At 30.0% G+C, this 121,896-nt stretch overlaps 10 protein-coding genes and 1 long non-coding RNA gene across 29 annotated transcripts; 6 read left to right on the top strand and 5 right to left on the bottom strand.

Moving 5' to 3' along the window:
• The first annotated feature begins 673 nt into the window (after window positions 1–673).
• Window positions 674–11,243, top strand: FAB1D (FORMS APLOID AND BINUCLEATE CELLS 1A). Of its 8 annotated transcripts, none has more exons than XM_020376093.3 (13): window positions 674–938; window positions 2,378–2,629; window positions 2,738–2,771; window positions 2,856–3,509; window positions 3,976–4,120; window positions 4,196–4,537; window positions 5,647–6,480; window positions 6,715–7,031; window positions 7,357–7,483; window positions 7,631–7,762; window positions 8,268–9,626; window positions 9,984–10,250; window positions 10,652–11,243. In XM_020376093.3, the coding sequence occupies exons 2-13, from the start codon at window positions 2,389–2,391 to the stop codon at window positions 10,964–10,966; spliced, it is 4,767 nt and encodes a 1,588-aa protein (XP_020231682.1). In that variant the 5' UTR covers window positions 674–938; window positions 2,378–2,388; the 3' UTR covers window positions 10,967–11,243. The 8 variants fall into 8 exon arrangements, with proteins under 8 accessions (XP_020231682.1, XP_020231683.1, XP_020231685.1 ...); XM_020376094.3 differs by having other exon boundaries at window positions 2,366–2,629; XM_020376096.3 differs by having other exon boundaries at window positions 2,330–2,602.
• Window positions 11,244–14,300: 3,057 nt separating this feature from the next.
• On the bottom strand, window positions 14,301–16,583 carry LOC109812169 (Exostosin family protein). The gene is made up of 3 exons (XM_020376066.3): window positions 15,810–16,583; window positions 15,446–15,699; window positions 14,301–15,190 (listed from the first exon to the last, which is right to left on the bottom strand). Exons 1-3 carry the CDS (start codon window positions 16,444–16,446, stop codon window positions 14,639–14,641), a joined length of 1,443 nt encoding a protein of 480 aa, XP_020231655.1. The 5' UTR covers window positions 16,447–16,583; the 3' UTR covers window positions 14,301–14,638.
• A 2,441-nt stretch (window positions 16,584–19,024) lies between these two features.
• On the bottom strand, window positions 19,025–21,046 carry LOC109812174 (multifunctional methyltransferase subunit TRM112 homolog A). The gene is made up of 2 exons (XM_020376070.3): window positions 20,890–21,046; window positions 19,025–19,655 (listed from the first exon to the last, which is right to left on the bottom strand). The coding sequence occupies exon 2, from the start codon at window positions 19,603–19,605 to the stop codon at window positions 19,237–19,239; it is 369 nt and encodes a 122-aa protein (XP_020231659.1). The 5' UTR covers window positions 19,606–19,655; window positions 20,890–21,046; the 3' UTR covers window positions 19,025–19,236.
• Window positions 21,047–30,506: 9,460 nt separating this feature from the next.
• Window positions 30,507–35,186, bottom strand: LOC109812152 (receptor-like protein EIX2). 3 transcript variants are annotated; one of them, XM_083060022.1, is made up of 3 exons: window positions 32,135–35,186; window positions 31,923–32,098; window positions 30,507–30,808 (listed from the first exon to the last, which is right to left on the bottom strand). In XM_083060022.1, exons 1-2 carry the CDS (start codon window positions 34,589–34,591, stop codon window positions 31,949–31,951), a joined length of 2,607 nt encoding a protein of 868 aa, XP_082916148.1. In that variant the 5' UTR covers window positions 34,592–35,186; the 3' UTR covers window positions 30,507–30,808; window positions 31,923–31,948. The 3 variants fall into 3 exon arrangements, with proteins under 3 accessions (XP_082916148.1, XP_082916147.1, XP_020231637.2); XM_083060021.1 differs by having other exon boundaries at window positions 31,923–34,690; window positions 34,966–35,184; XM_020376048.3 differs by having other exon boundaries at window positions 31,923–34,779.
• Window positions 35,187–37,982: 2,796 nt separating this feature from the next.
• Window positions 37,983–49,225, bottom strand: LOC109812179 (receptor-like protein EIX2). Of its 3 annotated transcripts, none has more exons than XR_014427961.1 (3): window positions 46,083–49,225; window positions 38,683–38,893; window positions 37,983–38,212 (listed from the first exon to the last, which is right to left on the bottom strand). XR_014427961.1 is itself a non-coding variant. In XM_020376078.3 (2 exons), exon 1 carries the CDS (start codon window positions 48,738–48,740, stop codon window positions 46,113–46,115), a length of 2,628 nt encoding a protein of 875 aa, XP_020231667.2. In that variant the 5' UTR covers window positions 48,741–49,222; the 3' UTR covers window positions 42,906–43,177; window positions 46,083–46,112. The 3 variants fall into 3 exon arrangements, 1 of the variants encoding a protein (XP_020231667.2); XR_014427962.1 differs by having other exon boundaries at window positions 37,983–38,205; XM_020376078.3 differs by lacking the exons at window positions 37,983–38,212; window positions 38,683–38,893 and adding an exon at window positions 42,906–43,177 and having other exon boundaries at window positions 46,083–49,222.
• Window positions 49,226–51,901: 2,676 nt separating this feature from the next.
• LOC109812153 (lectin protein kinase family protein) lies at window positions 51,902–54,892 on the top strand. The gene has a single exon (XM_029274155.2). The coding sequence runs from the start codon at window positions 52,221–52,223 to the stop codon at window positions 54,672–54,674; it is 2,454 nt and encodes an 817-aa protein (XP_029129988.2). The 5' UTR covers window positions 51,902–52,220; the 3' UTR covers window positions 54,675–54,892.
• A 384-nt stretch (window positions 54,893–55,276) lies between these two features.
• Window positions 55,277–59,578, top strand: PTP1 (protein tyrosine phosphatase 1). Of its 3 annotated transcripts, none has more exons than XM_020376045.3 (9): window positions 55,279–55,597; window positions 55,676–55,772; window positions 55,853–55,935; window positions 56,278–56,412; window positions 56,504–56,638; window positions 57,918–58,066; window positions 58,162–58,303; window positions 58,941–59,021; window positions 59,204–59,578. In XM_020376045.3, exons 1-8 carry the CDS (start codon window positions 55,409–55,411, stop codon window positions 59,004–59,006), a joined length of 996 nt encoding a protein of 331 aa, XP_020231634.2. In that variant the 5' UTR covers window positions 55,279–55,408; the 3' UTR covers window positions 59,007–59,021; window positions 59,204–59,578. The 3 variants fall into 3 exon arrangements, with proteins under 3 accessions (XP_082916145.1, XP_020231634.2, XP_020231635.2); XM_020376046.3 differs by having other exon boundaries at window positions 59,168–59,578; XM_083060019.1 differs by lacking the exons at window positions 58,941–59,021; window positions 59,204–59,578 and having other exon boundaries at window positions 55,277–55,597; window positions 58,167–58,304.
• Window positions 59,579–61,623: 2,045 nt separating this feature from the next.
• Window positions 61,624–68,605, top strand: LOC109812170 (protein-tyrosine-phosphatase PTP1). Its single transcript, XM_083060998.1, has 5 exons — window positions 61,624–61,869; window positions 64,817–65,022; window positions 65,133–65,274; window positions 66,159–66,237; window positions 66,311–68,605. Exons 1-4 carry the CDS (start codon window positions 61,624–61,626, stop codon window positions 66,231–66,233), a joined length of 669 nt encoding a protein of 222 aa, XP_082917124.1. The 3' UTR covers window positions 66,234–66,237; window positions 66,311–68,605.
• Window positions 68,606–73,731: 5,126 nt separating this feature from the next.
• On the top strand, window positions 73,732–85,198 carry LOC109812163 (Ikzf5 (DUF668)). 6 transcript variants are annotated; one of them, XM_083060018.1, is made up of 14 exons: window positions 73,734–74,077; window positions 74,306–74,342; window positions 74,457–74,831; window positions 78,123–78,448; window positions 78,566–78,658; window positions 78,796–78,886; window positions 79,920–80,013; window positions 80,996–81,093; window positions 81,406–81,475; window positions 81,925–82,028; window positions 82,916–83,032; window positions 83,918–83,994; window positions 84,280–84,324; window positions 84,401–85,198. In XM_083060018.1, the coding sequence occupies exons 3-14, from the start codon at window positions 74,493–74,495 to the stop codon at window positions 84,918–84,920; spliced, it is 1,974 nt and encodes a 657-aa protein (XP_082916144.1). In that variant the 5' UTR covers window positions 73,734–74,077; window positions 74,306–74,342; window positions 74,457–74,492; the 3' UTR covers window positions 84,921–85,198. The 6 variants fall into 6 exon arrangements, with proteins under 6 accessions (XP_029129986.1, XP_020231648.1, XP_082916144.1 ...); XM_083060017.1 differs by having other exon boundaries at window positions 74,266–74,342; XM_029274153.2 differs by having other exon boundaries at window positions 73,732–74,077; window positions 74,266–74,831; window positions 82,916–83,020.
• An 8,796-nt stretch (window positions 85,199–93,994) lies between these two features.
• LOC145949462 (uncharacterized) lies at window positions 93,995–94,524 on the bottom strand. The gene is made up of 2 exons (XR_014427672.1): window positions 94,258–94,524; window positions 93,995–94,098 (listed from the first exon to the last, which is right to left on the bottom strand). It is a non-coding gene; the product is annotated as an uncharacterized LOC145949462 (long non-coding RNA).
• A 23,828-nt stretch (window positions 94,525–118,352) lies between these two features.
• On the top strand, window positions 118,353–121,467 carry LOC109812173 (sucrose transport protein). The gene is made up of 4 exons (XM_020376069.3): window positions 118,353–119,700; window positions 120,540–120,603; window positions 120,702–120,745; window positions 120,850–121,467. Exons 1-4 carry the CDS (start codon window positions 118,414–118,416, stop codon window positions 121,027–121,029), a joined length of 1,575 nt encoding a protein of 524 aa, XP_020231658.1. The 5' UTR covers window positions 118,353–118,413; the 3' UTR covers window positions 121,030–121,467.
• The last annotated feature ends 429 nt before the right edge of the window (window positions 121,468–121,896 follow it).

The raw sequence follows: 121,896 nt of genomic DNA, 5'->3' as shown, positions 1-121,896 counted from the left end.
TAAAAAATGTTGGATACAATTGCAAGTGCTTTTTGAGCACTACTCTTGAAAATTTATGGTATGTTTGAAATGATAAAATGAGAAAGACGAAAACTAAACTACTAAAAAGTGTATTGCAAGTATTTCCTCCCTCATTTTGGTTTCAATGGTTAAATGTTAATTCAAAACGAAAAAAAAAGGAAAATGGTACTATCATAAAAAAAAAACCACCTTACTCTTATTCTTGCATTTTTTTATTGAAGATATTTATGGCATTTTACATACTTGTTACTTTATCTTACAATATGATGAGTTTTAAAGTGAAATAAAAAGAGGGAAGAGGGATGGAGGGCGAATAATGAAATATGGAAAATGTTGAGGGCCGTAGTTGCAATATTAAGGCATTGAAAATACCTTTGACACGGGAGACGCGTACATAAGCACGTATTTTGGACAAAGATTGCACCCCAAAATCTAGCGTATGTAGGTGTGAGTATAAGGAACACGCGACCCTGCGAGTTGCGAGTAACAAATGAAATAAATAGTGTAATAAGTAGCATGTTACATTTTCTTGTACATAAGAATTTTTTAAAAATAAATAACAGATTTTTTGATATTTTTCGGAGGCAAGCAAGCAAATGAAGTGGGTCCCACAGAGGTAAAATTTTCTTCCTTGTGTTTTCTTATTCTTCTTCTTCTTCTTCTCTTCCTCACAGTTCTCTTGGTCATTTTTCTTCCCTTCAACAATTCTTCCATTCTTCATATCTCTCCTTTCTCTTGCTTACCCTCTTCTCTTTCCTCCTAAAAGATTGCGACTTTGCCTATGTGGCTCCGTTTCTTTGACTCCTTCACACCAAATTCTTTGCTTTTTTGTCAAAACAGTGCAACTTTGCGGGTTTAGGACCTCGGATTCATTCGGAGGTCACATCCTTCTATTTCTTCTTGGGTTTGCTTTGACGGTAAGATGTGCATTTCTTGCTTTTTATTTTATTTTATTTCTATTATTATTATTATTATTATTATTATTAAATTTCAAATTATGGCCTCTTATTTTAAGCCTTGTTGGGAGCTGAAAATGGCAGTTTTCTTGATGAATCTTGGTCTGATATGGAAGATTTGATTGTAGACACAAGATTGATTGAATGCTTTGTCTGATTTTCGTGGATCAGTCTTATGTGGGTTCCTTTTTGCTATTGAAGTTCTTTCTGTTTTGAGCTTTTATTCATTTATGCACTGTTTCAAAGCTGTGTCTAGTTGTTGGATGTGTTTTCCATTTTAAAGGTTCCAATTCAAGTTTTTGGGTTATGAATCCTGTATCATTCAAAATTCTGCGGTGCTTTTTTGTTTTTTTTTGTTGATGTGTTTTTGACATGAGAGAGAATGTGTATCTAAAATCATTTTTTTCCTTATGGTTTTGGTCAAATAAATCTGCGATTGCAGTCCTTGATTGAGTTTTATACTGTCTTGTGTTTTAATTTCCGTGGGGCTAATGAATATGTGTCTTCTTAGTTGTTTGTGCTTTGGTACTAATTCTTTTGATCTTGTATGGGTTGGCTTTTGATTGGAAATTAATATTGACAACATATCATCTTAATTGATGATTCTTTTGTGTACTGTTAGACTAGCAAGATTTTCTTTTTTCGTTCTCTCGATGGAAACCCGGCTATATTATCCTCAAGCTTTGTTTGATTCAACTTTTTGCAAAATTGTTCCGTATTTCCTGTGTTTATCACATCAATCCATACAAAAAGGCTGATTTCTTGCCTTAGGTGCACTTCTTAATGTTTTATCATTTTCATGTAGTCTATGAATTTCAACAAGTTTGTATTTTACCAAGAGGCCTTCTCTCTCTCTGAAAATGTCTTCCATAAAATGAAGTAATTACTAATTAGCATGGGCAATGATTTCTAATCTTCTATGAACTTTTTATACTCCATGAAACAGTTAGGTTCTGAAAACAATTGTTTGATTCTATGTTTATATAAGAATGAATAATTGTTTGATTGTTACTGCGAATTTTGGATGTTGTTTAGGTAGATGATGTTTTTTCCTCTTTTCATTCTTTACATGTGACGGTTTTAGTTTATGTATAAATTCTAATTTGAATATGTAGTGTTTGATAACTATTACTTTAGTCAGAAGGGAAAGTGAACTGAAATTGAATTTTATACATCTATATTTCTGTTTTTTACTTTTTTTGGAGGATTTCATTTATTCTAGTTGGTCTTTATAATGGAGTAGGAATATTATCATATTGACTTTATGCTAGTTTTTATGAATAAGTTGAATAAAGTGGAAAATAGAATTTCAAAACTCATTCAGTACTGATATACTTTTTGTTATATACTAGAATAAGTGACCAATATCAGGCCTCTTTATAATATAGTTTCTGGATCAGTGTTGGATCGGATGTGTAGTATGTGCCATTATTGTGGTGTGGGCTTGGCGGATTCAAATGTTGACAACAAGAAACAAGGAAATGAGAGTAGTCTAAAGTTGAATGGTAAAGTTTCCATTAGGCCTTGCAAATCTTGTGGAGAGAAGCTAGAGCGAGCAAATTTGAAATGGCATAGTACAAGTCCACATGTGACCCCACTTATCAGTCCAACAACACCTTTGCAAAGTACTGATAGCTGTGTCTCCACTTGCAGTAAATTACTATCCCTTAGTCTTTATTTTATAATGTTGACAATGTTAGTCTTATATTACAAGACAGTCTTTATATAACCCAGTCTTTCTTCGTTATCTGATATTTCAGGTGAGTTTTCAGTTGATGTGAATTCATCTGACAGGTACTTAGCTATGTGCAAACAGATGTATGAATATAATGCTTAAATAAGCTATGCTCAAGTACTTATTTTTTTTTCTTCTATTAGGAATAGTCAAGAAGAAAGTACAGTTGAAGGTGCTGTGGAAGATCTTCATTATCAGTTGAATGGTTCACAAACAGTGATGGAAAACAATTCCCAAGAAAGCAATAACAATGAGGGTTACACAGTGAGAGATGTGGAGATTGCACAAGAACATAACTTTAAAGAAGTAAAAGATGATTGTTCTGAACACCCTATTGCATCCTATGCTGAAGAAACGGAATATTCTCTTCCTGATGATTTGGATGTCCAAACTTGGGAACCTCCAGAGCCAGAAAACCCACAGGATGATATGGAAAATAGTTTGACTTGTAATGATGACGATGAAGACCAAGGCATAGGGATTGCAAACTGGGGTGAGCCAACCTCTATGAGTAGTTCTGAGGATGAATTAGGTGGGAGCTATAGGTTCAAAGAGGAAAAACAAAGAGCAATGGAGGAAGTAATGAATGGGAAATTCAAGGCACTTGTTGGTCAGCTTCTTAAGTCTGTGGGAGTTTCCTCTTGTGATGAAGGTGATAAGAGTTGGGTGGACATTGTTACATCTTTATCATGGGAAGCTGCTTCATTTTTGAAGCCTGATGCAATTGGAGGTAATGCAATGAATCCTGATGGATATGTTAAAGTGAAGTGCATTGCTGCTGGTTCCTGCAGCCAAAGGTAAAAATAATTTGTTCATTAAGAATTTGCTTTCTGGTTTTCTATTTATTGTTTTTATATACCAGAACTTAACCAGTTAGTACATGGTGGTGTTTTTACTTGAGAGTTTTGTCTCAAATGCATAATGGCTTTATGGTACTATGCTTATGATTTTGAGAAATCGTGTATTATGTGATTATCAAGGTGTTTTTTCCCCCTTAGCTATTTAAGAACTTTTTTTTTTAATTTAATTTTTTCCCCTTTTGAACCACAAAGAGTTCAATTATTGTTGATCTTTTCAGCTTGGCATTTCCTTTAGCCATATGTTTTACCTGCTTTACTTTGATATTCTTTTCCTACTATTGTGAACTCATTGGGAGTCTTTCCTGTCTCATAAACATTTAAGTAAAAATTGAGCATATACAATTAGCATGCAATTTTATGAGTCATAAATAGCAAATTTTAAAGAAAATATTTTCTGTTGCAGTCAACTAATCAGAGGTTTAGTCTTCAAAAAACATGCTGCTCACAAGCATATGCCAACTAAGTATAAAAATCCAAGATTATTATTGATTAGTGGTGTGCTTGGCCATTCTATTAATGGGCTGTCGTCATTTGACTCCATGGACCAGGTAACTTAATTAGATAGATTGGATTCTGTCCTTATCAGCATTCCATTCAGTAGCTGATTATTTCTTTGCTTACAGGAGAAAGATGATCTGAAATCTAAAATGGATCGTATAGAAATGTGCCATCCAAATGTTATATTGGTGGAGAAGACTGTTTCTCGTGATATACAAGAGTCAATTTTGGCAAAGGGAATGACACTTGTGCTTGATATGAAGCTTCATCGTCTAGAAAGAGTTGCACGCTGTACTGGTTCACCAATTTTATCATGTGATAATTTGAACGGTCAAAAACTAAGACACTGTGACTTTATTTATTTTGAGAAGTTTGTGGAGGAACATGATGGCGTTGGTGAAGGAGGAAAGAAGCCAATCAAAACATTGATGTTCATTGAGGGCTGCCCTACACGTTTGGGCTGCACGGTATGCCATCACTAGTAGTTAGGAATCTCTGTTTTCTTATTTATTCTAATTCTTAAGCTTCCAAACTATTTTAACGTATTCTTCATCTTTTGTGACACTGCAAATTTGTATGCGTTTATTGGCATACATTCATTTGAAAGCACATTAGCTTGTATAGTTGAACATTCTGTCTCTTCAGCATGCTATGATTATGAAGCATCAATGTAGATGTAGATACCATACTACAATTACAGGACCACAGGTGTATATGGAATTTATTAAATCAACACATTTAGATGCTGGTTTTCACTTTGAAAGTAAATGTTAGAAATATAAAATAAAAGCATTAATGTATTTTCTCCTAACAGCTCATGTGGGGCATCTTAACACATTCTTCATGCCCAGGACTAGACATCTAGAATGTCAAATTTACAGGATTGGACATCAAAGGGTGTCCCAATATTAAGACCAGATAGGCTTAATATAAAATCATCTTGTGTCTTTAACTAATAACTTGAGCTTTTGGGATAGTTGGTTTGTGACAACAAATAAACTGCATTATTGCATATCATATGATTGTTGTATACTATGTATCATGTTTGTTAAACATTAAAAACTACCCATATCTCATTTTTCAATGAATAGATGCTTCCATATATCAGTATAATGCCTGAGGAGTATTATTGTCTCTGACTTTGTTGTACAGGAAATTTCAAACAATTTTTGATTCGTTATTATCAGCATAGTAGTCAGTTAAAATCGGGTTATAATCCTTTATTTCCAAGCTTCTCCTACAAGATATTTAAGGCTTGACTTGGTTACACATTTAAGATGTAGAAATTTAATTCAACAGTGAAGCTATTTCTTCTAGCTTCTGCATCTTTATCTGAATTGATGTGAAAATATTATTTACATCAGCAGTTGCAAATGACGTTTCAAACATGCTATTATCCTCTACTCTCTCTACCTTTGTGCTTCTGTTGGTGTATAATGTCAAATATTATTGATTTTTGCTACCATCCTCTGCCATGACATGAATGTGAAGTTATAGTTTATAGCCTTTCTTCTTGAAAATGGTTTTTATCTGGAGTTTTGGATGTTATTAACTTCAGCTTTACCTGTAATTACAGATTTTACTGAAAGGAACAACCAGTGATGAACTTAAGAGGATTAAGTGTGTCATGCGGTGTGCTGTTGTCATGGCATATCACTTAATTCTTGAAACCTCCTTTCTTGTTGATCAGAAAGCAATGTTCTCTACCATTCCTGCAGTTAGTTTGGTCACCTTGTCTGCTAATAAAAATTCCTGTGATTCAGCATCCATTAATTCAAGCATTCCATCACTTAAGTATTCTCCTGAAAATGGAATAGTTAGTACTGATATTCCCATATGCGATGGACTTCATGAAAAAAGCATCAATGATTTAAACTTAGAATCTGAGGAGTTTTGCTCATTTCCTTGCGAACCATATAATTCAGTTCCTGGGTTCTCAGCTATTTCATCTCTTAAGAAAGTTATGGGGGACAGTTTTCCCATTGCATCTTCTGCTCCTCTTCAATCTTTATCAGCATACTTTGGCTTCAATGAAAGCAAACCTGATGATCAGGTTAACCAGTCAATTTCTAATTTTAACTCTCCAGAGGCTGATGAAAATACCATGATCGAAGCAGAAAACAATTCTAATGAAGTGAAGTTACTTAATGGTGGACAATCCCTGTCTTCACCTGTCTACTTAGATTCCAGTGGGAGTATAAGTAAAGATGATGATAGTGGTAGAAAAGAACTCCAAAGTAAGGATGACATCAATGCAGTGTTGGATTCTCAGAGTATTTTGGTCTTGATGTCTACACGGAATGCCTTAAGAGGGACTGTATGCCAGCAAAGTCATTTTTCTCATATTATGTTCTACAAGAATTTTGATATTCCACTTGGAAAGTTTTTGGAGGATAACTTACTCAATCAGGTTTTCATTGCTTTTTTATTTTTTTTCTCCTCATTTGCTTTATTTAGTTGACAAATGGTAATCATACGATAAAGAGCATGATTCTAAATAAGTTCATTTGAAAAATGTATGGTCGCAGTTAGCAAGTATGTGGAAGTTTTCAAATTCAATATCATTTTTTTTTGTGTATTTTCTCTGCAAAATGAGGTTGGACTAGGTTTATGTTCTAACTGATTATTGTTGTTTTATATACAGACAAGACTTTGTGATGCCTGTCAAGAATTGCCAGATGCTCACTTTTATTATTATGCTCATCGCAATAAACAGCTTACCATACAAGTTAAACACTTGCCCGAGGAAAAAATTTTGCCTGGGGAGGCAGAAGGCAAAATTTGGATGTGGAGCCGCTGTCGTAAATGCAAGTCTGGTTCTACAAAGAGAGTGTTGATATCTACTACTGCCCGTAGTCTATCTTTTGGAAAATTTTTGGAGCTAAGCCTTTCTCACTATTCTTCTAGCAGAAAGTTGAGTTGTGGCCATTCTCTTGACAGAGATTTTCTCTACTTCTTTGGGTAAAATGATCTACATATTCCTTTTTAGAGTATAATATACTTTGTACTTATTTATGTTTATGTTCAATATTTGATTTAGAGAAGCAGAAGTATTGTTTATTAGCATGTCTACCTTGGCTTCTAAATTCTATTGATTATGATTTTAGGTTTTTGCATAATATTTACTTGATTTCCTTTCACACTGTTACAAATTTGAAGTGCTACCCATGTACTTTACTGAACTCCGTGACTTGTGGCTTAATAACTTAAGAAGGGTTGCCAGAATGTTTACCTTGCATGTTATCTATTGTTGAAGCTGGGTTTTATGGTGTCTTTCCTTATGCAGATTAGGACACATGGTTGCTATGTTCAGATATTCTTCTGTCAACACATATACTGTATCTATGCCTCCACGAAAGCTGGAATTCAGTGGTGCAATGAGACAAGAGTGGCTTTTGAAAGAGACCGAGAATGTATACTCCTTATTAGGCTATTTTTGTATCCATATTTCTTTCTTTTGTACTTACTGAAATATTATATACACAAGTTGGGCCTAGTTATGTTCTTAATCCTCATACATTCCCTGCATTAAAATTTCTTTTTTCCCCCTCTGTTTTAAGGTGTATATGAAGGGCATATCATTATTCACAGAAGTTGCAAACTGTTTGAAGACAATACAATTTGATGTTAAAGGAATTAGAGATTTCTCTGAGGTTGAGAAGATGTTAAAGCAAGAGCAAGAAGAGTTTGAGGTTAGATTTCTGTTTGAAATGATTTAGACATTACTTTTGAGATGCAATCAACTTAAGTCCTAATCTGAATGTGCTTCTAAAAGTTGCGAGCCCTAAATCTCTTTTTTCTAGCTATAACCTTAAATTTGGATTCATATTTGTTTAATATGACATGCCGTAACTTACTGAAGACTATTCTGTTTTATACATTAACAATATTGAAAATAACTAAGATAGTAATACATGTAATGACAGTGACAAAGTCTGTGATAGAAGTAGTACAATAAAAGTGTTAGGATTGATATTGCTACTACTAAAGTTCTAACCAGAAGTTTTTTTGCCAACGCAAGATTTAATTTAGTGTAACACATAATGTAGAAAGATTTAATTTGTTGCTAGTGATACATTAATTTTTGATTTTCATTTCTTTTGATTCTAGTTTTTCCCCTTAATGTAAGCTTGGCATATTGTGATTAGTATGAATACGTATTTCCTCTTTCTTTGACTTCTTGTGTGATGATAATAGGCAAACATCAAGACTGCCGTTGCTAAAATGGGGAATCCAGACCAGGCTGCCTTCAAACTTCTCAGTTTAAACAGATTGATGTGGGATCTTTTGATTGCATCCTATGTGTGGATTCAACGCTTGTATCCACTACACTCACCTAATGGTTTAAGGCTTGAATCTAATGTCTCTGAGAAAGATATGCAAGATGGGGATGGGGATGTAAAAATTATATTTGATACATCTGCGGAAGTAAATGAACTACCGGTAAAGGAAATTCCTATTAATGGACCTCTTCTGGAGTGCAACGAACAGCAGGATGATCCATCTAACATACAGAATGTGAAGATACCAATTGTTGATGATTTCAGATCCAAGAGATCTTCTGACCAAAATTTGAAATTGAGTCTGGATGTTTCCCCTCAGTTCCCTTCAGCGGATGGTGTACCAAATCATCTTGAAGTACAGGAGAATTCTGCAGTTTCTTCAGATATTCAAGCTAATCATCCAGTTGCTGATTTAAAGGTATTAAACAAAAGTTCTTCCATGAATTCACCAGTTTCCAACTTTCTGGATTCAAATGATTGGTTCTGGAAGCCATTTGCTGACATTCGGCAGATAAGCATAAGGGAATTCCAGAAAAGATTATTGCCAAAATTTGAATTTGTAAGCAGCTCTATTGCTGAATATATACCCACAGCCAATCAATTAATCACTGAGGAAGGTACAAGGTTGCATATCCCTCTCAAGACCGATAATCATGTTGTGTCTGACTTCGAGGGCGAACCCTCAAGCATAATTGCCTGTGCACTGGCCTTGTTGAAAGATGCATATGAGGTGCCTGAAGTTGATGATGAAGATGATAGACATGAAAGTGGAATAAATTCAAACTCAACAGAAAGTTTGCATGGCTTGACCCACGGCACTACCTTAACTTCACTCTCATTTTCAAGGGGTTCTTCAGATTCAGATTCTGTGCATTCTACAGGAAGCACTTCTTCAGAAGAGTCACGTGCCTCTCGTGCTACAGAAAACCATAGCATAGAGATTGCTATGGGTTATGCCAAATCACTTGGAAGGGAAAAATATTCAGTGATATGTCACTATTTTAAGCAGTTCCGTGAACTTAGGAATTGGTGTTGCCCATCTGAGCTTGATTTTATTGCTTCTTTAAGCCGCTGTAGGAATTGGGATGCCAAAGGTGGAAAAAGCAAGTCCTTTTTTGCAAAAACGCTTGATGACAGATTCATCATAAAGGAAATCAAGAAGACAGAACTTGAATCATTTTTGGGGTTTTCTTCTCTGTATTTCAAACACATGAGAGAGTCATTTGAGTCTGGAAGCCAAACTTGTCTTGCAAAAGTCTTGGGGATATACCAGGTTGGTGAGCTGTTTAGTACATATCTTTTTCTTCTCCATTTGCCAACTTTTCTCCTGTTTAGCTGTTTAGTACATATCTTGTGCAAAACTCATGCATCTTTAGCTGTTATTTATTTATTTAGATTTTAGTCCCTATTTTTTCTTTTTTCATTTTTAGTTCCTAAGTTTGACAGTACTTTAGTCTGTAAATAGGGAATGGAAGCACATGATTTTTATAATTTTTGGGACTAAAAATGAAAATAAATAAATAAATAGGGAGACTAAAGTAAAGGTGTTATATTATCATGAACTGGAAATATATTTAAGTCGTCGTTGTACTTGCTTCATGGGATTTTAAGCATTTCAATCTCAATGCAGGTTACTAAAAGACATGTCAAAAGTGGAAAAGAGGTTAAATATGACCTCATGGTGATGGAAAATCTTACCTACAATCGGAATATTACTCGCCAGTATGATCTTAAAGGTGCTCTTTATGCCCGGTATAACTCTGCCGCTGATGGTGATGGAGATGTTCTTTTGGATCAGAACTTTGTGAATGACATGAACTCTTCCCCACTATTTGTCAGTCATAAAGCAAAGCAGGTTCTTCAACGGGCTGTTTGGAATGACACATCTTTCCTGAATGTAAGTCTGCATTACAAGCATTCTGCCTAAAAGCCTAACTTTTCTCACTGAAATGTAGTATTTCTATAAACCAATTTCCGTGTTAATACAAGCGGCATACTTAGTAGGATGAAATAGAAATAGAAGGAATGATATAAAAGAAAGGGACTGAAAATAAAATTGGCAATTTATTTGAACATTATCTATATTTCAAATAAGAGGAATTCTCATAGCTTTCCCTCATTCCTCCCAATTTTTCCCTACTAAATACACATGGTATTTGTTCCTAAATTCTCAATAAACAGCATATATTATGCATCTTTTTTTTGTTGCCTTTATGTTCATATTTTTCTTGTTAGTTTTTTGGACTTCTTTTCGTGCATATCTTACATTGTTCATTTCGTTGTTTGCTCAATATGCAGTCAATCAATGTGATGGATTACTCCTTGCTTGTTGGAGTAGATTCTCAGAAGCGCGAGCTAGTCTGCGGGATCATTGATTATCTAAGGCAGTATACTTGGGACAAACATCTTGAGACATGGATGAAGTCTTCACTTGTTGTGCCAAAAAATGTGTTGCCAACTGTAATCTCTCCTAAAGAATACAAAAAGAGGTTTAGAAAGTTTATGTCTACATATTTTTTGAGTGTTCCAGATCACTGGTGTTCTCAGAAATCCTCCAATCCTTGCAAACTTTGTTGCTCAGGTGAAGATGACCCTTCCCAGCAAAAGCCCTAGCACAACAGTGCCAAGTGGTTTCTGTGTCCAAATATTTTGATTTTATTTCTCAAAAAAGAAAGAAGAAAATTTATGCATGTAGTTAGCACTGTATATAGACAGCCATATTGATTATAAACCTAGCCCTGCTATTCTGCAATTTTTTAGAGAATTTCTAGGGATGCTGTCATTTACAGGTCCATCCTCTCCGAGTATGAGATGAGTAAATTTTTGTAAAGCCTAAGGTAAATGTAAAGGTTTATTTAATCAATGAAAAGTACAGTTGCTAGCTTCGCTATATACCCCTCCCCTATTTCTCTCTCTCTTCTTTTGGCCCTTTGTGGACTCGAGTAAAGCACACGCTTTAAATTGTTTTTTTTAACAGCCTGTTATTACTATTTCTTTAAACAGTAGTGTTACTATCACATGGTATAAAAAGTGCAAGTTAGAATTTGATAAGAAATATGTTATAAATTAGATTAGATTAAAGTGATAGGAAATACTAAAAAGGAACTAATAATAAGAGTATGGCAATCATAAGGTTGGATGGAGAAATATGCTATATTATAAAAAAAAAGTTATAAAATCCTTTTGACTTAGTAACATTTTTCTTTTCAAAAATGATTTATATAGATTTAAACCCTTCTCAGTTGGGAGTAGCTCCAGTTATGGGGTTGGGCAAGAAGGGCTAAATCAGAAAAAGGGGGCATATATCACAGATTCATAAGCAATGATTCATCTCTTTTAATTATGTTTTTTCGTCAAAGTTTCATCACTAGTTAATGGGTTCATGGAGTGACTTTGGGTGGCCTGTGATATATGGTCAAATCCAACTTGAGGAAATTAATTAGATTAAATGAGCTTCGCAGTAAGAAGTAAAAACAATGGATTCAACTGTTTTAGAGTAATCAATCTTTGAGAGGAATTAGTTTTTAATTATTGACGCGCAATTTTATTTTATTTTTATTAGTAGGAGAAATTACAACGACAGTGAAGGACATCTATTTGAATTTCTCACTACTAAGTTAACTCAAATGATTCAAACTGTTTTAGAGTAGGATGATTAATTACTATTTTTATTTTCGTTTTCTTAAGTTGAACTTTAGAAGAATTTTAAATGCAAAAGTAATGATTGGTATGTACCGACCTAACTTAAAGCCGAGCTTAACCAAGATTATGATCTAATTTGACCAAGATGATAACTCGGTCAAATTAGAGTGAATACATGAAATGTCAAGGTGATGTGGAGAATAAACATGTTGGACTGGACGTATGACATTGGTAGTACATCTTGGCATATTGACGACATCAGATACATAACTTATAATAATAACGATCAACTTAACTGTTAGTAACCCTCAAAAAATAACCGTATAACAGTTACATCGGAAACAACCACATGGAACAGGTACTGATATAACGAAGACATGAAACATATCTGACAATTAACTTGATCGTCGGAGTCTTTTTTACAAGTACATCCGAGACGCTTGAAGAATGACGACCAATTTTAAAGACCAACCTCGAAAACCAATCTTTCATGATTTCTTGTGAGACTAAGATGAGAAGATGATCAATTTGACTTGAAGGGACGACCTGATTCTGGTAAGAACAGTAATAAATGCGAAAGTCATGGGGATGATTTTTTTTCAAAGATATTTTATTTACACATACTTCAAAATGATATATCAATTTAACGGAAAAAAAATTCTTTATTCATTATTGTGATCCTAGTATGAAATCTTATGTGAAAAATCCTTAAACCTTTTTCTGAAGTGTTTTGTTTTAATTTTAAATTAAATGCTTTTTAAGTAGACATTGTTTTCTGGTCAGATTTTTGCCACTAAAGCCGCTTTGGTAATTGTATATTTTTAGGCTAGGCAATACAATGGGTTAGGCTAATTAATTTCACGTGTTTTTTGTTTTTTATTTTTTAATGTTGAATTTCCATATTAACTGTATCGTCAAAGTTAATTTAGTAATTTGTTCAAAATATTATATTTCAATCAAGTTTATTTTCAGGATCTTTTAAATCCAAAGCACGTTATCATTTCCATACGACAACGTTATTACGTCGAAAGTGCCAAATTATTTGCTGTCCCGTGGTAACTAAAAAAAGCTATTAATTTAATAATTAAAAAATTAATTAAATACAGTGATAATATCAAATAATTTTATAAATGTCATCTAATCACTTATCTCCATATAATATTAATTTGTTGACTTTTATAACAATTATTTTAAATGTTATATAAAAATAATTTTTTATTAAATATCACCGTAAGTATTTTTATACCAACAGTAACAGTGTACGGAAATTAGACTCGTAATTAAAATTATTATTTTAAATATTTAAACAAAATGTTAAGGGAAGTGCTCTTCACACTATTTATCTATAGTGGCACACAGTTGTACAAATAGGCATTATCCCAGTTCAAATGTTTCTCCAAACTACATTTTACATGCAGTTAGTTATAGTCACAGTCATGCAGACATGCACAGGCATAAACATTGCCCAAGTTGAAAGCAAATTCCTGCCGAAAGCTATTGCTGTAGAAGGAAAGGTGTATTCCTACAAATATTTTCATTCCAAAGAACCTCGAAAAAAAAAAAAAAAAAAGGGTCTAGAGTGACACAGAATAGATTGTTTCCTTTACTTAAATGTTGAACATATCCTCATTACACATGCACTTTAGGTCTGTCGCAAACTTCATCTCCTTTTCCACATATATATCCTGAACCTCATCTTTCGGAATTCCATTTCTGATAGCTGCTTTGTGGATATAAACAACTCAACTAGCCAAGACATGGCTATTCACTATGATACTGAGAGAGGATGATTATGGCATGGATGAATCTTATTACTTCCATGTTATCAATGCAATACAGAGTGGCATTGCTAGGCTCAATGTTCTCTTACCCACAGTCACCACCCTTGCCTTCAGCATTTTTGCACCTATACTAACAAATGGCGCCTGCAGCACGCTGAATCGCTGGTTAATGATTATCTTTCTAGTTATGTTGGGAGTGTCTTGTGCCTTCTTCACGTTCACAGACAGCTTCACAACAGCCACTGGAAGATTGTACTATGTCCTCATTATTTAGTTAAAGTCTATTCAGGAATCCATATTTATTATTACAAGGAAACGTCAAAACTACATTATTTATGGTATATTAGTGATAATTCAAGTTCAAGCTACGAACATGCTGCATAAAGTTTTCATAATACTTTGATTCTTAAGTTGTTTCATAAAAAAAAGCTAGGCACACAATTGAGTCCACTGATAGTTGAATAAATTGCATCCAACCCTTCAGTTGCAGAGAGAACTTGTAAAAGAGAAATTGGCAACTTGAATAGTAAACAATAATCATTATCGATTCACATTTCACTGAAAATTTTATCAGACTACAATACAAAGGGAACCATGGAAAAATATCAATTCAGGTGCAACAAGAATGAAGTGAAATGAAATACCAAGTAACGTTAACCACGGTCAGTGGCAACTAACTTCTCCTACACCATTCACACAGGTGACCACTATCTAAAGATTTAATTTAATACCCCCTCTCCTTCCAAAAAAAAAAAAGACAATCACCTTTTTTTTTCTCTCAAATGCTACAAAAAATCGAACCAAACAATAACCCATATATCTGCTCCTTTAAAAGATTAAAAACAGAAAGAAGTCCTTAAATTCAAGTACAGTGACAACGGCGTGGAACTGAAACACCAGGAGGCTTTCTTCTCTCTCGAATTATGGCTTCTTTTATCATTGGCAGCTTTTGATGAACTTTCTTCCATATATGATTCACTGCACCATCCACAGGTATTGGTCCAATACCACCTGGTTGATCATTATCATAGACAAAAATGGGCTGTACCCGAGCCATATTTTGGCGGAACCTGTCCTTCTGCTCTTTTGAAAATCTTTTAAGATGATTGACTAGCCAGCTTGGTTTCAGTGCATCACTAACTGCTACAAAAACAGAAAATTCTGAATAATCCACCATACCTTCAAATGGTAGCTCAATGTTGTCACTGACAATGACAGGTACACAAAGACTTTGTATTGCATCAAAAAGTCGGCATGAAGTGGGTGTATCCCCAGCTGGATGCAAGCAAAACTCTGATGCTCTCATCCCTTTTATTGATTGCTCCCGCCCAGTTGCATTAGGGAAACCTTCCTCCATTATAACACCAGGCTCGTTAATCAATAGATCCCATAACTTCTCTCTAATTAGACCACCCTGTAAAATGAAATATTTGCCAATGAGATAAGCATGGAACAGATATAGTGTTAGCTTTACACAATTAGAAAGACCAGCATAAGCATATGTCTGTCGGATGACTATACAAAGGAATTATCAGTGTCTATTTACAATAAAATATATAGTGGATCTACACTTAACAAGTCAGAAGAATATAAAGGCTCTGGGAACTGCAGTCATCTGGGTACAACTTGCCACAATATGAAAGATCTACATAACATGAAATACACTAACCCGGTGCCTATGTTTAGCTCCTTTGAAATACAGAAGGTTGTCCCGCTCCTTGTTTTCAGACAAGTCCAACCTGGGTAGCAAATGAGTGTATGGCACAATGACATCTTTGATCACAGAAACCTGCAAGTGCGGAACCACACCACTTTGGGTACAGTTAGAAGCCTTGGAGTCAAGCCTATACCAGCCGCCAAAATCCACGACAAGCAAAACAGCAGGGGCAATTTCGTCTTTGACATGCCACATGGCGACGGGGTCTGCCAAACAAGGCTTCAGTTTTAATACCCTGACAAATTCAAAGACCTAAAACAAATCACAACGCGGAAAGCGAAACGGCGTTTGGCAGAAAAGGGATTGGAAAACGCACCGGTTAGGACGAAGACGTGGTCGCGTCCGCCGGAGCGGTTCCAGGCGTGGGTGGCTTTGAGGGCTTGGATGACTTGTCGCTGTCTCCGGTAATCCTCGTTGCCGAGCTTCTTCCGGAAGGCGGCTCGGTTGGCGCCGAGCTGCATCTCGGCGCTGAGGGTGGCGAAGAAGGGGACGAAAACGACGTCGGCTTGGGAGGGATCGAGGACGCGTTTGGCGAAGGAGGTGGCGCGGTGCTGCGGAGGGGTCATGAGGTCGGAGGTGATCCAGTACTCGGCGCTGTACTGCTTGATGAGAGGGTTGTCGGGGTAGGGGGGGAAGGCGGCGGTGCGGTGGGGGGAGAGGTGATCGTGATCGTGATCGTGATCGTGATCGTGATCGGAGGGGAGGCGGGAGTCGGAGAAGGAGGACCAGTAGCGTTGGAGGAGGGCGTAGTTGAGGGATCGGGGGAGGTCGGCGACGTAGACGTTGATGGCGGAGGCGGAGGCGGAGGCGGAGAGGGATGGAGGGTGGAGGATGGTGGGTGTGGGGAAGGAGGAGAAGAGGTAGAGGGCGAGGGAGAGAATGGAGAGAATGGTGAATGATAGGAAGAGCCTTGGAAGGGAGGAGAAGGTGGCGTTCTTGGCCATCGCAGGCATTGCTTTCTTTCTTCTTTACTCTTCTCGCTCATGTGATGCCAACTCAAGGAGAAGGACTAAATTAAACAAATTCATTTTCATAAATAAACACTACCTTTTTCTTTTTCCTGCATTATGGAATTACATGCTTCAATTCTCTTGTGTGCTCTATCAATTATACAACTGCATTTCACCATACTTAACAAGTTTAGTTAATTTATCTTGTCATATTTTTAAAATATAAAAATAGTTACGTTAAATTTTTTTATGTTTTTTAAATTTTTATTTTATTGATTTTTATTTAATTAATGTATTTTGTAATACTGTTCATTTTAGTATTGTTATTGATTTTATAAGATATATGTTGTTGTATTAATTTGTTATTTTTATATTGACAAGTTATGAAATTAAGAGATTTCTTATAAGTTTTTAATTATTTAAAGGATTGTTTTTGAATAAAAGTTGAGTTTGACTTTAGGGGGTGAGTATATACTTTTTTTTAAGAATTGAATTTTATAAGTTGATTATTAAAAATCCTAGAGTGATAAATTAGAGAGAGAAATTTTAGAATTTTAAACTTTTTTTTTTCTAACCCCAAAAGTATTAGGAGCTAATAGTCTAGTAGCTTGTCGATGATTCAAAATTAATGCAATCAAGAATTTGAGTTTGGTGTAGAGCTTTAGAATTGCTCAAACCTTATCCCTTCTCTTTTTCTTTCTTTCTTGGTTTCCTTGATATTGTAGAAGATCCTCTAATTAAAATACGTGACAATACCTGTAGTTAATTTTATGCATATGTAGTTGATTGTTGTGCCTATTTGGTTAAGTTGTTGAGTTGTATGATGCATATGTCATGTGACGTGTTGCTCTAGTTGATTAGTGTGTTGTGCTATTACATGATAGGTTGATAGTGTTGTATATGGAGGAGTTGATATAGTTTATGATGTGTGGATAAGGTTGTCCAGTTATTTATATTAGTAGGGTTGAAACTCCTACTTTTATACTATTTATTTTGTCTATTTTTGAATACTATTTACCTTTGTATGTTTTCCATGTGATTGAACTACGGTGGTCATACTTAATATGATAGTAGAACAAGGATAGGTTGAAGCTTGTTTTGAGGCCATATTGATGCTGGTAATATCAATCTTGAGTTACTTTAGAGTAGTTAATTGTTGTAGTGTTGTTTGACTGACAATTATAATTTCTTTTTATACTTTAGTACATGATTACCATGTATATGTTTATACTTGTTTTATGATTCAGTAATTGATAAACTTTTAGTTATACATATATACTTTTAGTTGTGTGTGCATACGTGTTTGTATGCGTATATATATTATGACATGTATATCCAAGTTTTATAATTATGTGAATCTTAAGTAGTTGTTATATTTCTGTACTACTAATAGTTGAACCGTTAAGTGTAATAACCTATCAAGTCATTACACATTTCTTCTTGAAAGTGCTTTTGTTAAAAAAATTAAAACAATTCGACATTAGATTTAACTGCAAACAATATCCTACTGTGTTTATGTAATATAATTTTAAGAATAAATAATATTACACCGATACTATAAAATGTCCGCGTAATATGATTTTGAGAATAAATAATTCATACATTAATATTATAAAAAAAATTACATCATTATATAATTATAAATGATCATAATATCACTTTTTATCCGTCATTAATATTTTAGCCTCATGCCAAATTCCTATAAACTACTTTAAATGATCATTGTTTTAAATCTAATTATAAATTTATAGTGAGATAGAAAAACCAATGGTAAAAGGCCTGCTATCAAGTAGAACATGGTAACATCCCAAATGCTTTCACTCTTTTACAAGAGAACCGACGGTACGGTTCAGCTGAACTAACAACAAATTTAAGGTAGTAATACTGTAATAGAGCCATATCTCATGCTCCAAGGTGTCCCAAAAGGAATCCCTCTCTTTCAATCAAAGGAAAAAACTATTTCACAATAGAAGTCCTTAGTCTTCTTCTTCACTAATCCATTACCATCAAAATTCCAATCTCGTAACAGGCCACTCTTTCAGTCGTTACCAAATAATTCATAAATGTAACTTATGCTCAAGCGCAGTCTTTGGTGCGAAGATGATGAAAGAAAAGAATGTGTTGTTGCCTGTTGGAGGTTAAACTTAAACATATAATTTCCCAATTAAACAGTTAAAAATAGCATGACATCTCCATTTTGAAAGTGTGTGTCGGTGATGGACTTCCAGACTGCTATTTATGTCAGAAATAACATTATTGTATCATAAAACAAAGGAAATATTTGAATTAAATTTTTTAGAATGACATTTCATTTTCTCATCAATCTATGAGCAACGTGAAACCTGTTTCATCTGAACAACCTAGACGCAACATCCAACCCATCCAGCGTATGCTTTTTCAGCTGAGGGATTATCTAGGCAAAACTATCAGACTTAACAGATATTGATATGTATCTTAGTTTGCCTTCAGAAAAGTATGCTTTGTGGGCATAAGACATGTTCTAGAGGGGAAATAAACACTCATTCAAGAACAACTGGCATCAATACAAAAGGTAGGAGATAGTAATAGAAACACATACAAATAAAATAAAAGCCTTACGCTATTGCTGCGGTTTAATATAACGTGAAATTGGGAATAATCAAACTATCCAAGAATAGCCCAACCAAATACATTTGTTAAAAACTTGACACCCACAACTATAAATTCTGATTCAGTTCCATCACCAACATTCTTAACTGGAGTCAAAAAACCTAGTGCCACTAAACAGGTGAAGCTGATAATTAATAGCAAAACTCAGACCTCATCCTCGTGAAGAAGCATATTTGGAATTCCCTTATTAACGGGAAAGCGTCTTCCAGTCTCGGGGCAAACAAGGGCGCCTTCTTCAAGGTGGAGTTCCAAGAGAGCATGGTGAAACCTGTTCAAAAACTCATCAGAATCCAGCATGGAAGAGTCAGCCTCCTCAGGTAGTTCAGTGTATCCCATGGCCCGCGATGCATCCACAAAAGCCTTCCAATCAATCTTCTCAAACATCTTTTTCAGAAACTCACCGTTCATTTCCACTGTCTTTTCCACCACTTTCTCTGCTTCAATGCGCAATGGAAATCCATTCACCACACCCTTAATGTTCGATGACAGCATGTTATGTGTTAGCAGTCTCATCTTTACCAACAAGTCACAATATCAGCAGCTTCAGCACTTGGCACTTAGCCCTACAAGTTCAAAATACAATTAAACAACACAATCAAACATCCATACAATAAATAATCCCAATGAATTCTGTTTGTTCTGTGTTTCAGTTGTTGCTTCACGGTGTTTGAACATATCACAACTTAGGAAAAATAAAAATTAATGCAATAATAACCAAGACATAATCTTGAACAAAGTACAATAGAAAAATGTCAAAATCGGAGTGCTTAAATTCTAAACACTAAGCTAAACAACAATATCAACTACCAATGCTAAATTATTATTTTTGAAAATATCCTAATGCCCAAATCTATAGTAAACAATTTATGCAAGAGTGACATAATTGGCCACATCAACACTTGAACCTCTAATTTTATTTTATTTTTATACCAAAATAGCTTGCAACTTAAAACAACTATGTTAACAGAAAGATAGAATTAAATTTACTCAACAAACACCTACATTATCTAGAGAAGAAACATGGCCATTTACAGCATTGTACAAGACTACTTTCAAAGTAACTTGTACAACAGAGTTTATTGTTTTACATCAATCCAATTCCTTACTTATGCTCAATTTTCTTCTATTTTCGTTTCCATTCCAAAGAAACGATCTGATACATTAAAAACATATTCCAATCCAACTCTACAGATTATACATATGGTTACCATAGTTTCATACTCCGTGTCCTCACAAAATCCACTTTGAAACAGCAAACCCTAAAGATGCCGATTCAAGTATACACAATCGGTTTAGAGTTTACACTTCACAGCCCATGTAGCTATAGAAAGCATACCTCATCCTCTCACTTAAAGTGTGTGAAAAGAATGTTGGTGCTCAAAACCACAGGTCAATGAGGTAGATTTTTATCAAACAGAACCAATGTATGGAGAAGTCACAATTGGTTCAACACAGATACAAACATTTCACAATTAAGAGGATGTAATTACAGAATTTGGAAGACTAGGGACCCGCAAGCGGTGAATTAGAAAATATGAGATGCATCAAAACCACGGGTTGTGTTAAAAAGAAAAGCCACTAATTTCGACGGACAAAATCACCCCTTTTTAGTTTCAACAATAATTTGGATGAAGCAAAAGAAAAAAAGGCATTAATTTGGGGTTTTTTTTGTTGTTGTGCTGGTATGTATTGTGGGTTAATTGACAGAAGAAGGTTTGAAGTTTGATGTCCAGAACCCTATAGTGAGAAACAGAATCAGCTTGAGAGACGAGAAAAGGGAACTAAAAGAGAGGGTACCTAACACGACGCAACGCTCCGGCGAGACGTGTCTATGGAGGACGACGGGGACGAGTGTGCTGACTGTAGGCGTGTGCTGCGAGCTGCGAGCTGCGAGCTGCAGTGATGAGTGATGAGGGTTTCTCCAAGGATTGATTATGGAATTAAGAAATTTATCTTTAAATTTAATTTAATTTAAATACACTGATTGATTAATATCGTTAATTTGTATAATAATTATTATTTATTCAAAATTAGATTAAACAAAGTAACAAACAAACATTAATTTATATAAAAAAACCTTAAATACGTTTTCACTTCCAAAGTTTCTATAAATATAATTGTCTTATTTTAATATGTAATTTTATTTTTTTATCTTTAAGTTCTTAACATTTTCTTAGTGTTATCTTTTAATCTTTAGCCTAAAAACCTATTTTGGTCCCTTATATTAATTATTTGTTTCAATTTAATCTCACTTTTATTTTTTGTTTCAATTTGATCCCAAATTAATTAATTGGTTTCAATTTAGTCTCAAATTAATTAATTGGTTTCAATCTGGGACTTCCGTCCAAATTATTTAAACGGAATTAACTTTTGGCCACGTGGATGTCACGTAGATGCATACGTGGATGCCACGTAGATGCATACGTGGATGCCACGAAATTTTTTTGAAAACACCTGGACCCAGAACGGTCCGTTCTGAAACCGGAATGAACCGTTCTGGTTGCACTTTTGGTGTGTTAATTATGCACCCGGAACGGCCCAGGTGCAAAATTAACACACCAAAAGTGAAACTAGAATGGCCCGTTCCAGTTTCAGAACGGGCCGTTCCAGTTTCATTTTTTTTATATAAAATATATATTATTAATTATATTTTAATTATGTTGTTATATCTAATAAAATAAATATATTAATATTTTTTTTATATTTTATTTTATTATGTTTATCTTATTAATTTTTATCATTTTATTTCTCTAATTTTAAATAAGTTGCAAAAAATTAGAAAGTGATACTTAAATATTTCTTCAAACAGAAAGAAAAAAAGAAAAAATTATTACTCTATTTATAAGACAATTGTATTTTATAAAAATAAGTAATTTTAAAATTTTTACCATAAAAAAATATTTTCCAAAATTATTATATTTTTTAATAAAATTAATAAAGAATATTGGTTTAATTACATTTTTTATCCTTCAAGTATTACAATTGTGCAATTTTGATCCCCAAGATTTTAATTGGGTAATTTTAGTCCTTAAAGAATTGCAATTGCACGATTTTGGTCCTTCAATTTTTAATTGAACAATTTTAATCCCTCGAATATCATAATAGTATGATTTTAGTTTCTCCCATTAAAAATTAATAATATTAACATATTTATAGATAAACTAATAATTTGATAAATATAACTTGTTATATATTAATATATTTTTACAAAAATATAAGTATATTAATTAGAAATATATATCTGATCTTATATATTTATATTTTTGTAAAAGTATATTAATATATATTAAGTTATAGTTATCAAATTATTAATTGTTTTATAAATATAGTAAAAATATTATTGATATTAATTTATCAGTAATATTAAAATACTAATAATATATAAATTTTATTTATTTAGTAATAATAAATATATATCATTTGATACATTAAAAAAAATTATAATATACGTTAATTTAAATAAGCAAATAATTATATAGTTTTAAAACATTATATATATATATATATATATATATATATATATATATATATATATTTTAATATTATTAAATTTTTAATGAGAAAGACTAGAATTACACAATTGTGATATTTGAGAGATTAAAATTGTTCAATTAAAAATTGTGAGACTAAAATTACACAACTGTAATATTTTAAGAACTCAAATTACTCAATTAAAACCTTAGGGATCAAAATTGCATAATTATAATACTTGAGCGATCAAAAACACAATTAAGGAAGAATATTCTATTTTCAGTTTTGGAACGGACCGTTTTGAAGCCAGAACAGCCTGTTTTGCTACACTGGTTGTGTGTTAGTTTTTGAATCTGAAACGGCCCGTTCCGGTTTCAGAACGGGCCGTTCCGGTTCCAAATTTTTTCAAAAAAATTGTCATCGACGTGGCATCCACGTATGCATCTAATTAATTAATTTGGGACTAAATTGAAACCAATTAATTAGTTTGGGACCAAATTGAAACAAAAAATAAAAGTGAGACTAAGGGGGGTGTATTGGATTAGGATTTTAAAGGACTTTTTTAGTTAAAAAAAATCCTGCAGATTTTAAAAGACTTTGCAGGATTTTCATGACTTTTAAGATTTTGTAGGATTCTACAAGACTTAAAATCAAGATTTTAATGGATTCTGCAAGACTTTTAAATCAGGATTTTAATGGATTTTGTGGGATTTTGTAGAATTTTCGTGAATTTTTGACATTTGATAAGATTTCAAAAATAATTTCATACATTCAAATTTAAAAAGAGTCAAAGACAAAAATAATAAAAAATAATAATGTCTAGATAAATAATAATAATAATAATTCTTCATAATATCTTATCATCTTAAATAGCATTCACCCACATATACATAGCTATACTAGTCCTCCAAACATTAGCGTCTTTTCGCTCTTGCTCCTGGGTTTGAATAATAGGTTCAAAAGTATGATCTTCATTAACTAGTAACGTTGAAGATGAAGGTTCATATCCACCACTTTAATTGGAAATTCATCAGAACGACATTCTTTACGTAAAAAGTTATGTAGTGTTGCACATACTAACACAAGTTCTACTTGTGTCTTAAATAAAAATGGAGGTGCTGACTTAAAAATTGTGAACCTTGATTTAAAAATACCAAATATTTTCTCGATCACATTCCTTAAATACGCATGACGAAGATTGAACAATTCTTTCTCATTTTCAGGATCATTACCCTGACCTGCAAAATTTTGTAGATGATATCTTACACCTCGAAATGAAGCTAAAAATTGGCATCAATTAGAAAATCTACAATTCACCAAAAAAATATTTACCTAATTACATATGCAATATATATAATATTAGTATAATAATAATAATTATTATATATAATAATTATTATTATTTAAAGAATAAACATTTAGATATATAGAATATATATATATATATATATGTATATATATATATATTATTTTAGTTATATATTATATGATAATTTTTAACGATATTTATAAATGTAAATTATTCTAACAAATATTTTAACAATATTTCCTCTTTTAAAAAATAAGTTAATGAAGACATAGATCCTAAACCCTAAAAAATTAGATATTGCAATGTCATATGTTAATTTTCTTTTTTTAAAATATAAAAAAGTCCTAATTTCACAATATAAAAATAAAAAAAAAAATCATAGTAAAAAAAATAAAATAATTGTTGAGTCGTAAAAGGAGGGGATAAGAGTAACAAACTTAAGGAAGGAGAGAAATCGCCGTTTTTATGCTGAGAGGGTTCTTCCCCCAACTAAAATCCATTTTCATCTCATTCTACTCACTGAAACCCTAACAAATTCATCTTTTATATATATATATATATATACATATATTGTAGAGATTATGATATCAATTTCATCTTTCACCTTTTTCTTTTCTTGACGTGTGTTATAAAAAAAATTATCACTTAAAAGTTGAAATTTTAAGCATTTTTTTTGTGTTATATAAAGGAACAAATTCAACTATATAGAATAAAATAAAACAAGTCAATTAAAGAGAACGAACAGAAAAATAGAGCTAATCAATGACACTATCATTTACATATTGGAGTTTCACAAAATAGGGGAATGGGATGAGAACAGTACTACAATATTATATATGAGCAATGAACAATAGTACAGTATTATTAGCAGAGAAAAAATGATGAAGACAGAAGCATAGAAAAAAAAAGATGAAAAATTCACTTGAAAATTCTTGAAAAGTCACTTCAAACAATCCTTCAAAATCCGATGGGTTTGGATGGGATTGTTTTATGAATTTGGTATTTATAGATAACACTAGAAAGTCCTTCAAAATCCCTCTCATACAACAATCCTTTAAAATCCTTATATTTTTGAATACCAATGGATTGTTTTTAAGTTATAAAAAATCTCAAATGAATACCAATGGATTTTAATGGACTCTTTAAAAAATCTTGAAAATCCAGATTGAATACTACTGGATTGTTTTTAAGTGACATAAAATCCTGATTGAATACCAATGGATTTTTTTACTAAAAAAAAGTCTTTTAAAATCCTACGAAATCCTAAACCAATACACCCCCCTAAATTGAAAGAAACAATTAATATAAGGGACCAAAATAGAGTTTTAGCCTTAATCTTTATATTAGACAGGTACTTAGAATTTTTTTTAGTTCTAATCATTAATTTTAATTAATTTAATATTAGAATATTTAATAAAATATAAAATATTAATTAAAATGATTAAGAAAATAATAATATTTCTAATTAAAATAATTAAATTAATTTTATACACATTATTTAATTAAGTAATATTTATTATTTTATGTAAATAATAAAATTAAGTATAATTTATTTTGAATATTAATATATTATTAACGACAAATTTTGTTACTTATACTATTGATCTTACTTTTCAATATATTAATTCACCTTTTAACATTATATTTTTATAAAAAATAATATGCTATTTTTATCTTTGGAGATAAAATTACTACTTGTAATATATAACAAAACAAATTAAATTATAATTAATAAGTTGAAAATTAAAAATAAATTTAAAGTAAGAAATTAAAAATACCTCGTTAGTGTCTAAATAAATTATAATATTTCAAAAAATAAAATATTAAAAATTAATAAAATGAAAGAATAAAAAAAAATTTAATAAAAAGTAAATATTGATAAAAAAAGAAATAAAATTAAATGTAGGGGGTGTATTGGATTAGGATTTTAAAGGACTTTTTTAGTTAAAAAAAATCCTGCATATTTTAAAAGACTTTGCAGGATTTTCATGACTTTTAAGATTTTGTAGGATTCTACAAGACTTAAAATCAAGATTTTAATGGATTCTGCAAGACTTTTAAATCAGGATTTTAATGGATTTTGTGGGATTTTGTAGAATTTTCGTGAATTTTTGACATTTGATAAGATTTCAAAAATAATTTCATACATTCAAATTTAAAAAGAGTCAAAGACAAAAATAATAAAAAATAATAATGTCTAGATAAATAATAATAATAATAATTCTTCATAATATGTTATCATCTTAAATAGCATTCACCCACATATCCATAGCTATACTAGTCCTCCAAACATTAACGTCTTTTCGCTCTTGCTCCTGGGTTTGAATAATAGGTTCAAAAGTATGATCTTCATTAACTAGTAACGTTGAAGATGAAGGTTCATCCACCACTTTAATTGGAAATTCATCAGAACGATATTCTTTACGTAAAAAGTTATGTAGTGTTGCACATACTAACACAAGTTCTACTTGTGTCTTAAATAAAAATGGAGGTGCTGACTTAAAAATTGTGAACCTTGATTTAAAAATACCAAATATTTTCTCGATCACATTCCTTAAATACGCATGACGAAGATTGAACAATTCTTTCTCATTTTCAGGATCATTACCCTGACCTGCAAAATTTTGTAGATGATATCTTACACCTCGAAATGAAGCTAAAAATTGGCATCAATTAGAAAATCTACAATTCACCAAAAAAATATTTACCTAATTACATATGCAATATATATAATATTAGTATAATAATAATAATTATTATATATAATTATTATTATTATTTAAAGAATAAACATTTAGATATATAGAATATATATATATATATGTATATATATATATATATATATATTATTTTAGTTATATATTATATGATAATTTTTAACGATATTTATAAATGTAAATTATTCTAACAAATATTTTAACAATATTTCCTCTTTTAAAAAATAAGTTAATGAAGACATAGATCCTAAACCCTAAAAAATTAGATATTGCAATGTCATATGTTAATTTTCTTTTTTTAAAATATAAAAAAGTCATAATTTCACAATATAAAAATAAAAAAAAATTCATAGTAAAAAAAATAAAATAATTGTTGAGTCGTAAAAGAAGGGGATAAGAGTAACAAACTTAAGGAAGGAGAGAAATCGCCGTTTTTATGCTGAGAGGGTTCTTCCCCCAACTAAAATCCATTTTCATCTCATTCTACTCACTGAAACCCTAACAAATTCATCTTTTATATATATATATATATATATATATATATATATATATATATATATATATATTGTAGAGATTATGATATCAATTTCATCTTTCACCTTTTTCTTTTCTTGACGTGTGTTATAAAAAAAATTATCACTTAAAAGTTGAAATTTTAAGCATTTTTTTTTTGTGTTATATAAAGGAACAAATTCAACTATATAGAATAAAATAAAACAAGTCAATTAAAGAGAACGAACAGAAAAATAGAGTTAATCAATGACACTATCATTTACATATTGGAGTTTCACAAAATAGGGGAATGGGATGAGAACAGTACTACAATATTATATATGAGCAATGAACAATAGTACAGTATTATTAGCAGAGAAAAAATGATGAAGACAGAAGCATAGAAAAAAAAAGATGAAAAATTCACTTGAAAATTCTTGAAAAGTCACTTCAAACAATCCTTCAAAATCCGATGGGTTTGGATGGGATTGTTTTATGAATTTGGTATTTATAGATAACACTAGAAAGTCCTTCAAAATCCCTCTCATACAACAATCCTTTAAAATCCTTATATTTTTGAATACCAATGGATTGTTTTTAAGTTATAAAAAATCTCAAATGAATACCAGTGGATTTTAATGGACTCTTTAAAAAATCTTGAAAATCCAGATTGAATACTACTGGATTGTTTTTAAGTGACATAAAATCCTGATTGAATACCAATGGATTTTTTTACTAAAAAAAAGTCTTTTAAAATCCTACGAAATCCTAAACCAATACACCCCCCTAAATTGAAAGAAACAATTAATATAAGGGACCAAAATAGAGTTTTAGCCTTAATCTTTATATTAGACAGGTACTTAGAATTTTTTTTAGTTCTAATCATTAATTTTAATTAATTTAATATTAGAATATTTAATAAAATATAAAATATTAATTAAAATGATTAAGAAAATAATAATATTTCTAATTAAAATAATTAAATTAATTTTATACACATTATTTAATTAAGTAATATTTATTATTTTATGTAAATAATAAAATTAAGTATAATTTATTTTGAATATTAATATATTATTAACGATAAATTTTGTTACTTATACTATTGATCTTACTTTTCAATATATTAATTCACCTTTTAACATTATATTTTTATAAAAAATAATATGCTATTTTTATCTTTGGAGATAAAATTACTACTTGTAATATATAACAAAACAAATTAAATTATAATTAATAAGTTGAAAATTAAAAATAAATTTAAAGTAAGAAATTAAAAATACCTCGTTAGTGTCTAAATAAATTATAATATTTCAAAAAATAAAATATTAAAAATTAATAAAATGAAAGAATAAAATAAATTTTAATAAAAAGTAAATATTGATAAAAAAAGAAATAAAATTAAATGTAGGGGGTGTATTGGATTAGGATTTTAAAGGACTTTTTTTAGTTAAAATCCTTATATTTTTGAATACCAATGGATTGTTTTTAAGTTATAAAAAATTTCAAATGAATACCAATGGATTTTAATGGACTCTTTAAAAAATCTTGAAAATCCAGATTGAATACTACTGGATTGTTTTTAAGTGACATAAAATCCTGATTGAATACCAATGGATTTTTTTACTAAAAAAAAGTCTTTTAAAATCCTATGAAATCCTAAACCAATACACCCCCCGTAATAAAAATTATTATTCATAATATATTTAAAATTTAAAATAAAATACAAAAGTAAATTATATATAATTATATTTTTTTATATAAATAAAAAAATAATTGAATTTAAAACATTCACTATTACCTTAATTATTTTAACTAGCATATTAAAGATATTTTGTATATCTGTATTTTTAAAACAAATAAAAGTGAATGGTTAATAATAAGAGGTTGCTAAAATATTTTGGATAGTTGTAGTCATAATTATAATAAAAGGTTGCTAAGATATTTTGTACAGTTTTTGAAAAAATATTAGAGAAAAAATATAATTAGAGAGGTAATTTAAGGGACAAATTTGTCCAAAGAATGTGAACACTAATTTGGGTAATCCCTTTATTAATAATATATATTAATATTCTATATTTTGTTCTTTTTAGATACAAAAAGTATAATTATAGGTTGCATCCAATACTACTCAAACGGTAGTCCACATATATTTAGATGACGTGACAGACATTGTTGGATGATGACGTGATAGTCCGTCAGTCACATCATCACTTAATAAAGAGGGATTAACATCAAGTACTAAATTGAAGAAAAAAAATTAGTCATATATTTTTAGAAATTTTTCTTAAGAAATAGTAATATGAAAATTGACTTAATTAAAAGTAGTTTAAACATATTTAAACTTAAATAATAACATACATCTAAAACAAATCTTGTTATCAAACAATATTTTTTAACTCTAAATATCAATCATTTATAATTTGATATGCTGAGTCATTGATAATTTGTTCAACTTTTGATATATTAAGTGTTTGGATTGAGGTCAATTAATGGTAAAGTATGTTCAGCAACATACTCGATGAAAAGAGAAATTTTATGTTTTTTACATATGTTATTTGATGTTGTATGCAAAACTCATTTTTAAGCTTCCGGTGAGATTGTGAAGAACCTATATGCATGGTTTGTCCATTAACTACCTATGTGTTGTTTAGCTTTGTAATTTCCTCTCTACTAAGGATGACTCACTTCTTGTGCCAAGCTTTTCTCGAATGGGTTTATCCTCTCACTCTATTTTCTTGATTTCTAAAATTGAATTTCTTCTGACCAGTTGATTGTGACAAAGTATAAATTTGGGAAACTGGTAGGACATTATGAACTAAAAATGGATATGGACTTGAAAATAGATTAAAATAATGTGTGGATGGTTGTGATGTCACGATAAAACTAGGGAACGGTTCAATTAATAAAAAAATACTATTAAGAATTATTATGATTGACTTAATTGATGAGAGTTTGATAATATTTACAAAATTTTAAATTCAAATTCTATTGATATTATTATAATTTTAAGGGATAAAAATAAACCCTATTAAGAGTTAAGCCTATAAAAATTATTAATTAACACACATCAACCTTACTTATATTTGGAAACCATTGTCTCTGATTTTTTAAATTTTCTTTTATCCCATAACCATGGTACACGTAGTTATAAAAATAGTTGGATGGTATATTCAGTGGATGATGATGCTCTTTATTATTATTTTGTATAGCTTTTCTGTAATTGTCACCTCCTATAATAGTATTTAGTGCTTTGATATTAAGCGAAGCTATTGATTAGAAGGTTGAAATCTGTTTAATGTTTTGCTTTATCATTTTTAATTTCATAAAGGATGGTCCACTTTTGGCTAAACATTCTTTGATGTATAGAAGACACTTCATATCGAAACAAAATGAACACAATCATCTCACTTAAAAGAGGGATGTTAAAACTACATATTTCCTATAGTAATGCTATATAATAAGCAATACTCATGCACCATTGATTCATTGTTTATTTGTTTTGCATAATACATTAATACATAACAAATAAATAAATAAAAAGAGATAAATAACAAAACCATCACGACGACTACATAAAGAAAGAAAATATATTAACTAACTATAAAAAGACCTAATTTTTCAGCTCATCAATGCAGGCACTGCTTGTGGTTGTCATTAGAATTACATAAACGTCCTTTTCTCCCTTGTATTTGATGATCATTCCCTTTTGAAGAATGAAGAATGCCTAAGGATATAAGATAATATAGAAGTATTATCAGAGTGATTCAAATCGGTAAGCAGAAAAAATTTAGTGACTCATTTATCATATAATTTCGCTACTTCACAATTTTAATGCGTGGTAGAATTTCCTTGAATTGATGTTTATAATGTCCCTAATTCTAATAAGAAGCAAACTTGTTGGTTTTAGAGCTTTGTTTCCGTTAAGAAAATTCATTTGTTAGATTCCATTATGTGGATTTTGTTTTTACTATGTTATAGATTTGTTGGTGTAAAATATTTATTGATTTTATTAATAAAGAATATTTATAAAAACATAATTGATTCACATTAAAAATTTAAATAAATAAGAGATTAAAAGAATTTTTAAAATTATTTGACAAAAAGTAATTTATAAAAATATTATCTAGTGTGTGATATGTTTTAAATTTAAGGTATACATTTATATTGTAGTATAAAATTATTTTTAATTGTTGATAATTTATTTTAAAATATTAAAATTTAATTTATAAATAGACACAATAAAAACAAACTTGAATTAAATAAGAAGTTAAAAAGATTCTTAAAAATATTTTTGTCAAGTAATAATTTCTAAAAAGTAAAAATGTTGTTAGGTAAAATAGTCATTTGCTTTTATAATATATGAGTTGGTTTGTTTTTTATTTTTAACTAAATTATTATAATTTAAATAATATATAAAAAATAATTGACAATAAGAATCTTGAGAAATACGAAATTTAATAACTAAATTACATGTTCAATAAAATATTTGGTTCCAACATTAGTATTTAAACATTGTAACTACTATAAAAGTTTATTTATATTTATGTTATCAACACAAATTCTTTTAAACATTCTTTTCTTAATTGGTTATAATTTATTAAAAAAAACATAAAATTTGATTAATTTTATATTTTATTTAATGACTTTTTTTTCTTCTTTCTAATCTTGTATTTTTTTAATAAATTTTAATTAATAAAAATAATTGTATTGAAAACTACTCATTTTAAATGAATATGAAAAATGAGAATGTGAAAATAACCCTTTCCTGTCTCTATCTATCTTTGTCCATATCTACCTAGTTTAAAAGAAAGAAATTTGAACCAAAAGGTTATACTTACCAGTAAGGCTATGCAACATGTTCAATTCAACGACGAAAGGAATTCATTTTGATGACCACCATGACATAAAGTCGGTCTCTCAAGCCATAAAGAAACTTGAAATAAGCGTGTCTCCATTTTGTGTTTAAGAAAATGGCACATAAAACTCCCAAAAAGCCCGTCGCAAATCCAGATTCTATTCCAATATAAAACCATGACAAAAATCCAGATTCACTCCCACCTTCATCTGTTGCCTTTGTTTCTTTAGGTTTACCATCATGATGGCATGTTTTTGTAAGTGGAGGTCCACAGAGATCAGGATTGCCGATATAGCTGAGTGCACTGAACCCCTCAAGTTGTGTGCCTGATGGTATTTTGCCTGTCAAATTATTGTATGACAGGTTTAAGAAACTAAGAAAGGACAAACTGGACATGCTCTTAGGAATTTCACCCCAAAGTTGATTTGTTGAAAAATCAAGGGACTCCAAGTTTTTCATGTTGCCAATCTCATTCGGTATTTTTCCTGTTAATTTGTTGTGGGACAAGTTCAAGGAGAACAATCCAGTGAGACTCAACATTTGGGGAGGTATTGTTCCGGACAAATTGTTACTTGACATATCAATTAAGGTCACAAAGTGTAAGTTCTTTCCATATTCTGATATTTGACCTTTTATAAGCAGCTCAAGACTATCTCTATTGATCAAGATACGATTATGAAATGAAGGAAAGAAAAAAGTGAGCTTGTTGCCGGAAGCATGGTTAAAAACTAAGGCTGTAATATTATAAAGACAACTGGGTATATGTCCTGAGATTGTGTTATCTGCAATATCCAAAATAATAAGTGAAGACATTTGACATATCTGTGTTGGGATATTGCCACTAAAATTATTGGACCTTATTTGGAGAATCATTGCACCATGTGGTATCCAGTTTGGTATATTTCCTGATAAACTATTTTCACGAACATTAAAGATCAATAAAGAGTGGCAGTTTTGCAGTGAGGGAGGAATCTCTCCATAGAGCTTATTCTCATGCAGATGAAGTGAGGAAAGCTTAGATAACAAGCCCATTGATGAAGGTATGTTGCCTGTTAACTTGTTGCTTCCCAAGTTAATACGAACCAAAGAATTCCACCTTTCCCAGCAATTTGTAAGCTCCCCGGATAGATGATTCCAAGATATGTCCAAGAACAACAAATTGCTTTTCCCATTCAACATCTTTTGATTACACAAGAGGGGAGAGATGTTTCCTGATAATAGGTTGTTTGATATGTCGAGAAAGGCCACAGTAGGTGATAGTCGAGGTAGGAAACCTTTTAGACCATTCGATGACAAAGATATGAATGTAGAGTTCAACACCACGTTTGAAAGATTCCCATTTATCGAATTATCTTCTATTTCAAGTTCAGGCACTCTTGATACAAAATTCCAAAATTTGTCATGGGCTTCAAATGACGATTCAAAAATAGCTAAACTTTCAATAGATCTTTGTGTATATAACCACGCAGGAAAGTGAGGACTTACAAATCCGAGAGCTATTTGTTCAAGTTGAAAAGGTGGAACCCAGTGGGGGTCAAAATCAAAGATTAATGGTGGTGATAATGATATATCCAAATCCTTTAATTTCGACATTTTGGCAAAATTTCTCTGAGACACAGCTCCTGACAATTGATTACTGCCAACAAGCAAGTCAATTAAGGATGATAGATTTCCCAAACTTGTGGGAATAGATCCAGAAAACATGTTTCCTGCGAGAACAAGATATTGTAGATGTCCAAGTTCGCCTAACCAATCTGGAATTGGTCCATTCAAGTTATTGTCTTCCAAGACCAAGGCTTCCAAATCTTGAATATTTAACAATTCTTTTGGTAGTTGGCCTTTTAAAGAACAACTTCTAAGATCAATTCGAGAGATACCACAAGTAAGATTGAATAACCATTTAGGCAATTCTGAGGGAAATTCATTGCCAGCCAGAGCAAGATATTTGAGTGCAGTAAAATTTGCATATTGAAGAGATGGACTCAAGTCTTTAAGTTGACATTCAACCATATAAAGCACTGAAAGTGAGGGAAGGGGAGTCACTAATTGAAGCCAGTTAGCTTCTTTGTGAAGATCAACGCCGCCGAGGTTGAGATATTCCAAGGAGGAAATGCGGGAAAGCCATTGGAGACTATTGATGACAAGATTCTGGTTTTCTGATAAATCAAGATGTCGAATAGCTGAAGAGTTTAGACACTGAGGAGGAGGAGTAGCTAGAGATAAGTTATTATGACAATCCCAACTATGCATAGAATAATTAAATTGGATAGCTAAGAAGTCATTATTCCTCAAATTCAAGTAATCTAGAAATTCTAATTCCACCAACAAGAAGGATAGGTAGATGGAACCTGTGAGGCAGTGTGACTTATCTTCTTGGTCAATATAAGTAGGAAGAGTTGTAGAACATGGGAGAGTGAGGTCAGTGACTCTACTTGTGATGTTGTCACACATAACACCTTTCCATTCACAACAGTCTTGTTGAGTGGACCATGAAGAGAGCATGTCTGATGGATCTATGACTCCTTGCTTGAAGTTTAAGAGAGCTTGTTTGTCTTTCTGGTGGCAGCGAATATTGAGGCTGCATGTGATGGGCATGACTGCGCATAGCACGCATGCAAAGATGATTGCATATTGAGAGGGAGATGTATTCATGGTTACAAGAGAAATGATGGCTGGAATGACGGAGGGAAACTCTTTATACACTTTTCACTTTCTCCTTCATACTTCATATTTGATCTACCATAAATTACTCTGTTCAATTACAATAAATAATTAATTAGAGTAAAATTGTGATAGATTACTTAAATGTCGCTTAAATGAATGTCAAATCCAAATAATTGAAATAGAATGCACTTATAAGCATCTTTCATTGGGACTGCTCTTATATATATATATTTTTTTTTGGTACAACAGGAAATTAAAGAAAGAAAGTAAAGGAAAGAAATAAAATAAAAAACAAATCACGGAACCCCAAGACATGCAGATTACGTGATGGACAAATTATCTAACATCAGAAGATCAAGTACGTTATTTGGTGGTATATCCCAGTTCTCATCCCAGTCAGTTTTTGTTGTGTTCCAACTTGCAAGTCTATCTCCGACCTTATTGGCATCTCTGTTTATGTGAACTATGGTGGTGAACCAGCTTTTCCTCAAGAGAATACGAATATCCTCAATGGTTCCACAATGTTTATGACAGTGACTATGGTCCTCCTTCTCTAAGGGGAGCACTTTAGTAACTTCCAAGCAGTCTGATTCACAAATAATATGCTTCCATTGGGACTGCTCTTATATATATTTGCCAGCAGATTATTTCCTTATTTGTTGTTTTCATTCTCGTTATTTTTTTAACTTTTTATTTAATTTAATTCTTATTTATTTTAATTATTTATGAATTAGATTTTAATATTTTAAAATAAATTAAAAATAATATTATGATATAATTATTTATCATAATTTTAAATATAATTTATATATTTAAAATTATTTATTTATATAAATTTTAAATATGATTTATATATTCAAACATAATATTTATTTATATATTTTATTTATTATAAAATTATATATATATATATATATATATATATATATATATATTACACAATTTAAAATATGATCAAATATCTTAACTATCTTGTATTTGAAAGCGTTTTCAATTTGATTTTAACATAATCGTTTTTTTATATTTTCAATTAGAGAATTTTTAAAATTTCTTTTAATTTTTATCTAATTCAATTTTTATTTTATTTATTTACAATCATAATTTTATTTTTAAAATAAATAACAAATAATTAGCAACAATTTCATATTATAAATAAATTATTTATTGTAACTTTAAAATATAATTTATATATTTTAAAAAAATTGATATATTTAAATATAATATTTATTTTTATATATAGTTTATTATAATTTTTAATTATATAATAATTATATAGACTGATTAAATCATATTTTTCTTTGATGCACCACCCATTCAATCACATGCCCTTGTCTTTGTCACGACTCACGTGTCAACTACGCCTCCGTAGTCCACACGTTTCCTTGATGTTGTCAAGCCACGCACTGTTACTTGGCTATTGACTTGACTTGGCACTCTTGGCTATCACAGCAGGAAAATTCTAGGTACCCTTCATGCCGCTACCCTTCCAAATAAAATAATAAAAATATATAAAATTATCAAACACAATTGAAACAAAATTTAAAGAATTAGAAATTTTAATGAAACATATCGATTTTAATAATATAAAATACTGATAAAATTGCAAATTATATTTATATTACAATATAAAAAAAGTCAAAAGAAGATATATAATATAAGAGAAACGTTAAGTATGATAAACAGAAAAAGAAAATAAGATTAAAATATTAAAGATAAAATAAAATAAATCCTTTTCCAATTAGAAAAAGATTTCAATTTTGTCTATTCATCTGCTAAATTATAATTTCATATCATCTTATATGTAAAATTAAATTTTTGTTAAAATTAAATATTAATTTAAAGATAATTAAAGTATTTATATTTTAACATGTTTCTTTAAACTTCTGAAATAGAGAAATTCTTCTTGAGTGACCATTTCATTAAGTTTTTGTCAAAGATTAGCCTCATAATCACTATTTTGTAGATCCCTCCAAACTCCATTAAGTTGGACTTGTGTTTGTTGTTAGGGATAGCACTGGATACAAGTTTAGAATTTAGGATTTAGGGTTTAGAGTTTAGGAATAGCACTGGACTCATCTTCGTCTTTGCGGCTCAAACTCATCCCATCCATCCTCGTATCCTTACCCATCGAGTGTATAAGTTTTGTCTCATCCTTGTCCCTGTCTTTACAACTATAATTAAGTTATTTGCCTATCTCATATTTCAATCAAAAATTTTTCTAATAATTAAACAACTACAAATATTTCATATCATAATAAATAATTACACATAATTAAATATTAATTTTTTTAATACAATTAAATCAGGGATGGGGACAAGAATGGGACGGATAAGTATATATTCGTACTCGTACTCGATTTAATATATCAGGTTTTACCCGTATCCGTACTCAATTAAACCGAATATTCTCCGTCAAAGTCAGGACATATTCAAGTATTATTCATAAGTACGAATTTATTTGTCATCTTTATTTGTCGCTTTCATGTCAAAATATTGTCAAAGATTTTCATATTGAAGTCTAAAGCACTCCCCTTGAATTCATGAAGGCCTTTAGTTACGTGAGAGGAGTTATTGTTTCACGTATTTGTTGTGATATAAATCATTTATCATAAATAAAAAAATATTATATATATATATATATATATATATATATTTAAATATAATTTATATATTCAAACATAATATATGTTAAATTTATTATATTTTTAAAACTTTTGCTTCAACTTAAAAATTTTACTTCAGAGGATTTTTAGGAATTCTTTTTATCTTCTTATCTAATCTGATTCTATTTATTCTAATTATTTATGAATTAAATTTTAATATTTTAAAATAAATTATAATAAAAATAAAAATAATATTATACTATAATATAATTTATTTATCATAAATCTTAAATATAATTTATATATTTAAAAAAATTTATTTATACAATTTTTAAAAAAAATTTATATATTCAAATATAATATTTATTTATATATTTTATTTATTATAAAATTTAATATACATGATAAATATTTAATTCTATATTATACAAACTAAAATACTAATATTAATTATTAAATATGATCAAATATCGTATCTATCTTATATTTGAAAGCATTTTTAACTTGTTTTTAATATAACCGTTTTTTTTTATATTTTTTCAATTAGAGAATTTTTAAAATCTCTTTTAATTTTTACCTAATTCAATTTTTATTTTATTTATTTATATTCATAATTTTATTTTTTTTAAAATAAATAATAAATAATTAAAAATAATCTCATATTATAAATAAAATATTTATTGTAAATTTAAAAAACAATTTATATATTTAAATTTATATAATTGATATATATAAATATAATATTTATTTTTATATATAATTTATTATAAATTTTAATTATATAATAAATATATGGACTAATTAAATTGTATTTTTCTTTTCAATTTATGTACAATTTTCACATGTCTTATCTTTGATGCACTCATGCCCTTGTCATTGTCACATGTCAACTACGCCTCCGTAGTCCAGACGTTTCCTTGATGTTGTCCAGCGACGCACTGTTACCTTGCTATTGACTTGACTTGACTTCGCAGTCTTCGCTATTACGGCACGAAAACTCTATACCCTTCCAAATAATTATTAATAATTATTAGATTAATTAAAAATAATTAGATCCAAAAAAATAGAACAAACCGAAACATATGGAAAATGAAAAAATAGAATTTGATTTTTTTAAAATTAAACAAGGTTATGGAGAATAGATATAGAATAAATGAAAAAAATTAAAAATCTTTACAGAATTTTAGATTGTTATATAAATAATTGATAAACGGAAAATAATATAGAAATAAGGTTGAAAGACTCTTAATAATCATAAAAAATATATTAATAAATCTAGAAGAAAAAAAAAATCACATGAAATTGGTATCAGATCAAAATAGATAAATAAAATGATGACATGGAAATATGCTATTGATCAAAGTTTTAAAACCCCTAAAATTTGTAGAGTTATTGAAGTAACTCTCATTACAGCAATAGAAAACTCAAATTAGAAAGAAAAAAAAAAAGAAAAAAAAACTAGCAAAAGAAATAAACCTGACTTGACTTGACTATTACGAGCGAGCGTGGTCGTTTTGCATTTGACTCTCAAACTTATGTGCCAACTGCCAACTTCGTTGAAGGGGTATCAAAATGTTGGACAACTTTTCTTTTTTCCTTGACTTAAACATTATATCTTTTTAAATGCCCTTCAACCCAAAGCTACGATTCGTTGCTTTTATGTTGGATGGAATGAAAAGAAGCACCTCTACATTCATGTATCAGTACAATCAAAATAGGATAAATTATGTTAAATTATTAATACACTTATGTAGAAAATGAAAAATTAACTACAAACTCCAATAAATTCATTGAATTTGTTATTCTAATTGCATAATTTTCAAAATAATAATAAGAAACAAATCATCGTTGATTTTATATTAGCATTAATTTTTTAAATGTAATAACTGCATTTTTTTATTTTATAATATTAGCATCAATTTTTTAAAATGTAATAATAATATAGTAACATGTTATCGATTCAAATATATTTAAAAAATAATGAAATAAATAATATTAATTTATTATATAAAATTTATACTCATTTTAATAATCATATATTTAAAAGTACTTTTAATTATGAATGACAATATAGAGAAGAAGAGTGATAAGAGAATGAAGTTGTGATTGTTCATCAACGAACTTGGCAACGAGGGCATTTGCAATGCTATGACAAATGGCATAGATATGATTTTCTTCCGCGTGAAGCACTATGGTGATGGAGAAGCACAAGTGCAACCAATAAATTATCGGCTTTGCCCTTTCATTTTATATGATTTAATTTGTTTTGTTGTTCGTGAAAGGGACTTTATTTTGTTTTAGTTGTTGTTCTAGGGAATTAATTTTACATGAGGATTTAAGGATACATGGTGACCTTTTGACACAATATATTGTCATCATTAATTTTATAGGAACTTGTCACTATATTTAAAGGCTTTACTTGGTTCGACATGAAATTTTTAGATTGCAAAAGATTTAGGTGTAATATTGTGAGTTATGGAAGTGTTATAATAATTCTAAATTGTTTCATGTTGTTAAGTTGAGCTGTTAATTAGTGTTCAGACTTTGGAGTCTAAAGATCCTTTAAGATTTTAATAGTGTTGGAAGTTTCTTTAGACAAATGATTAATTTGACCTCAAGTGTAAGAGTGTATAAGATTTATGTTTTGAATATAATCTCATAAACTCTTTCCCTCAATTTTTTTGAGGAAGGTCTTTAGTCTATAAGTTCCATTTTCTCTCAATCTTTTCTCTTCCTTCTTTGATCCTTATTGTGTTGTCTTGTTGATGAATTTAGGTTCTTAGAAGCCTTAAATTAAGTTGTTTATCCATTCAAAATTATGTTGCAAGAGTTTCTTCTCTTCTATCTTGATTCCGAGCTACCCAAGGTAAGGGAAGTTAGATTTTGCTTATAGTGAAGTTGTTGAGTTGTTAAATGATGTGTTGGTTATATGTTGTATGAATTCCTTACAATTCAAGATTGTATGTGAATCAAAACAGAGCAGGTTGTAGTGAGAGTTAGGATTTTGGATTCTTGATGAAGAATGTGGTGATTTGAGTTTACTTGTGGTTGCATGTTGATTCTAAGTGCATATATGTGTTGATTGTGATGTATGTAAGTGTTGTTTGATGTTGCATGTGTTGAATCTTGTTGTTTTCAGGTTATGACTCAAAATCAGGTTCTACATATGCAAAATGTTGATATCGCGTCGAGTGCGCCTTCATGATGTTGAACGTCATTCTAATTTAAGACTCTCTATCTTGATCACGTCAGTCGCAAGATTGGTGGCGTTGGACGTGGTGAGAGAAACTTGTCTCAAATTGGAATGACGTAGAGCGTGAGAACCCTAAGAGTTCTTTGACTTGGTGATGTCGGACTCAAAGTTGAGAGACACCTAGTGTGTCTAAGCTCTATTTGAATTTCATCGAGTGCCAAGGTGATGACGTTGGACAAGACTCAAGTAGAGACTCTTTACCTAAAGTGGGGTCAAGTGTGATAGTTTATCATGTTAGACGCAAGGTCTTAGGGGCTTCTGCCTTAGCCAAGTTAGGCATAGGTAATGTAGCGTCGGGCATGGGCGAAACAAGAGAACTTTCTGCATGGATGGCGTTGAGCACAAGATGAATAACATCGAGCGTTAGTTGTTGAAGAAAAACATGATGATGTAGTTGATTCCTAGATGACTTAAGATGTCAAATGAAAATATGATGAATAAGTTGTAGAGATGAAGTAGTATGTGATAACTTTGTTGTGAGTTGTTAGTTAAGAAGTGGATATGAGTCGTAAGATGTTTGTGTTGATAGAGTTGTATGTTAGCTGTGTAGTTGTGTTGAACATGCGATGTGTTATTGAGATGCGTGTTGATTAAAGAATTTAATAGAAGCAATGGTGCTTGAGTTGTGAGATGTAAAATTGTATGTTGATTTCATCGTTGTGTTGAATATATAAAGTTGTTGTGTTGTTGTTAAGCTATGTCGACCACTTATAACTAAAAGGAAAGTTTTCAAAAGTTGAATATCCCATTGTTTGGGTATTGTGTTGTGGTGTACTAAGAGCCCAATTTTGTTGAAAATCCTTCTTCAGAGGTTGTCCTTGAAGTGGATATTATGTTATTTCTCCTCTAGGACTTTGTTATTATCGTGTGTAGGAAATATCGAAACATATGTGTATGAAGCGGCCATAGTATAGGTGTTGGGTCCAACTATATTGATTACAAGTAATCAACCAAGTAAAGTACGAAGTTAAGAACCTAGTTCCTAATAGAGTATCAGAAAGGCATAGTATTTGGAAGGTAGTTACTGAACTAATCACATACGAGACTTAGTTAAGCTAGTTAATGTTGTGGTAGGACTGTACCAAATTATTTTACCTTGACAATAATATTATACTTCCTTGTTTAATTGATGACATATGAGAAATTGAGTTACCGTATTGTGAATTTTTATCCAATTTTCTGTTGATCTAGCAAGTCCTAAAAGACCACCCTATATTGTCAGTTTAGTAAGGTCAAACCACTTAAACTATTTGTCCTGTGTTGTAGGAGATCTCCTAGTTGAAATACGTGACGACACATATAGTTATTGTGTTAAGCATATGATGTGTTAAGTTGATTGTACTATTTATATGTTGTGTCGATTTGTGATGAAATTTGTTGTTGTATTGAACTTAAGTTGTTGTGTTGATCTGAGTTGTATACCGTGATGTCATGTTGTTGCGTTGTTAAAGATGAGATGATGATGTGATGTTCCTGTGTTATATTTATGTTGTTTCTTTTTTACTTTGGTTACCCTTACACGTTTTTATGTGGTTTGGACCACGATAATTATATATGATATGAAAGCAAGCCAAAGATAGGATTGAAGTGTTGTTGTGGGGGCCACCCAATGACATAAGAACTGGAGGATATTTTATTGATTATTTGATGGTAATAAATTTGTATAGACAATTGTAGTTACTTAACCGACAACTCAAGATATATAATTTATATTTACCAAATTATTGTATTTATATTGTACATATTTATGTAGTTGTGTGCCTTTAAATCATGCAATATAATACATATTTTTCATAATTGTAAGTTTATAATTTTAAGTTAGATATTTTTCACTATTAGTAACTCTATCATGTAGTATAAGGACCAAAACAAGTCGTTACCTATTCTCTTTTATAATTTTTTTCCTTTTATAATTGTTAATTCAAAAGTAATAAATGATTGTATTTATTATTTATAATAAAATATTTTCTTAGTATTTATTTTATATTAAATATAAATATTTAAGAATTATAAACTATTTATTATCGATATTAGTATATGGGAAAACTTTTAAATATTAAATAAGAGATTTTAGGAAAAATTGTACTATTTTCCCTCTAAAATTCACAATCTTGCAAATTTTGTTCTCAGTTTTATTTTCGTAAATTGTGTTCCTAATTTTTAAAATGTCATGAATTTTGTTTCATGTTGGCGGTTTGGAAGGAAATTTATCAAAGAATTGTCTTAAATATGACAATTTAAAGAAAAATTACCACAATATTTTTTTTCTAAATTGCGACGATTCTCTAGGTGAGGACAAAATTGATGATATTTTATAAATTAGAAGGTAAATTTGGCCTCCCATTCATGTAATCCTGACTCCATCTCTGGTTAGAAGCTTGTTTTAGCAAATTTTTTAATTAATAAGTGATCCACTTTTGATTAAACAATCTTAAAATTAAGAAAATACTAAAACTGTATTTTTTCTATTATTTAATTTGGTGCAGGTATTTTTTTTTCTATTAAAATGCTTTCATCATTTTACATAATACTGAACAAATGAAAAACAAAAGATAAATAACAAAGCCATCACCACAACTTCTGAAAGTAACAAAATATATCAACTAACAATAAGCAAATCTAAATATTGAGTTCATCAATTGACATTGTTTGTGGTTGTCATTAATTAGCTCAGCAACACTTTTCTTTGACTTGTTCCCTTTGAAGAATGAGGAACACCTAAAATATATATGATTTTAAAAACATTATCATCACAGTGATCCAAATCAATAAGCAGACAAGCATTAGGAGGGGACTCATTTATCACATAATTTCGCCTACTTCCCAATTCTAATGTATTTTATAAAATGTCCTTGAATTGAAATTTGTACTTTAGTTTTACTAATTCTAATATCCTTTTCATTTTTACAAATTCTTGTCATCAAAATTTAAATAATCAAACTGATGAACACATTCAACAGTTTCAAACCTAGGGCCTATTATAAAGAAAACACTGTCAAAGACTCAAAATGAAAATATTCCGTCATGTTGAGAGACATGTTATGTACATGAAGTGAAAAAAAAAAGAAGAGAAGAGTAAATCACATTTTTATTCTCTTATAATATTTGATCACGATGTTGGTTCTCTAATTTTTAATTATGTAATTTTATTTTTTAATTTTATAAAATCTACAATTTTATCTTATCATTAAATATGATTTTTAAAATTATAACATAAATTATAACATGATATTAAATAGATAACATGATAATTAGTATACTTAATTATATATTTGATTATTTATCTTATTTATAAAATTTATTTTGATCTTTTATCTTTTAAAAGAGTAGTTTTTTTTTTTTAATTTTAAGACACAATTTTAATTTTTTTGTATTAATTTAAGATGTAAAATTTGTCTCTTTATATTTATTTATGTGTTTGAATAAAAAAAGTTATAAATATAATAAGTTGTGTGAAAAATAAATTCTTGAGCAACCAGACAGAAATATAATATTATTTTATTTATTTGTTTAATTTCCTAATTATTTGTTGGGTGCATTAAGTTTCATTCTTGTTTCATCATATATATGACCTTTTTTTTTTAATTTGAATCTCAGTTGTATTAATAGTTTTTTATGCAAGTGAATTTGATGAGAGAATTTTTTATATCTTGAATTAATAAAAAAGAATTTAAAATCTCAAAATATAACATGATCACTATTTTAGAAGAATCAAATTGAATTAAGAAAGGAAGATAAAGACTCAAATTAAATCTTTTGAAAGATAAAATATCAAAATAAACTTTAAAAATAAAATAAAAATAAAAATTACAATTTAACCTAATTAATATTTGATGATATTTATACTGACTTGCATTTTTAATCTTTATTTTTACCATATTTTCAATTTTTTTTATCACCTTTGTAAGATAAAATAGAGAATAAAAATGTAATTTAATCTAAATATTATTAAATATGAATTATTTCATTATCTAATTAATGTCAAATTATGATTAATACTAAAAATTTAACAATTAATAGATAAAATTATAATTTAGGATCGATTTTATGTAATTTAGAAAGAAAGAAAAAACCTATTTACGTCACCTATTTTATATAAGGCTCATAGAGCAATAGTCTTTTAGGTCTAAGTAAACTAATTAATAGAGCTAAGTATTAAATATATTGCTAATAACTATATATATTAAATGAAATATTAATTATAAATTAATATTATATATATAATGATTATGTTTAAAATTTTAAATAGATCGGGCCTAATAAATTTTTTAGTCTAAAGTCTAACTCTTTTAGTAAAAAAAAGTTCTGAAATGTCTAAATCGGACTTTTTCTTAATAAATAGAACGCATGACATTTCTATCCCTAAAAATAAGGAATAAAGGAGTCCAATCATGTTTGGAAGTTAGGAGGCAAGTGTATTAAGAATGATAAGTGTATATGGCTGGGTTAATAGATAAAGTTGAAAGGAGACAATAACAGTGATGACATTGATGATAAAGTAAAAAAAAAAAAAGGATTCATCAATGATACAAATACTTTTTCTTTTATCTATTATTAAAAAGAAATCTGATTTACTCATATTAAAGAAATTAATTAATTGTATTAAATTGTGATTAATATTATAATTTTTTTTATAAGTTATCTTTATTTGTAAATGAAAAAAAAAATTGGTGAAACCTAAAATGTCATACATTAAAAGATTTTTTTTTTAAAAAAGAATATATTTAAATGAGAAAAAAATAATTAAATACTTATATTTTAAAAAATATGTATTTAATTTTTATTTTTATAAAAGAGAACAGAGAATACCCCTTAACTAAAATACACTTGCCTCTATGTCTTCGTGGTCTATGATATTGATCTAGTTGTAATTTAGCACACCTTAATGCTTAATATATATATATATATATAAAACAGGTTAAACAAATAATATAATCTTGAATTATCAAGTGTAGTGCGTGCTATAGAACTAGAACTAGAAGGCACTTTGTTTATGATGGATTACATTGCTTTGGGGGGTTTTGTAGTCATATTTCTAATGGAAAGTTGGGTTTTATTTTACTTGAGGATTTTCATTGCTTTTCAGCTATGCTTTTGATTGGTTTTTGAGTTGATTTTGTTGGGAAATTTAATTCTGTAGTTTATGTAACATGACCGAGGAGATTTTGTCCTCCCCACTTTTACTTCGCCAAAAATAAAGGTATATATGTTACTTAAAAAAATGAAATTATATTCAAGAGCATGTTTAGGAAGATGAGAATAAAAAAAATAATTTAAACTCAATTCCATTTTCATTGAAGTTGAGAAAATTCATTTTTTCTTTCTAAACTCATTATATATATATATATATATATTTATTTAAATAAATCATAAAGGATATTGTAATTTAAATATGACATAAAAAATTGAGAATAAGAAATATAAAAAAATTTATTTTTAAGTAAATTTTTTATCTTAACATTATTATTTAGCGATTATACTATTTGAATTATTTAACTATTATGATAGTTAAACTATATTTCTGAAAATTCCTTCTGTCTTTCTCCACCCACTTAAATTAAATGAAATTTTAACATAAAGGTTATATGCTATAAAAAAATAAATAAATAAAAGTTTTACGTACCAATATGTATGCTATGCAACTTGTTTGACCTTAACAGAAGGAATTGATTTTGATGATGAGCATGACATAAAGTCGGTCCCTCAAATCATAAAGAAAGTTGAAGTAAGCATGCCTCCATTTTCTGTTGAAGAAAATGGCAGAACAGACACCCAAAAAGCCTGTTGCAAATCCAGATTCTATTCCAATGTAAAACCATGACAAAAATGTAGATTCACCGTCTTTTGATTTTGTGTCTTTAGGTTTACCACCCTGAGAGCAATTTTTTGTGAGTGGAGGTCCACAAAGATCAGGATTTCCTATATAGCTGAGTGCACTAAACCCTTGAAGTTGTGTGCCTAATGGTATTTTGCCTCTCAAATTGTTGAAAGACAAATTTAAATGACCCAAAAAGGATAAACCAGACAAGCCTTGAGGAATTTCACCCCAAAGTTGGTTTGAAGAAAAATCAAGGGACTCCAATTTTTTCATGTTACCAATCTCATTAGGAATTTCTCCTGTTAATTTATTGTGGGACAAGTTCAAGGAGCACAATCCAATGAGGCTAAACATTTGGGGAGGTATTGTTCCTGACAAATTGTTACTTGACATGTCAATTAAGCTCATGAAGTGCAGGTTTCTTCCATATTCTGATACTTGGCCTTTTGTAACCAATTCAAGACTGTCTTCAAATGTGTAATGGCCACCATATGTAGGAAAGAAAAAAGAAAGCTTGTTGTGTGAAGCTTTGTTGGAAATCAAGGTTGTGATATTATGTAGACATGTGGGTATATGTCCTGAGATTGTGTTATCTGCAATATCCAAAATAATGAGAGATGACATTTGGCATACTTGTGTTGGGAGATTACCACTAAAATTATTGGACCTTATTTGAAGAGCCTTAGCACCAAGTGGTATCCAATTTGGTATATTTCCTAAAAAGTTGTTTTCACGAACATTAAAGATCATTAGAGAGTGGCAATTTTTTAGCGAGGGAGGAATCTCTCCATAGAGCTTATTCTCATGCAGATGTAGCGATGTAAGATTAGATAACAAGCCCATTGATGGAGGTATCTTTCCTATTAGATTATTGCTTCCCAAGTTAACATGAACCAAAGATTTCCAATTCTTCCAACAATTAGTAAGCCCTCCAGATAGATGATTCAGAGATACGTCCAAGTACACCAAATTGGTTTTCTCATCAATCATCTTTTGATCACACAAGAGAGGAGAGATGTTTCCTGATAATGAGTTGTTTGATAGCTTGACAACCGCCACATTGGATGATAATCGAGGTAGAGTACCTTTCAGACCATTTGATGACAGAGATATGAATGTAGAGTTCAACAACACGTTTGACAGGTTACCATCTATCAAATTATCTTCTAAATACACTTCTGACCTTCTTGACAAAAAATTCCAAAATTTTTCTTGAGCCTCAAATGATGATTTGTAAATCAATAAATGTTCAAGAGAACTTTGTGAATATAACCACGCAGGAAGATTAGGACCTTCAAATCCGAAAAACAACCGTTCAAGTTGAAAAGGTGGAATCCAGTGAGAGTCAAAATCAAAGATTAATGGTGGTGTTATGGATATATGCAACTCCTTTAATTTTGACAGTTTGACAAAATTTTTCTCGGACACAACTCCTTTCAATTGATTTGAGGAAACAGACAATAAAACTAACGATGATAGATTTCCCAAATTTGTGGGAAGAGATCCAGAAAAATTGTTTTTTCTAAGATTAAGATATTGTAGATGTTCAAGTTCGCCTAACCAATCTGGAATTGGGCCATTGAAGTTATTGCCTTCGAAGTTTAAGGCTTCCAAGTGACGAAGATTTAACAATGACTTAGGTAGTTGACCTCTTAAAGAATTAGACCTAAGGTCAATAGAAAGGATACCACAACTAAGATTAAATAACCATTTAGGCAACTCTGAGTGAAAATCATTTGTAGGAAGAGAAAGAACTTTGAGTGCAGTAAAATTAGCATACTGAAGAGATGGACTCATGTCTTGAAGTCGACAATTATGCATATGGAGCTCTTTTAGTAATGGAAGCATGGCCACAAGTTGAAGCCAGTTAGTTTCCTTGTGAAGATCAATGCCGTCGAGGTTGAGATATTCCAAGGAGTAAAGATGAGAAAGCCATTGAAGACTATTGATGGAGAGATGGTTCAATGATAAATCAAGAAAACGGAGGGCTGAAGAGTTTACACACTCATGAGGAAGAGTGGATATAGATAGGTTATGACAATTCTGGCTAAACACATCAGAATCAAATTGGATAGCTGAGAAGTGATTGTTGCTCAAATTCAAGTGTTTCAAGAATTCAAGCTCCACCACCAACAAGGATAGATTAACAGAACCTGTGAGACAGTGTGATTTATCTATTTTGTTAATGTAAGTTGGAAGAGTTGTAGAACATGGGAGACTTAGCTGAGTGACTCTATTTGTGATGTTGTCACACATGACTCCCTTCCATTCACAACAATCTTGCTGAGTGGACCATGAAGAGAGAACGCCTGATGGATCCTTGAATCCTTGCTTGAAGTTTAAGAGAGCCTGCATGTCTTTGGAGTTGCAGCGAATATTGAAGCTGCAATTACCAGTGTTGAACATGATTGCACATAGCAACCAAGCATAGATTATTGCATGTTGTGAGGGAAATGTTTTCATGGCTACAAGAGAAATGAAGGTGTGTGAGGTAGTAGGGAGGGAGGGGAACTTTATTTATACAATGAAGAGTTTGTCCTTGATATATGATTTATGATCTATAATAAAATATTGTGTACCATAAGAAAATGTAATTAATTAGCATTGCCACTATTTGGACAAAGAAATTTCCTTGCAAAAGTATTGCTCAGTACCTACAATGAAAACGATTTTGGAAACACTTATCCAAATGCCATAAAAACGATGGCATTGGTTGGTTGCCCCCATTAATGCTTCCATTGGTTTGGATTGTCGGCAACAGAGGGCCTTGCATCTGCACCAAAGATTTTTCTACTGCTATTTTCCCTTTAATTTAGTTATAATGTTTTAATTTGTTGTTTGTAACTATATATATGTGCTCATATAATAATTATTCCTTTAAACATGTAGTTAGTTCGATACATTTCATGAACAATGCATATATATACACATAATTGGAAAAGGTAATTCCCAAATTTGGTGCATAACCTTATCTCCCAAAATCTCTATTAGGATTTTTTTACAAAATTTTTAAATAGGAAGAACTTTGAACGTTGATTAAAAATAAATGTTCCTGACCAATGTATATTGTACCGGAAGGGTCCGATCGGCCACGTGGACAAGCACGTCATATCCTATCAGATATTGACGCAGTTCACTTCGGCTCGGCAAGGAACCGAGAACCGTATCCTCTCCCTGTCGGCTCGGCCACAGGCCGAAGATGAAAAGGGCGTCTCGGCCGTTCCACATCGGCTCAGCCAAAGATCAACAGAGTCAGTAATTAGGATGACGATCATGATTAACAAGGGACAACACGCAATTAAGGCATAACCAACCGATCAACATCGTATTACCTAATTTGGTAAATGTCAGAGAAGACCCACCATGTTCAAGCCCATGACAGGTAGTATAAATAAGTCACACGTAATGAGGTATGTCACTGTTCATTTATTACCCTAGAGAATCGTGTTTGTCCTAACTTGAGCATCAGAGTGCCTTTTGCAAGTACCTCCCCCCTGTCTGAAGTATCAACCCGAAGCTCTCTTTCGACCCTCCAGTTACTAGAAGATTACGAGTGTACCCTTAGACATGTACATATATTGAACGAAAGGTAAAAGTATTTATGTCTTAAAAACTTATAATATATTTAATACTTTATTTGTTTCATGTATATAATATTTACTAGTAAATCATTCAATGATATTGAAAATCTAATTTTTTAAATAAAATTTTATATTCAAGTTTTGTGAATAAAAAACACAACTAAAAAAAAAAGACTTTACTAAAAATAATCAATCAAATTTTTTAACAAAAATTAGTTATCAATGAAATAGATGAATTTTTCTTATCAATAATATATGATATAGTTAAAAAAATGTATATAATATGAACGTCCACTTCATAAATAATATTACCCATATAATACCATAAATTTGCTGGAAAATTTTTTGAAGAAAAAGTTCACAAAATTCATAAAAAAATTTCTACAATAAAAGTTCACAAGTTCAAGTCATATTTTGTAAACTTTCTTATAGCAAAATGAAGATATAAAATCATAGAAAAATGTATTTGTAAAATGAAAAACATATATTTATATTATAAAAGGCAATTAAATAATGAAATAATTAGTGTATATAAAAATATTATAAAATTAATTATAAAAAATTCAATTTAAAAACTTAAAATCAATATTAACATAAAATTTTCTACAAAATAATAGTAAAGAAATTTTCTAAATATTACTTTTTTTGTATTCTTTCAATAACTAAAAATTGAAAATTAAAATTCTATATAATTTTGATGACTTAAAATCATTAATAATTGAAAAATAATAACTCCATTTGAAAAAATTATAATATTTCAATGACTTAAAAATCATTATTAATTGAGAAATAAATAATCTTAAAAATTTTCTAAATATTATAAAAAAATATTATTAGTATCAATTAAAAATATAAGAAGAAAATAATTGCATTTTTTTTATAATATTTTTCATAAAATGCAATTTTTTTTTTCAGAAACTCCACATCCCGTTTCAATATTATCGTAGTTTTTTTTATAAGAGGTAGTAGGAGATATCTGTGTTTCTCCTAAAAAATTCTCACTTTCCACCGTGATCACATCTTTAACTATCTTCTTATTTTTCATTTTAGTTCGTGTTTACTTTTTTTGTCAAGAATTCACGTTAAGCTAAATCATGTAAAAAATAATGCAAAAACAGCTATCAATTGCTTCTTAGATTCACGACTAGTATTTGAGACATTACTAATACTAAACATATCCTTATGCTTTTGGTGCTTTTGTGAGGAAAAGCAAACTTCCTCCATTTTTCAATGCTATAAACTATTTATCATAAATATTAATACCAATTCATAACATAATAACAATATGCCATTTGCGTCTTTTTGCATATTTTTGTATGATTATACTATAGATGGACCAGTTTTATTTACAGTTGAGAAACAATTACAACTTATTCGATGGTCTAAATATTTTTGTCTTGTATATTTATTCAATTTTATTTTAAAATATAAAATCGATGCTTATTTTTTTTTAGTCGAGAAAGAGCTTAATAACTAGAGACTAGGGTGACAAATGAATTTTATCATCTAAGATTTATAATCAATTTTTATATATTAAATTTGAATCATTATTTTGTATAAGAATATTTTTAAAAATCATTCTTTGACAAAAATATTTTTAGAAACTCTTTTAACTTTTTATTTATTGAAAATGTTAATATGTCATATTTATTTATATATTAAATTTTAATATTTTAAAAATAAATGATCAATAATTAAAAAATATTTTATCATAATATAAATTATTTATCTTAAATTTAAGAAATAATTTAGATATTTATTTATATGAATCATAAATATAATTTATATTTGATATTTATTTCTATATATAATTTATTATAAATTTTAATTATATAATAAATATTTAATCTTGAAATTCACACCCTAAAATAGTAGTAAGTTTGGAAACATGTTTGAAAGGTTAAACATGATGTCCATTTGTAGAAATATGTAAAAAGTATTACATGGAGCAGTCAATCCAGACGCGAAAATTCACACTGCCAAATCGTAATCAAACACGCATCATGTACTTAGATGATTTTGACTACAAGAATTCATAATGTCTTTTTGATTTTTCTCCACTTAAATTAGGTATTTTTGACTGGATATTTGTTTCATACTTACAGTCAAATTGGAATCTGAAAAACATCTGCAGAAACAAAAAATTCCAATGTTGATCCAAAGTTTCAGACCATGCCACCGCAAACAGATAAAAAAATAAAAAAAAAAATTCTCACCCTCCGCCAATCCACACTTCAAAGTCAAATTCTTTTAACTAACCTCCGCTGTTTAACAAATTTCAACTCCATTCAATTTTGCCACACAAATCCATAAGCAAAACGAGACGAGAAAAAAAAAAAAAAAAGCATTTTTTCAAAGAAAGATGAAGCTCCAAACACGAGAGCTTCTTCTGCTACACTCCTTTGTCTTCTTATTATCCACGATTGCAGGAACCACCACCATCTCACCAGGATCAACGCTTTACGCTTCCAACACAACCCAATCATGGTCCTCTCCCAACAACACTTTCTCTCTCCACTTCCTTCCTCTCCTCCCTCCTTCCTTCACCGCCGCCATTGTCTACTCCGGCGGCGCCCCCGCCGTATGGTCCGCCGGAAACGGAGCCACCGTCGACTCCGCCGGCACCCTCCGCTTTCTTCCCTCCGGCAACCTCGTCCTCGTTAATGGGTCGGGTTCCACCGTGTGGGACTCCGGAACTTCCAACATGGGTGTCTCCTCCGCCACGCTTCATGAAAATGGAAACTTGGTTCTCTCCAATGCCACCGGTTCAGTCTGGTCGAGCTTCGACAACCCCACCGACACCATTGTGCCGTTTCAGAATTTCACCACTGGTATGGTTTTGCGTTCTGGGTTGTTCTCATTTTCTGTTCTTAAGTCTGGGAATCTCACTCTCAAGTGGAGTGATAGTGTGCCTTACTGGGATCAAGGCTTGAACTCTTCCATGAGTGAGGCGAATTTGAGTTCACCGGTTTTGGGGTTGCAACAAAGTGGGGTTTTGCAGCTTTTTGATCACAATTTGAGTGCCCCCATTGTGGTTGCTTATAGCAGCGACTATGGTGAGGGGAGTGATGTGCTGAGGGTTTTGAAGTTGGATGGTGATGGGAATTTGAGGGTTTATAGCTCTAAGAGGGGTAGTGGGACTGTGATTTCAAGATGGGTTGCTGTTGAGGATCAATGTGAGGTTTTTGGTTACTGTGGAAATAATGGTGTTTGTAGTTACAATGATTCTAGTTCTGACCCCATTTGTGGATGTCCATCTCAGAATTTTGAGATGGTTGATTCCAATGATAGTAGGAAAGGGTGTAGGAGGAAGGTGAGGCTTGAGGATTGTGTGGGGAATGTGGCGATGTTGCAAGTGGACCATGCTCGATTCTTGACTTATCCTCCTCAGTTTTTGATCAATCCTGAGGTGTTTTTCATTGGTATATCAGCTTGCCGTGGAAATTGTCTTGCTGCTGTTTCTTGTTTTGCTTCCACTTCCTTGTCTGATGGAAGTGGACTTTGTTACTTAAAGACAACGAATTTTATTAGTGGCTACCAGAATCCTGCTCTTCCTAGCACCTCCTACATCAAGGTTTGTGGGCCATTGGCTCCTAACTCGGCACCTTCGTTAGAGAATGCGGGATGGAAGGTGCATGGTTGGTTAATAACTCTTGTTGTTTTAAGTACTCTTTTGGGCTTCCTTGTGTTTGAGGGTGGTTTATGGTTGTGGTGTTGTAGAAACAGGAAAGGATTTGGAGGGTTCGCTGCTCAGTATGCTCTTCTTGAGTATGCTTCTGGTGCACCAGTTCATTTCTCTTATAAGGAGCTTCAAAGATCAACAAAAAAGTTCAAGGAGAAACTAGGTGATGGGGGATTTGGTGCTGTTTATAAAGGAACTCTTGCTAATCAAACTGTTATTGCAGTTAAGCAACTTGAGGGCATTCATCAGGGAGAGAAACAGTTTAGGATGGAAGTTTCTGCCATAAGTAGTACCCATCATTTAAATTTAGTGAGGCTGATTGGTTTTTGCTCTGAAGGGCATCACAGGCTTCTAGTATATGAGTTTATGAAAAATGGGTCTCTTGATAAGTTTCTTTTTGTTAATGAAGAACAACAGTCAGGGAAATTATTGAACTGGGGGTATAGATTCAACATTGCCCTAGGTGCTGCTAAGGGATTGACATACCTTCATGAGGAATGTAGAAACTGCATTGTCCACTGTGATGTAAAACCTGAAAACATTCTTTTAGACGAGAATTACAATGCAAAAGTGTCGGATTTTGGCCTTGCAAAGCTCTTGAGTCCAGTGGATCACAGGCACCGAACCTTGACAAGTGTGAGAGGAACCAGAGGGTATTTAGCTCCCGAATGGCTAGCAAACCTTCCCACAACTTCCAAGTCTGATGTTTACAGTTATGGTATGGTTTTGTTGGAGATAGTGGGTGGTAGAAGGAACTTTGAAATCTCAGAAGAAACAAGTAGAAGAAAGTTTTCCATCTGGGCTTATGAAGAGTTTGAGAAAGGTAACATCATGGGAATTATCGACAGAAGACTGGTTAACCAAGAGATCAATTTGGAGCAAGTGAAAAGAGTGCTTCTGGCATGTTTTTGGTGCATACAAGAACAGCCATCTCAGAGGCCAACTATGAGCAAAGTTGTGCAAATGCTAGAAGGTGTAACAGATATTGAGAGGCCACCAGCCCCTAAAGTCAATAGCAGTGCCACTCCTATCTCTACTATTGCAACTTCATCAGCTCCAACTTACTCCTCATCTTCATCTTTGTTTGCTTTTGAGGCCTCTCCCTTAGCTTTGGAAGGAGCACGGAGAACTTGACTTCATCCCTTTATATGTCAGACCCATGGCATTACTCCTTCCACTTTTGTTACCTTATGGATTGTTTCTAGATCATTTGACTTGTGATTTCTGTATGTACTATATTCCATTTTGCTCCTTTCTTGTACTAGCGTATATAACCGTCTGCTGTCGGAAAATTGGGCTTGTGCCCATTGGTGTGCAGTTTTAAACTAAATGAATGCCTAGTGCTTTTTCCATGATTTGTTATTGGAAATCATTCATTTATTTTGATTTCACAACTAGTGATATGTGTAATTTACAATAGTTGAGTCACGTGCTTGCACTTGAATAAGGTTTTACATTCAAGTCAAGAAGTTTAAAAGAAAAAATAATTATTCCCTTTCATTGATGACTAATAAGTAACAAGATTTAGCGAGTCTTATTTCTTAATACTATAGGAAAAATAATTGTTAGTCTGGTAAAAATTCAGATATAGTTTCTTTTGATGCTTCCTATTTATTTAATACAAACAAATGATTATTAGACGAGTTAATTTTAATTTAAAAAAAACTACAGCCTATGATTGGTAACTGATTAGAAGGGGCGTAATAAACACTCATATAAAAACCGAAAGGGGAAAAGCAAAGAGCGCACTCACTCACTTATTGCGTCAATTCCACTCCATTTAACGGTGAAGTGAGGAGGAGAATACGACGTCGCTGGAGCTGGGGAACCTCGTCTCTACTCGCTCTCGTCCCCGGCGGAGATCCACCATGGCCGGCAATCCCACCACCACCGCCTCCTCCGCATTATCTCCCGATAAATTCAATTTCTCGCCCGATTACCCCTCAAAAATCCCCCTCACTTCGGATCAGCTCAAACACTGCACCCAGGCCCTCAACCTTCTCAAGGACAAATTCCACACTCCTCACAAAATCACTGAGGAGTTCGCACACTTGCAGGTTCGCACCCTAATTCACGATTCTCCTAACAAATCGCTAACATTGAACTCACTGTGTTGTCTTGTGTTGTGGTTTCAGGGGAACAGAATAACACCGAGTGAGATGAGGAGAAGATGCACCGTCGCTCTCGACGCCGTCAATTTGAGCAAGAATCGTTACACGGACGTTTTACCATGTAAATTTACTACCAAGGGTTTATTGTGTCGTTTTCGGGGTTGGGGAAAATAAAATGAAATTTGTCGTTTCTTGTTTTAGTTGACAACAACAGGGTTGTTCTCAAGTCAAGTACAGATTATAGACATGCAGCACTGGGGTATATCAATGCAAGCCTTGTCTCGGTACTATCTTCCTTCTCGTGTTTGTTTATAGGACATGATATGCTCTGAAATCTGAATTGTATTAGAAGCTTTGGAGAGATTAGATAAATGACAAAACTTAGGTACACTAGTCTATGGTTGGTGCTATTCTTTAATTAGAATTAGAGTCTCACTTTCTATAATATGGATTTACATTTAATGCAGATCTTGGTAATATACATATACATTTACGCATATGATGAAGGTGAGATTCTAATTCTGATAGGAGAATAACACCAACCATACCAATCGTGCTGTACTTAAGTTTTTTGTCCTTAGATAAATAATTAATTTGACTTGCATGCCCTTCTTCAATGTATGTAGACCCCTGGAAATGTGTCCCAGTTTATTGCCACACAAGGTCCACTTCCGCATACTTACGAGGATTTCTGGGAAATGATTATTCAATATCACTGCCCTGCGATTATCATGCTTACTAGGTTGGTGGACCATTACAGGGTACTTGTCACTTGGCCCTTGCATATCAATTAGTTTTTCTTTCCTCTTCGATTTGTTTTTTCAATTACATTTCTTTTTACCCTTTTTTTAGACAGTAAAGTGTGGAGATTATTTTCAAGCTGAGGATGGACCCAGAGAAGTTGGTAATATTTCTATTGTTGGTAAATGGATGAGCACTACTGAAACTTCGCTGGTGCTGCGCCATTTAGTGGTGAACCATAGAGAGGTCAGATAATTTTCCACTTGCAAAGGTTGTGATGGTTAGGTTATATATTTTTCTCTATAGACTGGCATGGGTAATCATTTGTTGATGGGAGGACGTGAGATTCAGGGAGAGGCCTCTCTTTCTTGAAAATTTTATCATTTCATCCAACCCTTGGTCTTTGTTTATAATTGGTTTGGTAAAATTCGGAGCCAACTCTAAAGCCTAGGGGATCAAAACTTTTCTTTGATACCTTGCACTTTAATACTAAACCCAGATTATTTTCTTAATGATATATCTCTCAAGTCTCAACTAATCAACAGCATTGCTGTAACATTAGAAGCTGAGAAGCCACTCCAAATTTAAGGAAGCAAGTTCAATGGAATGATGGTCTGTGCTCATGTTATTCCAGCGGAAGGGTGGTTCTAGGTCTAGATAATGTAGTATTTAAAATTTAGCAATTTACTCTTACTATTGTCTTTGGAAGTTAGGTTCAACTATATCAAGATAAATAAAGATGGTTATCAACACAACAAATGACGCCCTTTAAAGTGATTAGTTTTAATTATAAAAGTAACACATAGCTTTGCAAAATTTTCTGGTTGAGTTACTAGTTATTCCGTAAATCTTCCATAAATAGGTGATGCGAGTTAAATTTTGTGAAAGAACAAATACCATAAGTATAATGAATAAACTTTCCTTCTGTTTGTTAGTTTCTTATAATTGGGAGGATTTTTTTTATCCTCCTTAGTCAGTTAGTTGTATAGTTTCCCATTTCTTTCAGATATAATTTATTCTTCTTTAAGATAAAAAAATCCATCTGCATAACCTTATGGTATTTTAAATGTTTTGCAACCAAATGAAGTTGGGTGTGATGTCTGCATTGTTTTTAATACTTTATTTTGTGATCTTATGAAGGTAACTTTTTCTATTTCTAATTGACATTAACAATCAAATAATGTTTTCTAATTTTCTCAATTAGTGCTCAAGTTAGTTAATTTTGTTTTTAATTGAATCTAGAGGGAGTATTAACTAAAGAAAACTATTTGTCGATTTCTGACTTGGTTTAGGCTGATAGGGGCAATTGCATCTATACGAACCATGTATATCAGCTTGAAATATTATTCATCTCAAGTTATATAATTGGGGTTTTCCTTTTTGCAAGATATCCTATTTTCCCCCTAATGAAATTTCCTTCTCTATCAAAAAGAAGAAAAAAAAAATCACAAGTTTTTTGTTTTAATTTTGAGAAGCACTCCGTTTCTCTCCATATTAATGATTAATCTTTTGCTTATTGTTGCAGGTAGAAGAGGCCGCATTATCTGTTTTGCATATTCAGTATCCTGAATGGCCCGACCATGGAGTTCCCAAAGATACTTTTGCTGTGCGTGAAATTTTGAAAAGATTGTACCATTTACCTCCCAACCTTGGCCCAATAGTGGTGCACTGCAGGTTCGTTTCATTCCTTATTCTTTGTTTATTCACTTTATGGCAATGATGATGATAAATCACATGCATGTATGTCTGAGACAAGTTCTCTCACTCAGTGCAGGTATTGGTAGAACTGGAACATACTGCACGATTCACAATACAATTCAGAGAATACTTGCTGGTGATATGTCTGCTGTAGATATTGCTAACACAATAGCTGTGTTCAGGTCCCAGCGTATTGGAATGGTTCAGACCAAGGTATTAAGATGTGCTAATTTGATAATTTAGTATGATTAATGAATGTACTGATTTTGGAAATGCTGCATATTTAGACAAATTATTATGTTCCATTTCTAAAGTGATGATGCGGTATACTGTATTGTGTGATGGTAAAGAAGGCATATTGTTGCAAGGAATTAGGCTAGATAGTTGGTCAAGGATGTTCTGACAAGTTAAAGGTTTGAAAGAACACTGTTCTCCTTCAGTGGGGATTCTATCAAACTCAGCATGGAAGCTCAGGACGGAAGCTCCTACAGTCCTACACCTACTATTACTTTCTGTTTCTAAACTAGATAAAAATTAAAATGCTAGGAAGCTTTTAAATCTAATAAGAAAGGTGGTGGAACTGTGGATAGGTTTGATGATAATGAAGGCATATTGTAGCAAGGGACTAGCGATAGTTAGTCAAGGATGTCTCCACAGTCCACACTATCACTGTGGAGGAACCATGTCCTTGTTTGAAATTAGTCATCCCTATCTTTTAGTTTACATTTGCTGTTGTTATCTTTAAGGGTTGGGTGATCAGTACGAATTCTGCTATAAAGCTACCATAGATGAACTGTGTTGTTGTTGTACTTTATTGAAAATTTTGGTGACTCTTTCTGCAATTTATCAGGATCAGTACGAATTCTGCTATAAAGCTATCATTGATGAACTGGAAGACCTTGTATCTCAGCAGTAATAACAGTAGAAGGGGGTACGTGCTTCTTTTTTCATTGTAATTCTTTAAATAATATAAATCGTTCAGATCCTGAAATTCTTTTATACAGGATAGGATTTGTATGTCAGTTTTCTGTATTCGTTAATTCTACTATATCCGTCTCAAAATTATTCTTTTGCTAGCTTGACGAATTGCTGTCTTGTTTGATGAAAATCCAGTGCTGGAAGGATGTTTAGCTTGAAGCTAACTTTCAATTCTTCGATCTCTATTTTTGGTTCCCTGCAATGCTTATGTCTCCTGGCAGCTGAGTCTGAAACTCTGGCATTCCGGAGACTTTATCGAACTTATTCTCAAGCTTTCATGTATAATTGCTGGCAGGGGAAAACTGACAAATATTAGCATCCTTTTGATTGTTAGAATTCTATTGGGGAACATAATGGCATAATGACTAGAATAATCAAGTCCATTGTCCCTCCTGTTACTATCTTTTATTTTCTTAAACCCACCACCCCACTCCCTCTGCGAAGAATATGCATCTGAAATATTTTCTGTTCATTTAAATTTATTATATAACTTTTAGGGTGTGTATTAAATGAGTATGCTTTTAATTAAATGAATTTAAATATGTAAGAGGAAAAATTAAAATTAAAAAATAAAATACATACTTGGTTTAATTGAACAAAAAAAATTAGTAGCTTATACTTAATGAACTTGTACAAGTGATTGGGATATATAATGAAGATAAAAAATAAATTTTAATATTAAAAAATGAATGTAATTGAAATTGAAACGGTTGTTAGCCCATAGAAGAAATATAAAGTTAGTGTTAAATATAGACATTTAAGATTTAGATTCATGATATAGGAGTTTAATAAATTAAATAAATGAGAATTTGAAAATTGACGATATAATTAAGGGGGGAAATTGTTAATTAATCATTGATTTAAAATAATATGTTAAAATCAAACTTATGGGCTCCTGAATTTTGGTTTTGAAAAGTTTTAGCATTAATAATATTTGAGAGAAATAAACTGTGTATATATCAACTATTACTTTGATATATGGTTCAAAATTCAAATCTGACTCGATTACAATTATGGAAGTTTGCTTTAGTTACATGTATATTCATTTTGGTTACATGCAAATGTAGCATTAAAGTCGAATAAAAACGAACTAGCGAACAACAAATTACCAAGTGCATGTATCAATTGATGTGTGGATGTTTAGGTTTAACTAAATGGCTTTAAATTTGACTTTCTTATGTGCAATTGTTTAAAATCATCCACTTACAATATTATCCAATTTAAACAAGTAACAACAACCAAGGTTCTGGAAGATGATTTTATTTTATTACATAAGAGAAGAAATTCAGAGGACTAAAAGAAAAAATTACAAAGAAAGGAGGGTTAGGAATCTTCGTCAACTAAAGAATAAATAAAAAAAATACAGAAATTACAGATGGGCCCCAAGCCCCAACTAGATGATATAATTTTTCTTTTTTCGACTAAAACAAAGCCCAACTAGATAATATTCAAATTAAATGATTAATAGTTTACAATTTGATTAGTTCAAGTCTTCAACTGCCCGCTCTAGTCACATTTATATGATATTTAATTTAGTACAGGTGGAAAAACAATTTCGTATAAAATTTAATCTTAAATTTACTGACCTATTTCCAATTTGGTTAAACGAATAGTAAGGGCAGTATTGTCAATTGACACAAATAATATAAAATTTGGTTTGAATTTGTATTTCTCATTATGTGAATTTGATACTTTATATGATTATTAAAATTCTAATTTGGTAAATATATTTACTTAAGAAAATTTTTTAGTGTCAACCGTAAAATTTTTCAAATGAACCTTTATTAGCTCTCAGCTTGACAAATGAAATCTTAAGTCAAATTAGATATTATTAAAATTTGATTAATTACTAAGTAAATAGTGATATTTAGTTTGAAAATTTCTGACATGTCATTAATTTCCTGTCCAGTAGTTATGGGAGTGACATCTCATATTTACCATTTTATGTATAAAAAAAATCATTATAATTAGGACAATTTAAAATCAATCTTAATAATATCGATGCGACTTAGTAATTATTTTTATAATTAATTAGTGAGATTGGCACACTTTATGTCTTTATATATTTTGTGTAGAAAAAAGTACTGCCTTTGTGTAGAAAAGTGACCACCTATGATTATTCATTGTGAAAGATAAAGTGAAAGATAAAACAAAAATAAAATAAAATAAATTAAAACAAACTATTATACGGTTAATACAACTTTAATACTTAAGAAAGATAAGTGATTTAAAGTTTTTGATAAAATAAATAAAATAAAAGAGTCGTTTAAAAATAGAAATTAAAGCAATTAGCAAAAGAGGTATTCTCTTTAATGGTATAGTTTTTAAATTATTATTTGTAAATTATTAAGGAATGGTACAAACACCTCAATTTGTAGGTGTATTTCATCGGAAATAATAAAGGTAGGTGCATGAGTAAAATGAAGTTAGAAATACAGAGAAAAAAAAAAGAAGAGAAATCGATGTGACAGAAAATGATGAAAAAAAGATTAAAAAAATGTGATTAACTTGATGAATAAAGCAAGTGATTAACATATGAAAAGGTGAAAGGTGACATGATTAATGGATTTAATAATAAAACATGGTTGTTAGCACTTATAAAAGGTAGAGTGGTTACAAAAGCAGTCCTCACTCACATAAGTGAAGTGAGAATAGAAATTAGAAACACATTGGTGTCTCTGCCATGGCCGTCATCGTCAACACAAGAAGAGCTGAAACACTGCACTGAGGCGCTCGCCTTATTAAAGCTCAAGCTCCACCCCTCTGATCCCACCATCGCCAACAACTTCGCCATCTTAGAGGTTCATTTATCATTATCGCATTTGCGCATCTTAATTTGCGATTTCAGAAGAACATGGTAACGCTAACCGAGACCAATAAAAGATGCGCCCTAGCTCTTCATCCTCTCAATATCAACAAAAATCGACATATCCACGTTCTACCGCGTAAATTTATTTAATACTTTCATTTCATAGTAGGAAAATTTATAAAACTTTACATTAATCTATAATTAATAATTGCATGTATGATGCATTTGTTTTCGGTGGACGAGAACAGGGTTATTCTGAAATCAACAGGAGGTTATATCAACGCAAGCTTTATCTCGGTACACCTTTGAATTGTGTTGTGTTTATTTGATTTGGTATTGTCCATTGTGGAAGCAGATTTTGACATTCATACTTTGGTAGACCTCGTTCCCTGGAAAGATATCAAAATTTATTGCGACCCAAGGTCCACTAGAACGGACTTATGAAGACTTCTGGGAAATGGTTATCCAACATCACTGCCCTGTGATTCTCATGCTAACTAATTTGGTCGACCCTAAGGGGGTACTTTACTTGCCACCTTCCTATTCTTAATCAATTTCGTTCTTCCTTCAATCCTTATTTGATTACTTATTTTGGTTACTCTTTTAATAGAAGGAGTTGTGTGGAGATTATTTTGAAACCGAAGGATGGAAGCAGAGATTTTGGTGAAAACATATCTATTATCAGGAAAGAGATGAAAAGTAGTGAAAGTTCACCGCTGGTGTGGTCAACCACAGAGATCAGGTTAGATTCTCTCCCCCATGCAGCTGCTTTGACTTGGTTCCTCATATATTAAGTTAACAACTTTTTTAAAAACTAGCATCAAAATATATAGTCCGGGTCTTTAGTTCCTTTGTGAAAAAATAAATAAAAGTAAATGTGTAATTATTATCGATGAGTGAATAGATATTATTTTTATATTTAAAAGAGATATAATAGTGAGAAAATATTAAAATATAAATAAAAACATAAAGGTCAAGTAGACACAAAATAAATATATTCTTTTATATATTATTATAAATTTTACATTATTGATAAAAAAAAAAAATAGATTTTATATCAAAAAGTCTATGATACTTACACTTGCACATAGTATTAGTGAACAAGTGTCTAAGTAAATATTTAAAAAAAATGTTAGAAGAAAATTAGTAAAGTAAAAAGTAAAAATTAAATTAAATTAATAAAATAATATTAATGATATATTAATTTTTTTAAAAAATATAAAATCAAATTATATACAATTATCTTATTTATATAAAAGTATAAAATAAATATTTTTATATAAAACAATAAATATATTATTTAATTAAATTACGCACTTAAAAATAATGCAATTATCTTAATCAATTATATTAATATTCTTCATTTTTTAGCCAACACTAAACTAACTAAATATAATGGCGAGAATTGAAAATAACATAAAAGAAATGTCAATGACCTTAAATTGATAATTATTTTTTACAAAGACAAACAAGATAGAGATATATTTACAAACATTTAAAACATATATAAATCCTTCTAAAAAATATATTTAAATCATTAATTTATATTTGTAGTTCTTATTTTTCACAATTCTGTCACGCTCATTTTTGTTAAAAGCTGTGTACGTCATATATAAAGTTGCGTACTTCATTTTAGTGAGAGATTTTATTTTCCATCTCAAATTATGATGAAGTAACTTCCATCACAAAATATATAAAGTCTTGTCACTATTTATAGAAAATAAATGCCCAAGATTTATGTAATATATAATGTAAACTCACTTGTCTATAAGAAGTAATATTTTAGTAAGTTACCTTAAATAAGTTAAAATTATAACTTACAAATACTCATATTTTTGCTAACTAGTTTTTAGAGGATGTTGTTAGAAATTTTCTTTGCAAGATATTTATGCTATGAGGCAAGCTTGACAAAAGCTTGCAATTTTTTGATAGTTTATTAAAATTATTCTTTTTAACATTTTGAGATATAAAATTATAGTTAATTTTATTTAATATATATTTTTCAAGAACTGATAAAGCAAAATTATTTAATCTTTATAAATAATATTTGTGTTTGGAAAAAAAAATCAACTTTTTTTTTATATAATTCAAGATCAAATATATTTTTAGTTCTCATAAATATGAAAATGACTTGATTTAGTCTTTATAATTCTTTTTTTTTTATCATTTTTAAATCTCTGATATTTTTTTATTTCTTATCATTAACTTTAGTTGATTTACGTATGACTAATAAAAAAAATTATAATAATAAATAATAGTTTAAATTAAGATAATTAAATTATTTTTAGATACATAAATTAATTGCAATGTATTTATTATTTTATATAAATAAAACAATTAAATATAATTTATGTTTATGTTGTGAATGATAATTTTTATTATTTTTAAAACTATTTTACACCAAGGTCACATAATCTATTTTTTTTGTATAAAAAAGACTTTATTGTACTTTTGTCATTTAAGTTTTGCAAGTTTTATTATCTAATTTCTAAATTTTTACATATTTTAATATTTTATTAATTGGTTGTTTGATTACTGACATCAAACATTATTTATTGATACAACATATTGATTGTTATTTACATGACATAATATGTTATGTCATTATTTATATATCACATAGACAATTCATGGTAAATATGTTATGAGTGATTAACTAAAATAGTCAACTAACAAAATGATAATGTATAAATATTTGAAAGTTAATTGAAAAAAAACTTGAAAAAGTTAGATAACAAAATTTGTAAAACATGATACATGAGTGACATAAAAAAATTACATTTGGCAGATATGTTGCCAGGGCGCTGTTTAAGATTTTGGGTTTAAAAGCCACTCGATCTTTCTGATTTCTGATGAACCAACCAATATTAGTGTGAATTACTCATGGATCCTGCATCATTCCAAAAAGGCATTCAGAATGCCCTCAAATGAAGCCATAACTGTCCCTAATTATAGCATCCTGTTCACTTCAATCAGTGGTCGCATTGCAGGTTGAACATACGCCACTGTCTGTTTTGCATATTCATCACACCAAATGGACTGACCACGGAGTTCCCGATGACAATGATACATCTGCTGTTCGTGAAATTTTCAAAAAATTATATCATTTAGAACCAAACCATGGCCCCATACTGGTGCACTGCAGGTTCATTTCATACATGCTTCTTATTTTATTTGCTATGTGCCAATGATGGCCATAAATCACATGCATATTTGATATTTTCTGAGACAAAACAAACAAACTCGCTCTCTCAGTGCCGGTATTGGTAGAACTGGAACATACTGCACCATTCACAACACACTTCAGAGAATACTTGCCGGTGATATGTCTGCTGTAAACATTGCTGACACAGTGGCTGCGTTCAGGACCCAGCGTCTTAGAATGGTTCAAACCAAGGTACATGATTTGATAATTTAATAATTAATGGGTTAAATTGTTTTTTGTGTTCATTTATATCCCCTCAAACTCTCTACGTAGTCACGGGGTGTTAATGATTAAAAAAAAAAATCCCCTAAAAAATAAATCGTCTTTCTTGTGGTCCTTTATTATTAGAAATGTGTTAGATATGGTTTTTGTTCTTCATAATAAATAATAGGTCTTCTTTTGGTCCCTTGGGTTACAACAATAAGGGCCAGAAATGACACGTTTTCATAAATGAGTGGATAATAGAAGACAAGTTTTTTAGCTACTAAAACCGAACATTACTTTACTTTGTAGGAACCAGATACATATTTAATTATGATTAATGAAATGTTCTTATTTAATGGATTTATTTGGAAAACACATGACTTGAGTTTCATTTATAATGAGATTGTCTTTTGAGTCCGGTATCCCAACACTAATGAGATTTTCATGACATGATTGTATATGTAAATATTATGTAGTTCGTTTTTGTTTAAATCTTTGAGCTTGGGGATGTAGGAAATTTGTTTGTGAGACAATTAATCATGACCTATATCGAATTCTAACCAAAGTTTCTTCCATAGGCAAGGGTATTTGGTGTAATTTTTAAAACGAGAACAGAGGTTAGAGTAATTTAGGAAAAACTGAAGATTACATTCTGCATTCTTGCCAGCATGCCTTAGTTTATCAGACACTTAGAATTGATCTCAGTCGGGAGCCTATGGCTATTTTACAGTTCTGGCTCTCTATTCCAATATTGCTTCTCTCCACACCTATAATTTATACCACTCACCAATCATCATGGTGTTGTAATCTGGCTCTTTTCTTCTATATACTTTCTACTTGAACTTTTAGGTGACTCTTTCTGCAATTTTCAGGCTCAGTACAGATTCTGCTATGAAGCTATCATAGATGAATTGGAAGACCTTGTATCTCAACAGGAATTAGGATAGAAGGGTACGTACTTCTGTTCCCTCTATAGTTTTGCAAGTATTATAAACCATTCAGTTCCTGAAATCCTTTTATACAGGATAGGATTTGTAACGACCCGGCTGGTCATTACACGCGGCATAGCACACTAGAAACACCGCACAGAAAAGAACAATTGTATACATATAGAGTCTAGAATATACATATACATGATCCAATCTGAACAGGGTTAAAGTGTACAAAAATTTCAACCAAATGCTACTATCCCAAGTAGCTCAACAACAAAACAGTTCCAAAAGAAATCAGCTCCGCCGGTCCGCTGATGACTCACCACTAGTCACCCACCTATCCTTGCTCTGCTCCCATACATAGTATGATCATTGCAGTCCAAACACCATGGAAATAACAAAGGGTAAGCTAGTGTAAATAAAATCAGCATACATATAACAATATAATAATAAACAGCTACAGCTTATACAATATCACAGCTTTCAATAGTATCAGCACCGCGAAGCGGCATTATCAGTACTGCGTAGCAGCAATAACAGCACCGCTTAGAGGCAATCACAACACCACATCAGTGGCTAATACAGCACCGACATAGCGGTTAATACACCACCACAATAGTGGCCACACACAGCATACAACTCAGCTAACACAGCACAGCACAACAATTCATTATACAGCACGGTTAAGTAGAAATCAACACATCTTATAATTCACTAGTCAGTTCATTATTCTAGAGTACAGCAATCATATGATTCAACATTTAAGATCATCAATAACAGCCCAACTCAGCATAAGACAACATTTGATAGAGCTAACCACTTATTTCTCAGCACGATCATCTAGTCAGCACAACATGTTCATCAAGTACAGTTTGGTTTGGTATATAACAACATTAACTACAATCTTAGCAAAATTGAACAGCTAACAGCGTATAAGTCATTGTTTCCATATGCGCCCGGCGCACTCATGGTCGTGCCCAGCACGGATCAACCAGAGGGCACCAGGGCCTTCGTGCCCAGCGCAGGAGTACTCGCGCCCGACGAGTCCCAATCAGAGAACCCAAGGCTCTCACGCGCCTGGCGTAATTCATATTGCGCCCAGCGCAGGCTCAGGCAGAGACTTCAGGGAGTCTCACGCGCCCAGCGTGACCTAACCCGCACCCAGCGTGGGAAAGGCAGAGACCTACCAAGGTCTGGTGCCCGACGCAATTCGCATTGTGCCCAGCGCCGTCTTGGCAGAGACTCCTAAGGAGCCTTCGCGCCCAGCGAGTCCCACCGTGCGCTTAGCGCAGCACCAGAACACTCCAAACAGGTCACCATTGATATCGCGCCCGGCGCAGCTCAAGTCCCGCCCGGCGTGGGCCAACTAGAGGCCCCCATTCTCAAGCTCGCCCGACGCACACACCTTTGCGCCCGGCGAGCTTGCCTGAACAGAGCCTCCTGGTGGTCACGCGCCCGGCGCGAAGAACAGCGCCCAGCGCGAAGTTCAGCAACAACTCCTCCAAGCTCGAAAATTGCTCCAAAACCTGCCAAAATCAGCCAGAAACCAACATGCAATCCATCCAGAGTTTCACATTTTCATCAAACATCAGGAAAAACACCTCATTTTCAACATGCAACCTCAAATCAAAGAAAACCCAAATTTCCTCAAAAACCCCCGAAACCCCAAAACTCTATTTTCATCAACCTCAGCTCAAATCATCCAATGTTCAAACAACAATGAGCTACTAGAACTCATTTTCAGCAAATAATCTGCAAGAAAACTAGCTTCCTTTACCTCGGTAGAAGATTCCGAGCTTCGGGGAGAAAAGAACTAGAGAGAAGATGAAGAAGAAACTTGAGGGAAGAAATCTCCACACGGATCAGTTAGCTTCGCCTAACTTGAATCACCACCTTCAGTCCAAGGAATCGGAAATGAAACAGCAAAGTGAGAAGAAGAGAGTAGGAGTTTAGAGTAAAGGAGTGAGACCTTCGTGAGTAAGAATGAAAGGGTAGAAATGGGAAAAGGGGAAAAAGAAGGGGTCTCACAGGATTTGTATCAGAGTTTCCTTATCTTTAATTCTACCATATCCTTGTTAAAATTATTCTTTTGCCGTCTTGTATGATGTAAATTCAGTATTGGACCAAAGGATGTCAGGTTGCTTGCCTCATTTGAAGTCAACTTTCAATTCTTTCATGTTCTAGACTTCTAGTTGGGTCCAGCAATGCTTATGTCTCCCGGGAGCTGAGTCTGAAGCATTAGCTTTCTGGATATTTTATGTATTGTGCTGAAGTCTTTGTTATTCTCGAACTTTAATGTATGCTAGAAAATGCCATATAGTGCTTCAGGTATTATTGAGTTATTTTCTGTTATATTTTATTTTTAAGAGCAGCAAGTTAGGTAATTTCATTTTTGTTTTTCATATGCTTCATCTCTACATAAAAGTAGTAGCTTGTTGTCATTTGTGTGCTTGCTGTTATAAACTTTATTCTTCTATCTCTCTGCCATTCATATATTTTCATGTGTAGTTTTTGCCTTGTTCTTTTCATGTAATATAACGATGTATAATTTCAAACTGGGTCAAAAGCTAACAAATATCAATATCCTTGTCATGATACTACTAGAATTCTGTTGATGGAACATAAGGGGCTTAAAGACTACCATATTCGAAGTCTATTTTTCCTGATACTTACCCTCCCTCCTTTTTTGCTATCGGTATACATAGGCTTTATTAGTGCATAAAGCTAATAACATCCTGAAGTTGAATACCCCCAGTTCCTGATGTTGAAGATGTGACACATGTTGGACTTTAAATGTTCATTTGTAGCCCTCTCACTTTCTACCCTCAATTTCTCATTTAATTCTGTTCTCAGTGTAGTTGCCCTGTGCATGAGGGTGAGGGGCTGTCTGATCCTCGCTATGTTCATTTTATATATGAGAACTAGGCTAGATTTCAATCAGTCCTAGTTTGCATTGCTGACCAACCGTAATTTTATAGGTTGACCCTGGACACTTTAGGTTTAGGTGATGATTTGAGGGGTTTCCTAGTGAGGTTCCTATAGTTTTTTAAAAATTAAAGAACCACCAAACCATTTTGGAAAACATTTTTTTAAAAGAAAATATAACCATTTTATCTTTCAAAAAACTGTTAGAATCTAATGAAAAGTAAATTATTCTTGTCAAATAAGTAACTAAACAAAATGGGTGTTAGTCATCTACTTGTAAGTCTTTAACATGGCTTGTCTAATCGATTACAGATAATTGTAGGGTATCTGTCAATGGCTAGCTAGATATGGACAAACAAATGTATAAACAAATATTAAGATTCATTAGTCTAGACTGCGGATGCTATGTAAGCCCAGCTTAGGAAAGGAAAATCTGTATAGCCATTTGCGATTTAACAAACTGACAAGGGCAACTTCACATGGGGAATGGATCGCCTGAGAGATTCCTATTTTGGCTTTGGTCTGTCATCATCCATAAGAAATTTCCTTGAAATTTCAGTAAGTTTTAATTTCCTTGAAAAAAGTATTATTATAACGAGTTATTATGGTACGTTGGAATCAAGAGGTTCTAGCTCAACCAGTACGTAAGTTGATTTTAGCTCGGATAGATGAATGGAGTACGTGAATTGTTTTAAACTGTTCGATTTTTATAAATAATAAAAAAAATAGTACTAGTTAAACTACTGTGAGTAAGAGAAAACGTTACGTGATTTCTACAATAAATGGAGAATTTGATATTGTACCGAAATTTACTTGCATCGTGCCTCGTCATGTTGTCAATATATACAAATTTGCGTGTTTTTGATGTGTATTGAGAATGGAGAAAATCTTGCTTTAATTCACGAAAATCACTTATGCTGAGAAATGTGGCATTGTGAGACTAATTCGATTTGAATTTTTGCAATTTGCCTCGTTAGAGAAAGAAAACAAAGAAATGCATTTTTTTCTACAAACTAAACTTTCTTGTTCTGGCGAAAACAAATGAAGCTGTTACCGTGTTTGCATGAAGTTTGAAAGCAAGTAAATGTTGAGTTATTACTGTACAGATGACCTTAAATACATAAAGGATATAAATAATATTTTACATTTTCTTAATTAAGTATTTTTTGTAGATGAGTTAGTTACATCTTTTTCAAGACTTGGTAGAGACATTGATTGAAGAATCCGAAACCAGTTTAGTTGGAGTGGAGACCTCATTCAATCAGTTTTCCAACTAAAAAAATTATAGTCGTCATAAAATCGGTAAATAATTTGCACCGATAATAATGATCTAAAATGTTATTGCTTCAAGAATAATATTGCGTATGTTTTAAAATCTGATTTATATTTACACAATAATATTCATAGATGCATTTGCACACAGATTTCTTTTTTTTTTTTATCAGTATGAATTATAAAAATAGCAACAAAGTTCAAACCTATACTTTTGTGAATATTATTCCAATTTTTCTAATACTAAGTAAACTATAGTAATTATTGCACGTAGCTTAAAAGCAAGTTATTATTGAGTTATAGGAATACCCTTATAAACAAAAAAATATAAACCATATTTTATAATTTTTTAATCATGTTATAAGTGTGAAATATTTATTGATTTTATTGATAATTAATTTTTATTAAAAAACTTAATTAATCAATTTTAATGAAATTTTCTTCCAATCATATTTCATAAGATTTGAATAGAGACCGTGCATCAGATATTCTAATCTAATTTAGTGGAGAGAAATAGCTCACTAAAGGGAGTCAATTAAATTTTTTGACAAAATAATCATTAATAAAGTTGATAAATATTTTATACTAATAATATGACTATAAAAAAATTATTATAGGTAATAAAATTTTATTTAATATGATTTATATTTACATAATATACCTTCATTTTTATATATAAGAAATAAATGAGAATATTAATTATTTAAATTCTAATTATAAGAAACATATATTTACTTTTAAATATAATAATTGATACAATTTTTTTATACCTATAATTTATTATGAGCCTATTAATTAGTTATTCATTTATTTTTGGTGAAAGTAGATGTATTTATTGACTTATAATATTATAAGTGATGTTCATTTGACAAAATTATTGATAGGTTTATAAATGTTGTCATTAAATATAATTATCGTTTACGTCGTTTAATTTTAAATAATTTTTAAGTAAAATTTTAAATTATTATATTATTAATTAAAACTAACTAATTTTAAGAAAAAATGTGGTGATTTTTTTTTATACATTCATTAAAGCTAACATCAAACATGTTATACCAAGTAAAACTAAAGTCAAATCTCTCAAGTAAAAAAATTTGTTTTCGAGTATTATTAATGGAAAAACGTAATTGAAAATGGAAAACTTATTAAAAAATAGTCCGTTGATTTTTTCCCCATAAATTAGTTATCAACAAAAAAAAAATTATAAGTACTTTGCATAATAATACAATTAAAAATAATTTAAGAAACGAACCTCAAATTATTTTAATCTTTTTAGTATTATTTAGAGGGTTTATAGTGATACGTTAAAATAGTTTTACTTAGTAATCTAATCATAATCCACTTTAAATGATAAGTATATTAATCTTTAAAATAACTATTTTAAAAAAGTCACACAAATCATATTTTATGATAATTAGTTGATTATGTTTTTACCTTAGTTAGACCCTTATTTAAAAACATTTTGCTAGAAATATATGAATATTCATGACCTCAACCTCAACATTACATGTTTGGTTAGAACTCCATTGTTCCATTTTATTTGATGTTTTAACATTTAGTTTGTTTTTAATGTGATTGTTGTTGTTTTACAATATTAATATAATATTAAATATATTTTTTATATTATATTTTAAATTATTATTAATATATTATTTAATTATTGATGAAAATTCAAAAGGTTTAAGAATATATTAATAAGTAATATAATTTATTTTAGAAAAAATTATGTTATCCTTCTTTGATAAATAAGAATATTATGTTCTTTCTTCTTGTGTTAAAATATAAATTTTAGTATATTTAACTTATCTATGTTAATATAAATTACATTCCTTTCATAATAGATTAAGATATTATATTATTACTTTTTTATATGTTAAAATATTAAATAAATTATGCTTTTATCCCTTATAAATATAAGAATTATACTATTATTTTTTTGTTATATTAAAATATATAATTTAAATATTTAACTCCATATACCTAAAGAATATTTATTATTAAATTTTAAAATATAATTTTAATTAAAATATATGTAAAAATATTTTTAATTCATTGTCATTCATTCACTAGATAAAAAATTGTAATCATCTACTAAATAATACTTTAATACTTATACATTACTTTTAATATATAATTAATAATTAATATTATGTAATAAATACTATTTTATTTAATGTTTATACTACATTGATTAAATTTTATTTTAATATTTGTGTTTGATTTTATTATACTTATATATATTATGTGAAAATAATGCCGAAAACATTCCTTTTCAAACACATAATTAATTTTAGCAAAAAATTATACAAAATTTAAAAATAATAATTAAATATATAAATAAAGAGATAAATCATTAAAATGTCATATATTTATATTTGATAAGAGAAAAATGTTTGTTGAAATAAAAGGAGTGAGTGGTATAATATTTATGTGTCTTAAAAAATGTTAATGTAAAAAGTATTTTTATAATAACTTTTTTTAATGAAAATTAACGAAATTTAAAAAAAATTAAAAAATTGATAATGTATTATATATTGAAATTTGGCAAGAGAGACGATTGTAATTTATAATATAAGGTGAGAGATCGGTATATTATTCATATACGAGGAGAGATTCATTTATTTTAGGAGTCAATCTTCTTAGACTTACTCTATTTAATAACTAATATTTTACATTAAATTTCGATGATCCAACTGTTGAATTTAAAGTTCTTAATACATATAGCAAATTTACAAATTTTAAAAAAATTGAAAACTATTTGATACTTTATTTCATTAATTTATATTGATGAATAATGAAAATTATTTTATATATTAATTTAAATTAATGAAACAAAGTATTAAATAATTTTTATTTTTTTAAAATTTACATATTTGATTTATATATTAAAAACTTTAAATTCAATGATAAAATTGTTAAAATTTGATGTAAAATATGAGTTATTGTATAAAGTAAATTTAGGAAGATTTACTCCTAGAATAAATGAATGACTCCTCTGCATATATATATATATATATATATATATATATAATTTATTTTATAAAATCAGTTATATTAATTGTTTAATTCATTAAAACTCCGGCCCAAACCTTACATGAGAGAAAATGAAACGGATGTGGAAGTAAGATTAAGATGCCTTTTGAGAGATATGGATTTAAATTTCTGCCACGTGAAACGTAATTTGATTTTGAAGGTAGACGATGTTGTCCTTTCGAAAGTTTTAATTAAATTAAAAAGCTTCAGCTATCACAATAAATTGTTTTTTTACTACAAAAGCGATTGTTGTGATTAGGAGAGGAAGGTAGTGAAAAAGACGAAGGCAACCCCATCATTTCATTGATGGTTGAGAAAACATATTCACCACGGTCAAAACAAAACAACCTTGTCATTTGTGTGTGCGTTTTGACCATCGCTGAAAATGGAACAGCACAGTGTAGTGGAGAGAGAAAGAAAGAGAGAGAAGAGTTGATTCTCCTTCACACTCTCTGTGTTGCGTGTCGCTGCAGTTCCTGTTCCACTTAGGGGCAACGCAGTGTGTGTGCGCGTGTGTGTGAGTGTGAGAGAGAGAGAACACTTAACTTCTCTCCGATCCCTTTGACCCTCCATATCCATTTTTCTCACAGAATGGCACACATGCAACTTCTCACAGATCTCTGATTCTGGTACCTCTCAACCCTATTAATTACCTGTATTGGATCCAAAGCTTTATTGGGTTTTTGTAGAATAATACCTTTGATTCATGGGGTTGGGGGAAGGGGGTCTTTTTTCCTTTATAAAAAATTCCCATTTAGTGAAATTAGCTAATTGGGTATGTCTAATTTTGCACTTTTTTTTTACGGTATTATTTCAGGTTTTATGGATTTTTAATTAAAATTTGGTGACTTGGACAGAGTTGATGGAGTGGAGCTATAAGGGTGATCAGAATTGGTATGATCAAAATTTGTGCCTTGACTATACCATTCCTGTGAATTGAGGGCGTTGTGTGTATTGAGGTTTTTTTTCTTGGAGTTATAGGGTGTGTTGTATGTACATTGTGTACAGAGTGTAAAACTATATTCACAAGCAATTGGATATACTATGGGTGGTATTTGCTCGAGGTCATGGAAAGCTACTGTAGATGGTGTAGCTGTAGATAATGCACTTAGTGGAAGCTCTAGGCATGCTAATGGGCATGCTAATGATGAACATGGAATGGCTTATCAGTCTATTGGACTTCCCAGAAGTATAGATAACAACAGTTCAAATGTGCTTCCTGATGATGATGATGACTTGGATAAGCATCAAAGAGAGTCGTTTTCGTTTACCGGACTGGAAAATGTTTCGTATGGGTTGAGTGCGGATGATATCAATGATGGGATTCCTCACCTGTCCAGGGCTTTATCTCATAAATCTAAGTCCAAGCAAGCTGCTGTTAAGTTGAGTTACCTTTCTCCCGTTTGTCTTTCTATTTATTGTGTTTGGATTTGCTTATTTTGTAATTCGAAAAACTTATAATCGATGTGCTGATGCTTCTGACTGAAAAGCTGATTTTGTGTAGAGAGAAATGCAAGCAACTCATTCTCTAACACACTGTTTTGAATACACTTTTTATTATTCATTGATTGAAATTTATTGGAAATTAAATTTTTTTGTAGGTCCTACTTTTTGTTAATAAAATTCACTCAAAATCTTGTTGAATGCTGCTGTCCAAACCCTCAAACATGACCTGATGACCCTTGTATATGAAACTGCACTAATCAATAGGTGCCTTCATATGGTTTTATTTTTATCTGAGTTTGACTTACAAGATCTAATAGGAATCAGGCAAGGACAGCATTAGAATTTAAAAATGGTTTGGGTCTAACTCAACCCAAACGCTAGCTCAAGGGATGAACTATATGCAAGTCATATAAGGAACATTTTGACCATATTCCTAACCATTGTGAGATATTTTGACACCCCCTGGCACCCTTCATCCGTGGGATTAGACATTTGGAGTTTGAATTTTGTAGAACTAAATATCCGTGTGTGACCATTTTAGGACAGATCCCGTTTTCTTCTTTGTACAGAGTTTTTGCTTTATAATCTCAAGAAATATTTACTTTCCATAATATAGCTAGTCATTACTTATTAGCATAAGCCTACATAATGTAACTCCACTATCAATATCCAGCAATAACTTTCAGAAAATTATTCTATCGAGTTGCCTCAGATCTGTTGATCTAGCAGCCTCTCTTCCGTTGAAACCAACCTTCATCACAAGACACTATTCCTTCTGTGCCCAACCTTCATTATGGTACATCTGGTCATTCAACAAGTGAAGCCTAGTCTATTTAGTAACAACCTGGTCAAACCTGCACCATTGGCTGTCATAGAAATTGCTGATTAGGTGTTTGCTAGGGTACGCTTTCCAGAGAACATCTCATGCGCCTCCACATGCACACCTCCTTGCTAGCATGTGTGAATCATCACCACCTGGCTAATATCTATTTGCCTTACTGACTATTCTAGCCCTGCTTGTTGGCATCCCCTAGTCCTGTTCTTGTGTTAGATACTGACATTGCTATCTCTGTGTTGGTGCTCTTGTAGGCCCTAGCTTCCACCTTACACTTCTTCCTGTCTTAGTCTTTGTTTAGAATTTGACAAGGTTGATATTGAGCCTACCATCTTGACCATTGAGCAGTCCACTTTTACAACATCCTCCACGCAAAACAGTTCCATACTTGCCATCCCTCTATGTCATCCATACCATTTTTTTTTACGTCCTAGGATCATACAGCCCTCCTACTAGTCAAACACACCATAGTTGGGGTCCATAATACCTTGGTTCCCAAATCCTTTTCTTCTCATTTGTGGAGCCCTTTCCTAATCTAATCATGACCTTCTTTTTTTTCCCTACCCATTTGCAAATCTCTGCATCCTATGCTGCTAGACCTCTCCTTTGTTCACAACGGCCAGACCTCATCCCATGCCACCACTGCCACTTGCATCACCAATTCACCTCCCTTTGGTTGTAGGATTCTGTGAACTGAAATGTCATTCAACCTTTAGCTCTTCTCTCAATCTCACTCTCTAGTCTACCTTCTCTGAGTCTCTTGCTCAATCTCTGTGATTTAGTTTGTTCACACATTTGTTAATTGCGTGCTCTGTTATGTATTGTGTTTGCCTATTGTCTATTTGGATCTTATGACTTATTATGATTACGATTTTTCAATCAAAATTTGTCTAATATTGTGATTTAGAGGCTATTTTCTTTATCTAAGTTATTTTTTTATGCATATGTATTATATTATATTTAAGTATAAGTTTGCATTTTATGTAGGAATGTAGTATTTTACGATCCAATACAGTCCACCAGTTATGGCTGATAAAAAATCCTGAACCCGCACGTAACGTGCGTTAACTGATATAAATTTAAGCTTATAGGCTTGAAAATCTTGAGCTTCGGATTGCTGAAATAAAATTCAGCAGTTGCCAGTTAGGCATGGGTTAACATCAGATGGTGCAGGTTGTAGAAAAATATCCATTATAACCTACACCTGACCGAATAAGTTTGATATAAAAAAGTAACAATTTTAACAGTTAATTTTGTAGTTGCCATTCAACATGTATTCGATTGTGTCACTGCAATTGAGTGAAAAAGTGTGCCACCTCATCATCTCATCATGTCAATTCTGAATTACTGCTATCTTCTCTTCCTCCCATCAAATCAATTTCTCTCTTTTTACTAGTGATTCGGTGGTTCTCACCTTCTCATCTCTTGTATCCACCACACCAGAAATGCAAACTAATTAAATTGCTGCTACATCTTCTCTTCCCTCCAAGGCTCTTTGCTCCGGAGACTTTTCTCCTAAGGTAGCTAGCAGCAACGGGAAGCACCAAAATGCTTCACTACAATGGTCAACATGTTGGTGTCAATATCTGCTTAAACTGAACCAATTAACCCACAACCCCCCTCATATTAAAACTCCAAAAAACCGACTAGTTACACAATTGAACATGGGGTAAAAGACAACTGTAGAAGGTTTGGTTCACCCAAATCCGGCCAAAACCATCCAATGCTTAGGCCTCCACCAGTTATGAGTTTTCATCCCCCTCTTAATCTTGGGTAGAATCTCAAGTTTAACAGCATTGATATTTACTACACTTTTAAGGGTTGTTGGTGACCGTATTGAGGGAACTGGGAATTGTTGAGTATTATTGCAAAATAATATAAGTATAGAACTATTTTAGGACTATCCTTTTTTCTCTATACAGATTTGCTGCTATATGTTCTTTTCATAGGAAAGAATTCTTCCTATAATACAGCTTTACTCTAGGTAACTAAATTATTAGCATAAGTTTATATAATCTAAATTTCCTTTGTACAATCAAAATCAAGCAATAATGTTAAGAAGTTTTTGTTTCAAATATCAGTTTAATTATTTCCATATTTTTTTCCCTACTAATCTATGTCGTGTGGTTAGTTGTCAAGATAATTGGTTGTCTTTGTTTCTATGATGGATAACTGTTCAATAAAAAAGGGTAGAGTTTTTACCAAAAGATTTATATGATTTTATAGAAAAGTATTTATATTTAAGGAAGAACCTGTTCTTGATGTCATGGGTTAGATTAGATCTCTATTCTTTAACCTTCCCCTTCCCCATTTTCAGCTCTTTAAGGCTTCCCATGTAGCCCCCCCAAAAAGGATTAGATTGGCTTTCTGTCTTATCTTTTGGTGCATTACAGGTATCCGAAGTGAGTTCACTTTTGGGAAGAGCTGGTACAGCTGGGCTTGGCAAGGCAGTAGAAGTTTTGGACACACTAGGCAGTAGTATGACAAATTTGAATCTCAGTAGTGGTTTTACATCGAGTGTGACAACAAAAGGAAATAAAATTTCAATTTTGGCCTTTGAAGTTGCAAACACAATTGTTAAGGGTGCCAATCTGATGCAATCTCTTTCAAAAGAGAACATCAGACATTTAAAAGAGGTGGTTCTACCATCTGAAGGAGTGCAAAATTTGATATCCAGAGATATGGATGAACTCATAAGAATTGCTGCAGCCGACAAGAGGTAGATTATCATGGATATTTTCATATTCAATTTAGTAGTATTCTGCCTCTGATTTGGAGCTTATTATTCAGCTACTATTGCACTTAAAGCTTTGTCTATCTTATACTGTTTTGACAGAGAAGAATTGAAAATATTTTCTGGTGAAGTTGTGAGATTTGGAAATCGGTGCAAAGATCCTCAATGGCATAACCTGGATCGCTATTTTGAGAAGTAATTGTAGTTGGATTGATTCATTGCATTTTTTGAGAACTAATCTAGTTGAATTGATTTAATCTTGCCTTATAATTTTTCTTGAAACATCTAACATTGTGTTAGTTATGGTTTTCTTTGTCTTTGTTGATGTTTAGGTTAGGTTCAGAGCTTACGCCACAAAAACAATTGAAAGAAGAGGCAGAGATGGTGATGCAACAACTAATGACCTTTGTTCAATATACAGCTGTGAGTATGCCTGTTAAAAGGAACAGTGCATATGCCTGTCATCTTCCTCAGATTTGTATGCTGAACTCATAACACTATCTTCTTTGAAGTGTGTACTTTAGTATTATATAATACTACAGAATGTGATTAACTTACAGTTTGCACGGAACTGAGGGAAAATTGTGTTTGGTTCTAGTTTGAAATTCTTTGATCACCCTCATTCCTTCTATTTGAAAAATCACTAAAAACAAAACTCCAATTATATGAAAAAATAAATCTGTCTGAATTTCTCAGTAATTGCATTTTGTACCAGAATAAAGTGTCCACATTGTCTAATAGGTGGCTTAGTTATGGATTAGGAGTAAGTTTTTATATTACTTTTGTGAGATAAGAAATTATCCTTACAAATCTAAGCTTTTGGCGATTTTATCCAATTATATATCTCTAGCTACACATATGTGGCATTTATCAGTTTTTTATTTTACTTTTCAACTTTGAACTCAACACACATGTACATGTTTTTGTGGATATGAAAACTTAGAACCACATCTGTGCTATTCATTAGATATCAATTATTCATTTATGGTTAAATAACTTGTCAATTTAATGTTTTTTAATTACTTGCATGCCATTGCCTTTTCAATTATATTTTTTAAGTTACATGCATGTAAAGCATTAGAGTCAATAATAACAGCAAGCAAGCTTCTGCATGATGATTTTATTTTATTATATTCTTTTGATAAGAAAAGAAATTCACAAGACCAAGAGAAAAATTACGAAGGGAGGGTTAAGAATCTTCGTGAACTAAAGAAAAAATCAGAAAACAACCAAGAAAAGACAGAATGATTACAACTTGGAGTGCACAAAATTCTAAGTTTGATTTTTATTTTTTAATTTGAAAAATGAGGTGCAATCTGATTTCCTCCCCTTATTCTGCAAAATAAGAGCATAAATAGACATTGTGATGGAAAGTTGGTTCTTAATTCTTTAAGCTGCACAGCTGATTTTATCAAGACTTGACTTAATTTAGTTTGACTTTTTTCTTTGAGTGCAGGAATTATATCATGAATTGCATGCCTTAGACAGATTTGATCAAGATTATCGGCGCAAACTTCAAGAAGAGGACAATTCAAATGCCACACAAAGAGGTACATGTTATGTTAGCCAGGATTTTATTATTCAGGTGTCATTAAGGGCCAATTTTTTTAAAATTTAAAAATTGATTTTTAAAATAGTGTTTTTTAAAGCAGGTAGGAATTGTTTCTCAAAAAAGAAGAAAAAGCAGTTTAGACAAGCATATCAACAAAGTAAAAAACTACTTATTTTATTAAAAAAAAAGTGCTTTTTTAAAGCTTACACAAACAGGTGTATCCACTTGAAATATGAGGGAAAATGAATATTATTTCTGATAATTGAAAACTGTAGAAATTTGAGCTACAATATATACAAATTTGATAATAAATGCTATCCTTGAATTTTGGGCAGCAAATCTGGTTCAATTACTACAAATAAGGATATCAGTCCTGAGTCCTCATACCATATAATGAGGATTAAATCCATACAAAAATAAACAAAAGGAAATAATGATAATAATATATGAGCTACAACAAATGACATGTTCTTGTATTATGTATTTGAAAAGGTATTCTGCATAGAGTCAATGTCTTATTTATGGTAGTTTTCACCAAAAATGTATTTTGATCCATCAAGTTTGCAGTTTCTGCAAACCCTGTGACAAGCAACAAGTTCCTCCTTTAGAGTGGCAACAACAACAAAAAATTACCTAATAGGAGAGTCTAGATGGTCAGATAACAATACGATAAAACTTTCCTTTGAGCTTAATAGGTATTTTGCAGTTATAAATAACCTACTATACCTTTTTTCCACTAACCACTTAGTTTGTATGTGACATCTTCATTAATTTCCCCATCATTTGTAATATTGATGTCGTATAATTAAACTTAAAAGCATGTGATGATATTTACCTCCACAGATTCCCTTGTTTCTTGTTAAAATTGCGATGCATATTCTTGTTAGGAAAATAATGTTATGAGTTTATAACTATCTTATTCTTTGTTATCACAATGAGTATTCATATTCTTAGGTGATCAATGTTTATAAAATGTGTAGGAGATAGCCTTGCAATTTTAAGAGCAGAACTGAAGAGTCAAAAGAAGCATGTAAGGAATTTGAAGAAAAAATCACTTTGGTCCAAGATTTTGGAAGAGGTAAGAACACTATCATTTCTATAGATTTTTATGAGTGAATGTTGGAATGTGTTTATTAAAATAATAGTTAATAGATATAGGAATTTTTATTTGTTTTTAGTTTCCTACTGTTGGAGATTTGGCATCCAAAGAAGTTTTATTTATAAAATTCTTGAATTAGTTTTAGCGTCTTTTTTGTTGTTGTTTCAGTTTACCTACATTCCTTTCCCTCTTTTCTCCCCGAATAACATTTATTTTTGAATTTTTTCAGCCTCTTTTTCTTGAGCGATTTTCTTATCACACAAGTATTAAATTTGATTGTTGTATCTGCAGGTGATGGAAAAGCTTGTAGACATTGTTCATTTTCTATACTTGGAGATACATGAAGCATTTGGTAGTTCTGGTATGCTTTCAATAATTACAAGGATTATTAATTAAGTTTAGCTTAGGGTGCATATGCTTTATTTTTTGTTTTTTGAGTATGGATACTTCTTAGTCTTGTATTTGTCAAACATGCTGGAATGTTTATGGAAAGAGTAATAGGGCCCCCCATCCATTGATATAGTTCTAATTGTAATGTACTTTCAATTATTTTATATAATGTGAGCATAAATTTGATGAAATAAGAATTGCTTCTCATAATATTATTTTAAATTGTCCTATGCTTGTTTCTTGTAAATGATTTTTCTGATCTGTTCACCTTGTCTTGACTTCTTTTGTACATTAGTTCCACTCAATTTCATTGCTGCTTTCTTCTTTTTACTGACAAAATGTAGACCATCTTTTGCTGTTGTTAAGATACCAGATGAATAAAATGTGTCTTTTATACTTATCTTCCTCTACACATTGCAGACACTGATAAGCAAGTTAAAGATTCTCAAGGCAACCATAATAAGTTGGGGTCTGCTGGCCTTGCTTTGCATTATGCAAACATCATCACTCAAATTGATACTCTTGTGAGTAATGGATATTACTTAAATTATATAATCTATAATATTTGTCATTGTCTCGAAAGTTCTAATTATCTTTCTCGTAATGAAAGTTTTCTTGTTTTCTTTTCTCTCTCTTATGCTTCATGTTGTCATGATCATATGGTCCTAGAGATAAATTGGTATTATGACTTTCTGGGATAATAGTGGGATTTGACCTAATCTTTTCCCTTTATTTAAAAAATTGTTAGCAGAGGGAAGATCGATACCTTTCTCATGCAAATAAAGCTGATCAATTGGGTACTTTGTGAATATCTTTGGTTGACCTACCTCATTTTAAAATCAGTTTAATTCTATAGGTATCTGGGTTCTGGTCATTTGTCTATCCAAGTGAAGTTAAAACTAAAATAATAGAATATGATTGATCTGTCTTTGTTTCTTTTTATTGATATTTATTTATTTTTTAAACTTATAAGCTAAGCTTATCAAGTAGGAGATGCAATTTTAAAAAGTTGATGGAATGTGATTGGTCAATTCTTGTTTTGTTTTTTTACACACTAAGAAGCAAATCCTATCCATTAGGAGATCCAATTTTTCCATTTTGTTTTGGGAGTAATCGGCTTTTCTTGAGAAGATGAAGATAGAAGCCTTTTCAATTTTTCCATTTCTTACATTGCATGAAATAAAATCATGAATTACATAATGGGTACCCCTGCTCCAAGAAATGCTAATCACAATTGTTGGTATACTTTTTGGTATACTATTTTTGTTTTTTTCAAATGAATAATGCTACTCACAATTGGTGGTATAGACGCCAAAGCCAAATGGTCACAACTGTACTGTTATTGTATCTAAAAAAAGGATAGCAACACAATTTTGAAGGTAGCCATGAGTTGACATTTTAATTTAACCAGGTGTCTCGATCGAGTTCTGTGCCTCCTAATACAAGGGATGCCTTATATCAAGGGCTTCCACCTAATGTAAAATCAGCATTGCGCTCAAGGCTACAGTCATTTCAGGTTAAAGAAGAGGTGTATACCCATTTCTATCATACATTTTATTAGCTGGGTATCCATGGCATAAATACTTGAGAAGTTGTTAATTAACATTTTTCCCTTGAATTTTCATTTAGAAAGATTAAATCTAATTTAGATCTTTATCTTTTCAAGGTTGCACATTTTTACTAGATCATGAGTAGTATTAAGACTATACTCCCTCTGTTTTCTATTATGAGAAAAGAAAAAACTGATTTTACGTATATTAAGGTAATTAGTTATCTGCATTAAATTTTACAAATCTCATACTTCCTAAATTATTCATGTTATAAATGTCAAAATAAGTAACGCAATTTAAAAGTCATGCATTAAAGGAGAGATATTTTAGGGAGAGTATCAATAAATGAGATAAAAGTAGTTGAAATTTATTTATATTTAAGAACAAAAAATGTGTTTTTTTTTTTCTTATAATAGATAACAAAGGAGTAAAATGCACCATGTTTTCATGAAGCCATTTCCCCCTTTTTATGTATGTCATGCTTGGAAGAATTTTAATTGACTTATAAAATGGGGAAAATAAGACACTGTTTTTTGTTGTATGTCACGTATATTCTCCAAGTATATTCCACATAATAATTTGCTGAGAAGAATTTTTCCTTTTTAAAATTTTTATGTTTACCTCAGAATTTTCATGTTATGACTGAGTTGTTAAAAAAAATAAAAATTCTTGTCTGGACACATTATTTAAAACCTATACATGACGACATAATGCCTGTTAATGACTTGCCCAGTTCCATTTATTAATGATTTTTATTGAATTTCTTCTGCCAAAGGAGTTACATAAGCTTATGCTGCGTTGCCAATATTGATGGTGACCAAATTTTTAAATCCAAATCTTAAATGAAGGAAACATTCTTGCAGCTTACTGTGCCACAAATCAAAGCTGAAATGGAGAAAATATTGCAGTGGCTTGTCCCTATTGCCGCCAACACAACGAAGTATGTTTGCTAACCCCTGCTCAGAAATTCCTAGATGTCCCAGTATTGCATTTGGTTAAATTTTCTTTTCATTGTGGTCGATAAACAGCAATGCTCAATATTTCATTTGTAAATAGCAATTGAGATTGCTTTGTCCAAAGACACTATTTCACATTTAGTGTTGCTTTAGCCATGCTCTATTAGACATGAGTGTTCATATGTTATCTTCAATTATTCAATTATCATTAACCTCTGCATGTTCTTCTCTGAAATTTAACAATCTCCTTTTCACTCGGATTAATTCAGAGCTCACCATGGCTTTGGATGGGTTGGAGAATGGGCCAATACAGGGTGAGGACAGAATGTTACATTTACTTCCTCTATGTTTGTATATTCTACCTTCTTTTACTAATGCAAGTTTGTATAGGTCTGAGGTCAACCGTAAACCCGCTGGACAGACCGACTTGTTGCGAATCGAAACACTACACCATGCCGATAAAGACAAAACAGAATCTTATATTCTTGAACTGGTTATCTGGCTCCATCATCTTGTCAGCCAAGTAAGAGTTGGTAATGGAGGAATAAGGTCCCCAGTCAAATCCCCAATCCGTTCTCCCACCCAAAAGACAGGGCAGTTGTTTACACACAAAGCCTGTTCTTCTCCCATGTTAACAGTTGAAGATCAACAAATGCTTCGCGATGTCGGCAAGAGGAAACTGACACCTGGCATTAGCAAGAGCCAAGAATTTGACACTGACAAGACCAAGACCAGGTTGAGTAAACACCACAGGCTGAGCAAGAGTAGTAGTCATTCCCCAATCAGTGAAAGCAAAAATGATATATTCTCTACAAGGAGGCTACCATCTGGTCCTGTCATTGATTTTGATATAGACAGAATGAAGGCCTTGGATGTCATTGATAGGGTGGATACCATTGGAAGTTCATAGTTGTGCGGCATATCTTGATCTTTAAGCCAAGGGGGAATGCTACAATTAAATGTTGCCTTCTTCAACTTAGGTGCCCCCCTAGTTTCCTGTGAGCTGTGAGAAATGTTTGTTGAATTCCTAGGCAAGCGTGATATGATGTGAAAGCCATAGTCTTTTTGAGATTGTTGTAGATGATTATGGGACGGGGACAAAGGGGGTCACCGTTTTCATTAGATGTATATGTACAGATTACATAATCATATAATAATTGTTCGTCTATATATTTTCTCCTCTCTTAATCTGGTGTATATATATGTATGAAACAATTCATATAACTTACCTAATAATGTGTAAAGCAGGCGATGGGAATAATTGTGAAGAACAAATAGCGTGATAGATATTTATTCCATCAACGATCGATATAGAGAGGAAATAAATTTGAACGTATCAAATTTTTGTAATCTAATTACATGAAATGTTTTCTACGTGCTGAGTCTTGTAAATGAATCAAAGCTACGCCAAATTCTTAAAAGCTTAAAGTTTACTTATAACATAATATAGTAATCAAATTTAGTTTACTTATTTAAACTAGTTAAATTTAAAGTTTAGATTTTACTTGTTATAAAAATATGACTCACTGATTAAACTAATTACTAATTAACGATTTAGTATCTAACTGTCCATTATATTTCAAGCCAAATTTTATAACGTTAATTAGACCATAGAAAATATTTTAAATATTTAATTATTTTTTGAAAAAAAAATTAATTATTTGAATGTGATTATGAAACATTATAACTATTATAGAGTGGTGAAACAGTTAATGTTATTTTAATTAATTATTAGATTATAGCCTTAGGTTCTAAACTCGCGCACATAATTTTCATTAATATTTCACGCAATCTTTAATTCATTATCCAAAATCAATTTATATAGCTCCAACTTGATTTTAGGTTGATTTAGCTTATTTTGTACCAATTTAATTGCTTAAATATTGATCCAGTTAATACTTTAATTACTCAGATTAATTATCTAACAAACTTATGGATTAAACAGGCTGAGTTACTAATTTTGTAGCTATATATGGTTTCAGTTATGAGGTTTCTGTAACTTACCCTGCAAAAAAAATAAAAAGTTAAACAACCTCACAATATTGATGTAATTTTCTTATATATGATCAGTTGTATATGTTAAATGCATCAATCATTTATAATTGGGACAAGTTAGATAATCTCATTAGAAACTATTAGGGTTAGTCTAATTAATACTAAGGAGTTGAGATAGTATATACATAATTTTGAGTTAGAAATTGATATCATTGTAATTCTTATAAATAATTAAAAAAAAACAATTTACATATAGTTATAATCAATGAGTTTAGCAATAGTTTGGCATTATAAGAAAGAAAAGTGACCGTGATATGTCACCTAGCTAACAAGTAGTTGTTTTAACCTGTCATAACTCACTGGCATGCATGTGTTTTGAGATTTGCATGTTTTGAATGACTCTTAGTTATGCATTTAGACTACGTACAATTTAAGCTTTTGAGGAGCTGGTAGTTAATTTTCGGCTAACACTTGTTTGTAATACATGTCTAGTTACTTCATTTTGCAACCGTGAGAAACTCTTAACGATAGAATCCCAAACCAATAAGTGATGTAAGAGAACATGCATGAAGATGCCTTAGAAATACTTACTTCCAAAGAAATAAAATTGATGAGCATTGAATTCAAGTTCACATGGAAGGCATCCTAATCCAATCCTATCCAACAAGGCTGAGAAGAGAACCTGATTCGAATTGCGAAAGAAACTTAAGCCCACAGATCATGGTTGCGACGTGGGAGAGATTCTCGCGTCAAAAATATGCATGCATGCATGCTTATATATCAAACACTTGCAACGTCAGATATATCATATATCCTACGCTTTCATCTCTCCCATAGACAGTATATACATGGATCGCACCCAATAATTTCATACTAACGACAACTCCACACCATACTAAGCATAGAATATAATAATAAATCGTATATATCATCCTTGCATCACAATCCATGTCTCTCCTCTCATTATTTGATTCATTGATTGATAAGAATATCTATGATGTAGATGTTATTGATTAAATATTCAAATAGTGAACTATTAGAATTATTTTAGTAATGGAGATTAAATATATGATGATTTAAGGTTAAATCTTTATTATTATTGTAATATTTTTTATTTTAAAAAATATAATCAAATAGTATTATGTCATTATTTGTGTTAAGAAAACATCGACATTTTAAACACTTTTAATTTATATTATGATGACTTTTGTATATTTATGTTTTAAACTTATATACCAATATATTAATTAGAATATGGCAATAATTAAGTATATTTTTATTTTATATTAACTTTAGGTTAATTTTGTGTATTTATATATTCATGTTATGTTGTGTCTTATAATTTTTAAAATTTATCGTATTCTCATATCTATCAATGTCGTATCTGTACTATCACTATACTAAAACAGGTTATGTACCCACACCCCCACAAGTCGTCATAGTCATTCTATAGTATATATTGTAAATGTTCCTTAAAATCAAAGCTTTATTCCTACTAGTAAGTGCTTTTCCCCCAATAAAACAATGGTTATTAAGATTCCGATGAATTACGTATATAGGACAAACAACTTAAAACACACATTAGACTGACATATGTAAACCTTAATCACCTTTCAGCCGTTTTACGCGAAAGTTATATACCAATAAGTAGTGCGTATATATTTTTCTGTTTTAAAGTATATATAAATGCCAGATCTTAGCTGAAATCTTTAGCTAAGATAAATACAAAATAAATATAAGAGAAAAGGATATGAAAAGATAAATATTGTGTAAAAAAAAAAAAAAAAAAAAAAAAAAACTTTGAATTGGAACGTCTAATTCATTATGAATGGGGTATGGCGATGGATATATTCTTGACAAATTGATCAGTGTAATTAATTAAACGCGTTTACAACTACTTAATTAATAATTTGATCATACAAATGTTTCGTTCGTTTGTTAGGTTGTTTCTTTGGTATATTATTCTATCCGATAAAGATATTTACTTGGTTTAGAAAAAACAAATCTAATGCGACACGCTTTAACTCAATTTGAGAAGGGGAACATGCATATAATAATATGATAAATATAAACAAGGAATAAATTAGGTAAGTTTTCCAAATCACGATCCCACGTTCATGCATATAGCGTAAGGAAAAGGCATATACAGTGACAAATAATGAACCAACTTCATCTATTTTCATTACTGAGCAGACTGCAGACAACAGTCAAATAAAAGGTACATTATGTAATCAGAGCTCCAACTCCTTGTGTCCCGTTTAATACCCATTCTTTCGTTTCTTCAATGATTTTTGCTTTTTAAGGAAGAATGAGGTTTTGTTTTTGTTTCAGCAAGTTGCTATCGACTTGGATGTTCAAAATAACTATATTATTGAAATAAACTATTAGTTAATTAAATTGAATTAAACTAAAAACTTAACTATTTTGAATGTAAACTAGACTAAACTATATTTTAGTTCAATTTTAAAATTAAATTATTATAATAAATATTTCAGCGCACGTACTATGATTATTGAACTAAACTTTTTTTTAATTTATTTTATAAATTTGAACTATTGTTTTATTAATTTGGTACACTGTCATAAAACTAAATTACTCCCCGGTAAAGCACTAGTCATTTGTTTATATTTTTTTTCATTAAAATTCTAGTAGAATGGATGTTGTTCACCTCAACTCTATAACCTATAACCTGTGCTAATTGAAAATATTTCTTCCTCTTTTTTTTTTTGCAAAACATTATCCCTTTATTTTCCTTGATTTTTATTCTTTTCATTAATTTCCTTTAAATTTCTGCTTATTTTTATTGTGATATTCTCTATAAAATTATTATGATTCACCTCGGGAGAAATTTCTCGATTTGCCTAATCTAATGTAAATGTTACACTGTCGTGCATAGTGATCATACTTTTATTATTTTTGTATTATATTTTTATTTTTCGCACTAGTTTATTTTTAAATAGAAATTTGATTAAAATTTGTAAAACTAATAATGTTACTTTTTAGTTACGATGTATAAATAGAAAATTTACAATTTGTTTTAATCAACAAAACTGAAACAATTAAGAAAAAAAATAATAGTTCAATTTAGTTTTTAACATAAAACTAGTTTAATGAACCTATAAAAACAATTCAGTTGAGTTCAAAAATCAAAATAAACGGTTTAGCTCAATTTTCTATTTTTTTTTTATTTAGTTCAATTTTCTTTTTTGGATTGAACCGTGAACAACTTTAATATCAATATTTTAACATGTTTTCTCGCTACTTTAAAGTATGAAGTGTAAGTTAATTTTATTTTACTATTTTAAGTTGATTAGAAAATTTGACAAAACTGGTATATTGTCAATCAAATAAAAAGCATTCATGCTATCATCCACACTAATGATCAACATGTTAGAGTTAGTCCTCCTCTTCAAGTTTATTGGGTTCCCCCACCTTCTGGTGTCTTCAAATTTAACACAGATGGTAGTTCTAGAGGCAATCCTAGGCCGTCCAAGTTTGGAGGTGTTATTAGAGATAGTTAGGGCAACTGGATCATTGGATTTTGTGGCTCTTGTGGTCATACAACATTCTTAGCAGCTAAACTTTTTGCAATCGCTTGGGATAAATTAAAGAATCTCGACCTTGATTTGAGAAACTGATTCAAAGTTGGTTGTACAACTCATTCATCAAAGCGACATTACCTTCCACCCCTATGCTACTATCATAAGAAGGTCCAAACTTTTCAAGCAATGGATTGGGAGATTATGTTTCAGCATACGTATAGAAAGGCTAATATGTGTGCAGATGAACTTGCTAAGGAGGGTTCCTCTATCCATACTGCGATTAAGATATTTGATTATTGTCCTGCCATTATTTTACCTTTAGCTTTAGTTGATATTTTAAGTGTAACTTACTTGCACTAGGTTTATTTTCTAGTTTTATTTTTTCTTTTCTTTCCTATTCATAAAAAAAAAAAATCTTCCTAATAACATCGTTGCCGCAGGAAAATTAGATGCCCTAAGCTCTCACATATATTTGTATTATGCTTATACCAGCTAACAATATTAACACTTGTTTGACAACCTAACTATATAAAAAGTCGTCTAAAGAAATCATATTATGATTTTAAAATCTGGTATATATATGCCACCCATATTTTATTCTTGAATACATTAGTTGTCAACCCTGATTTTTTTATGATGACTATAAATTGATCTCTGAATTTTGAATCTTATGCTCTAGAAAAATAGCATTTTAAAAAAAAACTATTTGCATCAATACAAATTGTTTCTATTTGTTTGTAGGGCTATGATGGCGACATACATAAAGACTAGAGAGATCACATGTTGCAGTAGAACAAGTTCTAACAAGATTTTAAAGGTTGCTTGTTTCAATCAGTGTATATATACTGCAGACCTGATTCTCTGCTACTTTAACAATAATGTACAAAAGAACATTCATTTGGGAACCAGAATAGAAAGTTTCACAGAAAAGGCAAATCAAGTGGAATTTTTTTGATGTTACGTAAGGGAATCAATTAAATCATCTAGCTGTACTTATTTCCTGCTTTCTTTCATCCACCCCCACCCCCCCCCCCCCCCCCCTCCCCCGAATTAAAAGTAAGAACACGAGAAAATAACGATATAAAGGAAGTGATCAGTTTTGATGTGTTAGTTTTAATGTAACTTTAACATTGTTGGGAGGCGTAGGCAAGTAATTTCAACCATCAAGACCCAAAGAAATACTAGAGGGAATGCATCTTTAAGAGGTAGTAATAAATAAAACCAATTACAAATAAGGAAGATTATTGGAGTAAGTCTTGTGAATAAAAAAAATGTGGATAAACAAATGGCTCAACTAAATATGACTAGTTAACATTTTAGACAAATGTTATGAATATAATTGATAAATATTTTACATCAATAATATATTTTGAAAATATTTTTGAAGAGGAGTGGATAATTAAATGTGAGAAGTACAAGGTGCAATGTTAGGAGGCAAGTGTAAGGGGGAAGTATGGGCGTGAGGGTGTAGTAATTCCCCCAATCAAGCATTGTAGAAAACGATGGATCACTAAAAGGAGCCATCCTTTGATTTCTGCCATTGATTCTGATATAGACCAAATGAAGGCCTTGAATGTCGTTGATAGAGCAATAATTGGGGGCTCATGTGTGCCAATTCTTGATCTTCTACTGAAAGAGGAAGGCTATATTAATCCCTTCTTCAATTTGGGTGCTCCCTCTCTAGTGAGCCATGACATGTTTATTGATCTCTTCCTAGAGCTAGGATATATATATAAGCCATAGTCTTTTTGAGATAGCTGTAGATGATTATGGGATGAGGGGTTCACTGATTTCATTAGATGTATATATATGGCCAGATTACAATTACATGATCCTATAATAATTCATTGTCTTTATGTTTTCTCTAATTCTCTCATTATATAATGTTAAGAATATAGAGAAGATGATGAGTAATGACACTGTGTAAAGCAGATGAAGAATGTGGAGCTTTATTTGCAAATAATTGAAAAGAACATTATTTATGATTAGTGTAGGTGATAGACATTTAATTTCTTCCATCAACATAACACTGTTGAGAGAGAAAATAAATTTTAAGGCGTCCCTTTTTATCTTTTTTTAATCCATAGGTGTCATTTTTTTTATCTAATTGAATACTAGTATATTACAAGTTAATCATAAAAATAATTTGTCAAAGAGGGGGCTCAAGTTAATCATAAATATGTAGTTTGTGGGGGAGATTTACGAAAAATTTCGGTCACAAAAATTCAATTGGCTTGTTAAATTAGAACATAGCCTACCGGTCCAACAGGGAACAGAGGTGTGTAAATTTAAATATTTAATTACTCAATATGATGTGTAGCAAATGCTATTTAGGGAAGAACCTAAGCAATGGACTCTAAGAAATTATCTACGAATTCGGCCATTACCCATTGCAGTAGTCATAATGATGATATTTGATTGGCAAGTTGCTTGTAAAATGATATTGTAGACCCTCATGTCATGTGCAGCATATCCTGAGCTACAATCTCGATTATAGTTGAAACATGTTACTTTGATAAGATGAACTGGAAGCTTGGTGTCTGTCCACTTGAGCTAAGTCACTATGAGTATGGGGTTACTAGACAATGTAGGTACAGGACAAAGTCTTGATAGGTTTTCAAATCTACTTACTCAGCCTTACCAATCTAGACAATTTTCACATAAATAAAATATTTTTTTTAATTTTTCCATAATTCTGTCATATATATATATATATGAGAAGGGTTATAATCAAGTATTACATTGTTCAATAACTTATATATAATGTGTAAATTTAATTTACTAACGAAATAATTTATAAAGGTACAATAAATTAATTTATTAAAATCAATAAAATATTCATAAAAATTAAATAAATTAAATCGTGATTATATTTAATAATATTTTTAATTTACTAATAAAAATAAAATAAAAGATCAAATCAACCTTTATATATTAAACATAATTATTATTTTGCATGAAAGTGTTTTCAAGAAACTTTTTTTAATAAGAGAGTTTATAAAAAAAAATTACCTTCTTCTCTAATTCAATTTTTATTTATCTTAATTATTAATGAATTAAATATTAATTTTAAAATAAATTATCAATAAATAGAAGTAAAATTTTATTATTATATAAATTATTTATCATAAATTTAAAATATAATTTATATATATTTAAATATCTATTTATATAAATTTTAAATATAATTATTATTTCAAATATATTATATATATAATTAATTATAAATTTTAATTATATAAAAAAAATATGTCAGTACATTATACAAACTAAAATATTAACAATAACTAATTCAGTTACCAATCAATTGTCACTCGAGGCTCATATCGTCCAACAATGTTTTCAGCGATATATTGTCACTGTCAGCGATAAATCGTCCAACAGCACTCAATTAATATTTCCTTTTTTTATTTTTTATTATTGTATTATACTCATTACATTATTATTATTATTATTATTATTATTATTATTATTATTATTATTATTATTATTATTATTATTATATATGTATTTTACAGGCAAAACACCTGTTATATGTAATAAATTTTATAAGAAATTATATATATATATATATATATATACACAAATAAGTATTATACTTAAATATATACATTATATTTAAAATTTATATAAATAAATATTTTTAAACATATAAATTATATTTTTAATTTAAGATAAATAATTTATATTGTGACACAAAATTATTTTACTTATTAATAATTTATTTTAAAATATTAAATTTAGTTCATAAATAAATATAAGAAATAACAAAAATTGAATTATATAAAAAATTAAATAGATTTCTAAAAACATTCATGCATAATACTAGTTCTTAAAAGTATTCTGATATGTCACATAACATATTGTTCACATTTAATATATAAAAAATAATTATTCTCTCTTATATTTTTTTTTCTCTCTTAATATAGATTTGTATTTTTTTATAAATCAAAAATATTTTTTAATATTTAATATAATTATATATTTAACCAACTCAAAACTCTTAGCTAAACTCATAATTCAAGTTTGATGAGATCACTATAATTTTTAGATATTTTACATTCACATATTGTACATTACATTCACATATTGTAGAGGTAATATATTTATCATGAGTAAATTTATGTTTAACTATTGTAATTGGTGAAAACTCATTAAATAAGTGAGAATGACAGTATTATTAATAAGATTAGTCAAAGGGTAGAAGATAATTGTGATGATCAAATTAAAAAACTCATAATTCACACGTATATAGAGTGGTATTAAATGTCCAAAAATAATATTCAATTATCTATTACCTCGTGGCATAATAAGTTTAAATATCAAACCTAATTAAATAGTATAAACATATATATAGAACAATTGTTACTTGATGGGTAATTAGCTTCTTAAATATGATAACAGCAACATATGATTCAATTATCTGACTGCAAATATAAAGAAAAAACTTTATTAAGACAAACAATTTATTTTAATGATGATCTTATACTTTAAAATAAATTATTAGTATGCAACTAGTATATATGTTTGGGATGCTTCCAGAATTGATTTCTGCAACATTAAAATAATGTCTGGTTAGCTGAAGTCATATATTGAAAGTGCAAAATGTTCTTGATTCAAATATACATGTGGGTGAGCGGTGACCGAAGGGAGATATATAAGTGATGCACAGTAGCCAAGTCATAGCTTAAAAATATATACCTCACTTACCTTATAAGAAATCACCTCTCTCAAGTCTTCATATGGAAGACAAGGTGGTGTATGCAACAGTGCGTTGTGACCACTGCCGCTGAGAGAACCTGATACCAAACAAAGACACCCATTCTGTCATCAACACTTGATCGGTTGTCAACGTAAGACAGATTCTAGGGGCTACCATCTATACAACACAACTGGATTAAATCCTTAATTATATATATATATATATATATATATGTTCTGTCTTCACAATATCAGATATATATGCTTCCATTTCATCTCAACGATATACTCTGAGTATATACATATGGGAACTACGTACACCACCTTCTCCATATGTATGCCAATTCACAACTTATTCGCCTCAGATATTAATTGAATGGTATATATGTATCCTTGCAAATCATTCACGTCTCTCATCTAAGACAATTAGATTCGCTTCATGATAACGATATATACTTCACAAATATTAATATCGTCAATCTGTTTTTCCTTCTTATTTTTCACATGCATGTACTTAAGTGTCAGACTCAGGGCAAAAAGGGGTAATCAAGATATGTAATCTTAGTTCCAATTTCATCTACATTATAAATGAATAATCTATTTGGAAACTGGAATAGCTTTTTGTAAAATAAATTTAATTATCAAATTATAAATATTTCTCAATAGTTATATGTGTATATATATTTAGTATAATTTTTGCTTTTGTTCAAAACCACATCTATTTTTCACAACAAGCAACTTTGTTTATATATTCTAAGAAATTTTTAAAATTTAATCTTCCGTAAAACCTTCAATTTAGTAATATATCAACGTCAAAAGAAAATACATATAATTGTGACAATTAGCATGTCGTTAGATTTATTTATTTATTGGTGTAGGATATATGTCCGTCGTTAGATTTGAATATGCAACTTTACCAAAATATAAGAATTATATGCCAACGCAATTCTTTATTTTTTTTCTCATTTTTTTTCTAATGATGTTTCCACGTGTATTTTTAAACAATGCTGTGTGAAGATCCTTTGAAGAACTATAATTCTAATGAGAAGTGTTTTCTTTCTCTATTTAATTTTTTGGGTGGACAAAATGTTTATTAAATGAGCTAATGTCTACCGACAACATGTCCTCTACAATTAATTATATCCATCCCATTTTCAAAAACTATACCTACTATAGTCAAAAGGGAAAGTTAATTGTACTATCACGCAATTACATAGGTGATGATGCTCTTACAATGAATGTTGCAATCTCCACTGAACTGTTGTTTCAAAGTCGTGTGATGAGAAGTAAATTACATTATCTCCAACAGTATATTGTTGGAACCATCTTAATTGTAGGATCTCGTCATATATAATTAATTAACTCATTGACAACAGAAGGGTAATCGAGACATGCAGATCGAAAGAAAATGTTGTTCGATCGTGTTACACGTATTAGTCGATCCATAAATTAATTAAAGTATATAGCAATGTAGGACCTTATAGATTCTGAATTTTTCTTCCATAGGCAATACCTAATCAAGATATTGTGACCGAAACTCATGGAAACTGTGAGATTAATCCCTTATCCACTTCCCACCGACTATTCTAAAGTGGTCAAAAGATGGTGATGATGTGCTTCGATCTCAAGAGGATTATAAGGAGCCATGATTGCTACTAGCATAGAGGAAACAACAGCATCAAATTCGATGATGAAGTGCTTGGAAGATTACCACATTGGGGATTCAGCTTGAAAAGAAAGTACAACTGTCAACAAAATATGTATACGATGCATTAACTTTCCAAGACCCTTCGGGAGAGACCTTGATCACACGTAACTGCCTTTTGCATTGTGTGGCATTCAAAACACATATACATGACTCAACATATGATATATCTGGGATTACTCTGTCTCATACCTCAATGCTTTTTACTTCTTTTTTTTTTTTGTTCAATCAATGCTTTTCACTTTTTTAGTGGTTCAATCAATGTTTTTTACTGTACTCTTAATGAGTTGACAAACAGTTATTCATACTAATTATTATATTGCAACTTATTAAAATTAAGTACTGGTGCCGATAATAACACTTTATTAGAATATTGGATAAGTGTATTTAGATTGTCTTTATGATGAAATATATATAATTAATTATATTTTATAGTAAAGGAAAAATAATAAATAGTTATTTTTTTTTTTATGATGTTATATTGATTTTAAGAATTAAAATTATATAAAAAAAAGTATTTATATAAAATATGATAGTAGCTAATAATAACTCTTATATTAAAAATAATAATTTAAACTAAAAGACATATAAATAAAATTATCATATCTCACTATCATTATAATTGTTTATATCATTATTGTTTTTACAATTGTTATTATTGTTGTCCTCCCATATCATTATTATTGTCACTATCATTGATAATAAGGTATATGTTAATGGTGGTATGCAACAACAATAGTAAGAGTTATAGTAATAGTAATGACAATAATAACAATGACAATGGTAAAAATATTACTGATGGTGATGGATCAATAGTACTAGTGATAATAATGATTGTGAAGGTAATAACAACAGTTGAAATGGTGATTACTTCATTATATGCATGTGTGTGAGTGAGAGAGAGAGAAAGAGAATGGTCTCCTCACTTCAACAATGAGTCTTGATGGACTTACTTCATTTAATAATTCATGTTTTACTATAAAAAAAATAATACAAAAAATGTTACAATATATATAATATATGTAGTTATACATAAATTTATTTGGCATATATTCACATATATACAATTTTAGTATTAACTTTGAATAAGATTTAACAATATATATTATATGTTACTATAGATTGTACTACACTTTATAAAAATACATCAACATATATTATTTTTATAGTGTAAAAGTATTTTTTAGTGATAAGTAATATGTCACTATAAGGTGTGTCACTACATGACAACTTTTGTAGTGTACGTACATTAAAATTTAAAATTTTAACTATTAAATTAAAAGTTCTTAATCTATAAATATTAAATTTACAAATTTTAAATAATAAAAATTATATAATATTTTATTTTAATAATTTAATTGACGAATATTCATAAAAACATATTATAAGTCCATTTGAATATATATATAATGAAGTAACAAATGATTTTCAAATCTTGTATAAAATTGTAAACTTGGTTTATTCATTAAAAAATTTTAATTTAATGGTTAACTTTAAGTTATTAAGTAAAATAATTTTATAAAAAGTAAGTGAATCATTTCTTTTATATATTAAATAATTTTCAAATTATTTAAAAATTTACATAATTGATCTATGCATTGAGAATTTTATATTTAATATAATTATATCGTTAAAATTTAACGTAAAACATGAATTTTATATATATATATATATATATATATATATATATATGTGTGTGTGTATGTGTGTGTGAGGAGGAATAACTTATTCAAAGAGTAAGTTTACATTAACTTACTTCACTCAATAACTCATTTTCTATATCAAATTTTAACAATTCAACTCTTAAATTAAAAGTTTTTAATGCATAAATTAAATTTGTAAATTATTTAAAAAAATTTAAAATTATAGATACTTCGTTTCTTTAATTCAAACTGACATATAATTATAAAAGTATTTTATATTGAAAACATAGATAATATTTACTCTTAAAATAAGTAAATCTCTTTCAAAAATCAAATTTAAACATTATTCAAACAATTTAATTTTAGATTCAACATATTAATCACTTGTAACTCTCTCCGTTACTTTATACTCATTCCGATATTGGGCACGTTTAAAATTATATTGTGACATTTAATTGACTGATTTAACTAAGATCGAAAAGGAATATATGTAAGCTTATAATTGTCTTTCATAGTGGATTGTGATTTATATACCTATACTTCTGTAGAAGAAGATATTCTTCCTTATCATATATTTCTTGCATCTTGAAGGGGTTTTGGCATACAATTTGTTTTCCAACTCATAGGAATCAGATTCGCCTAACAGAAAAAATAAATATAATTTTATTAGGCATTTGCATTTCCCCCTACTTTTATATACAGAGAGAGATATAAAGCATGAAGAAAAAAAATACAGATATAGAATCATGTTATTTTAAAAGCTCTAATAAGTAAATTAAAGCTTTAATTTTTTTATAAAATTTTTAAAAATATTTGGTTTTTTATCTATTGCCTCAAGAATTTGATATATGATATTTTATTAAATAAAATTAAGTTAATGTATAATATTTATTTTCAAAAGTATAATAATCATTTTTTACTAATATAAATAAATTTTAATTAAAAAATTATATAAATTTACTTAACGATAAGAACAATAATTAATATAGGAGTTGGCTTACCATACTCTTCAATTAATTTAATCTCTCGTTAACTTTAAAAGTAACTCTTCGTATATTTATGTCTTTCAATAACTTTATTTATGTATATTAAATTTTAATAATTCAATTGTTAAATATACTTTTATATTCTTTCAAACAATATGCGTATAAAAAATTGATGAAGTATTTATGAAATGGTTAAAATATGTGATAAAATATTACAGGTTTAATCTACTAAAAAAATAATTTAAAAGTCAAATTATTATTTTTGAAAATTTAATAGTCAAATTATAAAAATTTAGAAATATGGAAGGGTATTAAAAAAAATAACTTTAACAGTTTATTATTTTTTATTGGCTTGCATCAGGAAAAATATAAAAATAACTAAATTGAACTTCGGTAGCAATATTTATTTTTTTTAAAAAAGAATATAGGCATTTGTATACTAGGTATTCTTGAATTAAAATTTGAAGTTTTGTTGATGTTAATTAAAATTAACCAAATTAAATATCTATGTTGATCTTGATAAGTAAGATATTTGTTTTTCATATATATAAGAAAGGATGTAATAACTATGAAAAAATAATAAATTTTTTAAATAAACTAATTCACACGATATTAAAAAAAATATCTAAACTCAAGTAATTACTTATTATCAGAGTAAATATCTATTTTTATTCTTAAATTTTAAAAATACTATCACATTAGTTTCTAAAATTATAAAATTAGTTCATAAAATATTACATTTTCATATGTAACAAAAAAAATACTTTATTTATTAAAACTAATAAAATAGTTAAATTAGTTTGTTTTAATTAATAGTGTCGTAATTTGAACATTTATTTCAAAGATGCTCATATAATTTAACGATACTACTCAAAAGTCAAAATAAACATGATTTATAGTGTTTGTTGTTCAATAAATATATTTATAGGCTCATTAATAAATAAGAGAGGAAATTTTTATTAAATTAATTTTAAGTGTTTATTATCTTTTGTCTAAAAGAATTATTTATTAAATAAGAATATTTTAAAAATATATATAATTAATACAATTGATAATTAGAAGATAATCTAATAAAAAAAGACAAAAAAATGTGAAAAGAAATATCTCATATATAAAGATAAAGGTAGTACTTAGTTTTTTTTACTAAGTTTACTAAATATTTCTTAAATTTATATTTCTTTTCGAGAGTATCCCTAAATTAATGAGACACTTAATACGTGTTTTCAAAATTTTTGCATTTCAAGAACAAAAATAAGATATTATTTGTGTATTAAGTGACATACGTATATTAAATGAATTATACTTAATTATTGAACTCAAAAATGCATTTAGTAAGGGAAAATTTTTGAAAAGTAAAATTTAATGCCTGAGACATGTATCAAAATAGATTGAGGCATTTATTTGTAATTATCTTATGTTATAAGTGCTTATGAGAATATTTTGACAAATTTATAAAATATTTTAATATATTTTATCACTTAATTTATGTGAGGATTTATTAAAATATTTAAATTTAAATCTTGTCACCAACGTAAATAATTTTTATTTTTATTTTTTTATTCTTTCACTAAAATTTAGTTTTATATTTTTTCATTATTCCTTCCGAAAGTTTTTTCGTTTTTATCTTGTAAAGGTTTTTTTGTTTTTTTTTCTCTTCTTCAAATTTTTTTTGTATCTTTCTCCCTCTAAAATTGACATTCTCCTGTTGTTAAATAGAACTTGTTATTTTATTTTTTTTTTCTAAAACAATACGTCTAGAATAATTTTATTGTTGATATTTGTACAATTATTTTTTAATCATTATTTTTTAAAATATATATAATTGATTTTTAATATTTTAAATTTATTATTCTTAATTTTTAACCATGGTTATACATATAATATGTTTATTTTTATTATTAATTTATTATTTTTATAAACTAAAATTAGATGAATGGTGATTAGTAATTTTTTATCATTTTTTATATTACTATGATGCATAATATTATTTTCAAAAATTATTTAGTTACTTTTTATAATTTTATTTTATTTTGAATAAATTTAATTTTTAATTTTTAAAATGAGATAACATCTTATAAGTATTTAAATAATGATATATTTATCAACTAATACATTTAAAAGTGAATCTATGTTTCTTATAATTAAAAATATAACATTTATTTCTATCAAGGATGATTATAGAATTTATAGTGTTAAATAAATTTTTAAATTAAATTATTTACTATCATTTTAAATTTTGAATATGTATTAATATTAATATTTTAATCATATTTTTAATTTTTAAATTATTTTAATTGTTGATATGTACTTTCTAGTTTCTACGATTATTTTTTTAATTTATAATTTTATAGACAAATATAATAATAGCTTATAAATAAGAGATTACTCTTGTTAATGCTATTTTTGTTTTCTACTTCAAGTTGCACCTACCTACCACATTTATATCTACTCTGAAATATAATAAATCATTAATTGTTATTGACATTGGTCTAGTTTTAAGCAGTGATTTATTAACACGTGAATGGATTACTGACCACAAACATTTTCCTTAGCACACTCAAGTTTACGTGGCTTTTCGATCTTGGCCCTCGCCACGTATGAGCCTACGCAAAAGCTTATGTAGGAACCATCATATCGGCTTTTCGTAATCAAATCCAAACCAAACTTTTGAACTTTCACTCCTTCTTTCCCTTTCCCCAAATTTTAAGGAAAAGAGAGAGAGAGAGAGAGAGAGATTTAGCTTTTTTGGTCCCACGAAGCTTCATCATATGCATATGCAATGGTTATTAATTACGATTTCTCATAACTTCTTAGTGGAAATGTGACCTGTTGTCAACGATGCCTGGTTAGGCAGGCAGGCCAATTTCTTCTAGAATGAAATAGTTTTGCAAGTGCTACTCAATGATATCACTAACAGAATATATATCCCTATTATTCATAATTATCAATTTTGTTGACTACAATTAATGTTCTACTTTGAAGTTAAATACATTTAGTCATCTAACTTTCTTGTCGTTCATGTCATTTCTAATAGGATTTGGTTTGCATGGTCTCATATATAAAGAAAATTATTAACCTGAGAATCATATCATTAAACAAATTAATTACTTTTAATTAATCTTAACGTGGTGCGTACACCTCAATTAGGCTAACAATATCAAACAAATTAAACTCTCCTGCCTTTGTATTTGTATAATGGTATGCTTTTAAATGGATATGTATACAATAAAACTTAAAAACAAAAAATGTATGACAAAAATAAATAACTTTTTGGTACTATATATCAGTGTAACAACATGCATTGAGTACTAATATAAATTATTATTAGTATAGCTTTTAAAACAATTATATAAGTTAATAAATTTAACATTATGATGAGTTATGATGAATGATAATGTAAAAGATAATTATATTGTAAGCATATAGATTATTTTTCCAACAAATAATTAATTAGAATGTACTGTTAGGTATATATAAAACAAATTTACGTAATCATTTAATTATGGACAGTAATGTATTATAATATTGTTAAATTTTCTTATAATTAATAGTTGATTTAAGTCAGTGGAATGATTAGATGATTTTTAATTGATTAATAATATAAAATTTTGTAATAAAAAATGTATTTTTAGTTCTTATACTTTCGATCAAATGATCAAAATGTCCAAGGCACTATGTCATCAAATAGTCTTCACAAGATAAGTGTCAAAGAAAGTAAGTCCATTACATGCATGTTTTCACAAAATATAAGTTTTGCATCTTTAATATGTTTCGTCGTATGAAATTGAACCTTAAGAAATTGATTTAGGACTGATAAATTGTACTGGATATTTTGCATTGAATGTATATATGTTTTTATGATGTATAAGTACAACTTGGTCAAAAGTAATGTGCTCACTAAGACATCATAGTATATAAAAAGAAATAAGTTCAGATAAAGTTACCTACCAAGTCAAATGAGAGACAATCTTATTTATGTTAAAGCTTTGACAATAATGACTATCTCTATGCCATTTCAGAAGTGTCAGCAAGACATGTCTTACTACCTTAAAGTGAAGAATTGAACAAGGAGTTAAATGAAAGTCAGAACGAGAAGAATTACGAAGTCTACACTCTCAACGGGTGCCTTCTTGTAAGATCTTAAATACAAGTAAAGATGAAGAGGATAGCAAAAGAAAAAACTTGTGAAAAACTTGGACAATCTTTGTATGAGGTAAATAGCATATCCTTATTTTAGCAATGTAACCATACACTAAGTTTAATCTCAGTGAGAATTGCCTTTATACGTAATCAACTGTAGCATCTAGATAAGTTTGAAGAGACTTTATAAGTACCCAAAAAAAAAATAGGTAATAGGTATTATTTTGAATTTTGATGAATTTTATAAATATATACCACACATAAAAATGTGAACTAACTTATTTTTTTTTTATCAATAAAAAATACTACGACTGCAATCCAGAAGAACAAATTAAGCTAAGTACTCATGCATTTATCTCAAGTCATTCATATATTAATATAATTAATCTTAATTTTATTATAATAAAATTATTTTGTATTTTAATAAATTTCATTTAAAAAATTAAATACAATCATTTCACTATCAAAATTACTTTATATTAAAATAATAAAATTTTAATAATTGACCAAACTATGTTATGATACATTTTTATTAAATACTTAATTATTGTTAATTTTGATAGTCATTGCTCGTTTTTAAATTTTTTATTTTATTATATATAAATAGATAGGTATGTTTATGTATTTATATGGCCGATATCTTATTCAGTGCTATGCAAAGAATATACAATTAATTATATACATCCTGGCTTAGAAATGAAAAGATTCGTTGTATAAATATCCAGTTAATGAAATCAACATCTCGTACTAGAGACATCGATCGTACATAATTCAAATTAGCTAGGCGTACATCTTAGCAAAACTATTAGTAATTCCATATATATATGAGGAAAAATTAGAACCTATTGCCGAGTAACAAATTCGATAAAACTAAATGAAGCATAAATTTGGAATTAGTATATGTTATTTGTATACTGTGGAGTATCAAGAATAATAGTTTTTAAATTTAGGTATCTCATTGTTTGCTGATATCAACTGCAGTCAAGCACATTCCCCTTCGTTCTTTGTCAAGAATCCATAGTTCTGAACCTCAGGTCTCAGGACTCGCGAGATATGGAACCCCCACCCTGATCTCTGCCCTTAGGTTAGGACCTTTTTTCTATCTAGTAACCCTAAAAACAAAATCTCAATTCCCAGATGAATCCACCAACTTGGTCATATATACGGACATTTTGCTAGCTTGTCATTTATTACATAAAAATTATAAATAAAAAAAGGTGAAAAGGAATAAAATATTAACTCAACTAGACATATTACATGATGACACTACAATAAATGTTACATATAGTGACATACAAAAAGTGTCACTATAAGTATAATATATGTAAGTATGTATCAATTTGACATATAGCTACGCACAATTTTAGTGTTGATTTTGAATGAGATTTAACAACGTATTTTGTGTGTCACTATAGCTTATGCCTACACTTTTTAACAATATACCATATATTATATTTATTGTGTAGGTAAAAGTAATTTTTAGTAACACATATTATATCACTATAGGATGTGTGTCACTATATAACAATTTCCTTGTAGTGTGAAGCCCCAAATCTCACCTATTAGCCATGTATCAAAATACAATAATGACTATTTTTTTTATCAAAAACTGTAAGGCTCACAAGGTGAATATTCATCTTTTCATATAATTTATATATATTATATCTAAGTTTATGGTTTGATTAATGAATATAATCGGCTATTACTTATGTAAACCAATTAATGTTAATTATCAAAATAGAAATGAATAACTAGTTAACTCATACTGCATAATTTTAATTTAATGGGATGTGTTCTAATATTTTAAATCAATATGCAATTATGGTTTAATTTAAAAAATCACCTGTATGAAAAAGGAAAATTTTTGAATTTTTTAATATAAAATATTTATTGACTTTATCTAATTGATAGATAAGTACTTATGTTTTGTTATAAAATAGACCCATCATCTTTAGTAAAATTTTGCTCCTAAATATTTTTTTTTTCATTCACAAAACTCAAATTCAAATCCTTTTTCTAAAGGAGTCAAACCCAGTAATCTAACAATTTATTAATTTTAAATAATAATAATAATAATAATAATAATAAGAGTTTGACTCCAAAAGTAAATAAAAACATAATGAGTAATTTTTTTAATGAAAAATATTTAATATTATAATATATTAATAATTTGTCACATGCATGATTTTCTAATCAGCATCTGAAATTACTTATATTTTATCTTTGAAAGTGAGATTATCTTAAAAAAATTATTCTCTCATTATTATTGGATGAGGATATGTATTATTTGTGAATGCTAATAATTAAGAATAAAGAAGGGAAAGAATATTATATATAGAATATTAATGTAATTTAAAAATCTGATAAGGCATCTTAATTATTTTGTTGAATAAGTTGAGCAATTATTATTAGAATTTGCCATAGAGAGAATACAGAATCCAAGAGTCGTTTTCCGGCAACAAGTTGGACTTTTTGTTAATTGCAGAAGTGGGCCATTCTTATTTGTCGTTATCCAAACCAGAGACTAGGGCACATATGCTTTGCTTCTTTCATGTGTATTCCATGTCCAAAAAGTGAAAAAGACTCCATGGTGGGTGTCCTTCGCCTTGAGGGGTTCAGATTGTTTATCAACCGTATCTGCACAAGCACAACATTTTGTTTCTCTATCTAGGTTGTGCAATTCAAGTAGGAGTATAATATATCACACCTATAGTGGTTTTAGGTAGTTTAATTATAAGGGGTCAAAACTTTAATATTTAAATTTGAATCTTTTCCTTGCTAATTAATTAATATTATTTTTGGGTTGCACATGCTTATTAATATATGATAATGTGATGTTATGATGGTAAAAACATATAAAATAATTTCTGTATTTTGCTAGATTAAAGGTATAAATAAATAGTGAAGAAAAGGTATAAGACTCGACATAAATAAGGTTAAGTAGGAGTGGATAGATAATTTTAAATCATTGATAGTTATATAATTTCTATATGTTATTTATGTATCTAATGCGGAATATTATTTGTGTTTTTTAAAGAAACTTGAAATCATGTTCCATTTTTTTTAAAGAATTTCAAATACCTCTTGTATTTGTTTATATTTATATATAATTTTTGTTTTATCTGTTATAAAAATTGACTTCAAAAAATTTCATAAAAGAAACTAAATTTACAAAATTTTGTACAAATTTTATTCATTCCTTATTTACCACTTTATTTCGAATTATAATACACTGTTTAAAAAATATATAATTTTCCTTGTTAAACCAAATATTTAAAATATATAATTTATATAAACTTTATATACATAATAATTAAAATAATCACACATCATTCAATATGGTTGACTTGATAAAATTTCAACATTTGTAAAGAAACAATATAAGTGTACTAAGATTAACACTTACAATTACTTTATCCATTTCAAACATAATTATAAATATTATTATTTGTATAAGATTTCTTGTATTTATATCCTATATTAATTTTTCTTAATATGGAATTGACATAAAATAATATTATTAGATAATACAAATCCTTTAAACTCTATCACACCATCATGCAATTGAATAAACAAATATTACATTACAAAATTCTGAAGAAGTATCATTTAATAATAATTAATGTTGTAAGTGGCGAAAGTTTAGTTTGGCGATCTGAAAGAAAAAGAACAAACATTAAGCATATAATGATTTAACATTTATTAAGAAATAGTCAGCCTTTTCAGTTTAATAAAAACCAGTTAGGTTCCAATGTATGCTCAGTTCAATTTGATTATACTGTCATGATTTTTTAATATTTAATAAAGTCACAGAATTTGATGAAGGACGCATAGTCAATCCTGTCAACTAAAACCTGCCAAAATACCATGACATATAGTTTCTGATGTTTGGTCCATCACTCCAATTATTGTAACAAAGAGAAAGAGGTTGCATGTGCCTCTTTATTTTTTAAAAATAAAATAAAAAGAAAAATGATGTAAGTGAAATAATAGTCCGTGATAATTTGAAGACAGAGAGGTTCAGGGTGTAACATTGTTTTTTTATTAATTTAACGAAAACTAGTATTTAAACCTTAGTAATCTACTATACTTATTATATATAATTAAAATTTATAATAAATGATATATAAATAAATATTATATTTTAATATATAAATTATATTTAAAATTTATATAAATAAATATTTTTAAATATATAAGTCATATTTTAATTTTTTATGAATAATTTATATTATATAATATTATTTTTTTGTAATATAATATTATTTTTACTTATTGAAAATTTATTTTAAATTATTAAAATTTAATTAATAAATAATTATGATAAATAAAAATTGAATTAGATAAATTAAAATAAATAAATAAATCTCTTTTGTAGAAGAAAAATTTCTAAAAATATTTTCAAGCATGATAGAGGTTTGTTTTTAATATATAGGAGTTGATTGATTTATTTAATTAATTATGCTTTTAATTCTCTAAATTGGGTACTTTTTATTTAAAATTTAAAAAAAATATTTTATTTTTAAAATATTAAAAACTATTATTTTAGTCTTTTAAGTATAAAATTTATTTTTGAAGTCTTTATAATTTAAAAAAAGTTATTTTTTGTCACTAATATTATAATGATAATGAAAAATTGAGAGAAACTAAAATACTTTTTTAAAAAAAATTTAAAAATAAAACAATATTTTTAAAATTATAAAAAAATATAAAAATACAAGTTTTATTGATATTTTAAATATTGTGTTGTTGTGATGAACAATTTGAGTAGTTAATATTATGATGTTGAAGTTAATATTGTGTTGTAGATTGAATTATTTATGGTTATATATGTTGGTTGTATTGTGATTGTAGAAAATTATTTAAAATCATTTGAAAAATTTCTCTAAAAGGATGCTTACTCCGCATTGAAAATGTTTTACAAGTTTATAGAAAAGTCTTAACAATACTTATTTTAAGATGAAAAAAATATGTGTGACACTTGCTTACGTCAAAAGACTGATAAAGAAAATTAAAAACCTTGACCCAACGTCCCTTGTCCCTCTCTATATTAGTCACAAACTTGTGTGGGGAAATCATTTTAGGTTGTAGAAAGGAAATGGAAGTTAATTAAGCAAGTTTCTCCATCGGCTTATTCTGTGCCACATTGAAAGAGAATCATGAACCAGAAAAGGCTAAAAATAATAAAGTCAAGGTGGGCATAATTATATGTGCATGAGCAAAACCTTAAGTGGGTAAGTCGGTATCAAAAAGCATAGCAGCCATAGAAATAGAATCAACCTCCATTGAATTTGCACTGTGGACCTGCCATTTTTCACGTGGCTCGAGGTTGCGGTTACAACATATGGAATTAAAGGTAAACAATAAACATCACCCGTGACGGATACGGCTAAATCTTTGTCCACACTATAATTGTTTTTCATAAAAGAATAATCAATATTGGGAAACACTTTGTTAGGCTTAAATATTGGCGATGCTAATGATTATAAAATTAACACAACATTCAAAAGAGGAGACATTGAGATATTGTATATTGGAACACGTTGTTTAGGATGAATTGATTAGCACCCAATGATGAGGCCACAAAAGGGTACGTAACTGTATATGCTTGGTGAAAAATTTATACTAGGAGAATAATTTTGTTTACTTTCTTAGCTTTGAATTAGATACTATAAATCAGTATGAGGTGGAAAGTCAGATAAAATATGCACTTAAGGATGAAAAAGTTATTGCATTACAAGAGGAACAAGAACAAAAAAAGGTCGTCTAGAACATTGAGTAAGCAGAAAAGATCGAGAAATTGTAGATATTTCCCCCTCTATTCTATTTGATCTTTTTACGTCATTCTGCAATTTGTAATCAAAAGGAAATCTAAGAATTAGCCAATGGTGTGACCACCAAAAAATATTCTACAATTTTTAATGGGAATCAAGAGGTTGTGCTATCAATACTCCATATATATTTTTATATATGGGGAGGAGCATATATATCTACCTGTATATGGATAAAAAGACTAGCACAAAGAGTTTTTTATTTGTATTTCAGGGTTGATTTTTAATGCGAATAAAATAGTTTGGTGCATGATTAGTGTATGCCAATACAAAGCTGTAAACAGTGAAGAAATAAATAGAGATCTTTTGAAGGATGTATTGGAATAGAATGAACAATGAATTGAAATGGATCATGGAGAACATTAAAAGACTAGTGAAAGAATGTGAATTAAGTTCTTCTTCCCCCGATCTTGTCTTCAATCTTTTTATGTCATTTCACTTTTGGGTTTTCCACTTAGATGTCTAAAACCTTATCATTTAGCATAAAGCGTTGGATTCTGTGGTAGTTTATTTTATATACATATATTCTTCTTCCACTTTCTTAATTTTATTTTATTTTTTATATTATAGGTTTACTTAAATTAAAATTGTCCTATATATGTATTCGTCGCTATCAAAATGGATTCTCGCTCCCTCTTTTTTTCTTCTGAATGAAAATTATTATTAGTTCTAGCTAGTTTGAAAAGAAATTAGGAGATTATGTAGTCAATTAATTGTTCCACATAAAAAAAAATGGTCCCATATAAAAAAAATACTAACATAATAATAAAACGGAAAAATAAGAAAAGAAATAGAAATAGAGAATCAGATTGTGTGTTTGCATTGCACTTGTCCCACTTGAGACTAAGTTTTCTCTAGTCAACACACATGCCAATTTTGAATAATTAGATAAACTACAAAAGGTACATCCTTTCACTATGGGTCACAAGCACTACGCGTATATCTCTCAAATTCTGACTTCGCATGCCCTTAACTGGTCCCCATACTTCGTCTCAATTCATATGTCTTCCAGTTTTTGCCATTTGGCTGTTTTTCTACTTCATATAGTGGGTGCGTACTCTATGCATAAGACAAAATAAAGATTAATACTTGGCTAACTACCAAAATATCTCGTAATATGAATTTACAATTCTTGTTCATAGCCACGTATTATATATTATTTACACTCATTTTGCATTCATCAAGGGAATTAATTAATAATATTTTCTTTTTCATGTTTCATGCGATAAGAAATGTAATATTTCGTGTTTACGTATGGTGAAAAAAATAATATTAACTTAACATGTTGTAATTAAATTAAGATCATTTATTTGAAAAGGCTGACACCTTTTTCACTTGAATCTGAAGTGTTAAGCGTGAAAATGAGAAGACAAAACATTAAAAAAAGTGTCTTCTTGATGGAAAATGACGCCACTAATTCCAACATCAATGTCATAATTAATGTTTAGGACACTCTCATCATCAACCTTAAAATTATGGTTGTTTCTGTCCGCACCATTCCCATTCTCTTGTAGCCATATACTCCTCTTCCAATCATCAACTTCATCATTATTAAAATTCTCATTTGTTAATACCACAACATACAATAATTAATTCCATATCATAAAATATATACAAATTTTTTATTCTCATAAATTCTTCCACAATAATGGGTACTCTTTGTATTGTCAAAATCCCCAATAAATCAGAAGCACATTCAAATTGTTGATTTTTACCAGGAGGAATCTGAACGTCTGAATTTAATTTAATTATATGAATTTACTAGATATATTGTATGTTTGATGATGTTCAATTTCTCTTCATTGCATAACACGAGTCCATTCTCGAAGATTATTTCAATTTAGATTGGACGCAAATTAATAAATGGTACCACTTCCATGAATTTATTTGTAATTCTTTTGTTCTCTTGTCAGCAGTATAAAGCACCTTGAGCTGTTTTTTTTTTTTTTTTTTTTTGTCGAATGTCATAATTTCGATAGTATTTATCAATAATAAAATTTCTATATCTTCAATTTGGCTAGAAAAAATTTGTTAAAATAGTTTTTAATTAATCAACTATACCACATGTACCACATTCACATGTTTACGAAATGAGCAGAGTATTTTTAATTTCTGATCAATGCAGTAAATAATTATTCTATCTCCTCTATTAAGAAATATTTAAATTAGGTTCATTTATTTTAAAAAATTATATTATTTTTAAAGTAGTATTTATAATATTTTTTTATAAATTAATGTGTTTTGAAATTATCACCTTTTTTTTTACCAATAAAAATATAAATACTTGTCCTATGATCTATTTTGCTATCTAAGGATATGAAAGAATAAGTAGGGTAGATTTCAGCTTTCAAGGTGCACTCTTAATATAAGGATGTAAAGTATAAGTAAGATAAAATGTCTCAAGTTTAACCTGCAAATCAAAAACCAACCTAGAAAAGAAGGAGAGGAAATAAGTGACAAAAAGGGAGAAAAGTGACACCATCACTGAAAATGCTCTCTAATGCTGGCTAACGATGATGCATTGTAGTGATAACTAAAGAGAATAAGAGATGATATTGATATCATACAAAGGTTATATAAATCTTATATTAATTTAACAGGGTAAAAATTATGATAGATGATAGATCATTTATAAAAATGGTCCACCTTAAAATAAATGTCAAATATAGTATCGATCATATTAATACTAAGCCATCAACACTACAAGTTAGAGTTAGTCCCACTAATGTGAGGAAAAAAAAAACTTTTGAAATCTTATTTTATTTAAATTTTTAGTTAATATTACTTTTGATCCAAATTATAATTAAACAACATAAGATAGATGAAAAAGTAATTAATATGATTACTTTTCATTAACTCCACCATAAAATTACATTTTATTTCAAATATACCATTCATTTTAAATAGTTGTTATATTTTATATTAGTTATGAATGAATATATAGGAAACATGTTTAATAATAAATGAAGAGTATAAAAAAAATTTATTAATTTTAATAACTTTAAAAAATAATGAATGTTACTTATAATTAGAAGAAAAAATCAAATTTTTATATATAATTAAGACTGAAATTAATACTAAATTAAATATTATTATCCGACAAAGTTGAAACTAATTTCAAACATTGTGTTGAACATAGCATCGACTAGCAAATGCTAGTTTTTTATTCAGTGGGACAACGAAAACCCTTCCCTGCCTTCTGTTTTCTTCATCATTGTCAATGTAATTTATTTCCTCTCTCAATCTTCCATTTCCTTTCATTTCTTTCTTTCTCATTCTTTCATATTATCTTGAAATTATGATTTTAGTTTTATTTTTGTAACAAGTTGTTCAAAATCATGAAAAATGTAACAAGGAGAACACTTGCTAGAATAAGTGGAATTAATAGGAGTACATAGGAGATACAGCTGAGGAGTAATTTATGTTTATAGGTCATGGTTTTTGGAGGTAGGCAAACGAGGTGATGCACACCAATAAATAACATTTAGCAAAAATGATGGTGGAGCACAATGATGAGGATAAAAAAAATGGCAAGCCCCATAGAGATAAAGAGAAAGAGCAAGAGAGAAAAGAGTAAATACAAGAAAAGAAGTTGCTAGAAGCATCACAATGATGGTGAATCCAAAACTATTGATAACAATATCGTTTTTTTTTTGTCCCTCTTTTTTTTGTCTTGATCTATGTGACAAAGTGTCAACAAATAGTGCCACCTTTTATTTTATTAATGTATTATGCAGTCAGTATACATATACATAAACGACCCTTTATTATATGAATGTATTATAAATTACTCATTAACATTAAGAAATCCGTGTCAAAACTTTTAACCTAAAATGATTATTACTAATAATTTATATTCTTTATTTTATTTTGAAAATATTTAAAACAATAAATGTTTCTAAATTAAATTATAAATAATAATGATAATAAATTTTAAAATAAGATACGATAACTTATTATATAAATCTTGTATCTACAAAAGTCTATTGACAGACTCTCAATAAGAGAAAAATAAAATAAAATTCTATAATGGCCCAATATTTTCATTAGATCATGTTATTTTGATATTTTTTTAGTGATTTATATTTATAGGTTTGTGGTCTATTTCTCATATTAAAAAAAAAGGAAGAGATGCATGAAGTTATTTCATTCAATGAGGGACTTTTCCAAGTAAAAGAAAAAAAATAAGAATGTGGGACTTATTCTTTTATGATTAAATGACATGCCTTAGAGTTGATTTTTACCAAGATAAAAATGAATTTAATTTTTGAAGTGTAAATTTGGGTTGTAGATTTTTCATCAAACTTCCTATCTACACAAAGAATAGTTAAAAAAAAAAGTCGGAAATATTACGTTGACTTTATGTGACTTCTAACACAATAAAAAAAAATTTAATCATACATTTAGAGCAAATTTTCATTTAGATATGTCATTTTAATTTTACTTGTCAAAAAGAAAAAAAAAATCCCTTGTGATACTTTTCAATTATTATTGTCATCATTATGATAATAACGACAATATTGGTAGTCATGACAGAGGTTAATGATAATGATAGTGGTAGAGATAACAATAATAATAATGGTTATAATGGTACGATGATAATAATAGTGACAGTAATTATAATATTAGTGGTGACAGTGACAATGATAGAGAAAACTACTATGGTAGTGATTAATATATGGTAATTTTATTTGTAATACTTTAATATAAGCCATTATTTATTTTTAAAGGGTTGATATAGAACATTTATATTCTCACATAAAAATGATATTCTCACGACAATATAAACTCTTTGTATAAGTGTGTGAGTGTGAAATGTGATGCACTTTCTAAATTATTTCATATTAGTAATTAATGACTAAGGAGTTGGACACAAATGGTTAATGTATAGAACTCAATATTGAATTATTCATTTAGTGTTCAAGTTTGTTGATGAAAATAATTTTTAATTAGTCTTTATTTACCTTCTAATTAAATCAGATTAATTTAAGATAAACCCTTAAAACATTGGTATGAAATAAAAAAATAAATATTAGTCATGAATGATAATGCGTTGGTTATTGATCAAGTGTTTATATATATTAATTTAGATTTAAATTATACTTTTAATTCTTTATCACCATTTCAATAAAAATTAAATTATTTTCACGTAAATGAATTTAAAAAGAGAGATTTTACATCTTAAATCAATAAAAAAAAATATTCCCAAACAAAAGAAAAACTATTTTATAAGCACTAAATTATCCTAAATTTTAAAAATAAATGGTATAAATAATTCTTTTAAAAAATAAAGGAATAAAATGAATCCTAAAAAAATATAAAAGAAAAAAATCTAACCATATACACTATATTCGTTGTATAACTTGCATTTGAATCACTTCCAACCTAGAAGTTGTGTTTAATTTATTTTTTAATAATTTAAAATTCTATAAATCATAATAATTAAAATACTTACATAAATTAATAGAAATTTAACTTTTTGTAATATAAAAATACTTTAACATTATTTATTTTTACAAAAATATGTTAAAAAATAAATATATTTTTTATTTTTTTTAATTTTACATTTTAATAAATGTATACAAATATTTATGGATAGCCGTTCGATGAGAAGCCGCATTATAGAGATGAGGCGCTGGATGTACAGTGGGCACGTTTATTTAGGCATTGTCTGATGATGAATTGATGATATGAATCAAATTGAATGTGCATGCAGTTTCCCGCCTCACTCATAATACACCTTCAAAGTCAATGATCATTACTTGTTCTTATTAATTGCCATAGTTGACACCAAAATAAAATTTATTGTGCACACGTACTCTACAATATTTCTTTTAAATTTAAATTTCAAAAAATTTCCCTAATTAACCTGGTTTGGAAATCAAAATGTAATTCTTTTTATTAAGTACATTGAAGCTATAATTCTATGAAAGAGTATGTTGTTACACTTTAAAAAAATAATTACTTTTATTCTTTAATTAATGTCATGTGGCAGTAATTAATTAGTAGTAGTTTTTTTTTTTACAGCAGCAGTATTTTTTTAAAAAAATTATACTATTTGCTTATAATTTTAAAAAATAATTTTATACTTAAGTACATACTTATTACTACTCCATAAAACAATTCATAAATACACAGTGTATATTAAATTTTAATGATTAAATTGTTAAATTTAAAATTTTTAATGTATATATCAAATTTTTATAAATTTTAAAAAAGATTTAAAAATTATTTAATATTTTATTTTGTTAATTCAAATTGATGGATAATCATAAAAATATTTTATACGTTAATAATTTAAATCTATATAATGAAATGCTATATGATTTTTAAATTTTTAAAAAAATAGACTTATCTACATATTAAAAAATTTTAATTGAACAATTAATTTAACACTATGAGTCATTGAATAAAGTAATTTTATCAAAAATTACAGTCATTTGATATATATATATATATATATATATATATATATATAATAAGTTTTGTAAAAAAAACAATATAAGTATAATATGTTGTTTAATTAGTTTCACAATAAGAACAAAAAATCAAATCATGCCAGATTAAAAAAATGGCATTATTCATTTTGTATTGGTTTAGTTATTTTTTAATTAGCCTTATAATTAACTGGTGGTGATAAACTGATAATAGATCATGGATCAAATTGACATTTTATTATTTGTACAATTATCAGTGTAAAAAATTTCATATCTTCGTGTATTTTTTAAAAATAAATTAAGTGAAAGTAAAAGTTATTAATGATTAGATGATGAAAAATTGTTGGGTATTTATAATTGTATGGGTAGTTTTTAAGGAATTAAAAAAAAAATAAAAAATAAGAATAAAAATAAACTAAATTAATAAAAAAATGATGGAAAAAGAAAACATATTTTACAAGGTAGTTATAAGGACAATTTTGTCTTAAAAAACATGTACATCAAATAGAACAATTTTTCTTATTAGTAGTATATAAGATAACTCAATATTTTAATTCTAATTATTTTGTTTGATGGGTATACTGTAATGCAAATTTTAGTAATAGAAAAAACTTTTTGATCATATTTATAAAAGAGTTTAATTTTATGTCATGTGTAAGTGAAAAAAAAAATGTAGAAGAGGATTATAAACTTTTTGACTGAAATTATTATAGACATGTTTCTCAAATTAATTACAGTACTACGAAAATTAACAATCTTATCATGCATATAATAATCTACTTTTAGACGACAGCATAAATTAAAATACCTCTACCCTGTTAATTATTTATAGTTACATGTATAATTTAAAAACAGGGTTGGTTAAAGTTTTTTTAACTTCAAATATTTTTTTTAATTAGTTTAATTATTATTCTTTTGATCTTTAAATTTTTAGAAATTTTATCTTTTAATTTTTATAGTTAAAAATATTTTGTTAATCTTTATGTGTATATTCTTGTTCATTTTTAGTCTCTATTGCCTATTTTTATAGAAATTAAAAGAGAAAATTTATACAATTATAAAAGACAAAAAAGGAAAAATGATATGAATAAAGATTGAAATGTTTTTTTAATTATATTAGAACTAAAAAGTAAATTCTATAAAATTATAACGAATTAAAAAATAACTAAACCTTTTTTTTTTTACTCCTAATCTTCTTTCCTCTTCCCAATTTTCTCTGAGCAAAGTGAGTTTTTAAAAAAAAAAAAAATTGGACTGCAAAGTGCGTGTGAACGTAGCAAAATATATTATCTCTCAAATGTTCTAACAAAAAGGAAAAGGTAGAGAAATGGACATTAGATTAAAATATAAAAGATAAACACAAAGGTATGATTTTTTTCTTATGATATATCATCATCATCGATTCATCATATAATACACGGAGAATAGTTTTATTTTTTTAAAAAATTTGCATGCATTAATATATATATATAATATACCCTTATTATCGGCGAAGGATGACGCCATCACATTAATACGTCGTCGTCGTCGTGTTTGGCACAGTTTCTTCATCGTAGACGGTTGCTGGGGTCCACCAGTCAATGGGTGTCGGTGGGTTTACGACCAACTTTTAAATTTGCACTTCTTTTTCATTTTATTACTTTTGCGAATCTGATCCTTTTTTCTTCTTTTTTTTTTTTAAGTTTTCTCTTCCCCACATAATATGAGAAAGATGGACACCCTTTTACTTTTATGATTTGTTTTACAAAAGTTAAAAGAAAAAATTGGAACGCATGCACTTTAACCGTTTTCAGTTACTTGATTTCAAACCGTTTAAACTTTATTTATTAGTATTTGGATAATGGATTGTGAAATCATTGTTTATAAGCAGCTTTTAAAATTGTTTAAGGGATAAAATGACATTCTAGCATGGATAACACCTACCAGATAGACTTTTTTCGTGTACAAGCTATTCGATGGATTCGGATCTCAATGAACTTTATTACAAACTTGGTAATCCAAAGTTCCCAACAACTCAACTCCTACGCATTTCATTGATGGCATGTGCGAGTGAGAAGAGAGTGAACTTATCAAGTTAATTATAGCTTTATTGTATACATCAAGTATACTAAACTAAAATAATTCGACCCTTGTATTGTTGAATGATCGCAGATTTTTCATTTTTCACCAATTAGCGATATCACTCAACAATATATATTGTCATATATATTATTCAAGAGTGATAAAAACTAAGCAACTTAAATATATATTGAAACTTTTCAGATTTATGTGTATTTCCATACTATATAACCCGAAAATTGCAATTCTGAGGTGTGTCTCAGAAGCACCAACACGAATTTTTACGGTTTTGGGGGGTTTAAATGTTTCGGGAAATGAATTAACCACCGTCCTCCACCACCGGGGGAGAGGGGCGGGGTGGATAAATAAATAAAAATAGGCAAAGATGTTGATTGTTGAGAGAGTATTGACTATTGACTATTAAGTGCCTTATATTTGACCTGCAAATCTTTGTTTGCAACATTTAGTTGATTTATAGCACTAGATGGATCGTTTCGTATAAATTGACACATGTATTTAAAACTATAAGTTGAGACAGTTATATAGGTATGTACCTTACTGTCTACACTTGTGTACCCAATTCTTAATTTCATACTTAATACTAGCAGTTGTATATATATATTCATGTTGGAATTTGTACCATAAAATATTTTATACAAGTAATTGACACTCCATCTAACTTACGGTTCAGTTCTAGTTCAGATATACTAGTCCTCTACTGAACTTAGATAAGCAGCGTTGATTGATATGCACGTACACCTAGCTAATTTCCCCAAATATTTTAAATTCAGCCTATATTCAGGTTTCAGCAATTCTATTAAATACACCATATATAATTGCATTCTATTATAATATAATAGTCCCTTTATCCAAATTTCCACTGAATCCAGCGGTTGCTCGAGTCTCTCGACCCTTATCTTCTTTCTTTGCCAGAGACCAACGAGGCAACCAACTTTTTCGTTTGCATGATCTCCCATGCTGTTGACTTGCCAAACTCGCGCCAGTAGCATTCAATACACACACACACACACTTTATTATTAAAGAAAAATCATTTATTTTCCTAATACTTAAAGTTTTCTTAGTTACCATAATTAGAATAATAATTTGGATTTTCTTAGTTTTATTCTGTGTCTCTGTATATATAATAATAAAATGAGTAGAATTTGGTTGATTAGATAATGTTAGGGTTAGCGAAAAAAGAATTAGCAGTTAGCACAGTAAGAGTCATAACATAGATTCTGTCCAGCTCCATAACATTACATGCAACAGCAACACCCACCCCTCTCCATTATAAAACCCCCCAACACTCCCCCAAACCACACACATCACAACTAAACCCAAACACACACACAAACTCTCTCAACATGGAGCCTCTCTCTTCCACCAAACACAACAACAACAACCCCGCCAAGCCTTCCTCCCTCCACATGGAGGCACCGGCGGCGGAGGCCAGTCCCCTCCGTAAGATAATGGTGGTGGCGTCCATCGCCGCCGGGGTGCAATTCGGGTGGGCCCTCCAGCTCTCCCTGCTCACCCCCTACGTCCAGCTCCTGGGAATCCCCCACACATGGGCCGCCTTCATCTGGCTCTGCGGCCCAATCTCCGGGATGCTGGTCCAGCCCATAGTCGGCTACCACAGCGACCGCTGCACCTCCCGCTTCGGCCGCCGCCGCCCCTTCATCGCGGCCGGAGCCTTCGCCGTGGCCGTGGCCGTCTTCCTGATCGGCTACGCGGCGGACCTCGGGCACATGTTCGGCGACAACCTGGCGAAGAAAACCCGGCCCCGCGCAATCGCCATCTTCGTGGTGGGGTTCTGGATCCTTGACGTGGCCAACAACATGCTCCAGGGCCCCTGCCGCGCCCTCCTGGCGGACCTCTCGGCCGGCAACCACCGGAAGACGCGGTCCGCGAACGCCTTCTTCTCGTTCTTCATGGCGGTGGGGAACGTGCTGGGGTACGCGGCGGGGTCCTACAGCGGCCTCCACCACGTGTTCCCCTTCACGAAAACGAAAGCCTGCGACGTGTACTGCGCCAACCTGAAAAGCTGCTTCTTCCTCTCCATCGCGCTCCTCCTGACGCTGGCCACCGTGGCACTGAGCTACGTGAAGGAGAATCAGCTTGGGTCGGACAAAGGCAGCAACGGTGCGAGCGAGGAGGAGGGGTCAGGGTCGCACGGGGGCATGCCCTGCTTCGGGCAGTTATTCGGTGCGTTTCGCGAACTGAAACGGCCCATGTGGATCCTCCTCTTGGTGACGTGTCTCAACTGGATTGCGTGGTTCCCATTCTTGCTATTCGACACCGACTGGATGGGCCGCGAGGTCTACGGAGGAACCGTTGGGGAGGGCAAGGCCTACGATAGGGGCGTGCGCGCGGGTGCCTTGGGCCTCATGTTGAACTCCGTCGTCCTCGGTGCCACCTCCTTGGGAGTTGAAGTCTTGGCGCGTGGAGTTGGCGGCGTTAAGAGGTTGTGGGGGATTGTTAACTTCTTGCTCGCCATTTGCTTGGCCATGACCGTTTTGGTTACCAAGTTGGCTCAGCACAACCGCCAATACACCCTCCTCCCCAACGCCCACCATGAGCCTCTGCCTCCTCCCGCCGGCGTCAAAGCCGGCGCGTTAGCTCTCTTTTCCGTCCTCGGCATCCCTCTCGCGGTAATTTACTTATTTCTTTATTACTACTCATTAAAATGCTTTTCCTAATTCTTTTTTGTCAATTTACGATCTTCCAAGATTTTCAGTTTTTTAAGAATAAAAATATTGTGGCCGATATTCTACTGCAGACCAGGCCTTTTGGCTTGGGGCCCGCCCCGTTAATATAAAACGGGGCTAAGGATTTTTCTCAAAACTCACCACTTTTGTTTTTCGATTCGACAAATTTTATTTGGACTGTGCTTCAAAATAAATTTGTGGGCTTGCCTCTTGTTTCTTGTTTCAGCTGGAAAAGACAACCAACAAATTGTTTTCAAGTATTTTCTGACTGTGAACCGTCAGTTTAATTACAAAATATGCTACTAAATAGTGCCACTCGTGACACTATTGGATTCATTTTTCAATAAAGGTGCAGAGGGAGGACTAATATATCATATATGTGCCCTACCCTATACTCAGTTAATCATTAATTTCAACAAAAATAAATAAAAATGAGAGAAATAGAAAAGGATCGGATAAATATGTTATAATAAACAGATCATATTAACTCATAAAATAAAAGATATCATCGAATCTCTTAGTTATCCAAAGTTTGAGGCTCCCGTGGATACATCGTGATTGTATTGAATGCATTTAACTTTTGCATTGTAATTTGCAAACAGCAGTGTAGCTTTCCCGTGATGCTCTTTGCACAGGGAAACTTCTTTACTTTTCTTCATTTATCCACTTATTTCTCTTAAAGAAAAAGGTTAAAAGTGGTTTACAAAAGAAAAGTCAAAGAGCTTTATGCAGCGCAAAGACACGGTAGCAACCTAACAATTTCTGTTGGTTCATTTGTTCAGATTACTTACAGCATACCCTTCGCTCTGGCATCCATATTCTCCAGTACCTCAGGGGCAGGCCAAGGTAAGACAGTCAATCATAAATAACTAGCCACTTTTAGTTAACAATTCCGTTAAATTGGTAAAAATGCTTAACCTTTTGTGTTATGTTAAATTTTTCAGGATTGTCTCTGGGAGTCCTCAACCTTGCAATTGTCATACCACAGGTTAGAATTAAATTCACTTAATATATATGCGTAGAGTAATTAATTAAGTAAATGTGTATTTAGTGTGAATTACTAACTAACTATATATGTACATGTGTGTATAGATGGTGGTGTCTGTGACAAGTGGACCATGGGATGCTCTATTTGGCGGTGGTAACTTGCCGGCGTTCGTGGTGGGTGCAGTGGCGGCTGCAGCCAGTGGCATTTTATCCATAATCCTGCTGCCATCTCCACCGCCGGATTTGGCCAAAGCTGCAACCGCAGCCGGAGGAGGGTTCCATTAATCATTCACTTCTCTTTTTTGGCCGAGTGTTTAATATGGAAAAAGGAGAAGGTTTTTTCTTTTTCTTTGAAGCCGTTGTGTATAAGGCTTTTAGATCCCAACAAATGCTACAATTGCCGTTTTTGTGGCATCAATGACTAATAACAGTCATTTTTAATTGTAAAGTTTGATGTGGCTGTACATAACCCTGTTCAAACAGGACCCAGCCCTGTCTTTATTTATATAATATACTACTGTAGTTGGTATATTGAGGGTGCTCAGGGGAATGTAGCGATTGAACTTAGCACGCATGGCCATGGATGTTAATCCAATAATAACATATGTGGGATGAATTGGACCAGACTACTTTCCTATTCCTATTCCCCACTTATTTTCCATTGTCTTTTGTTTTCTCCGGTCATTATTAGTACTATAATAATAACATTCTCTCTTATCTCCATCACGCTCAAAGGATCCTTGCCTTGTGTTTGTTTTAGAATCTCTCTTCTTCTTCTTTTTTTAATTTGTCCTTAAATTTTATAAATATTTCCCATTATTTTACGGCTAACAAGTTGTGTACAACTTGCTATGCAATTATTTCTGCCATATATTCCTTTATTCCATTATTCTCTATCAAAACGAGTACACATTTGGTTCTAATTCTTTGTTTTTGGATTTATGGTTAAACAAAAATCTTAGCAACAATTAACCCAATGCAATTGAGAGATTGTTTCTAGATATTTATGTTCAAAAATTTAGGTCTATCAGTTTTGGGTTTGTCTCTTATTACTCATTACTACTAGCTAGCTTGTTTGGAAGTTCTTACAAGGACAGGTACCAATAGCAAAAAATGAGAAAGGGAGAAGTGGACAAAAAAAAAATAACTTAG

Source organism: Cajanus cajan, chromosome 7 (assembly GCF_000230855.2).
Source record: "Cajanus cajan strain Asha chromosome 7, NIPB_CcT2T_4, whole genome shotgun sequence".
NCBI lineage: Eukaryota > Viridiplantae > Streptophyta > Magnoliopsida > Fabales > Fabaceae > Cajanus > Cajanus cajan.
The sequence above is the reverse complement of the archived record's forward strand: the minus strand, read 5'-3'. Positions and strand labels throughout refer to the sequence as shown.

Bases quoted from the DNA above. Each gene is read 5' to 3' on its own strand.
- PTP1 (XM_020376045.3), top strand. From the start codon at position 55,409: ATGGCCGGCAATCCCACCACCACCGCCTCCTCCGCATTATCTCCCGAT. The intron at 55,936-56,277 runs GTACTATCTTCC...CAATGTATGTAG, and splicing joins TCAATGCAAGCCTTGTCTCG to ACCCCTGGAAATGTGTCCCA. The intron at 58,304-58,940 runs GTATTAAGATGT...GCAATTTATCAG, and splicing joins TTGGAATGGTTCAGACCAAG to GATCAGTACGAATTCTGCTA.
- LOC109812169 (XM_020376066.3), bottom strand. From the start codon at position 16,446: ATGCCTGCGATGGCCAAGAACGCCACCTTCTCCTCCCTTCCAAGGCTC. The intron at 15,700-15,809 runs GTGCGTTTTCCA...CTTGTTTGGCAG, and splicing joins CCACGTCTTCGTCCTAACCG to ACCCCGTCGCCATGTGGCAT. The intron at 15,191-15,445 runs GTTAGTGTATTT...TTCATTTTACAG, and splicing joins GAGCTAAACATAGGCACCGG to GGTGGTCTAATTAGAGAGAA.
- LOC109812153 (XM_029274155.2), top strand. From the start codon at position 52,221: ATGAAGCTCCAAACACGAGAGCTTCTTCTGCTACACTCCTTTGTCTTC.
- LOC109812173 (XM_020376069.3), top strand. From the start codon at position 118,414: ATGGAGCCTCTCTCTTCCACCAAACACAACAACAACAACCCCGCCAAG. The intron at 119,701-120,539 runs GTAATTTACTTA...TCATTTGTTCAG, and splicing joins TCCTCGGCATCCCTCTCGCG to ATTACTTACAGCATACCCTT. The intron at 120,604-120,701 runs GTAAGACAGTCA...TAAATTTTTCAG, and splicing joins TACCTCAGGGGCAGGCCAAG to GATTGTCTCTGGGAGTCCTC.
- LOC109812163 (XM_083060018.1), top strand. From the start codon at position 74,493: ATGGGTGGTATTTGCTCGAGGTCATGGAAAGCTACTGTAGATGGTGTA. The intron at 78,449-78,565 runs GTAGATTATCAT...CTGTTTTGACAG, and splicing joins ATTGCTGCAGCCGACAAGAG to AGAAGAATTGAAAATATTTT. The intron at 83,033-83,917 runs GTGTATACCCAT...ACATTCTTGCAG, and splicing joins CATTTCAGGTTAAAGAAGAG to CTTACTGTGCCACAAATCAA.
- FAB1D (XM_020376093.3), top strand. From the start codon at position 2,389: ATGTGTAGTATGTGCCATTATTGTGGTGTGGGCTTGGCGGATTCAAAT. The intron at 2,630-2,737 runs GTAAATTACTAT...CTGATATTTCAG, and splicing joins TAGCTGTGTCTCCACTTGCA to GTGAGTTTTCAGTTGATGTG. The intron at 7,763-8,267 runs GTTAGATTTCTG...TGATGATAATAG, and splicing joins AAGAGCAAGAAGAGTTTGAG to GCAAACATCAAGACTGCCGT.
- LOC109812152 (XM_083060021.1), bottom strand. From the start codon at position 34,591: ATGAATACATCTCCCTCTCAATATGCAATCATCTTTGCATGCGTGCTA.
- LOC109812179 (XM_020376078.3), bottom strand. From the start codon at position 48,740: ATGAAAACATTTCCCTCACAACATGCAATAATCTATGCTTGGTTGCTA.
- LOC109812174 (XM_020376070.3), bottom strand. From the start codon at position 19,605: ATGAGACTGCTAACACATAACATGCTGTCATCGAACATTAAGGGTGTG.
- LOC109812170 (XM_083060998.1), top strand. From the start codon at position 61,624: ATGATTAATGGATTTAATAATAAAACATGGTTGTTAGCACTTATAAAA. The intron at 61,870-64,816 runs GTTCATTTATCA...ATGAAGCCATAA, and splicing joins ACAACTTCGCCATCTTAGAG to CTGTCCCTAATTATAGCATC. The intron at 65,023-65,132 runs GTTCATTTCATA...TCGCTCTCTCAG, and splicing joins CCCATACTGGTGCACTGCAG to TGCCGGTATTGGTAGAACTG.